We start from the raw sequence: 144179 nt of genomic DNA on the forward strand, positions 1-144179 counted from the left end.
ACATAAATTATCTAACATTAAAAACACAACTATGGGCTACAATAGAAAACTTGGAGGCCTCTAAATTCCTAATTTAATTATTTAATATAAATCAGCGCGGATAGCCCAATGGGCGGTGGCTCTGGAGCCCATGAAGCTCCTTTATGGGTAGATTCTGCTTCCTAATCCAAAATTCCTTCCAAATCTAGATTTATCTCTATTCACCTGGTGGAATTCTAACCAGCTAACCATTCCACACCAATTTAGCAACAGAACAAAACTATATACCCTATCACAATCCATAACTACATTTAATCTGCCCAAAGAAGAAATCTTAATCAAGTATTCCATTTTATCCATTCCCTATCTCTCCCACCTTCATTTACTAAACTCACTCTGTATGAAACCATATGTTTGCAAAACCTGCTTCATAGAGGAGTTATTTCCTTAATTTAAAGTATATTAAACCAATACCCCTCCGAGAGTAAACTTCTGTTTATGCGGAGATGGCAGTCGGACCTACAGATTCAAATGTCCATGAAAATATGTGGCCACTGTTGTACCGCTGTCTCAAAAGTTAGTCACCAGGTCTCCCTTATGGAGACTTCAATAAAGATTTTCCACAGAATCCACCTGGTTCCCCAATAGGTGCATCAGTATTTCCTCTCCTCATCCCCATTTTGTTTTAGGGAATGTTAGGAATTTGGTGGTCCTTTACATATTTGGGGGACATGCCCAGAAGTTGCAAGGCTCTGGTCCCAGGTACATCACCTACTTAATTGCCTGTTTGTGAGTCTGGTTCCTAAATTCCCTACTGTTTTTCTTTTGGGAGATCATCTACCAAGATTTAGGAATCAAGCACATAAGCCTACTTAATATATCTATATGGTCACAAGAATCCATATAGCCTATAGATAGAAGACACCCATACCTTCTTTTCTAGAAGTTATCAACAAAATTTCTACTATGATATATGAAAAAATTTATGCGGTTAGAAAGAACGCTGTATCTGCTTTTGCAAACACTTGGCAGCATTGGATCCACAATATAGATGCTCCAGGTCTTCACTATAATATAATGTCCACTTGATTATCACTCTAAGGACTAACAGCCCATTTAGACACAACGATTATTGCTCAAAAGCCATCTTTTGAGCGATAATCTTTGTGTCTGAATGTGCCCATCTTTCAATTTTCTGCCGAATGACGTTTTTCAGTTCTGCTTGAAAACCATTGTTTGGCAGAACAGCTGATAAGCAGGACCGCACACTGTGCTCTGCCCTGGGAGAGCTGATTAGAGCTGATAACATTGTATTAGCTGTTCTCAGCTGTCAGCCCTGCTGGCAGATCAAAATGAAAGTAATCAGGAAACAGCAGGAGGTCTGTTCCCTGATTACAGCTCTCAGTGGCTCACATGCTGCTACTTGGTACTAATAGGCATTAGTACCAATTAGTAGTTTATGCAAAATGATCGCTTAAAAGCCATCTTTTGATCAATCATCTTTGCAGTGTAATTCACCCTAAGCATATACCTTAATACTAGAGATGCTCATTCGAGTATTAGGCTACCCAAGATGCTCAGTACTCAATTCGAGCACCATGCGGTACATTTTTTAGCCACTAAACATGCAGGGAAGACATTACCACTTCCTGCTGTGACATGCCAGCCTTGTGCATGTCTACAGCAATGAGTGGCTGGCGGGATCAGGTGACCACTGAGTACTTAAACTGGTGCCGCCCGTGGCTCGCCTCAGACGCATGCTGGCAGAGGTTAGGGAAAGAGCTGCTGCTGAGGGGAAAGTGTTAGAGTAGGGAGGATCCTGTCTTCAAGAACCCATGAGTCCTTCTTAGGGCTACTCCTCATTGTGTGCATTACTTTTTTGGCTGGCTGGGAGCAGTAGTGCACCAAATTTTTTTTCAAGCATGTAGGCCTGTGCAGAGCATTTCACATCTACCATTCTCTGTGTGCAGTGAATTAGCCATAGTTTTCATTGCTAAACAGTCGGTTACTTGTTGGCTGGGCCAGTGCAGAGCATCTCACATCTGCCAATCCCTGTGTGTGGTGAACTAGGCTAAATTCTCCACGCTAAACTGTCCGTTAATTTTTCCTGGGGCACTGCAGAGCATCTCCCATCCGCCATTCGCTGTGTGTGGTGAACCAGGCTAAATTCTCCACGCTAAAGTACTGGCATCTGAGTCCCCTTTATGCCCACGTTTGCGGCTCCTGACAATTTTGTGATGGAGGTGGCACAGGATTGGAATTATGATCTTATGTCAATTTATCATCAATTCTCATCAGCATTGTGGGCTATCGCCTACACTATCAAAGAGGGTCGCTGCCAGGCCCTGCCAACCCTCTGCAGTGTGTGTCTCCGGTTGCTCCTCATCCAACACGCACTTATAAATACACTTGAGAGTGGTGTGGCTAAAAAACCAGCACGTGGCATGAGGGCAGCTGAACGCTGCACAGGGAAAATTTTGTGTGCGCTGTGGACGCAGGCTTGCGCAGGGGGTTGGATAGCAATGCCAGCATGTAACCCAGGAGAAGAGGCAGTGGTGTCACCCACAGGCGGTGATTGTCCTTGGTTGCAGCTAGTGTGGTGCTTAGCTAGGATGTGCCAATGCATGTGCCTTGCTGCTTATGGTCCGTCCCAAGCAAAATGTTAGGTGGGTGACCGTCAGGCTCTTGCCCCCAATTTGGCTTAAGAGTGGGACCTGGGAGCCTCAGATGCACCCATGCATGCTGCCCCTGCCATTCCCTATCCATTTCTGTGGTGTTTCCATGACTTTCTGATGTTTTCCGGTGTTTCACACAACCTCCCCTATGCAGAGCTTGAAAAATGCTTGAGTCTCCCATTGACTTCAATGGGGTCCGTTACTCGAAACGAGCTCTCGAGCATTACGAAAAGTTTGACTCGAGTAACGAGCACCCGAGCATTTCGGTGCTCGCTCATCTCTTAATACCCCTTTACTAAGTTTGGAAATCTGCATGGATTCTTGATGACCATTTATACACTGATACCCCTCTTCCACTAGATTTCCAATTCAAACAATTATATGCTGATATTTTCTCATATATATTTCCTGACACAAGATTATATCTAGAACTGTTTTGTATATTTTCTTTTTCTCTCACTATTGCCCGCTGAGCTAAGTGATTTCCACATTAATTTGTTTTCTAATAATAAAAACCTTTGAAACCGAATACGTCTTCAGTAGATATGGGGAAGCTAATTGCTCTAATGAAGCAAAAAGTTATTTGGGAATCCAATTGTACAGAATACAAAGATAGGTTTACTAAAAATAGAGCCTAGGAACAAATAGCAGAAGAAATGTACCCAGATGTCTGGCCTTCTGCATCAGCAAAGCAGAAAAAACATTTTCAAGCAGACATTTGGTGTTTTTGCACTTGTGAGCATAGTGCATGTTGTATTGTTTTTCCCATTTTTGTGCAAAGGCATTTTGCACAAAAATGGGAAAATATGACGTATATTTGCGTGATGGATGTGTGGGGTTTGTACGGAGCAGAAAGGTACTCATCCCATTCCATACAATGCGGGTAACGGCTATTTTTCACACCTGACACCCAGCCACAACAGCCATATTTAGCGTAAACGTTGATTGTGGCTAAGTTTTGTAAATGCAGCTGACATTTTTGTCAGCTGCTCTCAAGAGTTCTGTTTTTCTGCTCCGGTAAGGGAGCAGGAAAGGGAAATCCCATAGCCGAACGGATTCGTTTTATGGCAGAACCGAACAGTGCCAAACGGGCCCCCTTGACTATAATGGGATCTGTTTGGTTTCCACCCAGCTGTCCGGCTTTTTTACCAGAAAAAAATGCGCTGCATGAAGTGCTTATTCTTCCAATATTTTGTGCTAGATCTGCAACTAAACCTCCAAACAGAGTGTCTAGTAGAGATGTGACATTGCTCTTAAGTACACCCAACAGAGGCCACCAACAGATGAGTGTATTACAGCTGCATCTCTGTGTACGTAACACAGACAAGTGTAACATGACTGGGTGGTTTTCCTGACACAAAATGCTAGTAACATAGGTCTCTTGCGTCAGTTAACAATGTGACAATGTTGTTACACACAACCGTATAACAACCACTGCATTGTGGCCGTACATTACATGAATTTGAACACTTGCAATGTCATCACGTTCAGAACAAGAAGCAATAATGCTTTTACCTTTCTGATCATGGAGACCTCACAAATGTAATTACAATGCTGCAATGGAAATGCATATTATCTCAGTTTTATGAGGATTTTCTGCCATTCTTCTCTGTTGATCCTCTGAAGCTCTATCAGATTGGATGGGGGCCAAATGTGGACAGCCATTTTCAGGTCTCTCCAGAGATGTTTGATTGGCTTCAAATCAGGCTCTGGCCGGGCAACTCAAGAACATTCAGAGAGTTGTACCTAAGCCACTTCTGTGTTGTCTTGGCTGTGTGCTTAAGGTCAAGGTGAACCTTCTGCTCATTCTGAAGTTCTTTGTGTTTTGGAAGAGGTTTTCATTAAAAATATCTCTGTACTTTGCTCCATTCAGCTTTCCATCAACCCTAACCGGTCTCCCTGTCCCAGTCACTAAAAAATACCCCCACAGCATGATGCTGCCACCATCTGCTATCGGGCAGATGATGAGTAGTACTTGGTTTGCTCCAGACATAACACTTAGAATTAAGGCCACAAAGGTCAATCTTGGTTTCATCAGACCAGAGAATCTTGTTTCTCACAGTCTGAGAGTCCTTTTGGTAGTTTTTGGCAAACTCCAGGCTGGCTTTCGCATGTCTTTTACTAAGGAGAGACTTCTGTCTGCCCACTCTGCATTAAAGCCCAGATTGGTGGAGTGCTGCAGTGATGGCTAACCTGGAGGTTTCTCCCAACTACAAACAGGGTCTTTGGAGCTCAGCCAAAGTGACCATTGGGTTCTTGATCACATATCTAATCAAGGATCTTCTCCCTCGTTTACTTAGTTTGGTGGGTCAGACAGCTCTAGGAAGAGTCCTAGTTGCTTCAAACGTCTTCCCTTTAAAGAATTATGAAGGCGACTGTGCTTTTGGGAACTTTAAGTGCAGCAGAAATGTTTTGTAGCCTTTTCCAGATCTGTGCCTCCACACAATCTTGTTTCTGAGCTCTAGAGCAAGTTCTTTCCTCCTCACAGCTTGTTTTTGGCTCTGATATGCATTGAGCTGTGATACCTTATATAGACAGGGGTATGTATTTTAAAATTATCTCCAGTCAACTGAATTTACGGAAGGTGGACTCCAATCATGGTGTTGATACATCTCAAAGATGATCAAGAGAAATGGGAAAACCCGAGAGCTAAATTTCAAGTTTTACATCAAAGGCTCTGAATACTTATGTCAATGCAGAATGTAAGTTTTTATTTTTATTTTAATTTACAAATATTTCTAACATTCTGATTTCACTTTGCCATCATGGGGTATTGAGTGCAGAATGCTGGGGAAACACTTCATTTATTTTTTATTTGCACAAGGCCACAACATAACAAAATTTAAGAAAGTGAGAGGGTCTGAATACTTTCTAGACACACTGTAGAAGTGCAGGAAAATCGCAGCATGCTCCATTTTTGAAATCAATGGAAGCCGTTTTATTTGTGGCCCTTTTGCCATGTAATTACGGAAAGGTTGTGGATTCCACGGGAAAAGCAAGAGTTTAAAAAAAAAATATATATATATATATATACTTATTGTGCATGTCCGATGGCTCGCCATGCAGATCATCCACAGTACAGATGAAACTGTAAACTAGCAGGCACATGCGGAATCCGGCCCTGTCACATGTAGCCGACCTTACACTGAATCTTTCTTCGTAAAACTATATATCAATCCCCTCAGCTCCTCCTGCTCTATAACATGATGGCTGCAGTTTGTTCAAGCTGATAGACCCCCTTTAATGACATCAGATACCATATGTGACATACTTTCTACTAACATTTGATACACTTCAGCTGGTATTTCCCTCTATTCATCCTGCAAACATCTAGCGACCCAATGCTGTTTCATCCCAAGGATCTTCAGTAGGATTCAGGTTGAGACTCTGTGCAGGCCAGTCCAATCATGGAACTTGCATATCCTCAAACCAATGTAAAACAGTGTTGCATTTGTGACAAGGCACGTTGTCTTGTTGGAAGTATTGCTGACCATTCCCAGAGTTTTGCCATGTTTTTGGCAGCACATTATTCTGTAGAATGTCAAGGTATAGCTCCATGTTCACGGTTTTTGCTATTACAACCAATGGACAGAGACTACACCATGTAAAACATCCCCAGACCATAACGGTACCTCCACCATTGGCACAATATACTTGGGCAGAATGCATTCCCTAGGCCTCCTCCATAGGCAGGTACATCCGTCTGATTTGAAGATGGGGGAGTGTGATTTGTAACTCCATAGAACGTTCTTCCACTGTTGAACTGTCCAGTGACTATGCGCCTTGGATCATTGTAGATGGGCTGATGCATTGTGCTTCGTGATGAGCGACTTGTCTGCAGCAGCATAACCCGTATATCCAATAGCATGCAGTTACTGTCACAAACTATGGCTGGCACTTGGGGTCTGCATCTTATGTAGCATGGTTTAGGGCACGTGACATGTCTGAATACTTTTGTTAGGATAGTGTATATTGATTATTATCTTTATTAAGTAAAACAATAATAGGCCATGTAGTATTTTAGCATGCCTGATCCCTTGACCTTTTGGATATAAGTGCAGCTGAATGTGTCTGGCGGCCGCTTATTTCCTCTTCCCGAAGCAATAAACACAAACGCTGAGTTCTGGGGAAGTGTCCACTGCTGTGGAAATTTATAAAACTGTCTAAAACTCTGAATGGCCCAGAGCAACCAATCACAGTGTACATTTCATTTTATATTCTGCTCTTGACAAATGAAAGCTCGGTTGTGATTGGCTGCTACGGCCAATTCAATGTTCCTTCTCCACAGTTCTAAATGTCTCCAGGTCTCACACAACCACAAGTTCCTTGCACGCTGCATACCAGACAGAGTGGCCAGCTCTCTGCTTTCAGCTCGTCATGAACAATGTGAAGAGAGCCTCCCCACACACGCCGAATGGCAGGCGCACTGCCGCACATGTGACTATGACTTGGGTGTACCAAGATGGCGTCTGAGATGTGCCGGAAGCATATTTGTAGTTTACGCTTAGGTTAAGCAGCGCTGCTGATTAGAGCCACCTGATTGGCTCTTCGGCACCACGTGACTACACAGCGTGCATGCGCATTGCCTTCAGCAGCCGTGCACTACACACTACAGTTAAGCAGACGTGCGCTACACACTACACTTAAGCAGCACGGGGTTAGGTTTAGGGTTAGGTTTACGGTTAGGTTTAGGGTTAGGATTAACCCTAACCCCAACCCTAAACACTAACCGTAAACACTAAAAGTAACCCTACACCTAACCCTAAACCCTAACCCCGTGCTGCTTAAGTGTAGTGTGTAGCGCACGTCTGCTGAAGGCAATCGGCGTGCACGCTGTGTAGTCACGTGGTGCCGAAGAGCCAATCAGGTGGCTCTAATTAGCAGCGCTGCTTAACCTAAGCGTAAACTACAAAAATGCGTGCCGGAAGTCTAAGTCACGGTTGGGGAGAGCCCACATCACGGCGGCGGAAGTGGCGGTAGCTCAGGGAGACGCAGCATTGGACGGCTTCCCCGGCGTGGGGACCGGGCTGTGATCTGCATGTGAAGGGATCCCCGGAGCACGGCTGCTCGGGTAATGGACGCTGCGTGAGTTATAATGGGCGGGGGAGAGCACCACGATGTCTGCTGCCACTAGTCCACGAGCACGATGAGTCCCAGTGCTTCCAGGGCCCGACGGATCAGCGGCGCCCTCCGCGCCCTGCATTGTCCGCCCATTAGTAAGCCGCTGCATGCAGCAGATGACACATGTCCTCCAGCTGCCGAGGGACTACAGCTCCCAGCTAGCCCTGACAGCGCCCTTCCCCCAGCCGGCTGCTAGTAGTGTTGGGTTTCTCGCACGATGCCTGATACATAATTTGCTCTCATATGTTCTATTATTTGTGACTCCACAGGGTGAGATCAGGAAGCTACAGATGTCTGCAGGCGGCCGGAACAGGTCTGAACCAGCTCCTAAATCTAGCCCTGTGCTGGCACAGAGGGTTATGGGTAATAAGCTGTACCCCATTGCTAGGTGCCCCCTGCAGGTATGGGGGCACCGCCGATTTACTAGATGACGGCTGTTTCCTGATCCTGTTACATTGGTGTCCTTGTAAACTAATGTGACTATGGCCACCGATCGGAGATCCTCCAGGCCAGAACTCTCGGAGGGCTCTTTTCTGTGGCACAGTCTGTTATCTCCGAGATCTTTTACTAATGGTGATCTAACTTTAGTAGAGGTGATCAGCAGTTAATTGGCAGGGTCTGCTGCTTTGGGCGCCCACCGATTAGCTGTTTGCTAAGCCAGCAGCCAATGTCGAAGCAGATAGCACTGTCCATATTGCAGTGGTCCAGGTTGGTACTGCAGGTGCAGCTCTTGCTGAATTCAATGGAAGCTGTGCCTGTAGTACCATCCTGGCCGCTGATATGTTAACATTGCTCTCTGCTTCCAGAACGATCCGCAACCAAGCCCAGCGATCACTGGGGATTGGTGGACACATGTTGATTAACTAGTGATCACCTTTCATGAGGATGGGTCCTAGATAAAAGTCCTGAACAGACTTGTTAATTGGGCATCTAGCGACTTATCATTGATCACTTGCTGCACGTTTACATCTAACAATTAGCATGCAATCACTCCATTATGGGTGTGATAATTGTGCCAAGTAAAAGGGCCTTAAGAGGTGACTGAATTTAAAGGGTTCTGTCACCAATTCTCAGGGCAACTGCCCATATGCTGTTTCAGAGGGACCTCCTTTATGATGCCTGATGTGCCAGAATGGAGAGCCCCTCTATAAGGGCAGCTTGCACACTGGCGGACCTGGCACATCCACCCATTACATGGATGGCCATTAACTTAAATAGGCCCCATGTAATTCTGTATTTCCCCTGCACTATCGCTAGGCGTTTCCCCAGTGATGGCAGCTGCTGATGGTGAGGGAAGCCATATCTGTGGCGATCAGGCTTCATTCTACAAAGGGGGTGTCTTAGAGAACTGGGTGTAACATGTCTGTACATTGTTATGCCTCACCCTGTAGTCTGCTCTTACAATACCCCCGTGCAAGTAACCCGCTGGCAGTTGCCTGGTTGTTCTGGCAAACCGATAACCCAGTGTGGAGTTGTCTGACGATTGCATATGGAGAGAGACTGTTCCACACTGGTTGGGTTGCTGAAGCTACCATGTGATGCCTGGAGAGAAGATCCAGGCGAGGTAGTAATGTTGAAGGGACGCTTTAGGCCCAATGCACATGGGCGTATTAGCATTGCGGAATCCTGAGTGGCATCCACTTCTGGATTCTAAAGCAAATACTGGCCATAGACATGCTATTGAAAATCGCTTTTTCCTGTCCACGAGTGGAAATCAATTGTGATTTAATTTTTTTTTTCCGCTCGCAGAGGCAAATTGGCAGCATGTTCTATTCCAGCGCGGATTATGTGCGTACGGCTTCCATTGAAATCAATGGCAGCCAATCGATCCATAGCATTATCTGTACTGCGTCGCCACGCTGGCTGGCACATCTGCAGCACAGATAACAAGAATCCCGACAGGTACACAGAGGTCGCTGGCCGGGCACCAGGTCGGATCCCGCCTACGGAGCCCGACCCGGCCGTGTGCATTCGGCCTAAAGCTTACAACTTTTGCATGGATGTAACACTTCGAAATTCCAATAGGTGCATTTTTTAGGGTTTACTTGTAAGGGTGTAATAATTAACCTAGGGGACCCATAGCAAAGTTTAAAAAGAGATAAACCTTTCTGTGACTACACTTGGTGCCAAGTGAGGATGTCTGGGGGCCTTTCACACAGGCATAACTTGGCCGCAGCATACACTGCAACCTGCTGAAAATTCTGCACCAAAGTCCACCCGTTTCCTTGCAGATTTCCATTGTTGTGGAATTAAAATGGCTTTATTCTGCTGGAAATTCTGTATCAAAATTTACACGTATCCGCACAGATTTTGGTGCAGATTTCCACAGTAGCTGCGCGATTCGATATCTCCTGCGGCCAAATTCCATCACACATGAAAGGCTAATATTCTGTTATCATTCCTTCCCTTTGGTCTTTTTCCTGTGTTCCTTGTTATTTTGTTGCACTTTTTTAGTAACATTCTTGTACCTTTTTTATAGTAGAGGAGTAACGCCTCCGTCTGCTGTTAACTGGAGAGCCGGTTAATTTACTTATGATCACCTGAAATCGTTAATGCTATTAGGGAGTTGCGCCAAAATCACATCCCTTGTTCTTATAGCCCGCTGGGGCGTATGGTCATCATAGAGCGGGGTCTCCTGCTCGGGACCTACCTGTATGACCCAGAATGGAGAGCAGCCTGGTAAAAGTGGCTTCTGTTCTGGCTGGGGTTTGGGAAGGGTTGTGTATGTTGGCGCACCCTTCTACAATGTGACAGAGGTGCATTATCTTTTCTGTAATACGCAATGTGAATGTGACTTTATAATTTCACATTATTTTACATTTTATCATTTTTCATCTAACACCTGGCTGGTGGTGTAGGTTATATAATGTATCATTTTCAGTACACTCAGCCTTAGGCCGGGCTCACACGACCGTATGCTCATTGCATGTTACCTGCGCAGTTTTTGTGTGCATTATACACAGTAACAATCTCTGATACATTTTCGTTGTGCCTCTCTCACGAACTGCGCAAAATAGTGTATGGGGATTCGCAGCACACAGCAAGTACGCATCTCCATTGCGTACATGCTAGGGCGCGAGAGATGCATGCGCAGGCACGCCAAAACACGGTCGTGTGAGCCTGGCCTTAAACTGCTTTCGTATAAATTACAATCCTGACCTCTGTTTCTAGGGTCTTGGAGATGGCTAGTACAGCAACAGAAAATTCAGAGCCAATACAAGATTGTAGAGCAGATGTAAGAATTTCCAAAGCGGATGGTGATTATCCACTAAAAGTACTTTACTGTGGAGGCAAGTATTGCTTTGTAGCTTAGATTTACCTGCATTTTCAAGTAACTTTTTAGAGTAATCTGCAATTTGTGTATATGTGCAATAACTATTACTGGCCATTGTGAATTGATTCCTGCTTTTTTTTTTTTTTTTTTTTAATTTTTAGCAGTTTTCCTCTTCTGCACAGGCTCCATCTTAAATTCTCTGTTTTCTCTGAGCGCCGCTACAGAGTGGGTTGGGACTAGCTTCTATGTTGTCTCAACACATTGGACTACACTACACACACAAGAGGAGATCCTGCTCCCCTATATGTGTATCGCTCAGCAGCATGGAGGATGCTATTGAGTAGTACTGAGCAGTGTAGATGTGAATCCAGCAGTATGGTCAGAAATTAACAGTTACTACCCCCCTCCATTCTCTTCTTAGATTTCTCTTGGCAGTGACTGTAATGTGGCTTGTTGATAGATTTTATCAGTAAAGTCAGAGTGATCAGTGCGGAGTGAGGGATAAATGGAGAAACAGCCATTTTTCTGTAAATAGATATATTACAAAGTTTGTGTGAATGCGCACAGGCAGAATCCACAGCAAATACCGCCCATAGCATGCTATAGTAAAGTGAATGCACACGAGCGAAAACAAATTGCGGTTCCCGTTTGCGGATGAAAAATCACAGCATGCTCCATTTTTCTGCAGTTCCAGCACGGACGGCTCTCACTGAAGTCCATGGAAGCCGTTCGATCCATCAGCGTAGTGGATTCTGTAGCGTTCTGTAGAGTGGGCTCCATAACTGATGGGTGCTGGCTGTGTTCAACCCCTTTAATGACTATGAACCACTGGACAACTGTGTCCAACTATTATTTAACCATTTAGAATCTGCAGTCTATGCTGACTGTGGCATCTAAGCAGTAAATGGAGGAGACTTGCACAGCCCCCCCCCCCCCCATCAGCTTCCCTATGATGGGTTTTCATAGCAGCTCAGGGCATAGTGACGACTCACAGGTTTACTATGTAAGGCAACAGTAAAAAGCATAGTATACTGTAATATAGCAGTATTATCATATATCGTACAGATGATTCCTTAAAAAAAGTTGAATAACCGTAAAACATACTTGAATAAATAAAAAAAAATTCAAAATAGCACCCTAGACCATAAAGAATGAAATTGGTATTGCCACATGCTTAAAGTCCAAACTATTAAAATACTATCCTGCACAATGATTGCTGTAGAAATTAAATACAATGCCAGAATTGCCGTTTTTTTTTTTTGTCACCCCAATCTTTCAAAACAATTGACTAAAAAGTTATCCAAAAAGTTGTATGTAAACCAAAATGGTACCAATAAACTGTAGCTCACCCCGCAAAAAATCCAGCCCTCACACAGCCCTCTTGACACAACATTGTACTTTTACGGTTCGCCGAATGACAGAAACCAAATGTATTTATTTTTTTAAACAGGTTTTTTTTATTTTTGAATAGTAGTATTGCCATGATTGTATTGACCCCCAGAATAAAGTGAATTTGTTACTAGAGTTGAGCGAACATACTCTGCCGAGCTTGATGCTTGTTCGAGTATTAGCGTACTCGATGGTGCTCGTTACTCGAACGAGCATCAAGCAGTGTTTGACCCCACCCCAGTTTTTGGCTCCTCCCCACCATGACGTGCCTGTTTTGGCCCCTCCCTGCCGTAGCGTGCGTCAAGGGCAAATTTTTTGTCTGGCAGGCCCCCCAGGGGGGGGTAGGGACCCAGAAAAAACATTTGTCCCACATACAAAAATGCTTGAGTCTCCCATTGTAGTCAATGGGGTTCGTTACTCGAGTAGAGCTCTCAAATTTTACGAAAAGCTCGACTCGAATAACGCGGACTGGAGCATTTGGGTGCTCGCTCATCTCAATTTGTTACCTTTACTGCAGCGTGAATGTCATTTAAGTAGAAATAAAAAAATTAATGGTTCAATCATGTTTTTTCCATTTAGCGGCAGTTCAAAATTAAGTTTTTCAATACGTTATCTGGTCATTAAATGGTACCATTAAAATAAAACGTAGCCCCTAAAAAAACAAGCCATCGTACGATGTCAGCAGGAGACTGTATATCTCATTGTAATGACCGCAAATACACTTTAGTGCAATCATGCAGTTTTACAGTCTCCTACTGCGTTTCTCCTTTTCTCTGTGCTAATGTACATTCGGTAGGTAACCCAGAAGTAGAGATATAAAAGGGAATCTAACTACAGTGTCAGACTACAATTTGTTGTCTGTTGTCATGGAGACACATTTGAGCCAATATAGATAATCTCTTTGCACCTACCATTTAAATAGTAGGTTGCTACATTTTAGTTGTTTTTTGCTAATCAGACATTTTTTAAGGAATGCATCTTGTAAACTTTGTAGTCATGACCACCTTTTTAATATTGCTGTTTGATTGTTTCCTTTTTCTCTCTAATTTTTGCTTGTCTTTTATTGTGCCTGCTGTAGAAACATTGCTATATCACTTATTTTAATGCCCCTATGGCTGCTTGTTGTAAATGTTAATAGCTGCATAAACTAACATTATGTAATTTCTTGTCCATCCACAGTTTGTTCACTGCCAACAGAGGTAAGATTTGCTTTATTCTTAAACCTTTGGACATTTGAGCGCCTGCTAATTTTCCTTTCTATTTTTTATTCTATTTTATTTCTGCAGTCAGTCTGTATGTGTGCGATATCATAGGCTGCTGCAGCCAATTACAGACCTCAGCGTTCGAGGGCTGTGATTGGCTACATACTCTTGTAGGGCTTAAAAGGCTGAAGTCAATGGAAGCCCTATGAGCCATAACAAAGTCGTGAATTGTAATGGCAAAGAATGGATCTCATCACAAGGGGGCTGTTCAGGGGAGGGAGGAGCTATTTAAATGCCATGATCAATGTTGAATGTAGCATTTAAAGGGTTAACGGTGGGAATGTAATTATCGCCGATCCCAGCAGCTGCAGCCAGGCATCGTCTATGTTTGGCAGCTGACACCTGCCACTCCATACTAATCTCGCATGTCCCAACTTTTAGTTACCTTGGATTACGTGAAAGGGCTAATTAAAAAAAAAATTCTTATGGTTTTGTTTGTACCCCTTTTATGCAGACAGCACATCTCCATGGTAATGGGCTGCCAACTAATTCTCTGTAGTGTTAATCCTGCAGTCTCATACTCCCAGTTGTCCGCCTGTTTACATTTTATATTTGGCAAGAAGGAGAGGACTAATGACAGAGTATATGACTGCAGGATCTGACTACACGGTTTGTTGTCTGTTACCATGGAGATGTATAGTCTGCATAGGAGCTGCAAAAACAAAACCATCGGCACCTATTGTAAAGTTTCTTCACTTTATACCCTTTGAGAGAATAACAAAGATGTCTAAGAAGATCACACAGTCCTGAAAATTCAGCTTACCATTTTCTTTCAGGGTAGGATGGGCTCGTGCTGATGTGCCATATTTCATAGTCTCGGTTAGAACCTTAGTGGTTTGCAGCTTCCAGACGTTGCATATAAGTGAATGGAATTTTTGAATATGTTAAGCACAAATTGCTGTGAGCACTTCTGTTTTTGCTTTCCTTAAAATGTAGCGTTCTCTCACATTTTGTGGTGAATGTGTTTTCTCTTCCTTATAGACAAACCTTATGCTCATTTGTTTAAACTGTCATAATGTGGTTTTCAATAAGAGAACCTGCATCTTTAGAGCACCACCGTCATGAGCTGAGAAACTATATAACAGACAGTTTAAGATCTTCTAAGACTAATGGTTGCTAAGAGCCCCCCATTAGCCAACGTAGTTATAGGGGCTGCTTACTCTGCCTGGTATTCAGCTGAGAAGGACTTTTAGGAGGAGCATTGTAAGCAATTGTCTATCGGTCATCCGCTCTTGGCCGATCAGAATTTTCAGGATTATGCTTAGTATAGCATTGATTGGAACTAAAAAAAAAATATCTACTGGCAGATGCCATTAATTGTATTGTATATTACACATGAGCCTTTACTGTACTTAATTATAGAAAGTCTGCCTCACTTCTACTTCTTCATCTTCTTTCAGTACTGTGAGTATATGCCCGACGTCGCAAAGTGCAGACAGTGGCTAGAGAAGAATTTCCCAAACGAATTTGCTAAACTTACATTAGGTAAGTGAAGAATTAGTAATTTGTGTCTGCTGTTGTTGTCCTACAAAGAATGATGAGAAATGAATTGGAACTTGCATGTACTCTATTATGTATCTCATACACTCCTTATGCAATTTATTTGCTATTTAAATACACTTTTCTTTTAGGTAAATAACTGATCCTGTAATGAAAAGTTATACAGCGGTCTGATATACTTTGTTTCATGACCTTTGTTTGTTGTGAGTGAATGGTCATTTGTTGGATTTGCATATAGGTGGCCGGATCTTCCTGGCTCCACTTTATGGCTGCTGGCAGCTGACTGGCATTGCAAAACAAAGATTAGAAGACCATTGTTCTACTGGCATATTCCTACATAGATAACATCTCTTTGGCTGGACTAGCCCTTTTTTTAGTGTCCTGCTGGTTATACCAGATCTTATAATCGCTCAGATCACTGCAGTAAAAAGGCACAACTTTCAAGCACATATTGCAAGGAAATAATATTTTGTATTTCTTTTTGTAAGGAAACTCTCCCAAACAGGAAACTGCCGGTGAGGGGTCAGGTCCAGTTGGTGAAGAGGAGGAGAAGAAAAAACAAAAAAGAGGTAAAGCAAAATTTATAGTTGGGGAACGTTGTTTCTTTTTTAATTGGAACTCACAGTACAGTATAAATGACATGGTAACCTTTTTTTGTTTTTTTTTTCTGCGGGTCATTATGATTAATGTCAATAACAGACTTGTGTATATATAGTGATTTCTCAAGTTACAATCTCAGAATACAATATTTTTAACATGCATTTCTCTTTCCCGGTCATTGTAACTTGAAATTAAATTCAACATACAATGTCGCAAACAGTCCATATTTGCAGCACGTGCACTTGGCCGTAAAATGCAGCCAGGCAGCATGCATGTTTTATTAGTATAGCACCTGTATTACTAAAGTGCATGCACCAGTTGGCTGTTTAGTGAAAGAAGCTTTAGTAGTCTGCTTAAATTTCTTTCATCTCTATTTTGTGGGGGGTTTTTTGGTTGGTATTTTGGCGTCTTTGAACCAATTTCTGTAGATTTATAATTTAAAGAGTATCTGCACTTTAATCTCCAGATGGCTTCTGCTCTGTCGGACGTCTTCGGCTCCTTTTAACAGCTGAAGGCAGCCCTATGTACCGCTATATGCGGTAGTCTTCAGCTGCTGGACTGAGCAGAAGCCGTCCGAAGGAGAGAGTGCAGGTATTCCGTAGGCATACGATATTTACCAACATGCAATGATCGTTCCAGAGCTAATTAATTCTGTTTTCATTTGGAGAAGTCTCATAGAAGCTTATCCCCTTCTCCTCATTGAAAACATGTTAGTGGAGAACTTTGGAGGAACAGCTACTCTAGCGATAGCTGTCTAAGGCATCTTAAAGTGGTTCTCCACGCAGCGCTGGCTCTTGGTGCCTGCATATACCAGGGTCTGAGCATAAGCCGCTGCACTGCTCCCTATGTAGTGGCCAGTGCTCGTAATCACAGGTTCAGCTCTCACTGATATTGTGTCTGCAATTATGAGCATCGGACACTAAACAGGGGTGGAGTAGTGGCTTCTGCTCTGACCCTGGTATATCCAGGCACCAAGAACCAGCGCTGCCTGGAGAACCACTTTAATGTAACTGAAGACAGTTGTGAAGTGTAATCCCATGTAATAAAATAGCACACCATTCCAATGAATAGGTTTAGCCCACCACTTATTGTACAGGTTTAATTCAGGGATTTGCACTTTTGCAGGAGGAAGAGGTCAAATTAAGCAGAAGAAAAAGACTGTACCTCAAAAGGTTACAATAGCCAAAATTCCCAGAGCAAAGAAGAAATATGTAACAAGGGTGTGTGGGCTGGCAACGTTTGGTGAGTGAGAAATCTCATGACTGGCAATCAGTGTTTCATCCAGATACTTATGTCCGACATCACGTTTATCATGGCGATTTATATTTGCAGAAATTGATCTCAAGGAAGCACAAAGATTCTTTGCTCAGAAATTCTCCTGTGGTGCCTCAGTGACAGGGGAAGATGAAATCATTATTCAGGGAGACTTCACAGATGATATTATTGATGTTATCCAGGAAAAGTGGCCAGAGGTATGCTGTACAATATTCTCTTGTGCACATGACAAGAATGATGGATTTGATTACATTTTTTTTAAGTTAGAAATTCTGAGTCAAACAAAGCTAAAGCTGTACATAACATGCCTGACATACGCCGTACAGTATCACTTATTAGGGATCCACAACCCGATGCTCTGAGACCCTGACAAGGCAGCACTATGATGGGTGAAGCCATCTGCAGCACAAAACAGCTTCTCCTTACACAGTGCCGGGGAAAGAATAAAAGCAGAGCTGGGAGAGAGATCATGGGGACACAGATGAAGTACTGTATGTTTGAAAATAGAATACTGTATATAGCAGGCATTCGAAATAACCTGTTATGTGAACAGCTTTGCCTGCACTAAAATGAACTGTGGAGGCACAGCTGGAGCTCCATGCTCAGCTATGCAGTTAGCCAGTTATAGACAGATTTCTCAGCACTGTCCTCACCTATCTGCAGTAGGGATTTTGTATGAAAAATGTACAAAATAGGCAAGGATGCTTAGAATCGCCCAATCTGTACATTAAAAAAAAGAAAGTGCAGTTACTCTTATTGCTTTGCGCAGTGACAGTACATTGCATGTGCTGTACTCATGCATGAAAATGGACTATAATGGGACATGCAGCTATTTTGTTTTCCTCAAGAACCATCCGTTCATATGGCTGTCTGAATAAGCCCTAATTGTCATGCATAGGCTTATTACACATGCACAGATTCCTATAGGTGCAGCCATTGTTTATGGCATTTACTACAGGTATAGCCAAACGGTAACCGCTGTTAGTTTTTGTGTGTCGATATTGATGCCAGAAGATCACCCGAATTACATTGTCAGTAAATGCCTCCTTCTTATTGACAGGTTGATGACGACAGCATTGATGACCTTGGAGAGGTGAAGAAGTAACATAACATCGTGCCTGTAATGTCCTAGACTATATAGCCAAAGTGAGAGAGGATTCTCCAAGCTTTGTGTGTCCTCGGTCAAACTGTACCACCTTGTTTCACTACTGTAGAATGCTACTTTTTGTTTTTATTATTAAATGCGAAACTTAAAGTATCCAGTTCCCTCATGCAAGCGCATGATATGTGTTTAGATGAATAAAAATGGTTTTGGTCATTATCAACACGTCTCTTCATTGTTTAGGGCAAAGATTACCAGCTGTTCTGATGGCATTGCAATAAGACGTTTCTTATTATGTCTCCATAAACTCAATAGGAACAAATTAGACGCCTGTTGCCCCTCAGATATGTCTTGGCCCTATGGAAAGAAGCTGCTTGATTTTTACAGCATTCAAATGTAGCAGACAACATCAGTAGAATTATAGCAACATCAAGTTTAATACTTTCAGAAAAGTGATTTGTTTTTCTGCCGCCATGTTCTGAGAACTTTACTTCTCCATCGACTGAGCTCTTTGAGGGCTTGTGTTTTGCGATTCACAAGTTTACTATAGATGGGACAATACCATTTTTTTTTTAAATTAGGCAGTGCCCAATAGGTGTCTAAAAATGGCAGACCTAGGTTCCCATTTGTCATGGCAACTCATGCACATCTTGCAAAGGGGGCTGGGGAAGGAGAATGGATTTTTCAGTATAATACTAAGCATACTATATCGTGTGCTTTAAGGCTGAAATTTTATTTAAAGGGAACCTCCAGGCCTGGTGAAACAAAGATGTCCGAACTGCTTCTCTGACTATCTGATGCACGCTGTGCTTAGTACACTACATGCTGATCTGACATTGCCGGCATTTCTGCACTGGAATTTCGCATGAGGATTTTAACCATTGGTGCAGGTCTTTACATAAGGCAATGGATTTTGCCACATTTTTTGGAGGTGGAATTCACATACCGTTAGGACTCCTTCATGCGGACATATTTGCTTGCGCAATACGTAGAGTGGAACCCATGGATTTCAATGGGTTAATTTACATTTCTGTATTTTGCATGCATATTTTGGTCACACACAAAAAAAAGAAGAATGCAGCGTGTTCTAGTTTTCTGTGCATTAGGGCTCCATAGAAGTCAATGGGGGGTGCACAAAGCTGGCCTTGATGCACAAGAAGAGGCATAATTCCACTGGAAAAAGAACACTTCTGGAACTCATTAGAGTAATTAGCCATTTCAAACACTGCGTCTTTGTGCGCAAATTAACGTGTCCCAGTGATAGGATGCGCTGATACATGTGCGAAAATGCCTAGTTCGTTTCATAAAAACACAGCGCTCGTGTTAAGGAATCCTTGTAGTTGAAAAAATCCGCAGTGCAGGATTTGTTGAGGAAATGTAGTGGATGTCCCTGCATGGCTCCCATGTTAGGCGAGGTCCGGCACGTTTGTAACACTATGCAGAGGAGAGGTCAGTCATCGGAGTTCTCTTATGCATACTGTAACATACACCAGCATTACCGCTAAGGGTCGTAATTGCAACAGGGACACACAGGCCACCGCTATAGGCCAGCTGTGGATGGCATTCAGGGAGGGCTGTTAACCGGGGAGCTGGCAGCCAATTACAGACTTCCGTGGCACACTGTTCCCCCACTCCTTCCACTAAGAGACTGCAGTTGTGATTGGTCACAGCTGCAGTCTATCAGTGCACTGCTGGCCTTGTTATTGGTCTGGCCGGTGGCGTCTGACATATCGGAGGAGAGCAGAGTCATCTGATAATCCAATCCAATAATGTATGTACCATATGTAATTTTGTACGTATAGCTGGTATAAGTTATATCAGTTGTACATACATAATTATATACAGGAGATATCCAGGTTATATTAGCATGCTCCATATCACTATATACAGGGTCAATAATAAAGTCCAGGGCAGCACAACGCCATATAACCCTCTGGGTGGGACCATCCAATGTGCCAGCCGCAGCGAGGAGCCGGATCGTTCAGCTCCAGAAAGCCAATCAGGAGAAAAAATAGCCGTGGCAGCAGGAAACGATGCAATCACAAAACCTTTATTCCTCCAGTCACCATACGACGTTTCGATCCAACATGATCTTGATCAAGTTAATAAAGATCATGTTGGATCGAAACGTCGTATGGTGACTGGAGGAATAAAGGTTTTGTGATTGCATCGTTTCCTGCTGCCACTGCTATTTTTTTCTCACTATATACAGGGTGATGTACAGCTTCCTGTATATAGTGATATCGACTATGCTGGTATAACCTGGATATGTCCTGTATATAATATATGTACTACTGGTATAAACTACACATTATGTAGTGATATCAATCATGCTGGTATAACTTCATACAGTAAAACATCTACTAACGTTGGTAATCCGTCCGAAAGTAATCGGCTTTACCTGAAACCGTTGCTGCTCACGGTAATTATTTCCATAGGAATCAATGTAAACCCAATTAAGGCTGCCTGTCCATGGGCGTTGCGATATCCCGCGGCAGGGAGCAGGAGCCAGCTGACGTATCGCCGCAGTGAGCCTTTCTGACAGGCTCACTGCGGAGAATCGCGGCAATTCGCAGCATGCTGCAATTTGACAACCGCGAGAAGAGAGTCGCTATGATTCTCCATTCGTGGACAGGGGGGCTGCGCTTTCCATAGTTACGCTATGGAAAGCGTTTACTGCTTTCCCCGTGGCCCGTTTATCGCAGTGAAAATTCGCCTGTCTAATTTGTTCTAGACATTCCAAAAAAACCACCAAACCACATTTAATGGAGAATATGGTCCTAAATACCAAAAAACAATAATAAATGAATATAAAAAAAATTACTGTAAAGAATAAATTAACATTAAACAGGTTACTCTGTTAGCTGTGGTGTTACATAGGACTGCAGGTCACATCTATTACATCATTTGTCCTCAACGTTATCGCCGTGTTCTCTGTGCTGTTGCATAGGATTGCAGGTGACATCATCTGTTATCACTGTGTTCTCTGTGCTGTTACATTGGAGTGCAATTGTACAGTACCGTACTGGTGTATTACTCGTCGCTCATGATGGAGAAAGGTGGGTTGCATTAGCAGCAAGAGGAGGAGGGGACGCCAAGAAGGAGATCATGTGGGTTCAGCAGCAGTCACGTGGACCGGCACACGCCGGTGTTGGAAGCAACCAATGTTACTAGAGACAAAATTTTGGCTAAAATAAAACCGTCCTTACTCAAAATTGGCCTTAGTAGATGTCAATACTAGTAGATGTCATTACTGTATATCACTATACACAGAAGATGTATAACTTATATGAGCTGTACATATATAATTATATACAGGAGATGTTCAGAATATATCAGCATGCTACACCACCCATCTTTTTGGACGGAAGAAAGGACACGGCATCTGCTTCTTTTAGTATTTTGAGACGATCTGTGACCAAACCTCTGACCGGAGGTTCCAGTGTAGATGTGAAATTGGCCTCAGGCTACCTGTCCACGGGCGTTGCCATATCCCTCGGCGGATGTCTGCCGCTGGGGAGCAGGAGCCAGCTGACATCTCCACGCTGAGCCTATCTGTCGCGGCAATTCGCAGCATGCTGTGATTTGCTGGCCGTGAGCGGAAAATGGCTATGATTCTCCGGTCATGGACAGGGGGGCAGCGCTTTCCATAGCAACGCCATGTAAAGCGTGCACTGCGCTCCCCGTGGCCGGATTATCGCCGCGTTGAATGCAGTGAAAATTCGTCCGTAGACATGAGCCCTTACACAAGCATGGTCGATATCGCTGTATATAGTAATATCGACCTTGCTGGTATATCTTGGATATCTCTTGTATATAATTATATATGTACAGCTGGCAAAGTTATAAATCATGTCTAAAGTGATATGGAGCATGCTGGTATAACCTGGGTATCTTCTGTATATGTTTGCACACTTTACACACAATTAAAAAAGGCATCAAAAACCTGCATGCAGTTAAAAAAAAAAAGAAAAAGAAAAAAGAACCGCCTGTATTGTTTAAATCCAGGAGCGGTTTTTAATAGTGTATGAAGTCTCTTAAAAACGTGTGAGGTTTTTGAATCGCATGCAGTTTTATAACAAGATATTTTAACTGTGGTTCAAAAATGCAACAAAAACATGAATACGGCCTCAGGCTACGTTCACATTGGTGAAATATGGGGCCATGAATCCGCCGCCATATCACGCTCCCCGCCATGTGAATTCCCTGGGGATGCGAGGAGTTTTCATGTCAAAACAACCTCCCATCACCAAGGGGGAGAAGTGATCCTTTGCTGCGGTGTAGGATCGCAGTTTCTTCCATTGTTTTCAATGGGAGACATGCATTGCGTGCACCTAGCACATGGGGAGGTGCTGCCGCTGGTCCCACTGAAAACAATGGGACTGCGATACGAGACCACGAAGAAAGATAGAAAATGCAGCGATTTGGGAACTGGATTGGAAAGGGTTAATGTAGGGGGGGGGAAGAAAACACAGCATCAGGCTGCAAAGTGTGAAGTGCGGAATAAGTTGGCGCTATACAAATAGAGATGATTATTATGAACACAGCATGTTTTTAAGCATCCTTGTATCACACTGTCCTGACCGCACGCTGCGCTCGGTGCGTCCACAGGGTGGGTGATGTGAACATACCACTCCTCACAGCAGATACCGGACCTGTGCTGGATAGTCAGGACTGCTGATTGTCCTGCAGATGGCTGACCTGCCAGCAGGGGGAGCTGTTCCCTTGAATTAGTGGTGGATGGCACGGAATCTCACGAGACTTGGATTAGTTGGACGTGACTTGCGGCGCAGGACTTGGAGCGGGGAAGTTGTCAGGTCGGTGTCCGTGCGCATGTGGCCTCGGGCTGTGCGGTTGTTGCAGCTGAGCAGTGTGGAGCCGGTTACATGCGGCGTCCTGCGGTTTGGGGCTCATTCACACGAATGTACATTGCAGTCAGCAGGTTCATTCACAGCTGCCTATGTTACACTCTGCTTTCGGTTGTGTGAAAAAAACACAACATGCCTTATCTTGTGTGTACTAGCCCGTGAGATCAACGGCCATGCGTAAATACATAGGAAACGTATTGATGTACACAATCAGTAGGATTTAGCGTGGTCTTTTTATGTGCGAACATACACTGTGTATCCATGCATGTGACAAAACTGCGGATTGGCAGAAACTCCCGGTAGCGGATGTCATCGCATGAATACGCTGCATATTTACTGGCTGAAATCCGCATACGGTGACGGCAGTGCATCCTTAGGCTGGAGTCACACGGGACGGAAATCTTGTGGAATGTCTGCAGCTGGACCGCACGGAAATTCCACAAGATTTCTGCAGCGGAAAGGCTGCTTCCAAACCCGCGCAATTTGGCACAGGTTTGAAACTGCTTTTCCGCCTGTATTTCACTGCGATAATCTCTCCCCATAGAGAGAAGAGAACCTGAAAAGAACCTCCGTGAAAAGAGAATGTATCTGGACCTCATTAGGCTAAATATCCTTTTAATTCCCGGTCGAGCTGTATGAGGGCTCCTACCCACTTGCGTTTTTTTAACACGAATGTCAGTAGGACTTTCTAATGATAAAAACGAATCGTACAAAAAGCACAAAATTGCGGTGCGTTTTTAACATTAGAAAGTCCCATTGATGTTCGAGTTAAAAAAACGCAAGTGGGTAGGAGCCCTGACACAGATGTAGTAGGTCTCGGTCGGGGTCCCAGTACAGCTAAGTGGATTGGAGCTCTGACACAGATGTAGTAGGTCTCGGTCGGGGTCCCAGCACAGCTAAGTGGGTAGGAGCCCTTACACAGATGTAGTAGGTCTCAGTCGGGGTCCCAGTACAGCTAAGTGGATTGGAGCTCTGACACAGATGTAGTAGGTCTCGGTCGGGGTCCCAGCACAGCTAAGTGGGTAGGAGCCCTGGCACAGATGTAGTAGGTCTCAGTCGGGGTCTCAGTACAGCTAAGTGGGTAGGAGCCATGACACAGATGTAGTAGGTCTCAGTCGGGGTCCCAGTACAGCTAAGTGGGTAGGAGCCCTGACACAGATGTAGTAGGTCTCCATCGGGGTCCCAGTACAGCTAATGATAATATATGGATTCTCATGATGTAAGACTTGTAGTTGTCAGATCCAGCAGCTCGGTAGTCTCTTCTCAGTCCTTCTTCTCTTTGTCTCCTAGTTTATACCTGTGCTGCTGGCCCGGCGGACCCATCCTGATGAACACCTCGAATTCCTCCCCAAAGGTACAAGAATATCAAATGTACATGAAATGCGAAATTAAACATAATTGAGTTTTGTGTCAAGACAATACATAGGGGCCGCATGCCATTACTGTCAATGTGTGTGCCACACAGCCCAAAATGTCACGTGGCACAGACTAGGTGAGCTATATGCTAATATCCATTAATAAAAGTCATGTGACTGTTTTGGAGCTGCAACTTGGCAGTTAAAAAATGGCCATGTTGCAGGCAAATTGCAGTGATGTCCAATTTACATTGCAGTTTATGACGACCAAGTCACATGCAACCAGAGATCCAGAGATTTGGGATATTTTGCAGCGGTCATGTCACAGGCGCATTAGTTGTAGGTCACAATACAATCACTGACAATCATTAGATGCAATGTTCCAATTCAACTTTGTGATCTTCGTGTCATGAGACCAAAGTCCCTGTATAGTCCTAGTCTAAGGCCGCTTCAAATCTGTGCTTGAACGTCCGTTCGAGGGTACCGTCGCAGATCCCACACAAAGTACCAGGAAAAAAGCACTGCTTGCCGCACTTGTTCGTCTGGTAAAATACCGGACAGCCAAATATAGACCAAGCGGACCATATTATAGTCAATGTTCGGTTCTGTCATAAGAGTGATGTGTTCAGCCAGGGGATTCCCCATTTCTGCTTCCCGAACGCAGATGTGAAAACAGCCAGGCCTCGCGCACACGGGCGGGTCAGATTCAGCATGCAGAATCTCGCAGTGAAATCTGGCCCTGGCAGCAGCGGTGTCTGCGCGTACCTGCTCTTTTTTTCTTCATCTGCACTGCCGATGGTCGGCACAGCTCGCCGTTGGACATGTGCAGCACAGATTTTTTTTAAACCCCTGCTTTTCCCGCGCCATCGCCCAGTGGTGATGCAGAATTCACAACCGTTCTGCAATGTCAAGACTTCAATGGAAGCAGTCTGCGCGGAATCTGTGCAAAAATGGAGCATGCTGCAATTTTTCCTCCACAAGCGGAAACCGCAATTGGTTTCAGCTCGTGTGCTATTGCATTGCATGCTATGGAAGGTATTTGCTGCGGAATCTGGAGGAGGTCGCCTGATCCGGACTCTGCAATTTAAATCCGCCCGTGTGCATGAGGCCTTATCAGGACTGTTGTACATAGAAGTCACTATACAAAATAAATAACATCTAAGTGATAAAATAATAAATACATTTCTCTTTGGTAAGCCTGTTCTATTATGTGCAAGGAGATACATTGTTTCAGTGCTTTATTGTAGGGCATAAATGCACCTAACAGCAATGTTCAGCACGCAGGCCTACCTCAAGTATATACAGTCATTTATCAAGTGGTGTCTTGGACCCTTCCTACATTTTGGGCTTCTGTGGTAGATCAAGGTGGAAATCGTCTCCAAGTTTAGCCTTGATTTTACCTTGTGCATAGGGTACTTATTGGGATATACCCATTACATTATCTGCTGCTGTCTGGCTCAGTGGTTAGCAATGTTGCCTTGCCTAACTAGGGTTCTGTGTTTGAATTCAAGCAAGCAAAAAATCTGCATGGTTCGTGTGCTCTCCTTGTCTTTTTATTGGTTTCTTCTTGCACTCATGCTAAGGCTGGCTTCACACGGGCGAGAAAATCGTGCGAGATTTGTGCGTTTCAAGACACACAAATCTTACACAAATATGACCTCCATTCTTTTGCATGGGGTCATACACATGAACGATGCTATGCGGGAAACAAATCGCGGCATGCTTTATCTTGCTGCGTGCTCTCACATGTTGTCAATGGGACCGGCGGCATCATCACGCCAAGTGCTAGGCGTACGCAATGTGACGTCTCCCATTAAAAACATCTCCGAAGTGATGCAAGGCTGTTTTGCCTTGAAAACGCCTGGCATCCGTGGGGATTTCACATGGATGGTGAGCGCGATATGGGGCTGGATTCAAGGTGCTCGCTTGGTGCAGTTAGCCTCAGGCTACATTAACATGTCCGATATTCATACACGAGTTCTGTCTCTGTTCAAGATGGACAGAACACACACAGAAAATAAACCCACTCATTTGAATGATTTTATGCACATGAGTGATTTTTCACTCAGAGCAAAGCTGGGTTCCCACGGGACGGAAATCCCGTGGTAATCTCACAGCTTGGCCACGCCAAAAAGCTGCAAAATTTCCATGGGAGAGCTGCAGCTTCAAAACCTGCAGCATTTTGCCGCGGGTTTTGGAGCAGTTCAGTCACCAGCATTCTCTCCCCATATAGAGGAGTGAGGCCGCAGCGGGGGAAAAAAAATTTCACATGCTGGGGCTGTCAGTTCCGCACTGCATCGTTGGTTCCGCCCAGCTTTGTCGCAATGGATTGGCCGCTCCGCATGGATGAGATTTTTGCTAAATCTCGTCCACATGGCTGGCTAATCCCGGGATTAGGAGCTGTGGGCAAATTTGCCACGCAGAAATTCTGCACACAATTTACAAGGCAAATCCGTCCTGTGTGAACCCAGCCTAATGGTCCCAGTTTGTCATGCGAGTCTCACACAAGAATAGGACATGTAATGTGAGTGTCCTGCACAGCACGTTGACGGGTGCAATCTGTACAGCTACACAAGCATAGGGAAATAAAGAGTATTATTAAATCTAACTGCTAAACATCCCAAGATAATTGTAGAATTCCTACAAGCATAGAGCTGAGGTTACAGTCACACCTTTCATGATGGTGTATGCAAGAGGGAGATATTAAACAGCATTCTGTAGTCAGGCTGTACAGACCTCTATGATGTACAGTAGTTCAGTCTCATGTTATCTCATACTCTGTTACTTTTTTGTCCTCTCTCTAGTTTGTTTGTACAGACCTTGAAAATTCTACAATCCAGAAGCAAAGGAAAGAACTGCAATTATTGATCACCGAGCTCAAAGACCGAGATAGGGAGCTGAATGACATGGTGGCAGTGCATCAGAGGCAGTTGTTGGCGTGGGAGAATGATAGGCAGCATGTTCTCCGACTGGAACAGAAGTGCGCAAAGCTGGAAAGTATGGTTCCTATATGTTCTATACCGATTTCTGTTTATGCCCAGTATCTGCAGTTTATGCCCAATGTAGAAATCCTGGAATTATAAAAAACTCAATAAAAAGGATTATCAGTGACTTCATGGGGAAAAAAATAGTTTTTCTCCGTGGCAAAAGAGTAAAGGTTTTTTTTGGAGGTCAAACATTTATTGTATATCAGGCTGTGACTACACACACAACGTCTGTAACAGGATTTTCCTATTTTAATTATCCATCTACAGCTTCTCTCTAAAGGAACACATTGGGGTCAATCTAATAAATGAAAAACTGACCTCTATTCTAGCTGATAGGCATGAGAAATTCTTGATAATATGGACTCCATGGCTGGAATACTCCCTCTATAAAAACAATAACAAAAGCCTACTGATTTACCACCCTATAGCCCGGGGCTGCCTTTTGTAGCGTCCACCTCGTGGGAAAACTGTCTATGGGAGTCACGCTTTCCTCTGTCCCTACCTTTTCCCAAATCTTCCCAATCCCCCTTTATTCAGGTTAGGCCCTGGCCACACCATTAGTATTCTGTTACTTTTAATTAACAGTCTAGTTTCATGATTGGACCGGGACACTAGAGAGAAGATTATTCAAAAACTGAATTTCAGCCATGTTGTCTCCTTTCTTTCCCCCCAATCTATATTATTGCGAACTACCTTTATTGTGCATTAATGAGAATGTAACGCATTCCAGTTAAATGTTTATTGCATTATTGTATAATGTGAACATTTCAAATAAAATTACAGTAAAAAAAAGAAAAGGAACACATTGGGGTAATTTCTCAAAACCTTTGTGCCTGTTTTCTAGCGGAAAAAAGCTGCAAATTTTGGCACGTCCCTTTCAAAAAGGCGACCAGGGTTTCTTGAAATGGGGTGTGGCCTCCCACTGTCCTACATATTTACCATAGTTATAGCCAGAAATTGTTGTAAATTACTGCACAAATGTACGCCAACACATAATTGCTGTAGATTTCAATTAGTGACGCATGGACAACCAAAGAAGCCCAAATGTAATAAGAGCTGCGCGCCATAATTAATTTAGCACATCTTTTGCTGCGTCTAGACATAATGATTATCGTTCAGAAACTCTTTCAAACAAGCAAAACTGAACGATCATCGTTCAGTTTAAACGCAGCCAACAACTGAACAATGAATTAGAGTCATCCGATTCTCATTCGTTGTTTAGTTTCAGTCAGCATAAAAATCCGCGCCGACTCGTAAACCTGTCGGGAAGTTCATACATTGATCGTTTTTGTTTCATGTAGAAATGTAAAATTCCGAAGAACAGTGAATGAGAACTGCGGGATTCAAAGCAGTGCGGATTTGGGGGCTGGGTATTCCTCAGGAGGGCGTATTCTGCACCGCTGTTGAGGAATATTTCATCCCGTGTGAAAGGTCCCTTATAGTGTTTTCTAATTCTTTCTTTAAAAAGGTGTTTGTTTCTGCCAATATTCCTCCGAAACACGATGCAGTCCATGACCTGGCGTATGTGTATGTTTACCTGCTACTTCATGGCATATGATTAATGGCTTCACTGCTCTTGCTGGCTACCTGCCCTGTTCCTGGAATTCCTGGGGAGTGAACTAATGTGTAGTCGCTTTGGAAAGGAGGTAGTGGTGTATTGTTTTCCACCACTTCCCTCCAGAAGTTACATTTTCTGGGCATTCTGTCATATTTTGCTGTTGAGGATTTACCCCATAGCACTGGTTTTCCTTTCTTCATTCTGTTGCATACTGAGTGCACAGTCTGTTTATGGTGTGATGACAGTGCTGCACTTATCATTTTGAGTAAGGCCATTTTCACACGGGCTACAAAATCGCTAATTTCCCGGCGATACGACAGCGCTGCAAAACGCACGTTTGTGAAACCCATGCTTTCCAATGGGTTCCTTAACATTAGCTATGTTTTGCCTGATGCTATGTTGCAAGAAAAAAAAAATTGCAGCATGCTCTATCTTGCTGCAATTTGCAAATTTATTTTTTTCTTTTCTAGACCATGTTTCCCTATGGAGCTGCCTTGTTTATCGCATAGTATGAATTTGTGATTTTCGTGCTATGCGATACATTTTCAACATTAGAAACTCCTGTTAACTTTCTCACGACAAAATCTTGGGCAGCAGCAACGCAATGTGCAATTTTACACAAAAGCATCGCTAACGCTACAAAATCACGTGAACAAAGCTGCGATATCGCTGCGATTTTGTAGCGGCGATACCGCTATTGCTCGTGTGAAAGAGGCCTGAATCAGATGATTCCACGCTTGTGCCCCCCTTCCTCTCCTACAGACTCAGAGGGCAACAGAACTGCATCTGCAGCCTCTCCTACATAAATATTTACTAGTGTTCTCATCACTGTGCCTTCTGTGTATTGTCACCACTAACATTCATATATTATACTGGTGGTGTGTTTACTTTAGATGAACTTCAGAGAAGGAATGAAGTAATCAGATCAATAACCAAAAAGATAAAATTCCTGGAAGCACAACAGCAGGATCGGAAGGTCACATTGGAGAATACCCAGCAGCAACTTCAGGAAGTATGTCTGAAAGCTTCAGAAGAATACAACCATTGCCAAGATTTGGAGGTAAGTTTAACCCCTTCCTGCTCCAGGGCATAAGTTTACGCCCTGGCAGCGGGGTACTTCCCGCAACAGGGCGTAAACTTAAGTGATCTCGCGCTACCCCACAGCGGGAGCCGGTCTCCCGCTGCAACAGCAGGGGTGCATCTGAGATGCACCTCCTGCTGTTAACCCCTTCTATGTAGATGGTGGCAAGGGGCAGAGAGGGTGTGGGAGCTTAGTGCACTGCTCCCGGCCCGGCCTGCCTCCTCCCCCTGCAGAGAGGGACAGCATATATTGGCCGGGCGTGAAAACCCAGCCGATATACGGACTACTGAATAAGCCCAAATACTGCCTTATCAAAGTGGCCGAATGGTCTTTACATTTTTATTCTTTTTATTACATCTTCTATATTTATTAGATGCAACAGAAATACCATGGCGGACATTTACATATAGACCTACATTTTGCTCATTAGGAAGAAAATGTACAAAAGTAGATCCTCATGTAAAGCAGCACATGGTGACCTTGTGGGTGCGTATTACTTGGTGTGCCACTGCGTTGTGCATGTGTACTTATTTGATCTGTCTTTTCAGGGGAAAAATCAAATATTGAATGATTCTGTTTTGGAGCTGTCTGCCCATGTGGGACAATTAAAGGCCAGAGAACAGGAGCTCTCCACTTTACTAACACTGAAGGTAAAGGTAATATTTATTCATTTTGGGTAAAATTTATTAAGACTTGCATTTCACATCCCGGTCTTTACCTGAAGACTACTGGAGAAAGATGCGATAATTTTATTAAGAGGTACAAAGCAATAAGAGGTCAAATAAACAGTCCAATAGAAATCCACTGAGAGGGATTAATCTCCTGCACATCTGTTCCATTTTCAGCTGGTGAGTGACTGAGGGTGCGGAATTTAACGTTTATGTACCAGCAGACAGGGCGTAGAGGGGAGGCTCCTGCTGCAGTCAGTTTTCTAAGGGTGCGGCAACAACAGGCGGGTCTGCTATGAATTTTCTGCAGTGCTGCAGTTTGTGAGAAATGCTGTGGATTTGCTGTAAATTTCACCTTTTCTTGCAGGATTAAATAACTAAAGAAGATGGGGAGATTAAAGGGAATTTGTAATCCGGAATTTAGAATATGAATTGCCACCAGAGCAATGTAATTGCATATGCACTGCATTCCAAATACACCCATAGAGAACAATAGGGCTCTTATGTGCTGTAAAATAGAACATGCTGCGTTCTTTTTTATGTGCGTAACATATGCAATAAATATACACCAGTATGAGTGGAACAATGAAAATCAATGTACTTTCATTGATGCCATTTACCGCTGATTATTTACGTGTACATTACACGCTTAATACACAAATATGATCATGTGAGCCCAGCCTAACAAGGTTTTGTGCCAATAATTTTGTTTTTAAAACATTACCTCTTACATTTCCTATACACAAACCACCCTAGTATCAAGCAGTTTTTGTTATTTTCTATTTTTGGTACATTCTTACTGTTTTATTAACATTTTACTTTACCGTGTTTGTTCTATTTTCCTAGCAAAAATAAAACTATACTGGCAGACAAACGAGTACACTTAAATAATACAGTAAAGCAATTTTGGTGCTCCATTAAGGCCCAAATCCTGCAGTGGAATCTGTGCATGCCCAAGGACATGGAGAGGAAAAGACATTTTCTTACCTCTCTGGGATCCAGCGTGGGTGTCCTCCGTCGTTGCCAGATCTTCTTTCTTCAGCACAGTGGATGTGTCCGGGGGCGCCGACTGACACGCCCGGTATATGCGTAGTGCTCCTTTTTTTTCAAATCTCCTGCTTTCCCGCGAATCTGCGGCTCGTCCACAGTGACAGCTGCGGGCAGTCCGTGGATCAGACGGCTTCCATTGACTTCAATGGAAGCCGTCCGCGCGGGATCCACAGGAAAATGCAGCATGCTGCGATTTCTTCCCACATGTGCGATCCGCACACCGGGGGAAAAAGAAAATCACATGCTTTTTACTGTCCCGCGGACGCTAATGCATCCCTTTTGGTGGCTTGCTCTGTGGATTTCCCGCACTGGTTCCACAAATCAAATCCGCCCGTGAATTGGGCCTAAGCATTTTGCTTGTTTTCCTACACAACCAATATGCAATGTTTCTCTCTAGGACAAAGATATAGTAGAAGCAACCAATCACATCACAGAGTTCACTTCTCGATTCAAAGATCTGGAAGCAGCGTTACGTGAGACACGGCTCAGAGAAAGGTCGGCAATGAAAGAATTGCAAGGGTTGAAGCCCAGAATAACATACTTGAAGATGGAACTTGATAAGCTGAAGGGTATGATGTTTTTTTTCACAACTCATAGGTTTTAACAATTCTGTCAGCAGAAGCTCCATATGTAACTGATGTAAGGGTATGTTCCCACGGAGCAGAAATGCTGTAGATTTTACGTGCAAAAAATCCACAGAATTTACAATGTAAGTTATGTAGACGAGATATAAAAAAAATCTTGTCTACATGGTGTGGAAAAATTCAGCATGAAACATGAAGCAGAACGGACATACACATGTGAATTGTAAATCTGGAGCATGTCAACTTATGCTGCGTATTTTCAGTGCAAATTCCAACTGCTCGATTGAGGAAGTGAAATCCGCACCAAAATCCACATCCAAATCAAAATCTACACCAATTGATGTCGATTTCCTGCTGCAGATTTGCTGCAGATTTCCATCTGAAGAAAACCTACAGCATTTCTGCCCTGTGTGAACATACCCTAGATTTAGCTGTAAACCCTCTTTCACTATTATGTATTTTCACCTTTTGGGGAGTAGAGAAAATTACTCTTTGAAATGAAAGTCACAGAAAGGAAAATATAAAACAGACAAATGAAACCCACAGAAAGTGGCCATATACTTAGTGATATACTAATACAAGAGGGCAGGCATATACACCACTCATTCCCCAACATGCAGACAGCCAAGCTGCCAAATGGAGGAGCAAATAACACATATGAAGGACACTGATGAAACAGCCATACACAAACCCTACTTATATTGAGGGGACAGGCTATTTAGTGCTTATTCCTGCACAAAAGAGTAGATACAGGGTAGGATGTCATATGTATGGTACATCAGTATTATAAAGCGTAGACCAGGCAGCATCAGGTGAGTTTTCAAAGTAGTATTCAAACCTTTATTCCTCCATTAAAAGAAGACCAGCTGGTCTTCTTTTTATTATGAGGTTATGATCCGGACCTAACTGGGCTGTTGCATCCATTTGCTCCTCGCTGCATATACAGCAGAACAACAGAAATTGAATTGGATTGATTCTATGTGAGTGCTGCAGTTGATTTATACTGTTTATATGTATGTTACATGTCATGCACCATGCAGGCTTACAAACTATTAATAACCTCAATAAATGAGGACCCTTGACGCTGGGGTATGAGCTCACGTATTTTGGCCAAAATATTAACCAATACCTCATATTTATCATAATTTATCATTAACATGCAGTGCGGCTTTTAACCCTTTCCAATCCAAATTGTTTCCTGGTTTTCCTAGGGGCCTTACTCTTTTTCTGCTGTTATAAAACAGTGCTATCTACTGGCTAAAGCCAGTACTGCATGATGTGACACGTTGGATAGGCTCCGACAGCAGAGAGCCTGGCAATATACAGTAAGAAAACCCTGACGGATGTCTTCCAACATCGGAGCTGTACAGCCTTAAATCATAATGTCTTTAGACGTTAGACAGTGGATTGGAAAGGGTTAATGCTAGGGGGGCCTAGGCTGCCAGTGTGGTTCACCTGTGGGGTGCAGGGTAGCCCGTTGGATTAAAATATGGCATCATTAACAGGTTGCAAGCCTGCATGGTGTACTACATGTACCATTGGTCTGACACCCTGTATCTACTCTTTTGTGCAGGAATAAACGCTATACAGCCACCCCCTCAGTATAAGGAAGGCTTGTGAGTGGCTGTTTCATCACTGTCCTTCACATGTGTTATTTGCTCCTCCATTTAGCATTTGGCTGTCTGCATGTTGGGGGATTAGTGGTGTAAATGCCTTCCCTCTTGTATCAGTACGATTTGTTTGTAATTAAAGTAAATTAAAATAAGCATGTGATGTGCTGTTACTTTGTCAGATATGCTGTTAGGCTATTAAGTTGCATGAACTGTGCTCATCGGCTGTCATGTGTACATGGTATTCTGTAGGCATAACTTGCCGGTAGCTAGTTATACAGGCCGCATTCCTTGGTCAGCTCATTTTATTGCACTTCCTGTGATTATTTTCTTGAGTCAGGATGTAAAGTTTATTCAGTCAGGGCCAGAAGCACATAGTGCGAGGCTCCTAAGCAAAGTGGGTGTGGACTAAAAGGGTCATTAAGTGACAAAAATACTATTTATTGCTGAAAAAACTATCATACAAAGCTAAACACCAAAGGCCAAAAAATTGCACTTAGGGCTAATGCCCACAAACAGATTTGTACCGCGGTTCCCACGGTGGAATTCCACAGCTATTAGGTTCTGTTTTTGCAGCAGGAAATGAATTGCGGCATGTTCTATTTTCCACGGATTTACGCTGCGGGAGGTCTCCATTGATATAGTATTGATGAAGACCGCGGAAACCATGCGTTTTTTCCCCCATCAGTAGGGGCACGTTTTGTTTACCACCGCAGTACTCCTGCAGCGTAAATCTGTGGGCGTATCCTGCTCTGTCCATGGGAATGAGCCCTTAGGGTCTGTTCACATCTGCATTGGAGGTTCCATTCTGAACCTTTGTTGCTGAATTCTGTTAAAACAACAGGATTAAATGCAGCGCTATATCATTCTGTAGAATGTCGGATGACCAGAAGTGTAACGAACCCAGTTTTAGTCTAAGGGGTATGTTGAGCAGTGTTTAGATCCATCATTTGATGGTTGTGTTCGGCCAGTGGATGCCATTTTCATACTGTAATAATGGAGCAGGAAAACTGAACCCCTTTTCACTAGTGTGAACTAACTCTCATTAGGCCCAATGTTCACGTGCGGATTTTATTTCTCCGTGTGGCCCCCGCATGGATGATCTGTGCGTCTTGCTGCCCATAGGGATACATTAGCATCTGTAGGGCAGCTAAAAGCATGCGGATGGGGTTTCTTCCCGGCGTGCCGATAGCACGCACGGAAAGAAATCGCAGCATGCTCCATTTTCCTGTGGATCTCCTGTACGGTCAGCTCCCGCAGCTTCCATTGAAGCCTTTCGTATCCGCGCCACAGCCGCAGCTGTTTTTGTGCTGTGCCACGGATACGCAGGAGAGCAGTAGTTAAAAAAAATAAAAGCTGTGCACGGGGCATGCGCGCGGCACACTGCCGGTGTGCTGAGCACATCCACCGCCTGGAAGAAAGAAGATCTGGCCTGCACAGAGGGGAGAGCCCCGCAGCGTGGGTATCCGTGCATGCAAGTGGACATGAGGCCTTAGTAAAATGAGTAATGTAAATGTGTATCTGGACATCAACTAGCCATATTATTAATTTGTCTATGGTACTATAATGATTGTCTTTAGTCAGTGGAAACTTTCCCATTTGGTTGGAGTACATATTGTTCATGTGTCAAAACTTTCCTTGGGTATGTGTGGTGAACACAGTGACTGTAGCTCTTACTACTGTCTAAGAACAATATACAGGGAAATACAAATATTTGCACAATATTTCCCACACCGTGATCAGGGGGGTATACTACCTCCGTTCCATCAGTTCTTACTTTGACACCCGTATGTTGTTTTCACTATGTGCTCACCAGGGTTTTGTTTTGTATTAAGATGATCTCAGCCAAAAGACTATGGAAAACAACGAACAGAGGGAAGAGATAATTCGTCTAAAACAGGAAAGTGCATATATGCAGGCTGAGCTGGTCTTTGCAGGTGAGTAATATTTAATTATGGTACTTAGCTAGTTCTTGTTCAAATGTGTACACTGGCAATTATGGCGGTAACTTCACTTGTGTTTACATCACGTGTGAATTCTTTGTTACAGCTGAAAGAGAGAAACGTAAAGATCAACTCCTTCAACTGGCAAAATCCAAGCAAGACAGAACAGACAGAGAAGTTCAGAGCCTGCAAAAAGTAAAAAAAACTGATGCAGCACATTGTCATTTGCAAGTTCATGTGTGTTTTCCACACAAGGAAGTGCAGTCTATGGAGAGTCGTGTGTCAACGTATTGCATTCACTCCAAGTCATAAGTAGTAAAAAAAAATATTAAAAAAACTGAGAACTGTCTGACGCAACAAAACTGCTATTACAGAGGGCTGTATGGCCCCCTGCACATGGGCGGAAATTACACGGCGGGATTTCACGCAGAATTTCCGCCCGTGGATGCTGCCATAGGATTGCATTACAAATCGCAATCCTAGGCAAACGGGCGCGATTTGCCTGCATGAAATCAAACGCGGAAAACAAATTGCGTCATGTTCTATTTCTGTGCGGGTCTCGCAGAGACTCACACAGAAATGTCACTCCCCAGCCGCCGGCTCCGTTCTGCGCATGCGCCGGCAGATCAGAGAGCCGGAGCCGCGGGAGCAGATGAAAGCCACACTGGTCCCTGCAGGGGCGTGGGTCAGGTCTCGCTGTGAGAACTCTCGCAGCAGGATCCGACCTGGCCGTCTGTAGGCGGCCTATGATGTTTTGGTGGGATGATGATCATCTCACCAACCCCATGCTCTATCACCCTGCACCTTATAGTGGTACTGTTTTGTTATGCTCTGCTCTCCATCCATCTCCCCCGACCCTACCCATAGTACAATTAGACTCTGTTTTTAAGGGCCATTTACAGTGAACATTTATAATTGAGAATTGTTCAAATTCCCGTGCTCCCGCTGGGTTTTGAACTATAGTCGTCCTGTGTAAATGCATCCAGTTTCTACATGCAGGAAACAGAACGACTAGTTGTTCAGTGTAAACAGCAGTCGTTCACTTTTGAGCGACTGTCTGCTTACAGTGAATGGAGGCGGGCAAGGGGAGAGTGCTCACCGGCTGCTCCACCTCCATGCTGGCAGCACTTTCAGCGATGCTGGCGATACTTGCTTCCGTGTAACAGCACAGGAGTGAGCGTCGCTGGGACACTGTCGGGCATCATTTGCCCGATGGCTCGTCCTGTCTAAATGGGGCATTAAGGCCGATTCACCCACAACGATTGTCATTTGAACCAATGAACGGCTGAACGACTTTTTTGCTTTCAAATGATGAGTGTTTACGCGTAAAGATAATCGTTTCAAATCCTCGCCATTTCCCTCGTTAGCTGGGTTGTTTGGTAGTGTTTACAGGTAAAGTGGACATAGAAAAGATAACACAGTGATTGTTTGCTCAGCTGGTCATGTGTGTATATGCAAAGTATCTCTAGGTGGGAGGTTTTTTAATTAGTGTGAAGTAAAAGCCATTGTCCACTGCTGCATGAGTCATTGTGTTTAGCTGGACAGTCACCCCTCCCCTCAAATCATTAGAAAGACTTAACAACTGCTGTTTAAACCCAACGCAAGTGAACAAACTAACGACTATCTTATGCAGCCTGAAACTCAGCGCTAAACGACAAGTGAACGAATAGTGCACAATGGCTTTGTGTTTACATGTGATGATTATCGCTCACTTTTGCTTGTTTGAATGAATTTTTAGTGATCCTTGCGTGTAAATGGGCCTTTAGTCCAGCTCATCTCTCACCACCTTATCATTTGATCTAGTGATATCATTGTATTGTAATCAAGTACACCTTGCTTAAGGCCCATTTACACAGCCCGATGAGCACTCAAAGGCTCAAATGACAGTTTGAGTGACAGCTTTAAGCGATCATTTTGCATAAAGTATTAAGTAGCTATTCAGCTACTTAAGAGCAATTAAGTGTGCTAATGAAGCCTTCCTGAATGCAGTTAATAGGCTGAGGGCTCTTATCTGCGTACAGATCCTTTGTTCTCCAGCGGGAAACAATGCTATCAGCACTCCCCGTGGAGAACTGCTGATAAGGCTGAATGACGATTTTTAGGTTGGACTGAATTTAATGATCAACTAGCAGTGCATGAAAAGTGCATGATGGGTGCACATTTAGACGCACCGATTATCGCTAAAACGATCGCCTTTTATGGTTTTTTTTTTTTTTTGCAATCATCGCTCCGTGTAAATGGGCCTTTATCCCTTCTACCACTACCAATTAATCACCCCACTCGTGAATAATAAATGAGATAGATAGAGAGATAACAATGTAGTACTGAATGGGCATGGTTATGCTACACGGCCCCTGAAAGGTGAGGGGGGAGCTTGGATATATATATCTATATATAGATAGATATAATATGAATAGAAATGTGTGTGTAATAATATCAACTGTGGGCTCCTCATAACAGATTTACATGAAGCAGCAGCATGACCTGCAGTTTCTTCACCTAACTTTGGAGAGTTCCTGTGACAAAGCACATAAGCAAATGGATGTCAGGTAAATGATAACCTCTATCAGTTTTCCCAGGCAGCATATCACATCTAGTATCCATAATATTGAATTAGCAATTTCAAGTGGGATATTGGAGAGGTAAGACAGAATGTTTAGTTGCATATTATGTATTTATGTAACTTAATATACACAATAGTTAATCAACCTCAAGGGGCTTCTCCAATTGTAAATTATTTATAGCAAATCCTTAGGATAGGCTATCAATAGTAGATCAATGGGGGCCAGGGTTGGTATTACAGGCAAAGTTCCTATTCACTTCATTGGGAACTCTTGGACTGAATCCACTGCAGTATGTTTCCTGCAGAAATCAGCTCAGTGGACAAGTACACTGGCCTAGTGAACAGCTGATCGTGGGGGTCCCATATGACAGACCTCTTCTGATCTACTATTTTTCATTCTGCATAGAGGCCATCAATAGTTCACAACTGGACAAACCCTTAAGGACCGCTCCTTTTTTCTCATTTTTGTTTTTTCTTTACCACTTTCAAAAAATCATCAACTTAGCCACCTGATGTCTTCTTTTTTTATGTGACGAGTTTTATTGTTTAATGGTACTATTTAATATACCATTTACTGTCCTAAAAAAGTTTAAAAAAATCTAAGTGGGGTGAAATGGAAAAAAAAACATAATTCCACCATCTTTGAAGGGTCTTTTTTTTTTATGCCGCACATATTGTGGCAAAAATGACATGACGCCATAACTTAAGTATTTTTCTGTTGACATAGGTGTGTGATGGTTTGTTTTTTAGAACGTCATATAGTTTTTTTTTGAGTACATACGACTTTTTGATCGCTTTTCATTAAAAAAAAATTTGGGAGAGGGGGTGACCAAAAAGTGTAATTCTGGCATTGGGTATTTTTTTCTGAGGATATTCACCATTTGGGACAAATAATTTGTACCTTTGACAGATCTGACTTTTACGGACACAGCAATACCAAATATGTTTTTTTATAACTTTGATTTTTTTAATTAGAAATATGGGAAAAGGATTGTTTTTAAACTTACTTTTTATTTTTTCTAATAATAAAAATTACTCATTTTTACTTTTTTCTTTTACACGTCCCTACAGGGAACTAGAGCTTGAAATAGTTTTATTGCTCATGTGGTATAATGCATGGCTTGATAGGCAATCAGCCATGGCAGCGCTGGGGCCTTCAGAAGGCCCCAGGCTGCCACAGCAACCAAATGGCACCTCACAATTGCATCATGGGATGACTAATCGGGGGGTTTAAATGCCGTTGTCAGACCTGACAGTGGCATTGAAAGGATTAATAGCTGTGCTCAATGTTCACCTGGATAGTGGTTGTTGCAGACGGGTGTCAGCTGTTAGAAACAGCCAGCCCCTGAAATGTATGGAGCGGTACTTTCTCTCGATCCCTCTCCATACAAACCTCGAACACACAGGACATAAAAGTACATCGTTTAGGGGTTCATGTAATCGGTTAATCAATTTTATTTTGTATGTTTTTACGGTACCATCTTTAAATTAAAAATTGTGTTGTTGGAATTGTTAATTTCCCAAATCGTGCCACTTGTTGACCTCGCAAGTTAAATTTCTTTGCACTTTGCTCTCTGAAATGTGTCATTAGAATATGTAGCACCTACTGATATCATTGAATGTGTCCACTTTGTACTACTAGTTGTGGACCATCAGATTTCAATTTGGATTCTGCTGAAAATGATGGATTAATAGAATTTCATCAGAGCCCACCTTTATGCATGGAAGACTTGAATATGCCCTTAATGCAGTCAACCATCAAAGACTCAGACACTCTCAGATGCCAGGTCAGTGCTTTAACCTCATGTGCCGCAATATATTGCAAATGGGAAACGTTACAATACCTCGCCAGCACCACTTATGAGAAGGTAGTCTTGCTACAGGTTAATGTCTGACCTTTTAACAGACCATGTAACAATGATGGGGAATATAAACCAAAACCAAAGTTTTCTCCAGAAGGAAAAGATAACCATGTACACTCCTTAAACATGTACAGGTAGTTGTTTTTTGGGCTTTTGCCTTTCATTACTGTACAGTTGGTTTTTGGCTGAGTGAGAGGCCTATGATGTGTATCAGGAGGGGTATAGTTTCTTCTTGTGCAGACTGCCGAGCAGGCATAAGGAGGCGTAAAAGACCATCCATTGCTCTTCTGGGAAATTTTGTATGCAAATGGGAGATGTTAAAATTCGTCAGAAGTCCCACCTATTAGAAGGTAGCTTTCCTCTAAGTGGTCCTTTTTTAACATAACTGGCAATATAAGCTAAAACCATAGTTCTCTATGCTGTGTACAGATAGTTGCTTCAGGGGTTTTGTTCCTCATCAGTATGCAGTAAGTTTTTGGCTGGCTGTCTGAGAAACTGTACGTCTCCCAACCCACGTGATAGGCCTTTGTTACCCACAAAGGCCAATGTTGCAAGCGTTTGGCCGGTCTCCCAAGTACATAAGATGCATGTAAACATTACAGGCAAGAGTGACATAATATTCTACTCTTAGCAGTCTTACGATCTAGGATTTTGACCACATCATACAACAGCTGTAGTGACTGTTGAGAATGACATCACTTAGCGTAAGGGCTCCTTCAGACTGGCGCTCGCGATATCGCTGTGAGAAATTTGTGGCAAAATCGTGACTTTTTTGCTACGATTTTTAAGCGTTAACACTGCTTTTTCTCACTAAAACATTGCTGCCACTCGCGATTTTCTCGCTCGTTTTTATTTATAAGATTTTGCCGTGATTTTTTTATAGTGCGAAAGTCAATAGGACTTTCTAATGTTAAAAACGCATCGTATCACACGAAAATCGCAAGTTTGTGTTTTGTGATGCGATAAAAAGGAGGATCCATCGGGAAACATGGGAGATAAAAAAATCGCAAACGAAAGAAATAAATGTAAACATCGCAAACGTGAAGGAAACACTGAAAATCATTGGTTTTATAATTCTGCATTTTCACTCACTCTCGCATCGCACAATTTTTTCGCCAGTGTGAAGGCGCCCTAAAGGTGGGGATTTAGTGTGCTTAAAACAAGCAGCATATACAGCAGCCACAAAGCAGATATTTAAATAAATCTCATCTACACAATATGGAAAATATCCACACAGAATCCGTGTGGAAATTGACATGCAGTATGGATTAAATTTATCTTTCTGCTATCATTCACCTGCCCTTCAGGTTATTAGACTGTTAATTATTTACCACTTGATTTGATCAGTAGCCATTAGTTTGTATTTCACAAAGTCAAATATTGTTTGTGTAAGGTAGTTTGCTTTCACTTTTATGTACTGTTCGCAGTATGTTACGGTGTCACTTTCACTTAAAAACTGCACTTACTAATAATTAAAAATTGCTTTCTTTTAGGGTAGGAACACACAGAACGGCAGCGGCAAATCACCAAGACCACTCCCACATGTGGTGGTTTTCAAATAGCTTTTTAATTTGCTGCAGAATTTTTTTCCCCTCAACATTGCACAACCATTAATATGATTGTTAATTACCACAGTTTTTCAACTAAAAATGCTGTTCTGTGAGTGCTTTCGCTTAGGCCTCATGCCCACGGCCGGTTCAGAATTCGACTGCGAAATCTTGCAGTGGAATCCGGCCCGGTGCCGGCCAGAGACCCTATACTCAATTGTCTGGATCCATGGCGAGTGTCTCGGCCGCTGGGCATGATGCTGCCGGCGATGACGTGAATTTGCAGCAATTTCAAAATTAACATTTTGTAATCGCCGTGGATCGGACGGCTTCCATTGACTGTAATGGAAGGCGTTCGTGTGATTTTCCGCACAAAATAGAGCATGTTACGATTCTTCCCCGCGAGCAGAAAATCGCAGTTGATTTCCGCTCGTGGGCAGCGAAGAATCTTTTAACATGGCATGTCTATGGATGGACATTGCTGCAGAATTTGCAGCGGGCGTCTGGCCACAAATTGTGTAGTGATAATTCGTCCATGGGCATTGGGCCCTAGAATTGAGCTATTTGAATGCTTTTACCCTTGAGCTCATTAATAAAAAAATAGTTGTAACTAAAATTACTGTAAATCACTTGTAAAGAGCAGCTCGCGTATTGTAAGTTATTAGCGTTTGCAAAATCTTAGTTTTTTCCTGGAAAGTTTATCATGAAGGTACATAACTGAACACTATATCAGACCTGTAGTATATGTGTACAACTACTTCATCCAATACACACAATATTTCTCTAAAGACAGCCTTACATCTTAGATGGCCGTCAGCCAACAGCTATCCCTTTCAAAACTGTGATACATATTAATCGAATTTTGCCTGTGTTCTTAAAAGGAGAGGGGAGTAAGCTGCTATAGGGCTCCTGGACACAGCTTTTCTCACTTGAGAACAATAGGATCAGACATGCTGGAATCCAACTTGCCAGACCCTTTTTTCTCGTCCGTATCATTGGGGGACCCAGCCAGACCATGGGATATAGCCACTGCCACTAGGAGGCGACACTAAGCAAAAGTGTTAGCTCCTCCCACCAGGCTATATCACCCCTGCAGGCACTCAGCTAATTAGTTTTTAGCTTAGTGTCTAGCAAGGAGGCAGACATGTCAGGTCCAGGAGGACTTTATGGCGGGCATACGGGGAGTCGGGGCTTTTCCCTGGCTTTCCTGTACTCCCGGGGAGGGCGCAGGCAGATGGTGTCTCCACCACTCTGCGGCGCCCTACCCAGCGAAGAAAAGGTGGCACGACCCTGCCTATGTGCATTGGCGTCGTTGGCCCGCCAGCAATAGGGTTCCCCCCTCTGGAGCAGCGCCCCTCTCTGACGGCGAGCGCAGGGGGGAACACTGCTGGAGCGCAGATGGAGAGAAGGGAGCGTATCCGGGAGAAGGGAACGGAACTTCAAGCCTCCTTCCAAGTCTGCGGTCGGCTGCCAGGAACCCCTTCAGAGGACCCCAACCACCTTGGAAGGTCCTGGGGAAAGGAGTTCAGGTGCATTTACTCCTTCTCTTTACCTATCTCCCCCTCTCTCCTCTGCCTAATTCAGTGCATATGGGATTATGCCCTTCCCCCCCTCCCCCTCCCCCTCCCCCTCCCCCTCCCCCTCCCCCTCTCCCTCCCCCTCCCCCTCTCCCTCTCCCCTCTCTATCCAGAGACACTGCTGAAAAGGGGGAGCTGGGTGCTTACCGGCCAAGGCTGGGAGGGGGTGGATGCTCGACCACAGGAATGTATGGTTGCGGGTGACTGCTGCGGCCGCGGGCAGTGGATCACGGCTGTGGGACAAGGAGCAGGCTGCAGAGTGAGTTGCGGCGCCCCGGGGGGCGGGGCGCCGGCCACGGGGACGCATTAGTGTGGTGCACCTAGCACTTCCTGTGATGCGTTTGGACTTCCGGGGCAGGCCACGCCCACCCCAGCCGGGCGGGACTTTCAGGGAGGCGGCCAGCAAAGAGGATGGCCGCTCCCAGTAGCTCTTACAAGGAACTACTTACTAGTGAGCAGCTCCACTTCTTGCAATTGGCACTTACTGCGGCAGGTGTTTCTCTCCAAACCGCAAGCACCTCCTGGCAGTGCGGTTTGTTCTACAATCAGCAAGCTCCAGCAGCACCCATCGGTCAGCAGCACCCGTCGGTCAGCAGCACCCGTCGGTCAGCAGCACCCGTCGGTCAGCAGCACCCGTCGGTCAGCAGCACCCGTCGGTCAGCAGCACCCGTCGGTCAGCAGCACCCGTCGGTCAGCAGCACCCGTCGGTCAGCAGCACCAGTCGCCAGCAGCGACAGTCACCTGCAGCGACAGTCTCCAGCGGCGGCAGCTTCCAGCGTCTTTACCACAGAGAAGGCCGCCAGGTCCCAGAAGCTCCAGCTGGGCCAGGACAACCGCAGGACGGGGTAAGCCCTGCCAAGGCAGCTCTCCCCTGTGTTTGCTAACCCCTGCGGGTACTCGCTCTCAGCAGTACACGGAGACACCCTACCCCTATTCCCACCACTCCCTTGCGGTTATCTGTAGGTGTGGATTGCTTCATGTCTGACCCTAGACCAGAGGGTTCCAGTCAGGCTATGGGGAGGGCGAAATACTATGTGTGCACGTTATGCAACGCTAAGTTCCCAAGCGGTCAGGCGGAGCTCCGCTGTGTAGCCTGTAACCCAGTGCGATCAGCTCCAGGGACCCCGGTGCCCCCCGCCGCCCCTGTAGAGCAGGTAACCGAGCCTGAATGGGCTAGATCACTGGCCGCTGCAGTGTCAGGACTAGCCAGATCGTCGGCCGCAATATTGCGCCGATTAGAATCCGATTCAGAGGTGTCTTCCCCGGAGCGTTTTCGGGGCGGAGATCCCGCAGCTCTGAAGGGGTTTCTCACAGGTCTTGTCGGTACAGAAGGTCATCCAGATCTTCTAGGTCTCAACAATCTAGAGAGTCTTTTCATGCTCCTCTTGGTTCCAGGGAAGCATCCCGGACCTATCATAGGTCCAGGGAAGCTTCTAAGCGGTCTCTGCATACAGGGAGGGCGGCTAGATCAGATCCCTCACTGGCCTCATGCTCCTCAACTCTTCAAGCTGCAGACCAAGATCAGCCTCCGCACGGTTTTTCGGGGGGTAGTAGCGGTCTGGAGGAGGAGGAAGCGTCTGCAGTGTCATCACTGTCAGACAAGAGATTGTTTTGCCCAAGACTCGCTCCAAGGCACCTACGGGCGCAAGGATGGGAGTATCAGTTTGAGGGTCTTTCCCCACCCGCTATTTACAGGGTGGGGGGCAGGCTCTTGGGGTTCCAGAATGTATGGTTAGCCCGCGTGACCGACGCCTGGGTACAGGAGGTCGTCTCACGAGGGTATGCCATCGAATTTGCAACATTGCCACGGGAGCATTTTATCAGATCCAGGATACCGAAGGACCCAGGAAAGGCAACACAGCTGCACCAGGCAATAAAACAACTGTTGGCGCAGGGAGTAGTGGTGCCGGTGCCGGGGTGTCAGCACGGAAGGGGTTTTTATTCGAATCTCTTCATAGTTCCCAAGAAGGATGGCAGAGTCAGACCGGTCCTCGACTTACGAAGGCTAAATCATTACATCAAAGCAAGACATTTCAGGATGGAGTCCCTTAAGTCGGTAATAGCGTCTATGGAACCGGGGGAGTTCCTGGCGTCAGTGGATATCAGGGACGCGTACCTGCATATTCCAATTCGCGACTCTCACCAGCAGTTTTTACGCTTCGAGGTCCAGGGGAGCCATTACCAATTTGTAGCGCTGCCATTCGGGCTCTCGACAGCCCCTAGAGTCTTTACAAAGGTGCTGGCAGCGGTAATGGCACTACTCCATACAAGGGGGGTGTTAGCCATCCCTTACCTGGACGACATACTGGTGAAGGCTCCAGACCAGGAAGTTAATCTAGAGAGCCTGAGAATCACACTTCAGACTTTGGAGGAATTCGGTTGGGTCATAAACCACGAGAAATCATGTCTACTACCAACCCAACAGTTGGAATTTCTGGGGATGGTGTTCAACACCAAGAAGCACCAGATTCGCCTGCCGCAAGCGAAAGCAGTAACACTGGTCAACAAGGTGCGCCCGCTACTTCAGGGGAGGCAAACGACCATCAGGTATTGCATGAGAGTACTGGGCATGATGGTAGCCTCCTTCGAGGCCATACCATTCGCACAGTTTCATTCCAGGGAGTTCCAGCATTTCATTCTGGCACACTGGAACAGGTCGCAGTGGACGTTAGACCAGCGAATCTCCATAACACCAAAGGTTCGCCTTGCCCTGAGATGGTGGACGAGTCTCCGGAGAATCCAAGGTGGTCGGTCACTGTTTCCAGGACAGTGGAGGATACTGACCACGGACGCCAGTTGTTACGGCTGGGGCGGAACTTTGGAGGGACACTCCACCCAGGGGAGGTGGTCACAGGACGAGGCAAAGCTACCGATAAACGTCCTGGAGCTGCGAGCCATACGGCGAGCACTGCAGTTTTTCCATCCACAGCTTAACAGAAAGGATGTGAAAGTCCAGACAGATAATGCCACGGCAGTGGCATACATCAACCGCCAGGGAGGCACAAGAAGTGCGAGAACAATGACAGAGGTATCTGGCATACTCAGCTGGGCGGAGAAACATCTACAGTCCATATCGGCAGTTCACATCCCGGGGGTAGAAAACTGGGTAGCGGATTTTCTCAGTCGAAAGACAGTGGACCCCGGCGAATGGCAGCTGCATCCGGAGGTCTTTCAAGCGATATGTCAGCGCTGGGGCACCCCGGACGTGGATATGATGGCTTCCAGACTAAATTACAGGGTTCTCCCTTTCGTGGCACGCTCAAGAGATCCTCAGGCGGTAGCAGTGGACGCCCTACTGGTCTCGTGGGCAGGGTTCAGACTACCATACGTGTTTCCTCCTCTTCCACTCATTCCGAGGATATTGAAGAAAATCAAGAGGAAAGGAGGACCAGCAATCCTGGTCGCTCCGGATTGGCCGAGGCGAGCATGGTATCCAGACATAATTGAAATGTTGGCCGACGCTCCGTGGCCACTCCCAGAACGGGAGGACCTACTATCACAAGGACCAATCTTCCACCCGAATCCAAAGTAATTTCGTTTGACGGCCTGGCCGTTGAGACCACGATATTGAAAAAAAAATAAAAAAAAGACGGGTATTTTCGGAAGCAATTATCCGAATTATGGTCCAAGCCAGGAAGCCGACATCCTCGAGAATTTATTATCGCATATGGAGACGCTTTTTTTTTTTAGCTGGTGTGAAGACCGCCATATACATCTCATGCGTTTTCTCACTAGCAAACATTCCGGATAGCGGCCCACTCTACAAGGGGCAGTGGAGGCTTCCTTGGCGGTTCAGCATGGAGCCTCAGCATTACAGGTATGTAGGGCAGCCACTTTGGCGTCCCTGCATACATTTGCAAAATTCTATACGGTCCATACATATGCGTCAGCGGATGCTGCCCTGGGTAGAAGGGTTCTACAGGCGGCAGCCCCCTGACTACTGGGCCTTTTTTTTTTTTCTGGGAATTCCCACCCTTTTATTTCCAGGACTGCTTTTGTATGTCCCATGGTCTGGCTGGGTCCCCCAATGATACGGACGAGAAACGAATATTTTTGGTATAACTTACCGTAAAATCTCTTTCTCGTCACGTTCATTGGGGGACACAGCACCCTCCCAAGGATTAATTTCTTTGTAGCAGGGCGGAGCCCTTTGGTCTCAGGTCACAGATGACGAGATATATATCCAGAAGACTGGTATGTCTTTCCTTGGTTTACGTTAAAGTGTAAATAATTTTTTGTGTACTCCCACTGGCTGTTCCTACTGCTTGCATACAAACTAATTAGCTGAGTGCCTGCAGGGGTGATATAGCCTGGTGGGAGGAGCTAACACTTTTGCTTAGTGTCGCCTCCTAGTGGCAGTGGCTATATCCCATGGTCTGGCTGTGTCCCCCAATGAACGTGACGAGAAAGAGATTTTACGGTAAGTTATACCAAAAATATTCGTTTTCCCTAGCATGTGCTGTTGGGCAAGATTTACAACTCCTTCATACACATCGGATTGTTGTCCAGTCCCATAGAAATTGGTGGGTTCAGCCGATGTTCGCCTAATATGTTTTTTTACTATGGTACTGTCAGAGATCGTTGAGTACAGCACTCGGCTATCGCCAGCAGTCCCATAGGTATGAATGGAGGTCTAGTGCACATGCATAATTCCGCTCTATTCATTTGAGGAGACTCGGGGCCCTGTTTTTCTGATAGGTGGGAGACCAAGCGGTTGGATCTTCCCTCATTCAGACACTTTTCCCCTATCCTGTGGATAAGTTGCTATGGTGGTCCAACTCCATTAACTGTTTCATGATTTTCAGTGGTATTCATTGGTGGTAGTGCAAGTGATGATCACTACATAGTCCATTATACTAATCCAAATCCTCAAACTATATACTATATCAGTCAGTTCTCTTCCCCACTTACAATTGAATTGTCTTTTCTCAAACAGGCATTTTAGAAGTGTTTCATAAGAATCCAGTTGACTTAGCAATATGTTTTAAATGGAGTGTGAGACTAAAGTGCCCAATGATGCATATTCCAGTAGTGACAGGCTAAGCAGTTGTTTGACTCTTTTGGTTTCACTTATCTCCAGAAGAAGTATGTGGTTAGTTATGTTGAAATCCATCCTATCCAGTTCAGACATGTTTATGTTAAATTCACCATAAATAGGAGATTGTAAGGTCAACGATCATAAACGTGAGATTGCCGGCAAATTTAAGATTATGAACACTAACTAGCAGGCCCCTTCATCTGTTTCTCATTCCTTTTTGCTAAAGTAAAGACTGTTCTGTATGATGTCTGAGACAGTAAGGGTTAGAGAATGAGCATCGGAGCACGAGACGAGGTGTTGAAATATGTCACAAAGACCTCCATAGACCCATATTACTTGCGTGACCTACTATTGACACAAAAAATGGTGTAAAGGACAAAAATAATAATAAGTTACATAGTTTTTGTGGTCATTATTAATTTGTTGTTTGTTGTTTGCTTGTAATATGCTTTTAAAAATAATACAGATAATAAATACCATGGAGAAATGATGAAATACCCAGAATATTAAACTAAAATACTTTTTTTTATTCCTATAGCAGTTGCATTCCCCAACAACTAAGTTGCAGCACCTGTTGGCACAGTCTTGTCAGATGGTTGCAGATCTTGAACTTGGCTCATTACTCTCTGACGCACACGGTGATTCTAGCAAAACGGTACATAACAGTGAAATGCTAAATTTTTCATAATCCAGCATCCTTACATAGAATAACTATATTATAAACAGTATACAATAATCAGTTATAACATTAAAACCATTGAGAGGTAAAGTGAATTATGTTGATTATCTCTTCACAATGTCACCTGTCAAGAGGAATACCCCTTTAACTGAAGAGCCCTTTTCAGCTTTGGATGTTTTTCTAGCACAACATTTGCTTAAAGAGGTTGTCGTAGTTATACAATTCTTTAATTAGTGCTCCCTGTACAAACATAATAAAACCGCGCAAGGCCCATTTAGACGGGACGAATGTCGGGCAAACGATGCTTGACACTTGTCCCCGCACATACTCGCTATTGTGCTGCACGGAAGCTAGTATAGCTGGCTCACAGCGGGGCAGCTGGAGGAGATTTCTCTCCTTGCTCTACCCCGCCCTCTCCATTGACTTAACATAGCGGCCGTTCAATACTGAACGGCTGCTATTTATACTGAATGATCAGCGTTCAGTGTAAATAGCAGCCATTCAGTATTGAACGGCCTCTATGTTAAGTCAATGGAGAGGGGTAGGGGAGAGCGAGGATAGAAATCTCCTGCAGCCTCCCTGCTGGCCGCTCTGTGAGTGTATGCGGGGACATTCGTCCCATCTAAATGAGCCTTTATACTTGCTCTGATCTCCCCTCTGACGCTCTATTTACAGGCTATGGTCAGCCTATCAGTGACTGCTGCAGCCAATCACAGGCTTTAGCATTCAAGCACCGAGGTCTTGTGATTGGCTACAGTAGTCTGTGACCTCTTGTTTTCAGCCTGCCTCTGTTTTTTTTTTTTTTTTTCAGAAGGGTTTGAAAACCAGTGAAGACAGCCAAGGGTGCACAGTGCTTGGATGAGCGCTGCAGCCGTCTAATTCTAGCAATCGCCTGGGCTCTGGTGCTAATTTAGGCCCTGACTGCAGCCTACTCAGGGACACTTACTCTTGTGGCAGGCTTTGCTCAGGCTTAGGACCCCAAGACTTGAACAATGGATTCCCTGGACCGACTTCAAGTTCCTATACATTTTCCCTCCTTTTCCACTCATCCCATGACTTCTCAAGAAGATCAAAATGGAAGGCCTTCTGGGGATTCTCATCGATTCAGGCGTCTCCCTTCTAGAGAAGATCTTCTTTTACAGAAACCCCCTCTTCCACCCGAGTTTTTCCACGCTTCGTTTCATGGCGTTTTGGTTAAAGCCGTGGCCCTGAGGGTCAGTGAATTTGAGGAACCCGTGATTCAGACCATGATGAAGGTTAAAAAGCCTCCTCTTCCCAGGTTTATCATCACTGGTGCACACAACGCAATATCCATCCTATGCATTTTTTGCTATCTTCCCTTCTGTTTTTTTTTCAGAAGGGTTTGAACATGGGCTTGGGCCTCAGTTCCCTGAAGGGTCAGGTATTGGCGTTGTGCATTCTTTTCCAATCCTTCTGGCTTCAAAGTTGGCCATCTGTACCTTTCTACAGGGGGTCGCTCTTGCCGCCCCTTCATACCCTTCTTGTGTCCCACCCTGGGACCTCTATCTGATGTTGCATGTGCTGCAGTTTCATTTCTTCAGAGGATTGTGAAAGTCTGACTCACCTTTTTTCCTGAAAATTAGCCTTTCTGGTAGTGATCACTTTTATCCGTAGGGTTTCCGAGCTCATAGCATTGTTGGCCAAACCTCCGTTCACTGTCTTCCATCAGGACAAGATGGTCCTGGGTCTTACCTAAGGGGGAGCCGGGCTTCCACATCAATGAGGACATTGTTTTACCTTCGTCGACTTTTTAGGCACTCTGACTCACTCTTTGCAGGTCCAGTTGGCTTGAGATGTAGCTTTGTGGCCTCCAAAACCGTTACCATGTTAAATCGGGTCAACAGTGCCAGAGACCTACCGTGCCTCTCTTACAGGTTACAGTGCACTTTACTTGCCTAGTGAGATCTGAGTCTAAAAAAGTTTTAGAAATCCTCATTTATTGTATTTACCCAAAAGATAACATCCAGTGATACTTTCAGCTCAAAAACTAAAGCAGAATTAGTCGCAGCATGCATTCCATGCCACTATTTTTTCCGCAATATTGGGAGGTGGGGATAATATTGTATGTGGGCTGGTGAGGTTCATGTGCCACTGCTGCTTTTTAATCCCAGTCTGGCCTTGGTCTGCATTTAATATACAGCTGAGCATAAAGGAGTGTGCTCAGCCATCAGCAGTAGGTGGTGCCCCAGATGCCAAGCCACACTGCATTGTTAGAATATAGGCTATCAAGTGCGTGTGTGTGTGTGTGTGTGTGTGTATGTGTATATATATATATATGTGTGTGTGTGTGTGTGTGTATATATACTTTTTTAATGCAAAGATGTTCACTTGCTCTGATTGATTCCTGACTTGACCCAAGCTTATTCTACTCAACTTTCCTGCCCTCTCATCTCTTGACCTTGTTTTTGGACCATGCTATTTCTGTCTGCTGCCTGACTGGACTTTTTATATTGTTACTCAAGAATTCCGCCTTTTTGGCTCTTTTCCACAACCATGTCTGCCTGCTCCTCCGATATTGCACTATGGCTACCCTGACCAATTTGTGTCATCTGTCAAACATTGAGACTACTACTGGAGTAATGGCCTATAGCGAGTCCAGATCCTGATTGATGAGATTAAAGGTTGAATACCAGGGGACCTCAAATGCTGTCCTTGGAAGAAGCCCCAAGTTCAATTGGTTTGTGGCATAGTAGATTCACATTTTCTGTCCTGACACTGGGACCCTTCGGAATACAGTCTTCTGCAATTTGGATGGAAAAATTGAACATGCACACTTAACACAGTGCAAACACAGTCTTAATTACTAGAGATGAGCGAGTATACTCGGTAAAGGCAATTGCTCGAGCGAGCATTGCCTTTATCGAGTACCTGCCTGCTCGAGACGAAAGGTTCGGGTGCCGGCGCGGGGGAGCAGTGAGTAGCGGCTGTCAGCAGGAGGGAGCGAGGGGGAGAGAGAGATCTCCCCTCCGTTCCGCTCCGCTCTCCCCCGCAGCTCCCTGCCCGCCGCCGGCACCCGAACCTTTCATCTCGAGTGGGCAGGTACTTGCTAAAGGCAATGCTCGCTCGAGCAATTGCCTTTAGCGAGTATACTCGCTCATCTCTATTAATTACCCTTTTCTTAGCATTGTATCTAGGCAACATAGCATGAGTCAGTTTTTTTACTTTTAATTTAATATACAATAGAGTAAGGCTGTATTCACATATCTGTCCAGGGGGTTCCGTTATAAATGCCTGTAAAAATACTGCATAGTCAATAGAATTTCTATATGGCATTGCAGAACAGAATAATTGAAATTTTAAGTGAAAATGTGAACCCAGCCTGACAAACATTATTATAAATGACTATCTTTTCTTATTTGTTTATAGACTCCTTTGGCACAGTAATGGTATTTTCATCTAACAGAATATTCTTGTGGCATTTAACGAAGCCTCAGCTTCAGAAACCAGTGTTTCATCAAACACAAGGAGTGAAGATTGATAAATAATGTATAAAAACAGTTCTGTATATTTGTATTTTTGCACATATTCTCTTTACTATAATAGTATTTTGTGCTACAACTTGTATGTAATAAAGTGTTACTGTCTGGACATGCAATTTTACCCTAATATAAAGCAAAATTCTATTCTTTTAAGATTTGCTTGTTGTATGTTCTGACAATTCTTTTGGGAATAGAATTGTATTTATTCCACAGCTACATAGCACACGTGAAAAGAGACATGTTCATCAAGAAAGAAGATGTGGATGAAAGGACAGGGGAACTTTTTTTGTTCATCTTTGTACCTTCTCAAATTCTGGGGCATCCTATTTCGGAACCGTGCTTAGAACTAACCTGCATATTCTAAATGAGGCTGAAAGTTATGCCACTGTCTCACAAGTCTGAATTCTCACTGCTAGTCATTTTCCAAAAATCCAAAACATACTGGACTTTATGGGTGGAAAAGTGCAGACAAAAAATAGTCAGTAATACTATCAGAATAATCAAAAAGCAGTGTATTAAAATTTAAAAAGCTTCTCTGAATGGGTACTGCAGCTTGTTTGTTCTAGAAAAAAAACACGGACTCCTAGTTAAAAATGTGCCAGAAATGCCAAATAGTTTAGGAATGTATAAAACCACACGAACAATCTATTTCAGAACTGGGCCATTGCCTTAATTAGGTCATAACAAAGTTGATAATAAAACTATTATTAAAGGTATGTTGAAACAGCTTTACAGTGCTCCCATCTATTGCTCTCTGCAATTTTACAGGGTCAAAACTGCTGAAATACTTCCTTTAACTCTCTCCTGATATCTGACATGTTGTGGAGCAGATAGGAAGAAGTTTCCGCCACCTAATGACAATCACTGGGTATTGATGGGTTGTCATGGCAGCTAGAGGTTAGAGGCATGAAGACTTTCATCCGGCCATGTCACGACTACAGCGCGGCCGAAAATCGCGTGAACAACAGGCGTGCAACTCCAGTGTTAACGCTTCTTCAGACGGCCGAAGCTGCGGCGCATATACTCTGCAGCCTCTGGATACCGTCGGCCAGGGGCTGGGAGTTTAGCTCTGCTAAACTCCCACCCCTTCCCGCTTCTTGCCGGCTTACGACAAGGGGAGGGGGCGGACGTTTGGCAGAGCTAGTGCCTCCCTCTCTCTGCTGCAGCCTATTTGAGCTGCTGCTAAGAGGAGGGGGCGGGGCTTTAGCACACTAGCTCCCACCCCCTCTGCCCGGGGTGGAGAGAAGGGGGAGGGAGTTGAGCTGTTACGCTACTAAACTCCCTCCCACTTCCCTTCCCTGGTAGCTATTATAGGCTCCCATAGGAGTCTATGGCAGCAGCCGCCATATTCCGGCCAAAGAAAGTTCCAGAACTATCTTTTCTGGCCAGCTTAAAAACGCCCGTCCGGAATGTGCACTGTATGTGCTATCTTTGCCAGACAGACGTTTTTACACATCAGGAATAGGCCCATCTGAACTGATGCATTGGAAACCAATGCAACAGATGGGTAGAGTGTATCGGACAGCCGTGAAAACGCGGCCGATATATGCTCGTGTGAGAACCCTTTTGCTGACTGGCATAATACACTGCACTACAGAAGGATTGTACTGTATTATACAAACAATTGGATAGTCAAGTAAAAAGCTCCATTAGCAGAATAACAGATACATTCTTGTATATAATTGGTCTTGTGTTTTATATTGGTGCACTGTTTCATATTAATGTGTACACCAGATTCGGTTAGGGTGGTTTCACATCTGCGTCGGAACCTCAAGCAGGAGGTTCTGTCACAGATGCGGCTGAAAATACTGGAAGAAAAAGTGCTGTGTGCAGTTCTTTTTCTTCTGTCCTAAAGCTGGGGAGAGAGTAGAAGGAACTCATTATAGACAATGGGGTCTATAATTTAAAAAAAAAAAAGTTTATGAAAATGCAACAAGAAATACAACACTAAAGTACATGACTTTTTTTACTGGAAATAAAAAAATAGTATTGACCTAGTAGCACGCAGTGTCTGCATCTTCGACCACAGTGATGGTGAGTGAGCTCCCCTTTGTCTTGCTCTTTCAAATTAAGTCAGCTTTTCGAAGAACTTGCAGCCTATGGGAAGTGAGCTGAATGGGTCCTGACTCTGTCTTACCGAGCCGTAGTAGTAGATGCGACACTGCTGGAGACACAGGTTTGACAGATGGAGAGTCAGACCTGTCTAGCCTAAAAGTGCTGTGGTCTCTGGAGTGTGGACTTGTTTGAGAAGTGAGACAGCAGGAAGCCTAGGCTGGGTCTGTCAGTGGTGACTGACTTCGGGACTATAGTATTGCATCTTGGAGGAGGGTTAGATTGTGGGATATTAAGACAATTGGGGTTGATTGTGGGACATTGGAAGAAGATGATGGGGGTAGATGGTGTGAAGGATAAAATCATATATTTTGGTGTAGGGAAAAAAATGGGGTGCCCAGTTGGGAACCCTGTCTACTGCTGGCAGAAGTGTTTTATAATTTGTTGTTTTGCCTTCTGCATTGTATAGAATACCTAGGAAATGTGCGAAATAGTTATCACTTCATACTTTGATGTCCCATTTTGGGCATTTTATACAATGATTACACGTTGCCTGTAACTTATACAGAAAAATAGAAGAACATATAATGCAATACAAAAACTCTCCTCCAACCCCGTCTAATGGATGTCCCAAATCTCAACAGTTAAAAAAATGTTCAAATAGAAAACATTGAGAGCTGAATATTTTCCATGTGTATTACAACATTAATGTATTCGCAGCCTAATGAACCTGACCTGCTAAATCAGCTTTTAAGTGCCATTCAATATACCGAAAAGGCGACATCCGTTACATCTTAAGGTGCATTTACACACACAGATGATCGCTCAAAATTAGTCAGAAACTGACAGTTTTGAGCGATCGTTTTGCATAGGTACTAATAGGCTAATTAGCCCTTTAGTACTTCATTTGCATGTATTTAGAGAACAGTGGGTGGTCTGTTCTCTAAATACATCGCTATTGTTCTCCATGGGCTGTTTGAGAATGTTAGAGAACTCAGCGTGTGGTCCTTCTTATCAGGGACGAAGATTTTAATGCTGACCTGAAGTCAGTGATGGATGAAAAGTGCACGATGGGCACATTTACACACAGTGATTATCGCTCAAAAGATGGCTTTTGAGCGATAATCGTTGTGTGTAAAAGGGCTTTTAGTGTCTGTAAGAAATTGCTTAGAAAATACTTCCTTTAGTTTACAAACCTCTCGTCTTGAGATTCTTCAGATCTTTCAGTCTCAAGCCTGAAATGTTAATGAAATGTTTCAATTGTTGAATAACCTAATAAATGGATGGTATTGTAGCTTAAAGGGGTTGTCTCGCGGCAGCAAGTGGGGTTATACACTTCTGTATGGCCATATTAATGCACTTTGTAATGTACATCGTGCATTAAATATGAGCCATACAGAAGTTATTCACTTACCTGCTCCGTTGCTAGCGTCCCCGTTGCCATGGTTCCGTCTAACTTCGGTGTCTTCTTGCTTTTTTAGACGCGCTTGCGCAGATGCATCTTCTCCCTTCGGCTGGTCTTGGAAGCATCGGCGTTTTGGCTCCGCCCCCTTGTACGCATCATCGCGTAGCTCCGCCCCTATCACGTGCCGATTCCAGCCAATCGGGAGGCTGGAACCGGCACACGTCATGGGGCGGAGCCACGCGATGATGCGTACAAGGGGGCGGAGCCAAAACGCCGATGCTTCCAAGACCAGCCGAAGGGAGAAGATGCATCTGCGCAAGCGCGTCTAAAAAAGCAAGAAGACACCGAAGTTAGACGGAACCATGGCAACGGGGACGCTAGCAACGGAGCAGGTAAGTGAATAACTTCTGTATGGCTCATATTTAATGCACGATGTATATTACAAAGTGCATTAATATGGCCATACAGAAGTGTATAACCCCACTTGCTGCCGCGAGACAACCCCTTTAAAGGCACTTGACAAGCAGATACCTTTTTGTTACCAAGAGAAGAACATGGATTAGCATTTTATCTGCTGCCCAATAATGGTAAATGAGAGTCTGTGGTTCTAAATCCACTACTCGTTTCCAAAAGTTCAAGAATCACATCCCCAGATACTATGAAGCAAATCAAGTTTTGGTATTAAGGTTGATTTAGACACAACGATTATTGCTTGAAATTCGCTCAAAAGCCATCGTTTAAGCAATAGTCGTGTCTATCTTGCGCTTGTCGTGCAGTTTTCATTAAAGATTCGCTAATTGTTTTTCAGCCTGCTTAAAATCCATTGTTCGGCTGTTTGCTTATCGTTTGGTTAAAATGACATTCGTTCAGTCATCCAGCGATTTGAGGGGAGTTTTCAATGCAAACACGACACAACGATAATACAACAACTAAAAAGGCCAACATTTTCCAACGATTTTCGTTAGGTTAAAAACGTCCGTCTTTAAAAGCAAATCCATCACTCACTTTTATAGTTATAACAAATTTTGAGCGATAATCTATGTGTCTAAATTGGGCTTTAGACTACTTCCTTGCCTGAAATTCCAATTAGGAGCCCCTAAGTGTGGTGAAATATTAAAACAATAAATTGCAATATGCATTAATTTGAGATTTGTGTCGTCTCATTTATTACTGCTTTGCGTATTGCAGTCCATCCTTACATGATTTTCTGTGCAATATCAGTATCTTGCAACTGCTGCTCCGATGCTTTAAAGACATCTCCACAATTTCACTGGGCTTTCTTGTATTCTTAGGTATGATATTCATTCTAGGCGGGCTGCTGATCAAGGGCTCCATAACTGTGGCGGCATATGCAACAGATATCAGGATTATCAGGAAGTTATCAGGATTTTAGAAACCCTTGATCATAGAACAAATATTAGTTAAGCCATAGACTAAACCCCACACAGACCTCCGGGAAGGAGCGATGTCTCCTTGTTGATGAAGCAGGTCCCTAGCAAAAATATTCCTTGTGTATGCCAGTGCTTAAATGCCTTGTTTTCTAGATCCTGGATCAACTCAAGATGGCCCCTAGGGTGTGAGATATTTGGAGAACAAGTAGGGTAGTTTGAAACCAATTGTATTTCAATATTTGTATTAAATTTTCAATAGAAAACACATATAAATCAACAACATGACGTTATTGACTGTCAAAATCAAGATGTGTACAAGAGCTGTATAAGTAAGCAAATTAGCATAACATAAGCACATAATGCAGGAGACTTCAAGAAGTTGAAGTCCCCTATGGTGAGGAGAACAAATAAGAGTAGATAGTTTAACATTCGACCATCAGAACATGTGAGAGTACTTATCAAAGCCACACCAAAGAGCAACAGAAGTATGGATTTGGCTTCAATCAGCGTGGTGGGGAACCACTGCTAGATCAAGTATTTAACAGTTGATTTATTTAACAAATAATGCAGTAAAAAGAAAAGAAAGAACAGTGTGAATGAAGTAAAGAAAGTAAGAGAAAGTGAGGTAGAAGGGGGATGAGAGAAGCAGAAAAAGCAGGGAGGGAGAAAGAGTAAGTGCATGGAGGAAGAGCTGGGCGGGCCTACCAAGCACATCATATAGTGACTAATGGGTGTTGGTAGAACATTATGTCGGGTGGGGATCAGCATAGTTAATCCAGGGTTGACAAATCTTTAGAAACTGTTTGTGTTTGTCTAGGAGTATACTAGATAACTTTTCATTTATGAAGAATCCATCCATCCTTGCTCTAGTCTCTTGGAGGGGGATAGTATTTTTTTTCATCAGGGCGCAGTAGTTTGCTTCGCTGCCAAGAAGAGAAACATAAAAAGATGAAATTGATAGTGAGACAAGGCTTGTGTACCATGATGCAGTAAGGCCACCCATGGATGGGGTTAATAACATTAAACAAGCTTGAGCTTAACTGTAAATTCTGGACCAGAAGCGAACCACCGAGAGACAAGACCAACAAATGTGGAGCATAATACCTGAGCTAGCGCAACTCCTAAGCCCGGTGTCATATGAACGTATTTGTAAAACATTTTGCACACGCAATACACAGTCGATAGAACCCATTGCTTTAGTTCATGTAAGCGTATTTTGCGTGCACTTTTCGTTCGTGAAAAAAATATACAGCATGCTCTATTTTCCTGCGCATTTGTGCAGGGAAAGAGCACATCTTTAATTATTTACACTAATTGCCCGTTTCAATGAATGGAAGTGAGGTTACTTTTTTGCTTGCACAAATATGCACGATTTGCGCCTGCAAGAAGTACAGTAAAATGCAAATGCAAATACGCAACACCTAGGGGCATAACTATAGGGGATGCAGAGGATGCGGTTACACCCGGGCCCAGGAGCAATAGGGGGTCCATAAGGAGCCCAGTACTATGAATAAAACATAGTTGTAGGCCCTGTTACAGATTTTGTGTTGGGGTCCATAAGCTTCACGTTTACGCTTCTGGCAACACCCGTTGCACGAATATGTGCGTAAATGAGCTTAAGCCTGTGTAATGCCGGCCTAAGACACAAAGAGGGGTAATTTGGTACATAATGCATGATCTGTACAGGCACCAAGTACCACCTCAGGAGGACCTTGTAAGCTGATTCTACAGAGGTAGTAATAATAATTTTATTTATATAGCGCCAACATTTTCCACAGCACTTACAAAATGGGGAATAAAAACAAAACCATGGTTACATGAAGTAATCAGTTGATGAAGACAGTAGGGATGAGGGTCCTGCTCTAATGAGCTTACATACTACAGATAATGGGATGATACAGAAGGTAAAGGGGCTGGACAGGAAGATGAGCCTGGCTGCTGCATTCAGGATGGGTTGGAGGGGGTAGAGTCTGGTGCAGGGAAGGCCAATTAGCAGCGAGTTGCAATAATCGAGCCGAGAGTGAATGAGGGCAACAAGGGAGCATTTTTAGTGTGTCCACCATGAGAAAATGGCGGATTCTTGCAATGTGTTAGAGGTTCAGCTGACCTGTTCGAGTGAGAGATTGGATGTAGGGGGTAAAGGAGAGATTGGGATCGAATATCACCCCAAGGCAGCAGGCATGCTGTATGGGAGTTATGGTGGCGCCACACACTGAGATGGAGATGTCAGGATGAGGTTGGTTAGTAGAGGGCAGAAACAGGAGTAGGTCAGTTTTTGAGAGGTTCAATTTTAGGTAGAGAGAGGACCTAGTGTTAGAGACAGCGGACAGTCAGTGGCATTCTGGAGAAATGTTGCTGTGATGTCACGGGAAGAGGTGTATAACTGGGTGTCGTCAGCATAGAGATGCTACTGATAGTCAAATCTCCTAAAGGTTTGTCCAGTAGTGGCAGGTGTAGATGAAAAAGAGAAGAGGGGTGGGGTCCAAGCCCAGCAAGGGAAAGGGGAGGTGGAGCCAGCAACAGAGATGCTGAAGGAGCTGTCCGATAGGTAGGAGGAGAACCAGGAGAGGGCAGTGTCCTTTAGTCCAATGGAGCGAAGCATACTGAGGAGGAGTTTGTGGTCAACAGTGTCAAATGCTGTGGAGAGATCGTGAAGGATCAGTAGGGAGTAGTCATCCCTCGATTTAGCCTTCAGGAGGTCGTTTGACACTTTAGTCAGAGCAGTTTCTGTCGAGTGTAGAGGGCGGAAGCCGGATTGTAGGGGGTCAAGAAGAGAGTTTTCTGATAGATAGCTTATAAGGCGGAAGTAAACCAGGCATTCTAATAGTTTGGAGATGAAGGGGAGGTTGGAGATGGGTCGGTAGTTGCAGAATCGGTTGAGTCAATAGTCTGTTTCTTTAGCAGTGGGGATATGATAGCATGTTTGAATGAGGAGGGGAGGATGCCAGAGGTCAGAGAGAGGTTAAATATAGTGGTGAGGTGGGAGATGACCACCGGGGAGAGGGACCAGAGGAGGTGTGAGAGAAAAGGGTCGCTAGCACAGGTGGTGGGGCGAGCAAAGGAGAGCAATCTAGAGACTTCTTCCTCTGTCGTTGGTCTGAGTACAGAGAGTGAGCAGGAGCTAGATGCAGTACTGAAGAGATTAGGGTCAGGGTTAGTCTTCGATTGGCAGGTCATTTCCTGCTGGATATCGATTTTCTTTTTGAAGTAAGCAGTCAGCTCTTCAGCACTGAGATCCATCACTGGGGGCTGCAATTTTGGGCTGAGAAGGGTGTGAAAAGTGACAAAGTTGTTTAGGGTTGTGAGATAGTGAGGAGACGAGAGAGGTGAAGTAGACTTGATGGAGGGCTAGGTTGTAGGTTCTGAGCATGAATTTGAAGTGGAGAAAGTCTGCGGACTTTTGAGACTTTTCCCACAGCCGTTTAGCACACCTACAGCACCGGCGGATGAAGCTTGTTTAAGGTGTAAGCCGTGGTTGCCGTGGTCTGCATCGGGTGGCTTGGGTCATGGGGTGTGTCGCTTCATCCAGGACATGTTTGAGAGTGGTGTTGTAATGTGTCGCTGCCAGGTTGGGTCAGGAGAGGAGAGAGATAGGGGACAGAGAGGACTGTAGGGACACAGCAAAGTTTTGGGTGTGAACGGCTTGAAGGTTCCTGTGCGTATGGTGGGTAGGAAGGTCTGGGGAGATACTAGGGAGCTTGACAGAGAAAGAGGGGAGGTTGTGGTCTGAGAGTGGAAGAGGGGAGTTAGTGAAGTTGGAAGCAGAGCAGAGACGGAGGAAGACCAGACCCAGAGTATTGCCATCCCTATGAGTGGGAGAGGCAGTGAGTTGAGAGAGACCAACGGACGAGGTGAGCAATAGAAGCTGAGAGAAAGATGGGGTTATTGGTGGGAATGTTAAAGTCACCCAGGATGATGGTTGGGATTTGCAAGCCATTGTAAGACAACACAGCAGGGCAGGCAGCAGCAGACTTCTGCATCCACATTTCTGTGAGAGCTAGCAGGTTTAGGGATTTAGCAGTAAAAAGTCATGGCTGGTGAGAAGTTTGTTGCATGCTGACTGGCAATTCCAGCGTGCATATTAAAAAGAAACCAGAGAGGGTATGCACAGACTAGTGGTTGGGCTAGAAGGGTGTTTGTGGGGCAGGTGCGGGGTAATTGGGGCACTAGAGGGTTGTCCAGGATTGTAAAAAAAAACCTGCTGCTAGTAGCAGTAGGATAGCAAGGGTGAGCAGGTGGGTAGGGAATTTATGAGGGCAATTGTTATGTTTCTATGTGGCTTCAGGGGGATTGAGGTATCTTAGGAAAGTGAACTATGCATGGGTGAAGAAAGGAGAGAGGGGCTGATATGGATAGAATGCACCAGAGGTTGGCGTTGGAGGTAGATTTGAAAGAAAGCAATAGTAGTGATGGTCAGGAAGTGCAGGGTTTTTAGACAATTTTTGCGGTATACCTGTCTCTTGCCGTGTCTCCATAACTGCCATGTTTAACTGCATAAAAGTATTATTAATTGAGCATTTAGAAATTGTGAGCCACATATTGTGCCAGTTGGTGGGATCACTACTTTGGGACAAATCTTGCTCCCCAGCCTGCACCAAAGAGTGTTGGGAAGGGTGAGATAATTTATTAATAGAGGAAGGAGATTACCACCACTCTCACACTGGCGCTTTTTACCGTGATCAGTGTGGCACCCCAAGCACTGTGCTAATCATGCTACAACGCTCACATCGATTTCAATGGGGTATCACAGACCTGCGTTTAAAAGCACATTTTTAACTCAACGATTTTTGAGCACGCTCTGCTCTATTTTTGTGCATTTTTGCGGTTTTTAACGTATCTCATCACCCATCACAATGATGGGGTGCGTTAAAAAATGCTGTCAAACGCAGTAACCTGCATTTGAAAACGTCGATCGAAATGGAGGTAAAACACTACGTTTGACCGATGATGTGTGTGAGAGTGGCCTAAGCCTGAGGATTGGGGGGAATATACACAGATATGCTCAAAAGGGATGAATTTATGAAAGTTCTCCATCCCTTACCCAAATGTTGACGCCAATGTTTTAGACCATTTTCACACAGCCGAGAAAATTGCGTGAGATTTGTGCATTGCAAGACGCACATATCTCGCACGAATACTAACTTTATTCTTTTGAATGGGTCATACACATGAGTGAGGCGGTTTTGATATAAAAATGCCTCGCATCCGCTGGGAAATCGCATGCTGGTGTTAGGGAAATTCAACGGTTTCCTGCATATGCTGTTGGGCTCCAAATGAAAGTGGTACTGACCGGTCAGGAGGATGCAGACACACAGAGACCATGCTATGTGAAAAGGCATTCTACTTTATTTACCCTATATGCAGATTCTTATAGTATTCTGAAAAGCGAGTGGCTTTATGCCAAAAACAATTAATATGCATGCATAGCAGTTTCTTAATACATAGCAGTTTCTTATCAGTTGTCTTCCTCTCTGGAAATATTGGTCCTTGAGATACTTCCTGACCATCTCATTAGTACGCTTTGGAAACAAACATCTTAAGATAAGATAACAAGGAAGGTAACTTTGTGGTGGACTGTTTTGGTCCAATTAATATTCCCATCTGGATACTCAAGGTGGCGTCTAGCATATATCTAGGTGAAAGTTGAAAATCTTTAGAAACATAAATGTACAAATATATACAGTAGGGGGGAAAGTATTTAGTCAGATACCAATTGTACAAGTTCTCCCACTTAAAAAGATGAGAGAGGCCTGTAATTGACATCATAGGTAGACCTCAACTATGAGAGACAACACGAGAAAACACATCCAGAAAATCACATTGTCTGGGTTTTAACGAATTTATTTGCAAATTATGGTGGAAAATAACTATTTGGTCACCTACAAACAAGCAAAATTTCTGGGTCTCACAGACCTGTAACTTCTTTAAGAGGCTCCTCTATCCTCCACTCATTACCTGTAGTAATGGCACCTGTTTGAACTTGTTATCAGTATAAAAGACACCTGTCCACAACCTCAAGCAGTCACACTCCAAACTCCACTATGGTGAAGACCAAAGAGCTGTCTAGGACACCAGAAACAAAATTGTAGCCCTGCACCAGACTGGGAAGACTGAATCTGCAATAGGCAAGCAGCTTGGTGTAAAGAAATCAACTGTGGGAGCAATAATTAGAAAATGGAAAAGATACAAGACCACTGATAATCTCCCTTGATCTAGGGCTCCATGCAAGATCTCACCCCATGGGGTCAAAATGATCACAAGAACGGTGAGCAAAAATCCTAGAAGCACACGGGGAAATCTAGTGAATGACCTGCAGAGAGCTGGGACCAACGTAACAAAGGCTACCATCAGTAACACACTACGCCGCCAGAGACTCAGATCCTGCAGTGCCAGACGTGTCCCCCTGCTTAAGCCAGTGCATGTCCGGAGCCGACTGACCTTTGCTAGAGAGCATTTGAATGATCCAGAAGAGTATTGGGAGTATGTCATATGGTTAGATGAAACCAAAGTAGAACTGTTTGGCAGAAACACAACTTGTCATGTTTAGAGGACAAAAAATGCTGAGTTGTATCCAAAGAACACCATACCTACTGTGAAGCATGGGGGTGGCAACATCAGGCTTTGGGGCTGTTTCTCTGTAAAGGGACCAGGATGACTCATCCGTATACATGAAAGAATAAATGAGGCCATGTATCGTGAGATTTTGAGTGCAAACCTTCCATCAGCAAGGGCCCTGAAGATGAAACGTGGCTGGGTCTTTCAGCATGACAATGATCCCAAGCACACCGCCAGGGCAACGAAGGAGTGGCTTCGTAAGAAGCATTTTAAGGTCCTGGAGTGGCCTAGCCAGTCTCCAGATCTCAACCCTATAGAAAACCTTTGGAGGGAGTTGAAAGTCTGTGTTGCCCAGCGACAGCCCCAAAACATCACTGCTCTTGAGGAGATCTGCATGGAAGAATGGGCCAACATACCAGCAACAGTGTGTGCCAACCTTGTGAGGACTTACAGAAAACGTTTGACCACTGCCATTGCCAATAAAGGATATATAAAAAAGTATCGAGATGAACTTTTGTTATTGACCAAATACTTATTTTCCACCATAATTTGCAAATAAATTCATTAAAAATCAGACAATGTGATTTTCTGGATGTGTTTTCTCATGTTGTCTCTCATAGTTGAGGTCTACCTATGATGTCAATTACAGGCCTCTCTCATCTTTATGTTCAAACGTTTTTTATTTGCATTTTTCAACAACAATACAAACATTTTATCAATATAAGCATATGAGTGAGCTCCTTTAAATTGTATAAGAGAGAGAAGAAAGGCAAGACAAACTCTAAGGGCTCGTTGAAAGCCTCTCGGCATTGTTAACTCAGTCTGAAACAATTAACGACACTACACACACGGAACATTGGACAACTAGACATAGATACATTGGGAAGGATGAGGGAGGGGAGTGTGAGGGGTTAATTCTAGATTTTCCCTTGTCTTAGAATAAATAAGAAAATACATTTAATTTCTTTTTCCAAATTTACTTCTTATCTGTCCTGTTCCCGCTATGTGACCCTGAAACTTGCCTTATCTGTCCTTCCACATATGTTATCCTGTTTCCCTCGTCATGTTCCGAGAAATCTTACCAAGGACATGTTCTTCTTTGATACAACTATCACCTGGCGTTGATATATTGTTTATGTAGGAGACGTCTTTGAAAGATATATTGTTCATTAAAATTTGCAGATGTTCAGCGGCCTTGGGCATGCGCAGTAATCAAATAACTACGTCAGCAAAAATCTCCTATAATTGTAACCTCTTTTGAATAAACCTTCACTTCGCATATGACAATCCCATGATGCATGTGACTGTCTATTTTGCGTCGTCCATGAGTACTCATATCTAAGACAAATTCGGAAGCAGACAGCATCAGCTCAACGGTCTGTTTTGACCCTAACATTACTTGGTGCAACCAACGAGGGCCAGAAGTTAACTCCTTACCTGCAGCCGATACCTGACGACCCTGCCTGCCGACCAGCTGGACCAGAGGCCACGGGACCACAGATCTACAAAACACCGGTGTAAGGTAAGCCCTTGACTTACCACTCTAGATCTGAGTTCCCCTGTCTTCAAGTCATGTGTCGACAGACGGTTTGTTGCTGCATGTTTATAGGATACTTCTGCCTGTTATTTACGGTGTTCTTGGTAACCGTGCTAGACGGAAGAACCCATATGTGTATATTGCCATGCTGTCTGCTGCAAGCATTGAACTGATAACCTTTTGTTGTATTTTAACTGCCGCACTCATTTTCCTAGCTGTAATTTGTTATGAGATTACAAAAGCCGCGTATAGAGGTGAGCCGTGGTCTCCTCTCTCTCCATAAAAAGGTCTATGTGACAAATAAGTGTCCTGCCAGCTGCGGACCTGGCAGAAGGGACTGGCCTGATTTACCTGAAGGATTGAGGTAGAAACAGAGGAACAAGTCCATAGTGCACATAAGTGTCCTGCCAGCCGCGGACCTGGCAGAAGGGACTAAAAGGTCTTTGTGACCGCCAGATTTACCCAGAGGACGCTGCGTGCATCCTCACTACTATGTGATTGTGGTAAATGAAAAACGGTAAGTCCAATTATTAGTATGGGGTCCGGACAGCCTAAGACTTTCTTGACCCCTATTGAGATAATCAGGGAGAGAGAAGGGGAGGACATTTACAGGCAAGCCTGTAAAGTCTACAAGCGGATAGGGCTTAGAAGAGCAGGAACTTTTAACTATGAGTTCTGGCGGCAGTACGGAACAAAACACATGAAAGCTATCAAAGACGCCGGTCTAGACAAAGGACTAGAAACCATAATAAGATATAGCAAAAAGGTAAAATGTAGAACCATGGGATTGCGCAACGAGGGATGACGGCATACTTGTGTACTCACCCCTGTGCCAAATCCGACTAGGATGTACCCGGTCCTACCAACCGCGGACAGCTCCAACATTCTTCCTGACTATCAGAGTTGTACCGCCACAGTCCCACCAAAGAAGTCCCAAAAAGGGAAACCTTACTGGGATTGTCCCAGGTGCGGACAACAAAACCCTTTACGAAGACAAATGGCTTTAACTATGTGTACACGGGAAAGGAATGATGCCATTGAAGGTTATTTTGGTAGGCTGGAATCGAAGGCTAGGGACACGTTCATGCAAGGCATTGGCCGATCATTGGCAGATAAAGTAAAAGCATGTACCCCCGACTGGCGACAAGCCGAGCCCAGGGACTTGTATAAAAAGGCAGTAGGGTTTTGCTATGGATGAGAAGCGCCCTGCAGTGGTGGTTAAATACTATAGCAACCAGGAGGGGAAGGTGCAGCTCCAGGACAGACCCAACAGAGAAACACGTAAGTGTTATAATTGCGGCAAGGTAGGCCACCTGGCCAGGAATTGCTTTCATAAGTCCCGGCGATCCCGCCCCAGTATCCCTACCGTGGAAACAAAGGACAGAGGCACTCAGACCTTTGAGCCTGCTTCCATATGAGGTGAGGAAGTGCCCTTCCTTATAGACACTGGGGCTACAAATCCTGTCTCAAAATTCACGTGAAATATGAGGAACGTTCAAGGCAAGGAGTATGCCTATATGGGAACAGCTAGAGAAATAGCAAAGGTCAGACAAAGCAAGTTAGCCGTGGGGAGAGAATCTAGCAAGTTGTTGAGAAAAGCAGGTTAGAATTTTGGGAATCTGAGACCAACAAGTTTCGAAAAGATTCAGAGATAAGCAAGGGTTGGGTAAAGTATGTTAGATAGATGGATTGAGGCACGTGTAGATACGGCAGCTATCAGAGAAAGGGAATTCTTTTATAGTTTGTGTTCCTTTGGGACATAAAGCAAGTTCATGCAGAATCTGTGGATAATTATGTGTCAAATAACCAATATTGTTTGTCTTCATGTTATGTAATCTAATCTTTGTTATACGTTTAGTCTTCTTTGTCCTTTTTTTTAATGTGTTTAACTATTCCTCTGCCGTCCGGGTTTGATAGTCTGTGCAGAGAAATATACCTCTTGTTGTTGCTAATGATTGGTGTGGTTTGGAGTCTGGATATTCTGGCTGTTTTCCAAAAATCTTAGTTATTGTTCTGTTCCATAGAGAGATAAAATTCAAAGTCATAGAAGAAAGATAGACGTTGAACATATTATGTGAATTATGTGGTTTTAAAAATAGAATATATTTTTACTTTTTATGTAAATGTCAGTTCTGTGATTGGTTGGACGTGTGCATGATTGCAAAATGTGTGTTCCTTTTTTTTTTGGAAAAGAAAAAAAATTAGCTATACAGTGGTTGTTGTGGAATCCGGTATACTTCTCTAGTGTTACAAACAGTTAAAGTTTGACCGATTCCAGGGGGAGGTGGGAGTGATCGAATGCATTTGTTTGCAAGATGAGGACAGTTGCATCATACGCGTTACGTCCTGTGTGAACTCTTACTAACATTTGAATGAGACTTGACCGCATGAACGGATGAGAATTAATGACCCGTGTTCAGACTGTAATGAATGTAAAATGTGTGATGTAGGCGTTGTGTGCTGATAATTTGGAAGCCTGCCAACAAGCCACAATTATACTGTTTCTGAGAATGCTCTATAGAAGAAACGTGCAGACGGCCATACCTGTACTTACACCTGCTGCCAAACTCCGCACCTTTCTGGGCCTTGTTTTCATACTGCCCCCCATGGGTCCACTCTGTTTCCGCTCTTATGCAACTACTCTAGGACTGCCTTTCAATCATTCCTGTCTCTCTCACCCCTGAAGCTCATTTCTCACCCTTTTACACTTTATCCTTTATTCTTTTCTGTACTGAATTTTCTGGCCATGTGACGACAGTATTGACACAAAGGCACGGAGGACACCCACGGCCACCTGGATGCTACTCCATGAAGCTGTATCCAGTGGCTCGAGGAGCTCCCTCATGTGTTTGTGCGGTGGCAGCAGTACAGGCAATGGTTAACAAATCTTCGGAGTTGGTATTGAACTAACCCCCCCTAGTGGTCCTCACCCCCCCCCCATGACATCCGGAGCATATACACGCAAGTGCAACCCAAGCACTTATTTCTGGCCCGTCAAATCCAGCTACAATGTGCTCTTGTCATTCTTCTCACTGTTGCTACTACCTTGAACTCGGTTACTCTTCCAATTAAGTACCCTAGTTCAAAGGGGGGGGGGGGGGGGAGATATAGGTGATCTAGGTATTGCAGGTCAGCTATTTAAAAAAAAAAAAATTGTATTTTTTTCTCTTCTTGCAACAAGATTATGATCTATTTGAAATAGAATACCAGCCTGATTGTCTAGCGGTAATCGGTGCAAGGGGTTTCAGAAGTGCCAATTCAGCTGGCAGAAACTGAACCGCTTGAGGTAATGTTTAAAGGGTCGCGATGCCTCACGCGCTTCCTTGTGCTGGAAGGTCCTGAAAGCATATTGAGAATTGACGTGATGGGACCCTTGGGATGTTGTATCAAACTTCACCTGTCCGGTGAGGCTCGTATACACCGCGGGTCTGAAAGTCACACGACCTTTTGTCAGATGGCAGCAGAGCAAGCGACACCTCTCCCTGTCCTCACTCTTATGCACGCAGAGGAACAAGCTCTTAGCCCCCTTGGTCCGTCAGTACCCCCTGGCACATGTCCAGGAAGATGCAATTGCAGACACTGTCTCTTCTTTATGTTAACTTAAAGCCCTTAAAGAAATGTGTCTTCCTAGCCAATACCCCTTTTGTTCCCCGTTAAAAAGAAAGAGTTTAAAGGGCCAGTCAGACTATCAGTATTTGTTTACATTTATTTTCAGAGGAAAGCAGTACTGTTGGACAGTGCTGCCATAAGGGGCACAGAATAGCCCACAACCAGTTTACCAGATGCATGAAGCTGGTATTAGACGCCTGGCCAATTCCCGAGGGCACCACCCTCTTGTAATATGTTGATGATTTACTTTTTTTATGTACTCCTGACCCAAATAGTTACCTCAATGCATCACTAAGCCTTTTGTGTTTCCTCCATCAAGAATAGAAAAGCTGTAGGTTTACTAATGGAAGCCATCATGTTGCCAGAACAGGTGGCCATAATAAAGGTTACTGAAGCCCCTTGTTAACAATGCATATTTTGAGTTGTTTTTTATAGATGGTACCAAGGTGATGGACGACTCCACATTGGATATGCAGTGGTCACACAACAAGATGTCCTAAAAGCAGAAGCTCTGCCTCCGCATGTTTCATGACAAGAAGCGGAGCTGAAGGCCCTCACTGAGGCGTGTAGAGTGGTAGAAGGTAAGACGGCAAACATTTACACTGACTCCCGGTATGCATTTGGCATAGCTCATGATTACGGCCCAACATGGAAGGCCAGACAGCTTGTTACCTCAGCAGGACAGCCAATTAAGAATGGTGCAGCGGTGCAGAGTCTCACGGAGGCCCTACTTACTTCTACCTGACAAAGTGGAAAGCTCACACCAATTCCTACACCAGAGAAACAAGAGGCAACGCCATCACAGACCACACAGCAAAGGCAGCGGCCCTCAAGCCATGGAAGAAAAGAAGAAAAGAAGAATTTAACAATAACTTTGGACTTTGACTAAACCTTGGACTTTGATATGAACTTGGACTTTGATAAAAACTTTGGACTTTGATATGCTAAAGACTTTACAGTTACAAGCCAGCAAGAAAGAAAAAGACAAATGGACTAAATATGGGAGCAGCAGAAATGGGACGGTGTATGGCGAACAGTCAACAGCACTTGCCCACTACGGTCCCTGTGCCCCATGATGGCCCAGCTGATGCACGGATAGACGCACCTCTTAAAGCAGCAATGATGTCGACGCTTGAACGAGGACGGGTGGCTCCTGGGTTTTCTGTAGCTGCTGCATCATCATTTGTCCAATTTTGCATGATCTTTGCCGTAAGCAACAGGGCAGAAGTAAATTTGCCACATAACACTTGCCTAGACCACTCTACCCATTTCAGGGATTGCAAATTGACTACACTCAGCTCCTACTTGTTGGGAAGTATGAATACGTGCTTGTTGTTGTTGATGTCTTTTCAGGTCAGAGACCTACCATGTTACCAAAGTAAATAAGCAGGTAATCGCACAGGAGCTCATGAATGAGGTAATCCGCAGATATGGGGCACCGGAAGTGATTGACTCAAACAAAGGTACACACTTCACACCTGCAGAGTTTAGGCAAAGTTAAAAGACTAAATGGTACGCTTAAGTTAAAAGAAGTGTTGTTTGGCTCTATGCCAAGATTGGGGCTGTATCATCCACAGGCCCTACAGCGGGGCTATGACATAGTAGCCGGATATGTAAAGCACCTGTGTGACCAACTAATGGTAACCCAGAATCTAGTCTTTTTCTCCCATTCCAGACCCAGACAACCTAGAGGGATCTCACTCCCTACAACCTGGAGACTGGGTGGTCGTAAAGAGGCTTGTCCGGAAATCTCTAGAGCCCAGACTCGAGGGGCCCTATCGAGTCCTGCTGATCACACTTACTTTGGTAAAGGTTGAAGGAATTGTTGTTTGTTTTGGGACTAATGGACTTTTCACGCCCTACCTTTGCCCCCCATGAGAAGGAAAATGAAGGACATTTTGTTTATTGATGGACTTTTTGGACTCCTCACTCCATGCTTCGCCCTTGTGAGAGGGTGCAAAAGGACAATGCCCAGAACCACTTTGTTAGACACCACCAAATACTGGTAGATGGACTGAACACCTCACAGGTGAAGGACTGTTGGACTTGTACACACACCTGGTGCCACTAGTTTTCCTTTCCTGGCTGTTCCTGTTCCGTCGAAAGAACTGCTTGTATGGACAAATGGAAACTCAGAAACCAGGGATCGCTGGTGGGGTAACATATTTAGTTCTTTGAACCCTGCCAATTGGTTCTCTGGTTTAGGAGGTTGGTTTATGGGGATCCTACAAAGTATATTACAAGTTGTGATGATTTTATCATGCATTTATATAGCAATTAAGGTTATAATTTCATGTATTTCTAAATGTACTGAAAAAGCTTTCTCTGCGCCGATATGAATCACGTGTTTATGGACTAGGAGTCGTACTTGTCTTGACTCCATGTCCAAAATGGGGGAATGTGAGGGGTTAATTCTAGATTTTCCCTTGTCTTAGAATAAATAAGAAAATACATTTAATTTCTTTTTCCAAATTTACTTCTTATCTGTCCTGTTCCCGCTATGTGACCCTGAAACTTGCCTTATCTGTCCTTCCACATATGTTATCCTGTTTCCCTCGTCATGTTCCGAGAAATCTTACCAAGGACATGTTCTTCTTTGATACAACTATCACCGGGCGTTGATATATTGTTTATGTAGGAGACGTCTTTGAAAGATATATTGTTCATTAAAATTTGCAGATGTTCAGCGGCCTTGGGCATGCGCAGTAATCAAATAACTACGTCAGCAAAAATCTCCTATAATTGTAACCTCTTTTGAATAAACCTTCACTTCGCATATGACAATCCCATGATGCATGTGACTGTCTATTTTGCGTCGTCCATGAGTACTCATATCTAAGACAAATTTGGAAGCAGACAGCATCAGCTCAACGGTCTGTTTTGACCCTAACAGGAGGAAACTGGACCCGTGAAGTTGAGAGTAAAGTCCGAGACCACATGCGTCCTCGGGCACTTGTTCTGCTCTTTAGATCCTGCCCATATCTACCCAGGTTTTGAATCTCTCAGAAGAACGGAAAGAGACCCACACCTGCCACACTCTATAGAATTCTTCAAGGGCTCCACTCTCGTCTGCTTTCATCTTGTCGAAGCGCATAAGTTCATTGAGCTCCTCGACCCACATTACCCTCGACAGTGGGGTGGTGGACCGCCACAGTCTTGGTATGATTCTTCTGGTTGACATGAAAAAACGCAGGATACTACTCTTGGTCTTTTTAATAGAGCCTGGGAAGACTGAGAGCAGGGCCGTTTCTATGGTTAGTGTCACCTTTGGAGAGCAGATTGCATTGTAGATCTCCATCACTTCCCTCCACAAAGTGGCCACAGCTGGGCAGCTCCACCAAATGTGGGACATGTCACCTCTATCTGTATTACACCTCCAGCATGTGGGTGGCGTGGGAGGGAAAATTTTGTGTAGGTGTTCAGGAGTCCTGTACCACCGGGACAAAATTTTGAAATTTAGGTCTTGTAATTTGCATGCAGATAAAAGTTTATGACACATGGCCCATGCCCTCTCCCAGTCCTCCCGTGGAAGGCTCCGGCCCATTTCCCTCTCCCAGTTGGTCACATGAGCAGACATCTGGGACTCTGTCTCCCGAGTCAGTTACATTCTGTAGATTCTGGATATCATGTGTCTCTGGGATACCGGTAACATACAAATCTGTTCAAATGCTGTGAGTGGATCAGAAAGGTTCACCCGAGGAACCAGGGACCCCACAAACCCTCTGAGTTGGAAATATTGCAACCATGAATCAGGTCGCGAACCTCGCTTCCCCAAAATCTCCGTAAGCGACTTCATCCCCGAAGGGTTCATCATGTCTTGGAAGCGAGGGATTGGAGAGGTCGGCAGCCCCAAGATGGGGGGTCCCCATATGGAGGTCTCGAACTGTGGGTTAGAGACTAAGGGAGTAAGCGGTCCAGGCACCGTTACCAGGCCGCCGCGCGGCGTGAATTCTGCCCATGTTTGAAGGAGCTGTTCCAGGAAAGGAGAGATATTGGGAATAGAGCCTATGTACCTGATGTCCAAAATCTTTGTGAAGAGCTATTGATACACCTCCCACTTTTTTGGAGGCATGTGGGCCATGAAACCAGGTAGGATAATATTTGGAGTGGCAGGAGGGGACACTGTCCATTCGGAAATGTGTTTCCTGGAACATGGCACCATCACTCGTCTCTTATGAAGGTGGAAAAGTATCTGATTCCTTTTCTGCGGGACATTTAAGCCTTTCACGTTGAAAGTACTACATGTTAGATCACCCATTACTGTAGAAGGAAATAGAAGCTTTTAAGCATGTATCCAGTCGACCCCCGGAGGAAAGTTGGGGGAAGGGAGGAGGGCAGAAGTGGGGAATGGGAAGGGGGGGGGGGAGAAAATAGTAGGTAGACGAGACACGGGTATACAACATGTAAGACATATGGGTATTATCGATATACGACAAACAGCGACGGCTATTCAAGCCCTCGCTTCCCGGTGGGATTGTGGAAGCAAACAACCTTTCGAACAGACGAACAACCGCTCCCACCACCCGCGCCATGAATTAAACTTTTGAAGTAAAGAAACATTATCAACCCCAAACAGGTCCGGGATCCCTCTCGGACGGGCTCAGGTCTTTTTGACAAGGTAAATGAAAGCGAACCACAGCGTTCTATTCAGGTGAGGTCACTGGCCGGAGACAGGAGTGTCTCCTGTGTCTTTTGGCGTTGTGCTCGACGTCGTGATCTCTGGTCTACTTTTTGCCACTCGTTTCTTGGTAGAGGAATTGGTAGGGAGCATGGGCTTGGCCACTCAGGCAGAGACACAGAAGACAGCTCGAACATAGATAGAAAGCTCAGTAGATCTCCCAGGCCTCTAAACGTGGCAGATTTGCCCTCTTTGTTAGCATGCAGCTGGAACGGGAATCCCCAGCGATAGTTAATTCCCTTCTCTCTGAGGAGTGTCAGCAACGGTTTCAGGGCCTTGCATAACAGAAGAGTGCGGCGAGAGAGATCTGATAAGATCAGCAATGGCGATCCCCGAAATGATAACTCTCCCGCCCTTCTAGCACGTTGAAGGATCTGGTCCTTAATTGAGTAAAAATGGATTCTGCATATCACGTCTCTAGGCCTGCTGGGATCGGCGGGTTTCAGGCCCAGGGAGCGGTGGATTCTGTCTATCTCAATAGCGGAATCCAGTGGTTTCTGGAGCAGATCGTTGAACTCGCGTGCCCAGGTTTCTATTTGGGAGGGAACAATGTCCTCAGTGAGGCCCCTGATCCTCACATTGTTTCTGCGGTGACAATTTTCTAGCTCGTCTATCATGGAGTACAGCTCTGAAATCTGTTGTGATTGGTGATGCAACTCCTGTGAGTGTAAGTCTATGGTATTAAAGATTTGGTAATGGGACTCTTCTACTGCCTCCACTCTCTGTCATATGCTGCGGATATCCTGCTGCAGAGCTACGATGTCTTTTTTGTGTGACTTTTCCATTTTTTTGGAAGAGCTCACTTATTTCGCCTTTAGTGGGCCAAGCACGAAGATGATCCTTCCAGTCCCAATTGTCCTTGGGAACACTGGGCTCTGGGCAAAACGTCATGCGGGGTCGCGCTTTTCCTGCCTCTGTTCTAGTGCAGGGATGTCGGGTGGTATAGGTGGTAGCTCCCCCCGCTGGTCACCTCCAGGAGGGGGTTGATATTCCTCCGTGGTGTTGCGTGCCTCTGCGGGCATTCTCTTCCCCTTCTCTCCCTTATAATTATTTGGTGGGGAAAGATGGTGGGGGGTGTCAGAGTGTGCCCCTATCTTTGTGCCCAGTCCTCCATTAGGGTTAATGTGATCTGAATAATGGGGAGAAGCCCTCTTTAAGCTGTTCTCCTGGGGGGCACTAGTGTGCCTATTAGTCGTCCCCTCTGCACAGGCAAGGATTGGGGAGTGTGGGATTCCCTCCCCCCCCTTCCCCGCTCCGTCTCGCTGGACCAGCGGTGCCTTTGGTACCTGTCGGGCTCCACAATCTGGTGCGCTGTGTGCGCTTTGAGGGGTTTCCCTGGCGCTGTCCTCTGGCTCCTGGGCCTCTGCCATGGCGTTGCCGGTCAGAGGACCCGATGGCTCCGCTCCTGTTACCTGCGGGTTGGCGCCGCTCCCACCCGACATCTCACCGCCGGCCTCAGACTTCTCTGCTTCTGCCGTGTTCTGCCGCCGGCTGATCACGTGGGCGCCCGTCTTGTGCTTTTCACCGCGCGCTCCTGGATCTGCTGGAGGACGGAGGTAAGCAGAAAGGCCCCCTCCCAGCGCGCTCGGCGTCTTCTTCGGGGTCTGCTGTATCCTCCTCTTCACCATCCTGGTTTCTGTCGAGGTCTCGCTGCCGTCCGGGGTCTGTTTAATGGCGCTGGTTTTGGGAGAGGTGCAGGTACATGTCCTAGCCGCTCATCCGCAAGCCACGCCCATCTCTCTCATCTTTTTAAGTGGGAGAACTTGTACAATTGGTATCTGACTAAATACTTTTTCTCCCCACTGTATGTGTAGCTAAGTCTTATAATACATAAGCAAAAAGGAGACCTCATGGAGTCTCTATGCCTACAGCCTTCACACTGGCGAGCGCGATATCGGGCAGTGATTCACAGCCCCATATCGCACTTGCCAGTGTGAAGTTAGCCTCCACTGGAGGTAACAAAAAAAGCTCCAAGCCAGGCATATGATGGGAGGATTGCAGGGACACAATTCCTCTGTTAGTAAGTGGTGTAGGTTAGTGAATCCATTAGCACGCTATCAGGAGAACAAAGAAATGTTCCAAATATGAGCAATAGGCATATGTGGGGATAGAAAGTGGCAGGAATGGTTAATACAGTGTCTATAGCCCGTTTCCCCTGGGGATGCCAGATCCCTGACGAAACATAATGGGGGATGGGAGTTATTGCTTTCTTTTAAATCAGATCCCATACTGTGTTTTTGCCCTATCTGGTTGCTCACGCTTTAACCCTATGGTGACAGTGGGTACAGCAGTAGTGGAGGGAGCGCTACCTCGCCTATGTTTATGCATACCTATGGGCAGTCACACTTATAGGACACTCTATTGTGCTATATACTGGACAGGGGTTCTGGCCTTTTAATTGCTGATATGGTGTGACATTTTACTAGTTTTCAGTACAAGTTATATTTTAGGGGACCCAATATAGGGTTGTTCTTGCCTTTGACATAGGCTTTTGGTCTTAAAGGTTGAGCAGGCACTGAATACTTTCATGGGAGAAGCAGCTGGCAAACAAGTGTATAGAAAGCATTGCAGCGTTTCCAACCCTTCCGTGTGAGATTCTACATCCCAGCCGCCGGATTTCTGACAATAGTAAATATTTGCCCAGGTGACAACACTGTCACCTCCGCAGCGTCATGACGTCACGGCGCGGCTGCCTGGAGGTTCCATAGCCACGCCCACTGCTGCTGCTGTAGCGCTGAGAGACCTTACCCAGCATTCCGCGGGGCACTGCTGAGAGGTAGTGTGCGGTGCGCTGCGGGAGAAGTGCGCGGGTTGTGCTACCGGAGCCGCGGAGAGACGAGTCTGACAGGCTGACACCATGAACAGCATTAAGAACGTGCCGGCCCGAGTGCTGAGCCGCCGCTCCGGACACGGCTTGGAGGCGGAGAGGGAGCAGTTTGACAAGAACCAGGTGAGGCTGTGAGCAGAGTGACAGCTGGGTGACTGCTCGGGCTGCTGCGGGGAGCATGCAGTGCCAGTAGGGCATCCAGTGCAGGGCGACCCAGATGTAGCAGAGCTGAAGCTTGGGTCTGCAATGCTAGTAAGGCATCCAGTGCAGGGGGACCCAGATGTAGCAGAGCTGAAGCTTGGGTCTGCAATGCTAGTAAGGCATCCAGTGCAGGGGGACCCAGATGTAGCAGAGCTGGAACTTGGGTCTTCAGTGTTAGTAGGGCATCCAGTGCAGGGGGACACAGATGTTGCAGAGCTGGAGTTTGGGACTGCAGTGCTAGTAGGGAATCCAGTGCAGGGGGACACAGATCTTGGGGCTGCAGTGCTCATACCTGTTTCTCTGCAGTGCTATGTAAGCCTCATCAGGTGACATACTCGGCTCTGCTACCTCAGTTCCTGCAGAGGGTAGGTGGCTGACATGTGAAATCCTGGGGTCACATCCAACCAAGGACATCTGCACAGACTCTGCGTCTGCTTCCTGTGTTGTGGCGGCTTCCTACTAGCTTACAGGTGATGGCGCTCTGTGAAGGTGTCCCTATATGTGGAGCGGTGACAGTAGTGACACTGCAGCGATGCCGGATGTTAGTCCTATACTAGTGCTGGAAATTGTATTAACCCCTTAGTGACAGCCAGTACTCCTCCTTACTGACCTCACTAACAGACTGTGAACCTGCACATGCATCTCTTTTATATGGTGGCTTGGTTGAGTTCTGACAGCCAGGCTCCTGCTCTAACCGCCATTAGTGGAGCAATCCCTGCCAGTTTAAACCCCTGCATGCTGCAATTGATAATTGCAGCATCTTTAGACAGATGACGGGGAAAAGGGGCTCCTTCTGTTAACCCATTGGCACCCCGCACTGTGTTTGCAAGGTACAAATGGGTTCCCATGGCAGATGGAAGCCTGACAAAGGCCGCCATGTCTGCGGTGTAACTCCGCCCATTAGTCTATGTGGGGTCTAATAGGCTGCTGTCACAGGTTTAATAGAGTGTACAACATAAGGGCTCAGTCACAGAAATGTGATTCTCGTATTACGGCCACGTGACATGCGGTGAGTGGAGTCAATGAAAGTAAATGGACTTTTATTGATCCGTTTGTATTAGCGTGCAGATACACGCGAGAAAAAGATGGCAGCATGCGCTCTCTCTGCGTACCGTACAGCGAGAGCCCTATTCTTTTACATGGGCAGTGTATGCAACGCTGTCCATACGAAATACATATTCATACACAACCCCGCTATGAAACAGAGTGGGGGATTTAAAAAAAGTCACCCTGCATGACCGTGTGCGATACTCAGTCTCTGCGCAGTGCGCTCGCTGCCATATGAGGTCTCTGCCGACTCATACAGACCAGTAAAATGATGTAGGACTCCTGCAGTGGTTTTACGGATACGGTCGTGTAAAGGAGCCCCAACCAATAGGATAGTGCACTGCATCTTCAAATCCCCTGGAGGGGCTAAAAAAAGGTATCAAAAAAGGTCAATAAAGCGTTAACAAATCCAGTTAAAAAAAACATACGTTTTCCCCAAAAAACCTTTTAAATTGAAAAAGTGTCGTCCAAAATAAAAAAAAAAAACTAAAGTGTACCGCCGCATTCATAATGACCCAGACAATGAAAATGCCTTATTTATCCTGTGTGATGAATGCTGTGAATTAAAAAAAAAAAAAATACCGCCAGAATTGCTGCTTTCCTTTTGATTGGCTCCCAAATAAAAAACACCATAAAAAGGAATCCGAAAGTCACGCGTGCCTCAAGCTGGTACTGATAGAAATAACTCAAAAAGCAAGCAAGTCGTCACAGAGCGCCGCTGCCAGCAAAACATAACTGCTGTGGGTGTGATGCCGGCCTCACGAGTGGAAGTGCGCCAAAGTGCTGCGTTTCTGCGGGATGAATGATGCTTTTTTTGGTCTCAGCGTATCTTGTTGTACTTTGTTCCTGCAAAGCATGTTCATTTGCGCACGGCAAACAGACGCACCGATTGTAATGGCTAATTAGTCTTGGGGCTCTGACGGGTCTTTTACTGTGCATTACCGTGTACTTAATACACGTGGAAAAAAATAATGCGCTATCCTAGTGTGCAGGTACACGGAGGTAGCGTGCCGGGGTTGTCAGCGCGCAGCATAGTGCACACTGTATTCTGTGCTTACACAGTGCAGAGGCGTGGATACTTCAAACAGGGGATGTCGAAAATATTCCCATCTGTGGTCGGCAACTCCTTATAATTAGTAGTGTGTGAACAGCTTTAAATAGGTTTTCTGACATTTATATCCTTGGTGGCAGTGGGTGGGGGCGAGTTGTGTGTAAAACCAAAAACACACCTGCTCTGTGTACATCATTCCCGGGATTAGCAGTGAGATCCCTACCTGTCAGACCTCCATCACCTATCATATGGATGGTCTATTCTGGTACAACCCCTTTACAGCGCCCCTCTAAGTTTGGACAAACAAAGATGGCCGCACCGCTCTACTGACTACCTGATGCACACTGTATAGGTAGTCTGACACTACATGCTGCTCTGACCGGCCAGCACTGGTTGGTTAAAGCAGGAGTAGTGTCATATACTAATGCTGACTACTAATACACAGTGTGCATCAGGTAGTTAGAGAAGCTGGTGCGGCCATCTTTGTCCAGGGCTGGAGGGTCCTTAACTTCTAAGAGGAATAACAGAGTGTTGGCACAGCACAAAGTTATAAGAAAAGGTATTCCCTATAACTTAATAATTCTAGAACATAAGTATTTGACTAAAACAGACATGTCCAAAGAGCTAACCGATCCTCTTTAGGGCTCATTCGCACAAGCGCATGCATTTTTGGTCCATAAACAACACACCTTTTTCAGTGTGTGCGAATGTGCATTTTTGTTGCATTTTTGGTGAGTGTTGCATCCATAGTCACCAAACAAATGTCTCTTATCTTCTGATATGCAGAGAATGTTTCCTATTTTCTGTATGTTCGTAGAGATGCTTTACAGCAGCCGCGTTAATGTAGGTGCCCGGCCAGCATGAAGATTGTAAACTTAAGAATATATTAGTCACATTGAACGTTTTTATGTGCTTTTCTGGTGGTACATTCTCTGAGACTTGGGCTGGATGCACACAGGCTTTTTTTGTGTCCGACTTTTCAACTCTCAGGTAACTTATTTATTACCCGCCAAGCTGGGTACTCATTTTACCGACCTCGGAAGGATGGAAGTCAGCCTTGAGCCGACTACCTGAACCATGCAGGAATTGAACTCTAAACCTTCAAGTCGTGAGCGAGAGCTTAGGACAGCATACTACTGCCTTAACACTCTGGGCCACACAAGGTCCCTAAATGTTTAAACGACAATCACAGCATGTCCTGTTTTTGTCCGATTTTCGGATGAGAAGATCACATGTCATTGCGCTACCCCCCCCCCTGCACATCAGGCCGCACACGGATGGGATATCAGAGCTTTTTGTTCTTGCAAAATTTTTAAAGGGTCATATTTAAAAAAATTTATTTCAGGGGGGGGCGCTCTAAGTAAGAGGTAAAAAGGCTAGATTCCAGCAATGGGACCTCTGCGTGTCTGCAGTTGGCATTGGGTTCACTGCACAGTCACCACTTATTACTCTCCATTTCAAGAGGAGAACAGATATTAAGAGTGGAACCTCCACTTCTGGTCCAGTATTCAATACTCCATGTAAGTGTTTAGCCTATCGGGACTACTTCTTTATCCATGTAAGTGTTTAACCTACCGGGACTCCTTCTTGAAGGCTTACTTGCATTCATGGTCTGTGTACCTTACGGGTAGGTTCACACTTGCACAAGTTTCTCACACCCCATGCACCTGCTGCAGCGACAGTCGGACTCAGATGAGTGCAACAGATTTTCTGGAACCTGCCCCCTGTGAACTTGCACTAATATGTGCATTTGGGTTAAATTATCATTTATCAGTTTATTTTAAAAGCCATAGGAAAAAACCAAAAACATATTTTTTTTTTTCCCTCCTTCCGTGTGATAGCAAGGGCTAAAATTGTCCTCAGATGTGTACTTTAAAGGTGTGTATTGTATTACTTCAGCTGAAGGCGTAATATTTCTAGTCTGAGAAAAGAAACGGCTTGGGGCTGATCTGCATAAGACGTGAGAGGTCGGCCGCTCTCACACCGGCGTCTATAGAAGCGCGGCGTTTTTACTGTAAGCCCTGCTTTTTATAATAACGCAGGCAAAGCAAGTTGATGCCGTCACCACTTTCTTTTCCCCTCCTTGTGGCATAGAACGCTGCATTAAAAACACTACACAGTGTTTTACCGTGTTTTTAACACCCTTCATTTCAATGGGTGATGCAGTGTGTTAGGAAGCACTGTAATGCCGAACCGCGCTAAAACATTTAAGAAGCCCCATTGAAATGATTGGAGGCTTAGTGCAGCGTTTTTAGCAGGCGTTTCAAATGTGCGCTGAACGCTGTAATTAAACATCTGTGTGATAGCGGCCATAAAAACACAGGTTCACTGCGCCAGCGAGCCTCCGTGTGTAAGGGCAAGCCTAAACGAGCGTATTTGATTTGCGTTTTGGACGTTTAATGTACACGCGTGTAATACGCGGTACATTGCGGCAATTTAAGTACATTGATTTTCGCTGTTACACTCACACTAGCGGTTTACATTGCATATAATACGTGAGTAAAAAAAGAACGCAGCATGTTCAGTTTTACTGCGTATTACGCACAGTAGAGTTCTATGGGCGCATAATAAACACTGTACATAATTAATCGTGTATGTGTGGCGTTTATACGCATCATTGCTAATTATCAGGACGGGAAATGGAAAAAAAAAACTGTCCATACCAGCATGTGAGAGATATACTGCCATGTGTAGAATAACGCCGGCTCAGACAGCGGTAAAACGCTGCGTTATACGCCTATGCTTGTATGGGCTGGCCCTAAAACGAACAAGCAGAAATATTAATCTGCTTGGCTTCTGCTCTTCTAGAACCCCCTGCCTGCAGACTGGATTGGGTTTTCAAGGTGACCAATTAGCTTAAGTCAACTTGTTTTGTACCACCACTGCAGACTGCGGTCAATTAATTGACTTTTCTCTCAAGTTTCTGGCTTTCATCAGCTTGTGGAACCGGTTTGTGTTGTTTTTTTATTTTTTGGTTTGTTTTTTTTACTCATTACATATTTAGGTTTTATCTGTTTCGCAGTAATCCAATCTTTTCCACCCTAAATTGATTTGGTAACAGCTAGAGATGAGCGAGCATACTCGGTAAGGGCAATTGCTCGATCAAAGGGAGCAAAGATTCGGCTGCCCTGCTCATGGCCGCAACTCGCCTCTCACCCATGCCAGCAGCCGAACCTTTTCTTCTGAGCGGCAGGTACTCGCTAAGGACAGTGCTCGATCGAGTAATTGTCCTTTGCGAGTATGCTCGCTCATCTCTAGTAACAGCACATAATGTGTGAGGGTAAATTCATATGTGGCAGATTTGTTGCAGAAACGGCCCTATTCAGATGTGTGGAATTGATTAATTTGCAGAGATTTCTGCAACAGATTTGCTACATATGAATACCCCAGCAGTGAATCCGTTGTGGATTTTATCCCCTCATTCAAATAGGTGAAATCCACACTGAAAATCTGTAGCATAAACCAACATGTTGTGGATTTAAAATATGCGCCACTGGTCAATTAGTGCTGCAGATTTTTTTTCCTGCAGCGTGTTGGAGATCTCTCGAAATTCATGCCACATTAATTTATACCGTAAAATGCTGCGGCTTTTCCTTAGTCAATTCCATTGTGGAAATCTGTTGCGTTTCCACTGTGAGCATACTCTCAGGGTAAGGGCTCATGTCCCCGAAAAAAATTATGTTTAGTAAATCTGCATCCCATAGGAATGCATTGACCATCCACTGTCAATTAAATAGCGATTTGCGGGTTTTAACGCGTGGGGAAAAATGCAACATGCTCCATTTTTAACGCGGGTCACATGTGCGGGAGCTCTGTCAATTGATCTCTTGCATGGGAAAAAAAAAGACAATTATAGTTCATATGCAGCAGAAATCCGTGCGAGTCTGATTTTCCCTGTGGACATGGGGCCTAAGGAATCGTGAAAACCCAAACTTGCATGCACGGCAGTGCGTTCCTTGCCAGTTTCATATGAGTGTAACGTGGGCAGGCTGCAGGTCTAACTATTTGTACTGACATGGAACCCTATGATGCTGTCCGATCAGAACTTGCATCCGTGTTGGGTTAGTGTAAAACGTATACAGTTACATTGGACATTTTTGTGTGCTGTGATGATTCCTCATCACAAAAATGAAGATTGGCGTTTCCCCTTGCAGTTCGTCCATCTGTGATCATGGTGCAGCATAAATTACTGCATTTTCATTAGAAGTAAAAGAAGCCATTATGATGGTAGTCCGACTCCTACTTGTAGAAGACAGACTGCTGCAAACTGCTGTCTGTCCTCTGCTGACACGTAAGGGAGTGTACGGGATCCTCTGCGGTTGATCCCTCCCATGTAATTTTATATTGGCACTAAGAATGCTTGGACTAAGCAATGACAGGTTTTCTGGTTGGGTGGGGCGTTCTAGTCTCATCATGATTACTCCATACTTGGGTAAGAAGTATCAGGAAATCAGGGTTGATTTGTTTTCATCGCCATTTGTTTCAAAGGACATGCAAGGCAATTATTAGAGGGAGGATGATCAGATCCAAATTATTGGGAACTGTGATACAGCGACAAAGGAAGACTGTGAAATTCTAGCCTGTACAGTGATACCTTGGGTTGTGAGTCCCTCAGCTTGTGAGCTTTTTGACTTGTAAGCAGGCTCTCTCCCGAATTTATGCTCTGATTTAAGATCAAAAACTCAGGTTATGAGCCTGCTTCCGCATTGAAGCATTGATTTCAATGGGACCGCTGCTGCTGCCGCCAGAACCCAACTGTGTCCCCCAAAACGACTGCCAAAACTTCCAGAACAGCGCCCACTGGACACCTACTACTGTGGGCTAACGGAGCAGCTACACAGTGTTTAAGGACCTTTTAGCTCCTTCAAGAATGCTGCCAATCGGGAGCCGGGGGTGTGAGAGGGGCGTTCCCCCTGTCAAACCCCTAGCTTCTGGTGGCGTCAAGATACACTAATACCGGAAGGAGCTTGGTTGGCTGCTGCTGCAAGGCCTATACTTTATATTTAAAAAATCTAATACTGAAGACTTGAAGGGAGGCTCTAGTACCCTGTTAGGTCAGCTGTAGCTTGGATGCAAGATGTGGTACAGGCGAGCATGGAGGCATAGAGGTTCCATAAGGTATCCTGTGACATATCGGACCTCATTTGCTGCATCTGAGCTACTAGATCATGCAAACTTATTGTCAAAGTTGGTGTCCCAGATGGTCTCATATATGTTCTATTGGTGATAAATCTGGTAAGTGGGCAGGCCACCGTGTGTGACAATGTTGGAGACATTCCGGTGACACCCTTACTGTGTGCGACCGAGCATTATCCTGCTAGAAAACTATTCTTGGAAGCCACCATGAGAAGCAACACACGTTTGCTGCAGGATGTCCTGAACATATTGCTGAGCTGTCATTGTCCCCCGTACCACTATTAGAGGCGGGGGGCAGCGAGGAGATGTATAGCTGTCTAAAATGAGTGACCTTCTCAGCATGGCCACTTTAATCTCATCGTCTTCCCCATATGTGAACCTAATAGTCCTTAATGCACAATATCCTTATGAATTTTTGGGACTGAATTACTAGGACAAATTGGCGAGTTTTCAGGAGATGCTGAAGGTTAAGGAGTTATTGCCAGCTTTGATTAGCTAGCTTTGTTTACCCTCTTGAGGTGAATGGTGGTTAGTACGCTGCGTGACTTGCTGTCCTTCCAGTGACTTTTATGTCTAGATAATCTATGCTTTTCTGCCATAGCCTCTTGGGTATAAAGCTGGTCAACGATTTGCAATTTCATAATCCGTATAGGAATTGTTTTCATGGCCTCTGCTGAATCGCACCAAAGCACTGATTTTTCACAAATGGAGAAATGGTTTGGCACTTCTGTACAAGTACTGCTTGGCCAATGGACAGGACCTTTGCGAAACTCTGGTGGTGATCTGGGTGCCAGTAAGCTCCCCTACAAATTCAGAGTTTCAGAAATAAATTATAGCGCCCTCTTGGGTCAAACCTGCAGCTTTTTATTCGCAAAAAGTAGACATAAACAGCGAGTTTGAACAAGTAAAAGTGTGCTTCATGCTTTCCTCAGGTCTCCAACACGGATTGTGGTATGTATGTCTTGCAAAGTTCTGTCCGTTTCTTGGCTCATGCACATATTACATCACGTGCATAATCCCTTGAAAGTACTGTCTGCTTACAATCTAGTGTGCATTGGGGTCTCATTACAGCACTTGTGGCGGTAACAAGGATCGGCATGTTGGGAGATGAGAAGTTGTCAGAAGTATCTGATAGTAGCGGGTATCCCTTTTTCACTGAATAAACAGGCTTTTTGGGTTGAGGGTGCTAATTTAAGGAGGCCGGATGACACAGCTGTTGGCCCAACAACTGCTCACCCCACATGGCCACACAAGTTCTGCCATGTGCCTTTAGGTATATCTGATCTAATCGGACAGGTATCTTTATATGGCCTGTAATGTGCACGTGAACGGCTCGTGTGACTGCTAGATCACTAGTCATTACATACCAGATGATGGCTCAGAGCCCTCAGGTGCCATAAGCTGCATGCAAACACCTTCGCCAGTGCAGGGAAATCTCTCCACACTCCCTGTAAGATGTCCAGTCATCGTCTGGACCTGCAAACCGTAATCTAAAACCACCTCAAGATTTGTGATGTAATTGCCTTATTACACACATGCTGCGTATCTGTATAGGCTGCTGTATTTACATACTGGAGGAAAAGGTGATCTCTATGGAAAACACAAGTATTTGGAACTGGAAAGAATGAAGTCCGAATAAGCAGAATGTAAAGGGATTTTTGCTTCTTGCTGTGAGAATCTAAAATGAGGTTTAAGTAGATGAATGGTGACGCACGTCCTTATTAAGGCTTGCTGCGGAAGTATTCCAACTATGTAATACCTGCTTGCCTTGCATAGCTACTTTCTATAGCATTGCCGTCTTCACTTTTTCTGATGCATGATGCTAATTCACACGTTTTCCAAGTCAAATATCTAGGACCCACAATCGTATTTTCAGCATAAAAAGTGATTTTTGTCATTAATTTTATTACTTGAGTTTGTGTGAATTATTGCTGAACACGTGAATAATAGTGAGATAACGTCAGCTGATTTGAATAGTAAGTGCCGTTATATTGCCACGTACGGCCCTTTAACACACAATGATTATCGTTTGAATGAATTAACGTCTTTTTTTGCATAAAATGCTGAATGGTTAAACGTGCGGATAATAGTTTAGAAACCTCCATATCCCTCATTCACTAAAGTAAATACTGTATGTTGTTTGTCAGGTGTGTTCTATGCGAGCGAAACTGTGGCCAGCAGGTTTTTAATTAGAGCTTTTACCCACTAGCGTTTTTGTTTTTTTTAGCGCTGTTATCAATGCGTTTTTTCAATGGGACGTTCTAATGTTAAAATCGCATCACACAAAAATCAGTGTTCTTTTTTTTTTTTTTAATGCGATTTTTAACATTAGAAAGTCCCATTGAAATAAAATGCAGCCATATCACAGCGTTAAAAACACTAGTGGGTAGAAGCCCCTAGGCTAGGTTTACACAGGGCGGATTCGCCGCGGAAATTCCATCCGGAATTTTGCCGCGACGAATCCGCCTGCGGACGCTTATCCCGAGATTAGCCAGCCATGTGTATGAGATTTCTCAGAACTCTTGTCCACACGGGACGGCGAATCCGCCGCCGCAAAGCCGGCAGAAGCCGTCGCTGCGGAGTGGATTCCCCGGCCGCAGCATGTCCATTTTTTTTTTTCTTCCGCTGCGACCGTGCTCTCCTCTATGGGAGTGACGGCTGCAGCGGAAGAGCGAGCTGCCAGGCCGCTTCAAAACCCGCAGCTAAGCGCCACGGGTTTTGATGCAGCGCTTCTCCCGGCGGAAATCTCGCGGTTTATCGCTGCTGCCAAACCGCAAGATTTCCGACGGGATTCCGGTGTGTGTGAACCCAGCCTTAGTGTGAAGAAAAGCCATTGTCTTCTTCTGGCATGAGTAGATGACTGAATAAATGCAATTTAAATGAAACGAAAAGCGAACTACCTAATGACTATTTTTATGCAGGCTAAAACTCTGCACTAAGTGACAAGTGAGCGAATAGTGTACGACGGCCGTGCGTTTACACAGAACGATTATCGCTCGCTTTCATTTATTTGAACAACTTTTCCCTGCGTATAGAGTGTTTTATACGTAGCACATACAAGGGCTGTGTATGATGCGCAGAGAAATAGAGCATGCTGCGATTTATTTCTCCTGTGCATCAATACGCAGTGTCCACATGCAGACTTTCACTGCCTCCTTCACCATGTGTTGCGCACGGGAAATACGCATGCGTAATACGCCGTGACAAAACGCCCGTGTGAATAAACCCTTAAGCACAGGTAAATGCATTGGGACAGGTAATGAATATATGTGGGTGTCCATGAGGATGCCATGATGGCTGCTTTGTTTATATTGGTTTTGGTTCTCATCTACATGTGCAGCTTTGTTCAGGTACAAAGGTGGACAGTAATCATGGTATTATTGCTTGTTATCTAATACTGATCTTGTTTGTTTTTGTGCACTCTATTTAGATAAAGACGAAAGATTAGGTGTGCACCTTTTATTTATTTCCAGGTAGCGTACATATGGTAGAAGCTCTTATAAAGATTCCTCATTGATTTTTGTCTAGATCTCTCTGCACTTTATTAGCTTTTAGGTCCAGTGGGATACAATGGGATGGGGATCTGGGTTTGCATTTTAATTTAATATTTTTAAAGGGGTATTCCTGTAGTTCTTAACTTTTTGCTATTGATGGACAGACGTCATCAATAGATCCGCTGGGTCCCGCCCCTCAGAACCCCGCCGATCAGCTGATTCCCAGGGCTGCTGTCATTGCAGTCCATGCAGAAAGTGCTGATCATAGCACAGCCACTTGGGTAGGTATGGCTGGCGCAGCTCCTGTTTACTTCAGTGGGAGCTGCATTGCAATACCAATCTGCACTGACCGCAGTGACAGTGGCCCTGCGAATCAGCTAATTGGCAGGGATTAGAGTGGCAGGTCCCTGCCGATCAACAATAGCAGTAACAAAAAGGTACCAGAATACCCTTTTTTAAGGTCCAATAGGACGTTATACATTTACTTGTCTACACTAACTATTGACCACCTTTTGACCCCTTTGTGCACCAATATATACAGGGTCTCCTAAACCATAAATACACACTTATTACTTGTCGTTATCTATGCCGTTTTTTTAAATCTGAATCTAACATCTTTAGAAGCAATGTTTGGTATTATGTTGCTTCTAAAGATGTCGGTATTCACACAATTGCAAAAGCCACAATCAGGAGAGCGGAATAAAATGGCAGCGGCATCCTTAACTTTATTCATACAGTAGTTCACCGAAATCAGAAGTGCCTTGATATTGGTGACCACCTAATTGAGCACCTAATGTGATGGCAGAAGTCAAACCTGACTTACAGCTGTCCTCTGTCTATATAAATCTAGTAGTAAAGTGTATTTATGCAGGAATTTTCATGTTGAAGTGTGTACATTTTTGTGTATATATAATATAAATTAGATATGCACTTTATTGACTTGTGCGTTATAGGAGGCTCAGTAGCTAGTTTATTACATTTTACTGTTTATCATAGTTAGACTGGCGGCACACGAATGGGTCGGATTTCGCATGCGGGAGCCCACACACCGGAATCCAGCCCTGTCCCGTATTTATCTGTACTGCAGATGGCCTGGACTGCTCGCCGTTGGACATACACAGTACAGATTTTTTAATTATTTCCCCACACAGTCACCAGGCGAGAAGTCGCGGGTATCTGCAACTTATCTGCAATGTCAATTACGAATGGGCCGTGGGTCGAACAGCTTCCATTGACTTTTATGGAAGCCATCTGTGCAGAATCCTCTTGAAAATAGAGCATGCTGCAACTTTTTCTCTGCTCACAGAAAGCGCAGTTCGTTTCTGCAAGTGTGTAGGAAATAGCAGTGCTTGCTGCGGATCTGTGGAGCGGATGCCGACTGTGGATTCTGCAATGCACATCTTTTCATGTGCCACTGACCTTATTGATCCTGTATGGATATTTATACACACTTTATTGATTTCTACAATGCTGTTTAAAAATTGAGCATCAAGGACAGTATATATTTTAGATATTGCTTTGTAATTTTATGTAGATTTAACATTTACATCATTTCAGTATCTTTTAAAACATCAGTTATTTATTATAAAAAGTCAACTAAACAAACACGACCAGTTTTTAGGATTGAGACGAAAAACCTAACAAATTAGATGCTGACTTAGAATGGCCAGTTGGAACACAAGATGCAAACTTTTCTTTGACAGAAGGTTAGTGGAGTATACTGGAAGGAAGCGCTCTTGGGGCCGGGCCAGACCAGACTTATGAAACTTTGTAAAAGAAAAACGTATTGTAGTTGCGCATAGCAATCAATCACATCAGAGCTTTCATTTTACCACAGCAAAATAAAAATACTTTCATACAGACGCTCCCTTAGTTGGAATCAGCCATAAACAATACAGTACATCCTTTATGGGTTACTTTTGAGCCAAAATTAAATTTAAAGCTTTTTTTCGGATGAACAAAGGTACCGCATTGTTTCCCTCCACCTTGAAGGGTTATCGTCTACAAAGGGTGGAATGCAACCAATCTACTATTGTTAAAACCATCCAGTGACATCAAAGAATGGGAAGCAACACTGATCAACTCTGGTCTGGGCACCTGAGGTACTCTTCAGCAAGGAATGGCAAGTTTTTGAAGAGGCGTGCTCTCAAAAAAACGGAAGCTGTCCTCTCCTAACCTGCTCTGTGACTGGACTGAATCTTGCAGCTGACGTGCTCCATAGTTACAATATGTCACAGATTGCTTAAAGTTAGGTTGGGTGGGTGTAAAGCCAAAAAGAAGCCGTTGCTGTCGAAAGTTTAAAAGAGATGAAAGTTTGCTTGAGTGAAAGAACACCACACTGGTTCCTCCAATAATGGGCAAATTCTAGATCTGTCTGTCGGGAGATACCCATAAGAAGAGCTCAAGCCAGAGCACACAGTCCCTACAATTAAGTACCCTACATCAGTAAAGGTTATATCCTGTATGACTACAGACTGCGTTGGTAGACCTGTTGTTGAAGGAATGATGACTGGCCCAAAATTCTGCTAAGTGATAAAGAAAGAAATGCAGTTAAGTACTGAAGATTTGTTTCCCAATGGGGACTTCAACTTTTAGAACACTAATCCGTTCCCTCAGTCAAAACTCACGGAGGAATAGTATCCAGCAAATGGACTGGGCAGCCAGTCACTGGATTGAGTATTTATGGCAAAAAGTGTACACTGAAATATCCAAAAGACAACCCGCTAACAAAAGGGAACTGATTGAAAGCATCATCACCTGACTGTGGTTTTGGTTGAACTGCAAAAACAGCTTGTGCACTCCATGCCTGAAAGATACAGATTGGTGATCAAGAACAAAGGATAACCACTTTGGTGTTAATAATGAATTACTATTGTCTTCATATTGTACTTTCTAGTTGGCTTCTACTGTACATGGAAAATTTTTAACATCTCGTTTTTCTTTGTAGCACTATTCAGTTATAAGCCATTACATTTTTTTATTAACTTTTTTTTGTCTTTAAAATTTCTAACAAAATGGTATATTGCTGCCAAATTAGGATTTTCTTAACTTGAAGGCAATTTGGCAGCTCCATTTTATAGCTTGTCCAAAGTGCATGCATCATGTTATGAAGCAGGAGGAGCTGAGCAGATTGATCTATAAACAGATTGTTGTCGATCACTGATGGCTCCGCCCATTGGACCACTCAGAATGAGTAGAGGTTTTAATGAATATAATACAAGTTACCCTGAATCTTTCCCCATAAAACTATATATCTATCTGCTCAGCTACTCCTGCTCTATAACATGATGCCTGCAGTTTAGACAGTGTATTAGAGCTGACAGATTTCCTTTAAATTTGCTTTAATCCCTCCACAACCTCATAATGTAAATATACGTCATGCTGTTGTGATGGGTGTATTTTCATGGTGCATATAAATCCCCCCCCCTTCTGTGTGTGGAATCGAGGGGCTTATCTGGCCTGTACAGCGCGGCATGAATGACCTCTACTATGTCATCCATGTCAGAGGCAGCTCGAATGGTGGACCTGGGTGGAAAACAACCAGCAAGAAGAGACTGTCAGGCCCATCCGTTGGACCGCTTGCCATGTGTGCGGAAAATTTTTAACTAGCAGTGAAAGTGCTGCTGTTCGTTAACTGGCCTAAAAACTGATGACAGGTTTCTTTTATTCAAATTGTGTTTTTTTTTTTTTGTTTTTTTTTCTTTTCTTTTTTGTTTACAGAAAATGCAATAAAATGGCGCCTGGTCGCTGCAGATGGGTAATGTTGCTATTGAATGATAGAAAATGCATGCAGAAAGACAACCAGGACTGACTTGTAAGCCGTCGTGGGTGTGTTCTGTTCATGTGTCTCTTATTACACCGCTTTGGGGTCACGTGTTAATATATTTTTATGTTTAGCGTTTCTAGCACGCTACGAGGTTGTAAACAGTCAGGATGTCTAGAAACGATGCCAAACATCAGCTTGGATCCTACTGACCCTGTTAATGTTGATATAGGAATGACACTGCTGAAGCTGCTCAACATCACAATGTGCCAAAGTCTTCACTCTGTAAATACTATAAGGTCAAGGGTCCTATATATGTTGGAGGAGGATGGAAACAACCAGTCAAAAGGAAGATGAAGATGGCTTGCAGAATGAAGGATTAACACTGCATGAACTACTCGCTCTTGTGACAGAATTCTTAAAGAACAACCTGAAGACTCTGTAGAGTGATAAAGGATATGGACAGGAGTCGTTTTATCCTTCCACACTGATGGTCCATCTCCAAAGTTCCCAGAAAATGATCTTCACAAAGTTGACTTGTTACTTTTTGCATTCAATTTTCAAGTTTTGGTATCTATGCTTCTAATAAACATATGAAATCCAAACTTGGTGAAAGTGGTGCCTTGTCTCTTGCTTCCCTCACAACTTGTTTTCCTCGTCACACAATATGCATTATGAAATTCATAACTTATTCCATGTACAGACTTACTGAAACGTAGTAACTGATGTTAATATGGGATATGTGCATGCTGCTCTTGAGTCCCCCCAAAATGAGGATGTTTCTTATTACCCCAATCCATTTATTACTCCTCTATCTCCTATCCTGTGGGCCTGTAGGCAAGATTATTTGCTCGGTGAGATTTATGTTCTAAGTATGGCTTTTTTTTCCTGGCGGTTTTCCCAATAGCCTTCTCTATGGGAAATTAAAAATGCCAGAAAATAGGAATGTTTCAAGTGTAACAAATTTAACCTTCAGCAAAAACGCCTAAAAGCAATTAACAGTTTGAAGCTGGTAAAAATAAAGTGATGGGGGGGCGGGTCACCTCACCTCCAGCTGGCTGATTCCTCTGCTTCCTGTGAAGTTACATACATTGCTGGCAGTCGTCGTCTTGCCAGCCAATGTACGCTATGTTACAGTTCACAGGCCAGCAGGGGGAGTGCCGATCTTCTTCAGCGACTGCTTATGCTTGCTGTCTCGGAAATAGATTAGCATTCCTTCCTAGCCATTGAACGTGACCTTCACTGCCCAACCCGGAAGAAGAATGTGAGGAATGCAGGCTTTATAACAAGCTGGTCGGTGTGCCTTGTCACCACTGGAAGCTAGGGGTGGCGACATAATACAGCTATCAAAAAATGTAGTAACGCTTCCAGCTTCTGATTTGCTGGGGGCGTGTTTAATCCCCCAAGAGCTGTTCTGACATGGCAGGAGGACAGCGGTGAGGCTGGGAGCAGCAGCGCCGGCAGAGCCAGAGGCATCAGATTATGCTGGCCAGGGCCGGTCTGAGATGACAGGAGGACAGCGGCAAGGCTGAGAGCGGCGGCTGAGGCGCCGGATGACAGTGGCGAGGCTGGGAGCAGTGGCGTGTTGAATTCCCCCAAATGCCGTTCTGTCATGACAGGAGGACCGTGCCAGGAGTAGGAGCAGCGGCGGTTGAGGCAGAGGGACAGCGGACCACAACAGTTAGTGACCAGGGCAATTGGCGTCCGGGATGGGCCTGACAAGGCGGCCGGGACAGAGCCGACAGCTGGCACAGCGGCACAGTACACAGTAGAGAAGTCAGCAGCACACCGTGTATCCCAGCAAGTGGGGGAAGTAATATAGCAGCTGGTGTCAGCAACCAAGAGCGACTACAAAGTAAAGAAGTCAGTGGCACACTGTGTATCCCAACCAAGTGGGGGAGGTAATATAGCAGCTGGTGCCAGCAACCAAGAATGACCCAGCAGCTGCAAAAAAGTGGCCGCATAGACCACTGAGGGAGCCCAGGGACAGCTGCAGTGTATGTATTGGTTTTGTGCCTGGCATGGAGGGTTAGGGTTTCTTTTATTATTACGCTTATATTTATAGCTGTAAAGGTTTCTGCATTTAGAGATAATAATGTAAGCCTAAAAGGAACCCTACCCCACCAGGCCAGGCACAAAATCAATCTACACGCTGCTAGGACCTTCAGAAGTTGAGCCAATCAGGAGCTAGGGGTGTGACGGGCGTTTCTCCATGCAAGCCCTGGCAAACCCCTAGCTTCCGGTGGTGACAAGGTACAATAGTACCCACTGCAGAAGCTCGGCAATGAGAGGATGTATTAAGGAGACTGATGGGGGAGGAATAGGTAAGCATAGAATTTTTTTTTTTTTTTTTATGACAAAACCCCTTTAAGGGGGTTAATATTTGGTATGTACTTTTGTTACAAGTTTGTTATTTCACTGGTGCATCAAACGGAGTGAAGGCTACTTAAATAAGAGTATTTTTACTTATTTATTGGTTTACTTGCGAATCTTGAACATATTGAAACATGGAAGCTGTATTACATTATTAGGGTCACTTGTACATGCACATAATCTATGTAGTCTATAACTTTCATATAAAGTATTCTGCACTAGTTTGTGGCTTCTGGCCTGGTATACTAAGGGTCAGTCACATGTTTTTACTTCCGCCCTGATTGTCTCTGGGACTTTGAGTGTACGCTGTCCCTGTGCTGAGCGCACTATAGTTTTATTACTTGCTGTAACTAGGTATATTATTCTGTTGTACAGGTGACTTGCCTGTACTTGTGTTGCTAGTACATGAAGCTTATTTTATGAGGTTAATTAGTAGATAGATTAGTTGGGTATTTGTCTCGCTCCAGACTAGGACTAAGCGGAAATAATTAACTCAACCTGCATTAACAGAACTTGATAAATGTGTTAGCCAGTAGAGCAAAATGTGATTGTTCTCAGCAAGAGAAACCAAGTAATCTTGTAGATATGATACCTTTTAATGGCAAACAAAAATACATGATGTTATAGCGAGCTTTCGAACCTCTCAGGTTCCTTCCTGAGGCATCATGAAATGGATCCGAAGAGGCATGCATATATATATACACACATGACAAGGCACAGACATTGATGTGATTAATTTGCACTTAAAAAAATACCAGAACAGGATGAGTAGAGAAATAAATGAATACTTTCACATCTTTATTATTGGACTAATTAAGTATTTATTTCATATGCATATATACTGTATATTTTATTTTCTCATATTATGGGGCATATAACCAGTCCTGAGTGATAAGGGCTTGCAATGCTAAGTTGTAGTCATTGATGTGGGGAAATTAATTCCTCCTTTTTTTTTCTGGTACTCCCACCTAATATGAAAGTCCTATATAAATAGTCAATCCTTTTCTCATCTTTTGGTTTTAAAAGTATGGGTAGGCTGCCACAAACATATATATCTTAGCAGTGTCCGTGTTGGGCTAGTTTCACACGGCGCAGTTTGGTTCGGTTTCACTTGTTTACCGTATTTATTTTTAAACACATTATATTTTTCGTATCCTCATGAGTACGGCAATGTTTATAAGCAGGGCCTTAAGTCAAGGCTGGACATAACCTGGTCAGCATGTGCCCCTCCTGTGTAAAGGCCTATTTACACGTCCAGCTGTGCACACAGCTGCATTGTTCTCTTTGAGGCTTCCCGCAATGTTAGTGTTATCTGCCGGCTCCCGTGTAGATAACAGCATGTCTGTTGAGAGATACTTTTAAGTTCACCTTAAAATCCTAGTTCAAGCGAAAACTCCACAATGCCTGCCTTTTATATGTAATTATTAATGCATCACAGAAGGGGAAATAAAAAAATAAAAACAATCACAGAAAATGGCCGTTACTGACTGAGGAGTGCATGTAGATGCATCCTCCTCTCACCATGCAGGTAGCTGGCTACCAAATGGAGGAGCCAATAACACCTGTGCAGGACACCGATGAGACAGCCACTCACACTGCCTCTTGATAATGAGGGGGGTGGCTGCTTGGTGTAAACTCCCACACATAGTGGATACAGGGTGTCAGACCATTCTGATATATGTAGTTCACCATGCAGACCAGCAACCTATTAATGACGCCATGATAATTCGGCGGGTTGCCCTGCACTTCCATCAGTGAACCACATTGGTACTGCCACCCTGGGCTCCCCCTGGAGTCTTAATGCCACTCTGCATGGGAATGATAGATAATAAATGCAAGGCATTGGTTGGATGTTAGCCAAGATACATGAGCCCACTAACCACTTCACGGTTCCTTGCGTTGCAGTGGGTCCCTACACTAATATAAATGCATCACAGAAGGGGAAATAAAAAATTAAAAACAATCACAGAAAATGGCCGTTACTTACTGACTGAGGAGTGCATATAGATGCATCCTCCTCTCACCATGTAATTACATTACATGTAATTATTATTGCTCATTTTCGGTTGTTTGAACCAATTTTGAGCAATGATCGTTACATGTAAATGGGTCTAAAGTCTCTCTATGGGAGCTACATGCAGAAGCCTGCCATAGGAGTGTTTGCAAAGTGAGTACCTAGCAAGAGGGGCCAATACGTCTGACTACTGAGACAATGGAGGACTTGTGACTACCGTTAAATGTGGTGAATCGGTGACTATTTGCTTCTAATGAAAAGCTCTGTAGTGTTCCCTTTACCTTATTTCCATCCCTCCATCATTTCCAAGATTTCTTTTGATAAAGGTTTTGTGGATTAGAAAGTCTGTTTGCAGATATTCTGCAATTTAACTTTGCCTTAGTAAAGGGGAAAGGTTTCCCTTTCAGGAGCCTCCTTTATTAGCTGGAATGGAGAAGGCTACAAAGATCATTCTGTAGCTGATCACTTAGGGCCCCAGAAGTCGGACTCATTATGAACAGTTTATCATTGGGCACCCTACTAAAAAAAAAAGGCAGATGACACATTTATTAACAGTATTATATAATATACCAATGCAATACAGCAGACAATGATTTGCACTGCTAATAGATTTAGTTCACAGATACTTTATAAATTATTTCAGAAAGGATAATGTATTTTTGTTCCAAGTTTATTCCCTGCCATAGCTGAATGAGCAGGGCTACAGCTGGAGGGTAACAGTAACCCCTGTGTGGGGAGTCCACATTACGCCATTAAATCAACAGTCTCATCCCCACGGCCACATTCCTGTTCCTGAGCTGTGTCTGCACCTCTGTGTTAACATGAACTGTATTGTTGGTGCCAGCTGTGACCTAAAAGGAACTGTAATTACAAATTGCAAACTTTTATTTTTGTCACAAACCTTATAAGTATTTCAACACACTACTTTTCTTACTTGTGGTATTGGCGCTAGTGCTTGGATAATTAAATGTTTTCCTGGAAGTTTTTACGTTATCTCACTGTAGCTTTTCCTTTGTGTGGTGAGAAATGATAACTAGTTTATAGACATTACTTTTTAAAAACAGATTAAACCCGAGAATCTGTAAAACGGGAGTTGATATTTGCAAAGTAAGTGGCACAGATTGTGTGACCCTAACACTTAACACATGGGGCAAAAGGCTCTGTTACCACCACCTGCTATACCAATGCCATGGACACATCTATGGACACCAGCAGAATACTTTTATGCTTCGTAGTTTTCGTGCATGTGGAGAAAAACAAAGCAAGATTCTGCTACATGGACAGTAGCCAATGATGGCAGGGCAGTTTATAATCAGGTATGTGACATATGGCCAGTGGGGTTTTAGTGTTTGCCGAATATCAGTGCCTAAATGGAGTGAGGCTTTAACGGAAGTGTGGCTGCCAGGATATGTGTGACGCGTAGACTTGTTTGAGTGATGGCATTAAATGTTGCTCAGCTAAAAAGTGCTGATGCAAAGTTCTAGGACAACTTGATTGTGCCTGAGCAGTCACTGAGAGTGTTGCTTTCAGGAACCTCCAAAAAAGTTTTAGATACACTGTACATTTACTGCATAGTCTTTAACTATTTGTGGTAAAAGTTTGCTAGATTTTAGTAAATTGGTCTGATTTCACTCTGTGGGCCAATTGGTTATTGAGAAGTGCATGCATGCAGTGTAACGGAGTCTGACACAGTGGTTGTATCAAAACCAGTATGCTTCTGATTTATTAATAGCATCATGTATACATATATACTCCAAATGACGTAGCAATAGAGATGCATGCTCTTAAAGTCATAAGAACTTATGATAGGCTTATTTTCTAATGATTGACATATGTTAACGCCTTAAGGTGTGTTTCACTACTAAAACACGTGATTTCAAAGAAACAAGAAGAAAATAAACTTAAAAGCCATTTACACTGGACGAATGTTGGACAACTGATGCCCAACACTTGTCCCCGCATATACTCGCTCCCGTGCTGTTACACAGGAGCGAGTATCGCTGGCTCGCTCACAAAGCGGCTAGCAGGGGGCCGGGGCGGCTGGAGGAGATTTCACTCCAACACAGCGGCTGTTCACTATTGAATGGCTGCAGTTTATAGCCTACATTCTATGCAGCTCACAATCCTGAACGATGATCATTCAATGTAAACCGCAGCCATTCAGTACTGAACGGCCGCTGTTAAAGTGAATAGAGAGGGGCGGGGGAGAGAGGAGAGAAATCTCCTCCAGGTGCCCACCCACTGCTGGCTGCGCTGTGAGTGAGCCAGCCATATTCTCTCCTTTGTAGCGGCATGGGAGTGAGTACCTGCGAGTACATGTTCGCCCGACATTCGGCCAGTGTAAATGGGCCTTTATACTGTGTTCATTATTCTAAAAATGTGAAGGTAAGTGGATGAGTAGCTTCTCTTATCAGAATGTAGAACTGCTCGTGAGAAAGGCCCGTAGGGGGGGGGGCTCAAACTGAGAACCATGTGTAGGAGGTAGAGGACAAGAATCTAATACATGCTAGTGTATAATATTGAACAAGTTAACCATTCAACTGCTGCTATTTGATAAGGAAGAAATATAGATAGCGTGTTTGCAGAGGCTAATGTGAGAAACATATCAAATTATCTATAATAACTTGTTTATTCTAGGTGTAGCCATTGATGTCTCCTGTTTAGGATCAGTAATTAGTGGGAGTCTGGTTCCCAGAACTAGCGGCAGAGAATAGTTCATCTAGACGCAGCCACCAGTACTCTGCTCCATCCACAGACCACTACTACCCCATTGTTCTGCTGATCAGTGGGGAGTAATCTGCCCAATTTTACTTCCCTTGAACTACTGTGAAAGAAAACCCCAATAACCGTGTGTATGTATATATGTGTGCGTGTGTATGTGTGTGTGTGTGTATATATATATATATATATATATATATATATATATATATATATATATATATATATAATAACTTGCAAAAAAGTTGTCAGATTTAGAGCCCAGTATTTGTATTGCAGCCTATATTCAGTCTTATTACTGTTCTGCAGTGTAGAGAGCCTTTTTACTGCACCCATAGACTGGTATGGACCATAATAGACTTCTGCGTGCCTCTGATTTTCTATTAAAACACAAATTTATGTTTTTCCCTTGAATTTGTTCTGATTTAAATTCTGGAGCATTCACAGTACAAGCCATGTGGAGCGAATTTCTAAAATCCTTCATTTGGAACAGAAATTCTCTGCATTGATTCTGCAGCGTTTTTGAAATACACTGTGGATTCTATATCTACCGCATGCCAATTTATATTCCAGAATTTAACCCTTGACATGCAAGTTAAAATCCACAACTGATAAGCTACAAAAACTGTGGCCAAATCCAAACTATTTAGGAAAACCCGCAGCGACTATAGCGCATGTGTCTACAGATGCCCCCGTAGCGGATGTACTGTCTGTAACAGAAAATTCACTCTGAATTGTGTTAGGATTTTGGAGCAACCCCCGGTTATATTACATGCACTTTGACTACAAATTCTGGTGCAGATTCAAATGAGGAGGTAAAATCCATGCCGAAAGTGTGACAATTGCAGCATAATTTCGTATGTCATTTAAAATCTTCACTGCCTATCCCTTTATACTGCAGATTTCTTGAAATCTCATCCACTTGGCTTGTACTGTCAGTCCTCCCTCACACAGGTGTTTTCAGAAACGCAGCCTTTTCTGGTGTTTCAGCCCGTTTTCAGCAGCACTGGCATGTATTAAGCCAGCATTTTGGCTGTGTTTTAGCACATCTATTGGACAAAGGCGGCTTAAAGAACATATTCTGAATGCTATGGATGCTCATTTCCTTTAATTTTTTTAACCAGTGCTTAGTCTATACTCCTTTTTCTTTCTTTTTCCTTTTTTTCCCTTTTGCAGATCACCCAAAGCTGGTTTTCATGTGGGAGATTTCAGAAAGGACTCTCTCATGGGGATATACAGTGTGAATGGAGAATGTTCCAAGTCTTTTTAAGTCTAACTTCACATGTATTCTGTTTTTCTATTCCCTGTAAGGAGCAGAAAAATGGAATTCAAAACTATAACATATCGGAAGCCCAACAGCCTCCAGTGCACACATGGAGAAAAGCGTCTTTGATAGTGCCTTGTATGATGCTTTATCATAAATGTATACTAAGGAAACAAAAATATTAATAATTCTAATTCCAAGCCTCCCATACGAATTGGTGAACATAGACTATGAGCTCCAATGGGAACATCAAGGGATGTAAAACATATAAGTATGGACCATATAAATAACATTGGGAGGTGGCAGAAGTAATAGGCTCAACTAGAGGCCGCCTGCAGACGGGCGGGTCGGATCCGGCGGCGAGAATTCTCGCCGCGGGACCCGACCTGAGAGCCTGCAGGGACGAGCGTGTACTCACCCGCGCCCGGCGGCCCCGGATCTTTCATGTGCCGGCGCATGCGCAGACCGGAGCCGGCGGCCGGGTGAGTGACGCTTCTGCGCGAGGCTCTGCCAGCCCCGCACAGAAATAGGACATGCCGCGGTTTGTTTGCCGCGCGACATTTCGCGCGGCCAAACTGCGGCCGTCTGCATAGGAGTGCGTAGTGTAATGCACTCCTATGCAGGCTTTTAGTGGCAGAAATCCCGCCGCGGGATTTCCGCCCGTGTGCAGGCGGCCATATGGACATGTTTTCTTTTCAACCTAATATACTATGTTACTAAATGTGGAAAATAAATAAATGTAAAGTGTTGTAAATGGCCCTGCGCTCTGATAAATGCTTTTAGCGTTTAGATTACACTGCCATCTCTGAATGTGGTAGTATTGCATAAGTTTACCTAACCTCCTGTTCAGCTCCCCTTATATGTACACACCGAGACATTATGTTTACTACCTGTTTTTTCTTTTTGAAAATCCTAACATTTTCAAAAGAAGAAAACTTTAGTAAATCAAAAATGTCACCTTCTCTTATGGCTCAGCTATCTATTGGAATACTGCGCCCGCACAACAGGATATTCACTGCCTTTCAGCAGGTTACATACAAGCAGTGATGGTATTATGCCCAGTACAACACTTCCTCTGTTCTTCCGGGCAGGGATTCTGCGAGCTCGCTCATTGAAATGATGCACTGTAAGTGTATACTACTATTCAGTGCCTCTACTATTCACCTCGTACTCTGACCTTTCCATAATGAATTCCCTTGATGGTGTACACAAGCTCCGGTATACCTTACACAGATATGGCCATTGTGCACTGTGCCTTCATCCTTCAAGTGACCTTATTCCTGGTTACTGTGTGTATGTCAGATGAAGAATTTTCCACAGATCTACACAATCCTCCTTTTTCCAAATATTTAAAAAAAAAAATAGAATTCTCTTAACTATTGCATTATGATATCAGATTTCACTGTGATTCCTGTTTTGTAGTAAGTATATGTAAAAATGGAGTGAAAATGGGTTTGGGGGGTTTTCCCCCTTCGCTTACCGATGTGGTAAGTTAGTATCTTTAAAGTAATTTTCTGGTATGAACATGTCATCAAACTAGGTAATCAATTTCTGACCATTGCTCAGAATCTCTGGCTGTTTAAAGTGACAGCGGCACTTGGGTGAGCACTGCTGCTACATAACTTTATACTAGTCACAGCGCAGTACATTGTATAGCTGTTGTGACTGGCTAATGACACTTCTGTTTACACGGAGCGAGAAGCCACTCAGCAGTCGTTCTATTTCAATGAGCCTAAATGGCATGCCCAACGACAAGTGAGCAACTTCCTACACAGTGCTATGTTGTTGGCCGTATGTACACGGGCTGACCGCTCCCTGAAATTACTAATTTGTACCATGTAAAGGTAGCTTTTAGGTTACAACTAGAGATGAGTGAGTATACTCGCTAAGGCACATTACTCGAGTGAGTAGTGCCTTAGCCGAGCATCTCCCAGCTCGTCTCTAAAGATTCGGGGGCCGGCGCCGTGACAGGTGAGTTGCGGCGGGGAGAGAAATCTCCCCTCCGTTCCTCCCTGCTCGCCGGTCCCCGAATCTTTAGGCCTCCTTCCCACGAGCGTGACGGGCTCCGCAGCGTAATATTACGCAGTGAAGCCCGTCACGGCGCCCCCCAGAGCCCCTATACTTACCTGCGGGAGATAGCGTGAAATCGCTTCCCCGCCCACCACCGCCGCGTCACCGCTCGTCACCGCTCGTCACCGCCCACCGCTCTCGCGTCACCAGCCGTGTCACGTGACGCGGCCGGACCGCGTCATTTGGCGTCATATGACGCTCGGCGGTGGGCGGGAAAGCGTTTTTTCACGCTATCTCCCGCTGGTTACAGCGGGAGATAGCGTGAATGGACGGCTTCCATTGACTGCAATGGAAGCCGTCAGTGCGTACAGCCCGTCCTCACCCGCAGAAAATAGAGCATGCTGCGGGTGAGGACGGGAGAAATCGCGGTGCGTAATTCCGCGGTGGAATTACGCATCGTGAGCATGGAGCTATTAGGTTCAATAGAACCTAATAGCTGCGTGCAACGCAGCGGATTTTCGCCGCGAATTACGCGGCGGAAATCCGTTCGTGGGAAGGAGGCCTTAGAGACGAGCTGGGAGATGCTCGGCTAAGGCACTACTCGCTCGAGTAATGTGGCTTAGCGAGTATACTCGCTCATCTCTAGTTACAACATATTGTCCCTTTTTATGTCCACTCTTACATTTAAACCATGCCGCTTTTCTATGAAGAAACACTCCTTTGTTGAAAAAAGTGTCCCAAACACATAGTAAGTGTGCCGCAGAGCATCTCTAACAGTTTTCTGGAACAATTTGTGACTGATAACTGTTGAATTTTCAGCACACACATTGTGGTTTGTTGTGTTTTGGGTGGTTGTTAGCTTTGTTGGCTGTTCGCACATTGCTCTCACATGTCTTGCAGCATTGGCTTGAGTTTTACTGTGTGTCTTCAAGATTCACATTAGTATTCTGCTGATCCTTGTTCTGCAAGCCACAGCAGCTGTGGAGGATGGAAAGGGACTCCTCTGCTCCCAAATAGTGAGCTTCCTTAAAGGAGATGTCCCGAGGCAGCAAGTGGGTCTATACACTTCTGTATGGCCATAATAATGCACTTTGTAATGTACATTGTGCATTAATTATGAGCCATACAGAAGTTATAAAAAGTTTTATACTTACCTGCTCCGTTGCTAGCGTCCTCGTCTCCATGGTGCCGACTAATTTTCGCCCTCCGATGGCCAAATTAGCCGCGCTTGCGCAGTCCGGGTCTTCTCCTCTTCTCTATGGGGCTCCGTGTAGCTCCGTGTAGCTCCGCCCCGTCACGTGCCGATTCCAGCCAATCAGGAGGCTGGAATCGGCAATGGACCGCACAGAAGCCCTGCGGTCCATGAAGACAGAGGATCCCGGCGGCCATCTTCAGCAGGTGAGTATGAAGACGCCGGACCGCCGGGATTCAGGTAAGCGCTGTGCGGGTGGTTTTTTTAACCCCTGCATCGGGGTTGTCTCGCGCCGAACGGGGGGGGGGGGGGGGTTTAAAAAAAAAAAAAACCCGTTTCGGCGCGGGACATCTCCTTTAAGGTGGGGCCCCGTCCTACCGGACATTTATGGCTTAGTATTTATACAATAAATGTCTTTAGTTAAAATCCCCCCACTAAATATTAGAGCTCATGCATAACTCTGGATTTGTACATGGATACCAGGGGATCTTTAGTTCTGTTACTTCCCCTTCTCCGTGATTGTTTACAATATGTCCTCACCCTTTTGTTTTATATTTTAATTCTTTATACTCTAATTTGCCACCTTAGGGAAATATTATGTAATACTTTTAAAAACTTACAATTTCATTATATATTATAATTTTTATTTTTTTTGTATTGTTTATATATTTTTTTATTTACTGATAATAGAATATTTTCTAATTCAGATTACCAAATTGCTAGCGATATTCTGCCACGGAGGAAGAGGGGGGAGCACCGTAAGGTCTCGGCGATGAGCCTATCAAATTGATAGGCTCACCGCGGAGAATGGCGGCATGCAGCAATTTTAATTACACGAGCAGAGAATCTCTACGATTCTCCACTCGTGGATGTCGGGCTTCGCTTTCCATAGTTATCCTATAGAAGCGTGTCATGCTAGCTCCACGGGCGATTTATCGCTGCGGATCTTGCTATGACATCTTGCCCGTGGACGGGCAGCCTAAGGTGGCAAGTTTGCCTGAACTGCTAACCGCATTGAGAGATCTGCTTTACAGCAGACACGAAGGCCATAGGGATCTGGGGGTGTTCTAACTTAATAGATAAAAAAAATCTACATTTAAATATCTTTTTTTTAAGGCAAAATTCATTGTACAAAATGTTATATTTGATGCTCATTTAATAAAGGTTAGCTTTCTATTATACTTTGTATAATTTCTTCCTGGTTTTTAAGATTTGCTTGTAGTTTTCATTCAGAGGAAACAAATCTGTGCCTTCATGTGACAGACATGGTACAAGATTGATTATAGGTATGGTGCATTTATTGGAGCTGTGAAAAATGAAGTATATGTGCATCACATGACCTGGACAGGTTTGTAGTCTCAAGAAAAACAATCAATGATATTAATGTTCAGTAACTAAAATCGGAGATGTTGAGCAAGTCAAACACAACGTGTAGTAGAAAGCTATAGAACTCTTATGTATACAAGGAGGAAGCTTCATTTGCTGAAAATGGAATAGCCCTTTAAATGTAGCCTCTTGGTACACCTGTGCAGGAGCACTTGGTAGGGATAGTTAACCCTAACATTATTGTCCATAACAGGGCAGAGGAAGGAGCGTGTTGGAGGTTTAAGGATCTTTTCATTTTAGTCAAACTGTGTTTTTGTTCCCGGAATATAAATGAGTGGATGTTACAAAAGCGGTCTGTATGAAACGAGGTCAGGCCCGCTGTAGTTGGCGCATCCTTTGTGTGATGATTAAGTTCTCAGCATTAAAAATCAGTCTGGTTATTTGAGGATCTTAAATGTAAAAAATTTTAAAAAATGCATATCTTAAAGGCATATTTCCATCTCGTAAAGTAATGACTCATTGCTGGGATATGCCATCACTTTATTATCAGTCGAAGTCCAACCTTTGAGTCCGGGCTGCAGTTCTCCTACCAGTTGATGGCCAGGAACACTGTGCAGGGAAAAACTGACAGCAGCACTGGATTAGTGCTGTGATCACCTTCACTCTCAGGATCTGTGAGGGTCCCAGAGCTCGGACCTCCAACAATCATTAAATAATTAGCATATCCTAGCAATATGCCATCACTGTGAGATGGGAATACGTCTTTAATTCCTTTTATCTCTGAAGATATACTGTATTTTGGAGAAAAACAAATCGTAGCTACTATCCTAGTAGTGATGGTTATCTTGAAAACTTGTTAGGTTTTAGGTGGTGTATAGCTATGTGCCTGGCAGCATGGGATTTTTTTGTTAGGACACTGTGCTAGCTCTGTTGAAGGGTCAGACACCGTTATTATGCTTCATTTGTTCTTGAAACCATGTTCAATGTGTAGGTTCTTCTTTTATTATGGAATCTCCTGGTCAATATACAACAATAGATCTGGAAGTCTATAGGGAATTCAAATTTTTGGTAATCTTACTACACTATTCAACAAAACTAGGAAGTGGTGTTTGCTTTGTCTTTTTTTTGTTACACAGCCATGATTAATTGCTTCTGACTATTTTTTGGATACTAAACAAGAAAATTACATTGTGACTTAAAAACGAGCTCTTCTGGCATTTTCAGAGGGATTTTATACTCTTCTCTCCCTGCATTTACTTAGTGGGAGACTATAGCAAGGCTACACAAAATTCTGTTAGCTCTGTGAATGGGACAGCTGTGACAGATTAAATCATTACAAGGAGGATAGGCCTAGCTGTTCATCACTTGCACTACATTCTTCAAGCCTGGTGTATCAACTACTTATCGGTACTATTGTATCTTGTCTCCACCAGGATTATGGGTGGAGATGGCCTGAGGTAAAGGGAATGCCCAAAGGTTCTCATTGACAGCCAAATACACACCCTCACCGATCTGCCCATAGTTCGGTGGAAGCTTCTGATTGGCTGCCATATACATACCTTCAGTGAGCTTCCGAGAGCAGCAGCAGCTCGGTGGAGATGTGCAAAGGCTTTACAAAGGAAGGCAGCTCCCTCTTTTGTGTAGTCGCCAGGTTGTCATGGCAACAGGACGCTAGCTACAGGGGTCCTGCTTGCCATTCAGGAGCTCTGGCGGCTATCTCAGAAGGCGTGAACAGCGGGAGCCGGCGGGTTGTCATGGCAACAGGGCGCCAGCTACAGGCGTCCTGCTTGCCATTCAGGAGGGGGTGAACAGCATCCTAATTTGTCTGATAACCAAAATGATGACGTAAATATTGCTGCAACTAGTTAATTATTGTATTGTGTCGTAGGTTGCACATTACATCATTTTAGAATGTACAAGTAAAACCAGTTTTCGTCTTCTCCAATTTAGCATTGGGTGCGGCTGCTGCTGATTTTCATCACATTGCTCATCTGTTATGAAATAACCAATAATACAAGACTGACTGGCAAATCTCTGACAACCTATCCGTTATTAGATTGATCGGTGGATAAAAAGATTGTTCTAGCAGATTAGCTACAAAGCTCCATATTGATTGTAGTACTCTGCTTCTGGCCAGTTTTACAGGTTTTGTCACATTACAATGTCTTACCTTAGATTGTATTAGTGTACAACCTGTGCTTTATATGTTTTGTGTTGGTAGTAAGGTGCGTGAAGACAAAACTGGTCAGTGGCCTTCGTATTACATTGTCTTGGACTTTACATGCAATGATTATCGCTCAAAATTCGTTCAAATGAATTTGCGCAATAATCGTTATGTTTAAATGTGAAGCCATCCTGACTATTCGTTCACTTGTCGTTTTATCGCTGAGTTTCAGCCTGCATAAAAATGCTTCTTAGTTCATTTGCTTTTCGTTTGGTTTGTAGTTCGTTTGCTTGAGAAAGACCCAGAGGGTGGGTTGAAACGTTGCTGTCTTGACCATGGAATAAAGAAAATTTCTATTTGATATTGGAGTTATCCTGATTATATGGACTGCTTTGTTATACCTCTGCTGCTCCTACCATTGGATTAAGTGACTCCTTGTTTACTGATGCCAGCAGAAGACAATGGCTTATCTTTATATGCGCGCGCACACACGCACGCACGCGCGCGCCAACCTGAGCAAACAACATATACAGAGTTTGCATAGCTAACGAGGGAAATGGAAAGGATTTCAAACGATTATCTGTACATTTAAATGCTCAGCATTTGTATGCAAAAAAGTTGTTAATTTGTCCAAACGATAATCGTTCTATGTTAATAAGGCTTTATTTGGTAGCCTGCTAGATTTGTGGTGGATGAGCACTTGTATTTCACAAAGAATAAGGGTGGCCATACACATTAGATTGTGGCTGATCTGTACGATTCGGCCCCACGACTCTTCCCTGATGTCAGGAAAGAACTATCGGACAGTTGGATTTCAGAGATGAGCAGCTGCCGCTAGAAGTGGCTGACAGTGTACACTTACAGCACATGCGTACTTGGCTAATCGCGGGGTGTCACAAGGTGGGATAGCTGTAAAACTGAGTGTTCGAACGACACCTCTCTGTGTATGGACGGCTTAAGACTTGTTTCTAGAAAAACAGAAAAGTCTTTCCGTTTCTGTTTTTCCGACATCTTTGCCTTGAGCTATTTATCTTGCTATTTGGATATTCGGAAGGTGTGTCAGCGGCTCGGGCGTGCTTTTAACTTTTTATATTTTAAGTAATCCTAAGCAAACTTCTCATTTGGGGTCAGTCTTTTCCTATTACTCGACATACTTACTTTCCCCACTGTGCTTGTACTCCATGCTTATCAGCTACCATGGTTTCATTAAGAAATATAACATTGTGACATTGCAAAAAGTACCTACAGGATTCATTGTGGTTTGAAGATCTGTATTTGTGGTCTATGTTCCTGTCAATATTGCCAAATGATAGTTTGGTTTTTTTGTCTGTTTTAGCCCCCTTGTGCCATTCATTCTCATTTGTTTTCCTACATAAATGAAAAGTCTGAACTGGATCATAAATGCTGTTAAATGAATGTAACGGACTAAAGAAAATCACAGAAATGAAATGTTTACTTTCATACTACTATTCCCATAACGGAGCAAAGGAATAGATATCAGAGCGCACTCATCCCTTGCAATTAAATGGTGATTGAAAGCCAAAGGACAACCAGAACACTTCCAGTTGGCCGAAAGGGCCTTTTCTTTAAAACCGTCTAAGGGAAAAATTTGCATGGCGTTTTTGTTCTTCCTGTTTGCATTAGTTCTCACCGGGTGCTTGGATAAGAGTGTACTCATTTTTGATTTTGTTCCAGTGGCTTTGCAATCTGGTTCTTGCACATGGTAGAGCGCTCTGTGTGTATACTATATGGCAGGAATGATAAGTTTGTACAGGTTAGTCTGCCAAGGGATGTATATATTGAGATACTCTTTCCAAGAAGCAGTGCTCCCAAGGGAGAATGCCTCTGTACGTACAGAGTCCAACGAAGCCTAGTCGGAGGCGTATGGAGGTACACTAGGGCCTTCATGCACCTTTTTTGCCACTCTATAAAAAAACTGGTAAGGTTAATGATGCATGCATGAGCCCTTCTGGTGGAATATGCCAGTTGTATGGTTTGCAACACACTATTATGTTAATGTAGCTATTGTGCTTAATTGGGCTCTATTATGACATGCATACATTTCTATAATGGTGTTTGCCAAATTCAGCCTGGTTAGAGCTCCAGCCTATAATAAAGGTAGGATTTTTTTAATATTGCGTAGTTAAGATTATTGGTAATTTAACATGGTTTCTTTGAAAAATCTAGAAAACAGTCTTTTTGGATAAGTCACACCTGGTGAATTAGCAGTGTGGTTCACCTACCGCAGCTATGCAAGAATTTGCAGTGCAATACAAGTGAGTGAGGTTTTCAGAACCAATTCTACCTGTAGCTGAAAAACGCACATGGGAATGACATTTAGTATATCCACAGCATGCTTATTCTAGAGCGGAAAAGTTGTGATATTTTTTTCCCCTCTGCAGTGCATGGGGTGAGAATGAACATTATTCTGCATGTAGCACCTCTGCATTTTATGGTAAAATCACAAATCTGTCAAAGTGTTACATGTGGATTTTACGGAGACTTGAACTGTGTTCACCCATGGATTACACCCGATGATTTTTTTACACTGCGCCTCAATTTACAATTCGGGTTCCTTGAGTAGATTTAAACAGCATTTCTTCCTTGGCGTTTGCTTCCCACTCCATGTTGCTTTAATGCAATTCTTTGTTTAGTATTGATAGGTTTCTGGAACATGCATTTGGAAAAAGGAAAATACAATTATGCCCCATTTAATATAGCAGTAGATCATCAGATTAACCTTGTAATTCTAGATATATTTTAAATACAAGTTTGTTTTTTGCTTACATTTTATGCTACATATACAAATATAACTCATTTTCAATGCTGTCAAACTTTTAGCATGCTTATGTTACAACTTGCTTATTATTTCTCCACTTCAGAGAGATGACACTATGTGCTGTCTCACAGGAGCGTATGGTGTGTGTGTGTGTGTGTGTGTGTGTGTGTGTAATACATTGTACCAATATCCCATAGGCAGTCATGTTGCCACTCACACAAATTGTGCAGATTACGTCTGCAAAAAAAAAAAGCAGCATGTTCTACCTTGGCGTGTATGGTTCTCGCATACACGCCAAGATAGGTCATGGCGATGAGCGTCACGCAGCCAGTACGCATGTCATGCATGTATATCTTGCAGCCTGCATGCTACGAGATACGATTGTGTGATCCCAGCCTGAGGGCCCTTTTAGACAAGCAGTTTTATTGTTTAAACTAGTGAATGACATCACTGTTACCTCGTTTGCTTGTGCAGCCTGTTTTAGACAGGCAGATATATCGTTTGCTTGTTCAGACGAGAAATCGTTCAGAAACTTTCAGTCTTTCCCATTCACTGTAAAAGTGAATGAGAGCAACCAAACTAGCATTGTTTACAACCAAACGATAAGTGAATGAGCAATCGATGATTTTTATATTTGCATATAATAAACGAGCGAAAAGCAACCCATTTTTTTTGAATAATAGCCATTCTGTCTAAAAGCTCCTTAATTAGGGTGTCCATAGACAGTGAATGCATCAGTGGTCACACGTGTACTGCTGCTCCATTCACTAAGGGGGAATAAGAAAATCGCAGCATGCTCCATTTTGGCTGTGGATTCCGCGGGACTGCTTCCATTGAAGTCAATGGAAGCCGTCATATCTGCGACAGCCACAGTTGTCATTTTTGCTGTGCCGCGGATCAGTAGGAAAGCAGGACATTAAATAAATAATGCTCTGCACGTGTGTCCGGACGCTTCTGCTGTGCTGAAAAAAGAAGATCCGGCTGGTGCAGAGGAGATCTGCACGGGAGCCGGAGAGGTGCGAAAACCTTTTTTCTCCCAATGTTCGTGGGCACAGCTTGATTCCGCTGCGGGATTCAGCAGTGGCATCCGTGCGTGCAAATGGACATGAGGCCCTAAACCCAAATGGAGAAACCCAGTGAAACACGAATGTTACATGACTTGTATCATGGCCGATTTGCCTCCCACAATGAGCTGACTAGGGATTGTCTGAAGCGCCTTTCCACCCAGGGAATACTATTTTAATGTTTCTTGTTTTCTCTTTTTCCAGGCTATCAGCATCAGCAAGGCTATCAATGCACAGGAAGCCCCCGTGAAGGAGAAGCACGCACGGCGTATCCTTTGCAGACAATGCTTTATCCGTACACAATACTGCAAATCAGATGTCAGAGCGTCTGTTGTTTCCTAAATGAATTAACACATAGAGCACCCTTCAACATTCACGTGTTCCAAGTAACCGTGTGTTACATGCACTCCGGGGATTAGCTGATTCAGCCGCACATTCAGAGCAATCTACAAGATGACAATCTCATGTTTGCCCACAATGTACTTTAAACCATGTCAAGTGGACGTTAGACTTCCTTCAGCCAGCCGTGTGTGTGCGTGCGTGTGCGTGTAAAAAACAGAAAAAGGGATCTTTAAAGGGGTTGTCCCGCGAAAGCAATTGGGGTTATACACTTCTGTATGGCCATATTAATGCACTTTGTAATATACATCGTGCATTAATTATGAGTCATACAGAAGTTATTCACTTACCTACTCCGTTGCTAGCGTCCTCGTCTCCACGGTTCTGTCTAAATTCGCTGGCGGCTTGCTTTTTTAGACGCGCTTGCGCAGTCCGGTCTTCTGCTCTGAGCACGAGCCGCTTCAGTGTGCTCGCTGCTACAGCTCTTCTGCGCATGCGCAGACGAGCTGTAACTTCTCGGGAGCGCGCTGGAGCGGCCATTCTGCTACCATCCTCTGTTAGAGGAAGGTGCAGAAACTTGAGCCGCCCAGCAGTGCCGCCCTGCCGCCCAGCAGTGCCGCCCAGGTAAGTGATGGGTGACGGACTGACTGGGGTGACGAGTGACGGACTGCCGCTGTGGCCCCCGGGGACTGCCGCTGTGGCCCCCGGGGCCTGCCGCTGTGGCCCCCGGGGCCTGCCGCTGTGGCCCAAGAGCGTGTGCCGTGGTCGGCGGCCGCGGTGGGTCCGGTTGTCAGGGAGACACAGCTGGTAGCGTCTCGGGAGCGCGCACGTCGGGCTACAGCAAGCGACGGGAAAAGAGCCGGCGGCCATCTTGGGGAAACTTTTTATAAGTTGCTGAAACGCTGGAACTGTAAGTAGAAACCGGCTAGAAAAGTCATTTACACGGGTGATTAGTAATGTATGCTTAATAAGGGGGACTGGGCAAAAAAAAAATTTCACTGCTTCCTCGAGACAACCCCTTTAAGGAACAAATATTTTTTAGGGATTTTACCCATGTGGTGGTTTTTAACTGCCTTATTTCTTTTCTCTTTCAGCTACCAAAATTGTTTGCTGCATTTTTTTTTTCTGTGACATGTAGGGCTAATTTTTAAATATCTTATTTTTCACTGACTTTTTAGTTTTTGTTTTTTTAAAAAAAAATTTATGGGGGGTAAAAAGCTTAAAAAAAGTTGTTGTTTTTTCTGTTTTTGTTTTTTTTTTTAATGCCTTTTTATAGTTTTGTTTTGTTTTTTCCAATTTGTATATTTACGCTAAAGGAAAGGAATGGGTTCATCATTTTGTTTCAGACATTTTGATATATAATATGTATGGTTTTGGATTACAGGGCGCATATGGCAACTGTTTTGGTTGGCATTAGCTTTGGGCGATTTTTTTTTTTTTTTTTTTTTTTTTTTTTTTTAATGTGTATATATTTTTAGTTTAGTCTGTAATTTTGTTTTACTTATGTAACTATTTCTTTCACCATCTATGTCCCCCATAACATCATGTAAGACCTCCGGAGGACATTCACATGTTTTTTGGTTTTGGACACTTTTCCACTGTAGCTGGAGCATCCATAAGAAGCTCCAGTTACAGCGAAAAACATCCCCTGTAGTGACTATAGTCACTGGCAGAGCTGATGAGGGTCTGCTACGACCCTGTAGCTCTGCTGTAGCAGGAAATCCAGGGATTACCCTGGCTGCCATCATGTGGTCAGGAAGGAATTGTTTTTGCTCCCAAATGAGCTAAATTGGCTCGTTGGGGTTTTTTCTACCTTCCTCTGGACCAACAATGGACATTGTCTAACATACTATGCTACTGTGGGAGCATTGTTCCATATTTCCATTCACATATTTCCCAGAGGAGCATGCATGGTCTTATAAGTCTCCTCACACCTAGGTCAAGGTTTCCCAAACTCCATTCCTCATGGAGCCCCAACAGGTCATGTTTTCAGGATAGCCTATAGTAGGAACATCTGTGGCAATGTCTGAGGCACCGACAATAATTACATCACCTGTGCAACACTGAGGAAATTCTGAAAACATGACCTGTTGGCGGTCCCTGAGGACTGGAGTTTGGAAAACACTGTTCTAAGTGTTCTCCCTAAAGAGACACCATATTCATCCTGACCCAGTTCATTGCTATGCATAATATTGAATTCCCTGCTATATTTGCATGCATCACGTGCAGACTTAAATGCACATTATGGGCTGATTTTTAGGCTTTTTCTATATTTAAATATTTTTGCTGCATGCGATGAACCTAGAATTTCATAGTCAGGAGTTTGCATGCACCACAGTGCAGAAGAAGGCTCCACTTAAGAGCTTCTTTTGGCCAGTATGGTATATTTAGTGCCTTCTAAAATAACCGACAGAAATATAGAGATTCTATTTTGGTTTTAAAATGTTAGTTTGCTTTTATTTCCTTAATAAGACTTTAGGTATAATATTAGGTACTCATCATGAAAAAGGAGCCTTCACTTTCTGGTCTTATGCCATTGGTCTACCTCTAGCCAGCAGCTCAGTCCTTAGCTGGAAGTTCTGCCATGTCCTTCATAAAGTCCTTCGAGATGGTCATCAAAATGTAAGCAAATTATATTATTCCAGTATTCATGCCATTGTATGCTCACCAGTTTATATAGGGTTTCTACAAGTTAAAAATTTACAGTTAGATGGAAAGTAAAAAAGAAATGTGTAATAACCTCAGAATTGGCAGGGTAGAGTTCGTCCGGCTGTCCACGGGCGATGCGGTATCCCGCAGTGAAGCTCTACCACGGGAGCCGCCGCCCAGGAGCAGGAGCCGCCAGCGAATCTCCGCCGGTCAGTCCTATCTAATAGGCTGACCGCGGAGAATCGGGGCAATTCGCAGCATGCGACGATTCTCTGCTCGTGGACAGGTGCCGGCGCTTTCCAGAGCAATGCTATGCTCTGGTAAACCGCAGGTGAATAAACTTCCGTGGACAGGGGGCATTCAGCTTTTTTAAGTACATGTATAGATGAGTATTCATAACTGGACTTAACCCCTTGAGTGGCACGCCCGGAAAATTTCCGGGGACGAGCTCCACTGCTCATAGCAACATAGCCCGGAAGATTTCCGGGCTATGTATCACTATGGGAGCTGCAGAGCACAATGCCACAAGCTGTGACAGTGTGCTCTGCCTGCACAGACCCACAGAGAGCAGTGCAAGGGCTTTAAAAAACCAGCAGAAGATATTGCCCATGTGCCGGCAACCTCCTGCTTTGTTTACAAGTTGCCATAGAGACCATCGGCTTGTCAGAAGCAAGCCGATGGTCTCTGTGGCAGGGAGAGCTGGTTGTTAGCTGTCAGAGGACAGCTAGGTACTAGCTCTTACAGCAGAGATCAGAGAAAACCTCCGATCTCTGCTGTGTTAACCCTTTACATGCTGCAGTCTATGTGACTGCAGCATGTAAAGGGCTGTCACTGCAGCATGTAAAGGGCTGTCACCATCGGACCCCCGGAATGTGATCAGGGGTCCTGATGGGTCCCTGTGGAAGTCCCCTAAAGGGACAAAAAAAATAAATAATTAAAAATTAAAAAAAAAAAAAAAGTAAAAAAATTATTAAAAAAATAAAAAAACACTTGTCTCCCTTTACTTTGTAAAAAATCAAAAATACAATCACACATGTGGTATCCGTGTGCGTCGTAATGACCCAGAGAAGGAAGTTAATACATTATTTAACCCCTTAATGACATGGTCCCTTTTTTTCTTTTTTCCCCATTTCTTTTTTTCCTCCCCCCTGTTTAAAAAATCACAACTTGTCCCGTAAAAAACAAGCCCTCATATGGCTGTGTCAATGGAAAAATGAAAAAGTTATGGCTCTTGAGACGCAACTGCAAAATTAGTTGAAATTCAATGATTAGACCATTTTAAAAAACTTGCCCTGGTGGGCACGACAGGGTGGTAGGAAACCTGCCACTCAAGGGGTTAAACCGCTTCATTGCTGGCAAATATTACCTGCAAGTAACAACATTTTTTTTCTTTTTCTCTTTTTTATATCTAGGTTCTTTCAGACTGTCAACGATACCGCAGCAATATCCGTGAGATTGGAGACTTGTGGGTGAGTGGGGAAAAGTTGACTTTGCTATGGGTCATTTTCTATTATGAGAAGAGGAAATCCTCCTGCTATGCAATGACAATAGCGCTGGCAAGTCATCAAACGTCTTGCTTAATCAGAACAGTTCAGCTTTCATAGGAACATAACATGTAAGAATTGCTTACATTTCTGTTCAACATACTGCTAAAAGAAGCCTTTTTCTGACCTTATATTTACCCTCCTTCTACTAGGCACATATGCATGATCGATATGGACAGCTTGTCACTATTTATACAAAACTGTTGCTCAATAAAATCAGCTTCCACACAAAGGTATGGAAATGTGGCAGTGGGATTTTTGTTAATTTTTTTTTTTTTGGCATTAGGTATTGTTAGTTAAAAAAAAAAAAAGTATGAACATTCCTATGCTATTAAATTGTTTTGTTTTTTTTTTGTTTTTTTTTCTTTTATAGCATCCACAGTTTCCTCCAAACCTGGAAGTGACAGATGAAGTTCTAGAGAAGGCAGCTGGTACAGATGTCAACAACATGTATGCTGCTTATAGGCTTCATAAGAAAAGCAAGCTATTGATGTATATTCTTAAAGGAAACTTGCCATCAGGTTTATGCTGCCCGAACTGCGGACAGGTATCTGGAGAGCCCCCATGTATCGTTTATTCTGAAATGTTGCAGCATTTCACAATAAATACACCTTGAAGTTTGACTTGGAATTGAGCTCACTAAGTTTGGCCGCGCCAGCCCCTCCTCCCTCATCATATAGAGTGACTGACTGCTCTCTCCCCTTTTGTGTATAGTGAGAGAGCTGTCACTCTAGATCAGGCAGGGAGAGGCTGTAGTGGCTCGTCATCTTGATTCGGAGCTCAGTTCCGAGTTAAACTTCATAATGTGTCTTATACCGAAACAATGCAGCGTGTGAGAATAAAACAAACACGAGGGGCAATGTGCATACCTGTTCGGGGTTCCTACTGCCTGTAGTTCAGGCTGCATTGAACCGGGTGACAGATTCACTTTTAAATATAACCTCTATTAACATGTAGTCCAAAACACATTACACAACGTTATTTTCATCTGGTTAGTAGGTTATATTTTTACCCCAATTTGGCCTGAAGGTTTTCAGGTCCTCAGGCTGACCGTGAGTCAAATGGCTTGAATAGCAAAAAACAAAAGGAGAAAAGCCGGCTCCTTAAAACACTTTTTTTTTTAATGCGTCGTTAATTACAGAAAATCCATCAAACTATAAATGATGGGTATCGTGTGATATTATATTAACACACAGGTTCACTTTCAAAGTGGTAGTCTCGTAAATGGAACCTGTGTTAATATGCCCTTGTATAGCTGCTACAGGGGACATGTTTGGCAAGACGAAGCTGTGCATGGCAGCGGTGGATTGCTGATGTCAGAGAAGCTGGATCCACTAACTTTTAATTAAAACAGTGTTGCCTTGAGACATCACACATTATAGATTATGGGTGAGATTATACTAAAGGGTTTTACTAGAATGGTTTGCACTTTGTGAGAGAACTGCTACTGCCTGTAAAACAATCAGTTGTATGCATTTTACTAGCAGTAATTTATAGAGAACAGTCGACTCTAGCATGTGGCTCTGCGAGATTTGCAAAACTCTCGTCCACATGCTGCGGAGAAACCATTTCGGCCAAGCCGCACTGAAGCTAACAGGCCACGCGGGATTCAAATCCACCGAATGTCAATTGTATCGCTGTTTCTGCGGCGGCCTCTCCCATGGAAATCTTGCAGTATTGTGGTGTGGACCTGCTGCGGGCATTCCTCGTGATTTCCACGGGATTTACACTGTGTGACCGCAGCCTTATGGTAGCCTATTTTGACTTTTTGTTTGTTGTAGTGCTCTTAAAATCATCTTTTTAAAAATCTTGTACTATTTTATATTGTATTGAAATTTCCAACAGCTGCACACTGATATACTTTTGTGTATTTTTGGTCTAGAGTGCCTATTTTATCTCTGTATGTATTGTATAACACGTTTATACACATACTCTTTTGGAAAATGCTAACCAGTAAATTGTCAGACTTTACAACTGGTCATGATCTTAAGATTTGGTTTCAATGTTCCCGATAGCTTTATATACTCCATTTTAAGGTAGACCTTTGGAATAGAAAACATGGATCTGGTTAGTTAGAATCTGATTTTAGTCTTGCACAAACTGTAGTCAATGGGGCATGTTGTTTTGTGGTATTAATCTAATTCTGTATGTTAGATTCCAGCTAACAGTGGAAATGTTTGATTATATGGACTGTGAATTGAAGCTTGCAGAGGCTGGTAAGTAAAAAGTTAAACTTTTCAGAGCATGTTAGACTAGTCGTCCAGTGATTTCCAACCAGGATGCCGTGGCAACCTGGTGTGTCGGGGCAAATTTATTTTCGTATTTTATGCGCTGGAAAAAATAAAAAGTGTAAATTAAAAAAAAAAAAAAAAAATAGAAATTAAGAAAAACCAACAAAACAGTGTGTTGCGAGTACTACAAAAGTTGGGAAACATTGGACTAGTCAAATGATATTTAACACCACCTTTAATAAAGGTTACATGAATATGTGATAAAATTGATCACAGGACTTTAAAAGTACTTCAAGGGGTTATCGTACAAATGGTAGTTATCCCCTGGCTGAATGATGGGGGGGGGGGGGGGGGTGTCTGACATCTGGGATGCACGCAGAAAAAGGGACTGCTGAATGTAGCTTAGTTCCTGGGGTTCGGCTATCTATGGTGGTCCTATTGAAATGAATATAGCATCAGCAGCATGCATGTGTAATTACTGTTGCATTAATTCCTGGATGCATCGGACCTCTGTTCTTGGGATTGGTGGGGCTCCCAGCAGTTAGACCCCCATCGACCTACAAGTTATCCTCTATCCTGTGGATAGGGTATCACTTGCACTTGTAGAACAACCCCTTTTTAGACAAGATGAAAATTGGGCCATTTCAATGAGTGCCGATTGACAAAGCATGTTGATCGGCCCTCATTCAACTCCATTCAGAAACAGTAGCTTATTTGCATGGGGACAAACAAACTATATTATATGATTGTTTATGCGCATACAGCAATCATTGGTTTACACAGGAATTGGCTGTTTTACAAAGCCTGACGACTGGGCGGGTGAAGGTTTGTGCCCTGTCATTGATTTGTGTAAAATGCCTTTTACAATTCATGGTATTCTCCCACTAACCATTTTTTGTAATGGCCTTTTCCTCTTTACAAAGCTTAGATCAAATGTATAGCTTGTTTTTACATGTATGTAAAACTGGAAAACTAAAAGCCCATTTACACCAGCCGATGATCGCTCAAAGGACAGTCTGAGTGACAGCTTTGAGCCATCATTTTGCATAAACTTTTAAGTAGCTACTCTGCTACTTAAGAGCAATTAAGTGTGCAAATAAAACCTTAGATGAAAGTAGTTAATAGCCAGAGGGCGCTTATCTGCTTTCAGTTCTTTTCTTCTCCAGCAAAAGGCAATGCTATCAGCACTACCCACGGAGAACTGCTAGTTGGGCTGAAGGACAATTTTTAGGTTGGACTGAATTTAACGATCAGCTAGCAGCGCACGAAAAGTACATGATGGGCGGTCATTTAGATGCAAAAATGATCGCTCAAACGATTGCTTTTTAACGATTTTTTTGAGCAAGCGATCATCGCTCCGTGTAAAACCCATCCATTCTGTGTTTGGAAAAGCCTATAGTCCTTTTTAAATAGTTGAGGAAATACGTGACCTGAAATCTGCATGTCACAACAGAGATTCTTCATTTTCTTAGCATTCAATACTGTATAACAAAAAAGTAGCATATATTACGTATGTATTTTTTTTTTGTTTTTTTTTGCATCAGCAACTGAAAGACCAATGCACTTTTATCTACGACTTAGACTATTTTCAGCACTTAGACCAGATTCGCACAGACATATTTGCACACACAATATGCAGAAAATAGAACCCATGGATTTCAATGGATTTGCACAGGAAAAGAACACACCTTGAACTCATTAAATTAGTTGGTAATTTCACTGGCTGAGCACATCGGTTGGTGTTTTTTACACACACAATTGCGCACAAATTAATTGTTGAAAAGGTACACTAAAAATGCTGTTGTGAATGCGCAACACCAGATGTGGAAAAATACTGCGCAAATGTATATACTCTTGTGTGAATTCGGCCTTAATGAACTAACTATGGTTTTAATCTTCAGTTTCTAGGCAGCTTAACAGTGCCATTGCCGTGTCCCAGATGGCTGCAGGGCAATGTAAACTTGCACCTCTTATTCAAGTCATTCAGGACTGCAGTCATCTCTACCACTACACTGTAAAGTTGATGTTTAAACTACATTCCTGTAAGTTTGTTTTATTTTAATTCTTTCCATTTTTTTTTTTTTTTTGTAAAATGTACCCCATGTTTACAGAAATGAGGAAACCGTTTCAGTTTCTGCAGTGATGTCTTTGTAGCAGAAAGGCAATCGCTGTAAACCATGAATTACTGTAGATGTTAACTATTTGGGTTATGAAACGTGGTTCAAAAATGTCTATTGAAATTTGTCCTTTTAGCTGCACTGCAAGCAGCCAGTCGATGCATTGGCAGTCCTGTATCTAAGATATTCTAATCATTTACCGTATTTTTCACTTTATAAGACGCACCTGATAAGACGCACCTAGGTTTTAGAGAGAGGAAAGTAGGAAAAAAATATTTTGAACCAAAAAGTGGGCTTAAATATTTAATAAAATAACAGAATAATAGGTAAACATGAACAGCGGTCAGTCAACAGCCGCATTAAGAACTATTATCACTGTAATTAACAGATGAGCAGAGCTTTTTATTTTAGAACAATACACCTCTAGTCATCAGGAAACCCCAAAAACTCCTCACTGCTGTCCGAACTTATCAAGCTCAGTGACTCACTATCACTGGTGTCAGCATCTTCAGAAAGGATTCCATCCTCAGAACCGTCCAAGGCATTACTGATGCCACATTTTTTGAAGGATCCTACAACAATTTCCTCCTTCACAGCCAGCCACGATGTTTTCACCCACTCACAAACCTGAGTGATAGTGGGCCTTTTCATGCGTCCAGTGGGTGTCAGGTCATGATTCCCAGCAGCCATCCACTTGTTCCACTCCTCTCGCATGAAAACTTTAAATGGCTTGTTAATAGAAACATCCAGAGGCTGCAACTGGCTGGTAAGCCCCCCAGGAATTACAGCTAGATGGGTCTTTGCTTCTTTAAATATTTTTTTTGTGTTTTCACTGATATGTGCCCTAAACTGGTCAAGTACTAGCAGGGCAGGTTTCTTCAGAAGCCCTCCAGGGCGTCTGGACCACACTTTTTCGATCCATATTTTCATTCCACCTTCATCTATCCATCCTTTCTCATGAACATGGACAATAACTCCTCGTGGGATTGCCTCTTTTGGCATGCTTTTTCTTTTGAAGATTAGCATTGGTGGAAGTTGGGTGCCATCTGCACAGCAGAACAACACAACCATGTAATGCGTTTTCTCATGTCCTGAGGTTTTCACAGTTATGGATTTTGCACCTTTCAAATCAACAGTCCTGTTTGATGGAACATCAAAAGTTAACGGGACTTCATCCATATTCCCAATCTGGCCTATTTCAAAGCCATTTTTCTTTCTTGCATCAATTACAAATTTATGAAAAGAAACAATCTTGGCTTCATATTCTTTAGGTATTTTTTGCGCAATCCTAGTTTTGGTGCGCATAGCAAGGCCACATCTCCTCATGAACCTGTAGCACCATGATGCGGATCCAGTGAAGTCATCAATGCCTTTCTCTGCAGCAAGACGCTTGGCTTCAAAGATGATCATTTTTGTAGAGACTGAAAATCCGTTGTTCCTGTGACGTATTATCCACTCTTTCATTTCCACGTCTATCTGTGGCCATTTTGCAGTACGCCCATGAAAAGTGCTTACTTTTATCTGCTTTTTGCAGCTCCTCCTCCTCTTTCCTCCATTCACGTATCATTTTTTTCTGTTGGAGGCAGCCCAAAATGTCTCAGCTGCTCTGTTCCCATGTTCGTTGGCGTATATCACTACCTCCAGTTTAAAAGGGATTTTATACGCTAGTCGTTTCTGCTTTGACATCTTTCTAAAATTGGATGGATGCAGCAGGAGACTAAGGTAGCTTTGTCATGCACTAATGAAAGAACTGTAAGCACTTCCTCATAGGAGGAAGCGGTCAAGCTGATTGGTGGAGGAAGAGGAGCAACAGTTGTTCCCGCCGGCGCTCACCACCAATCAGCGGGCAGCAGTGCAAAGGAGAGAGAACTGAGTTTCTTTGGCCGAATGTTCACGTGATTGCGCGTTAAACTCGCGATCGCACGAATAAGCGGCACGTTCGCTCTATAAGACGCACTGACTTTTCTCCCCCACTTTGGGGGGAAGAAAAGTGCATCTTCTAAAGCAAAAAATACGGTAAGTCCCATATATCTCTTGATTTTGTGATCTTTGTATTGCCTGTTTGATGTTGGTAAACTAATAGAACACGGCTAATGGTTTCTGTGTGCTACAGTAATTTGTTTGAATGTTTTAATAAAATCTCTGTGTATTTTGTCTTAGGTCTGCCTCCTGACACACTGCAGGGACACAGAGACAGATTTCATGAACAGTTCCACAGGTGATACATTCCAACATACCCTTGATAAACACCATGACTTACAAATGTCAGGATTTACATGGTTATCCTCTCCAGAAATACTTTTTTTCAATCATCCTTTAAGTGTGCAACCAATGAAAAATAGAATCCTCCTCCTTGTGGACAGTCAGTGGGTGCAGTCAGTGTCTGTGAAGCTCAGCTCATTAAATAGCAGTTTTCATCTTGTGACTGGAAATGGATTTATCTTAAATCCAGTGCTGGGCCACTCACACATACGCTTGAAAAAAAACAAACACCTTTTTTTAACACAGCGTTGTCAGCTGCGTTGACATGTTTTTTGTTTTTTTTTGTTTTGTTTGGGTTTTTTTTACAGCTTTTGACTACGTTGTCAGCACAGTTATAAATGCAGCCAAACAAGCTGATAATGCCAGAACTGAAAAAAAAAGTCAAAAATGCTGCTGAAAACGCAGTAACCACATTCTACCACCGCGTTTTCAGCAATGCTGAAAACGCACCCTGTTCCTTTTTAAAGGGCAAAGCATCGCGCTTTAAAATGCAGAAACGCATGTAAATAGAACAAACAGCGCTTAGAAAACGCTGCATTTTAAGGCTTGTCTGAGAAGTTATTGACTTGGTAGTGATTGACAGCGTTTTTAGCGCTTCACTGAAAATGCAGCATTAAACGCAGAAAAAAATAAGTGTGAGAGTGGCCTTAGTTAAAATGAAAAAAAGGTTTGGTACCATGTTAGTCAGTAGAACAAAGTGTGATTGTTCTCATTGAGAGAAACCAAGTGTTACGGCACTCTGATCCCCCCCGAGCGCCAGATGGGGTGCCCTGAACTTACCGCACCCCACTGTCCCTGCCTACTTGCCTCGACCTGGCTAACCCCAGGCAGACAACTGGACGGCGGTCCCTACCCTGGCTAGGGACCTGGCGACTGCACAAGATGGAACTATCTAACGGGGGACAGAGTACCGACAAGGAACGGCAGATGGAGTGACCCAGGCAAGCGGGTGACGGAAGCTGACGAGCCAACGAGGGAACTGACTGAGAGCTGCAGACAGGACTGACTAGAACCAGCTAGGGAACTGACTGAGACAAGGCAGACAGGACTGACTAGTAGCTGACAGAACCAATAACTGGCAGTGAGCTCAGGTCACTGCCAGCCTTATGACTGCAAAACTCCGTCCAGGGGTGAAGAGTGGAACGAGGCAACAACCCCACTCTCGGTACATGAGAGAGGGGGGAGTGCGGCCGGCACGCTACGGGCGGACACGCCCACGCCGCTGCACGCCGGCCGCCCCACGTCGCTGGGGAAGCCTTGACGTCAGAGCTCCAGGACGCCGAAGCCGGGGTGGCGCGCGCTGACCGCGGGACCCCGTGCCGCACTGCACGGTAACACCAAGTAATCTTGTAGGTATGATACCTTTTAATGGCTAACAAAAATACATGATGTTACTGCAAGCTTCCGGTTCTTCTATTGATCCTTCCTCAGGCTAAAATGGAACGGGTTTGGATGGGGCACATATATACCTACCACTGACGAAGGCTCTGTGCAGCCGATACGCATCTGGTTAGAGATGTATACACCTGGCAATTTTAAATATGACTAAATAAAAGATTACAAATTTTACTCTGCAAGCAAGCATAGATTACATTTTTTCCTGCATGGAATTTTCTGCTGTTTAAAGCTCAGGACCGGGGGCAGGTGAACCCGCTTGAGCAAGCAGTGGATCGTGAGATATATGAAGTGAGCAAGGTGACAGCACAGCACACCATATTCAAGTGTCTGTTCTCCGTAAGGAATGGAGCTACTAGACCTGCTCACATATATTGACTGCGGACAGGATACGGATCCCCAACAAACAGCAGGACTAGAAGATCCCAGGGAAATTCACATGTTCCATGTCCAATGTTGTGTACCTGATCCTGTGGTGTAAATGTCCTGTTGGGGTGCTTTATATCGGGGAAACAGGACAAAAACTGAGAGCAGGGATGAGATCTCATCGCCACTCAATTAGAGCGGGAAAGACTGAATTACCTGTAGCAAAACATTTTTGTGGTCAGGGACACAGCATACAGCAGATAAGTTATCATACTGAAGGGCAATTTTAAGTTGCAGCGTCACAGAAGAGTTTGGGAGTACAAATTTTATGGCCATGTTTGATACCCTCAAGAATGGAATGAACCTCAGCCCAGGATTCTTGCATGGAAGGTAAAATAGTAATTTTTTGATGCGTATGGAGAATATATATATATATTTTTTTGTGGTTATGGATCCACAACGCCCAATATTAACCAAACTCCAAGGCAAGAGGAGGCACAAAATGTTTGTTTTTAAACTTTTAAATATGTTAAGTATATAAAGGTCTGGCAAGAAGTGTTAGGAAGCTAAACACAAGGACAAGGGAATACAATTAGTTGAAGAAAATCCGAAGCAACGTCTGGAAATATTTTAACTGAAATAGTAGCTGCTTGGAACAGACTTCCAGCATATGTGGTTGGAAAATCAACAATAAATGACTTCAAGCATGTCAGGGGTAAACATAGATATATCCTAAGAGGATAAATGTAAAAGAAATAATATAAAGGCTGACTAGACAGACAGTGTGGTCTTTTTCTGCCACCAATTTTCTATGTTTCTAGATATTATACATGCATATACATTTTGTGCTTTAAATGTTTAAACCACACAATCGTAAACTGTGTTGCCTGCTTAGTGCTAAGCTGTAAAATTATGATATTCCACTAAGCTAGTTTTCACTATGATTTACGGTCTTATCTGTGTATCTTCCACCACAGCCTTAAAGTTTTCTTTAAACGTGCATCAGACATGTTATACTTCAAGCGACTTATTCAGATTCCCCGGCTTCCTGATGTGAGTATCCTGTATGCTAGTTACACCTTTTTGAGCCATTCAAAATATGTGATCACTTAGTCTTTAATGCATATTATTGTTAGATTTGAAAACTTTAAACTTTTTTTTTCTAAGCATGTTATATTGACCATGTAGCCTACTGTTACTGCAACGGTGTTGGAGCAGGAAGGCTAATAGGCAGCTTTGCTCCCATTTGAAATTGGTGGTAGTGAAGCCACCCATTACACTTCCAGCTCCAACCCGATGGTGACATCCGACCTCAATGGACTGATGGCAGGCATGGCGATCGGCTTAGATCCCGAGCAGAGCATCACCAGTCATCAATACTATTTGCCCAGAAAACACTTTAAGAGCACAGAATCTAAACTAGAAATGTTATTCAATGTGTAGAGGCTTTAACAGATATGTTTATTTACATATCCTCACTGCAATAGAAATGCCTAAATCAAAAAATTTTAAGTGGTTACCAGTGCAGGCATAATTGACACTACATTGAAAATACATAGTTGGAGTAGTACCTGGTGGTCTCATTTTGTTAATGCTGCCTTCCTCTGCTCCAATTCCCCCCTTTAACTCTCCACAAGTTGGCTACCACTGTCTCAGACTGGAGGAAAGTATAATGTGTTTTTGCAGCAGTTTTTTTGAAAACCACAGCAGACCGGACCATTTTTGTTAATGCAATTTTCTACAAAAGGTTGCAAAATTGTGATATGTTAAAAAAACAAAAACAAAAAAAACATTCAGGACTGATTTCTGCCTCTTGTGGAGACCTAAGTCCTCAGTGTTGTGCCCTCTTACAGTGAAAGAGTGATGCGGCCTATGCAGTCGCAATTTATCTGCATACATAAATAACAATTATTTTATTCTGCATTTCAACAGAATCCACCTAACTTTTTAAGAGCATCAGCCTTGGATGAACATGTTAAACCTGTAGTGGTCATGGCAAATGAGACTCCAGAAGAAGAGGAGACGCAAGTTGAATCTCTAATTGAAATTAACAACGCCCAGCCAGTGGAACAGCAGGTGAATAGCATTCTATTATATGCTGCAGTTAGGCCAGTTCTTATACATCGTATACAAGTAAAATTCTACAACTACACTACTGTTCAGAAATTTTAGAGTGCCTCAGTTTTTCCTGGTATTTTTGACCTTTAACACAGTTCAAGTCCAGCAAGTAACATGAAATGGTCCAAAGGTTAAAAAGGAAGTTAAACATAAAAATATAAACATTTTAACCTGAGACGCAACAATAGTCTTAATTTATGATTTTAACCCAAGGGTTTCTTTAGAGAACACAACTAGTATAGCTGCCCTGCAGCACAGAAAGCAAATTATCATTTGAAATCTGGATGCAAACTGTTCTACAGGTGTCTCAGCTATTTGTAGATTACTTTCAAAACTTCTGATTCTATATATCCAGTGTCAGAACAGACTGCATTACACAGTCTAGGGCACGATTTGGACAGTTTTGCTCTTCAGGACAGAGCATATTACTATCATAAGAAAAAGGCAATTAACCAAAGACAGACAACTATAACCCTTGGAAGTGTAGGTCTGATCTACTGAATAATTGCCCAGAAAGCCAAGGTAGTGGTTGGAACAGTTTTCCTAGATAATCAAAAGGCACTTGAGGAAACTCAAACAAGAAGCGGTCTGGCAGACCAAAGGCAACTAGAAAATCTAAGTCAAGTTTTTTGAGAATCGACTGTTTTTGTGATCTGTTCCTCATAGCCCATTGCTGGCTCTAGTGTTGCGTACTTGCACAGAGTGATTGGCATACAGCAATTTTTTTCTCCACTGGGTGTGATACCCTGTTTCCCCGAAAATAAGACATATATTAATTTTTGGTACTCTCATTTAAATGGCTGTATGCAAGTTATGCCCAAGAATCTTGGGTACAGCAGACACCTGTCTATGTTCTGTCCAATTTCATGGATACTGAACACTCAGTCTTGTTTTCATCTGCGGTACTGACCAAAATAGGACATGCAGCAGTTTTTCGTTAGTTTTTTTTTTTTTTTTTTTCTCCCACACAACCAATCCAATGCGAAAACTTGCAAATGTGAATAGCCTCATAGGCTATAATAGGTTTTCTGCCCATGAAATACATTGACGAAAAATACAGCAGTCTGAGTAAGGCCTTAGAGTTAATAATGTTGTGATTTTGCACATGAAGAAAACCCTTCTTCACTTTAATATTCCTCGGCCCTTTGTCTCTGCCATCCTTTCCCTATATACCTCACCAAATGCTAGGCTTAAAATTAACGAAATTCTCTCCCCATCCTTTGACATTAAAAATGGCACCCGCCAAGGTTGTCCCTTATCACCATTCCTCTTCGTACTTGCATTAGAGCCTTTCCTTCAGACAATTAGGCACGACCCAGAAATACAAGGCTTAAAATGGGAGAAACATACGCTATCCGTTGCCGCATTCGCGGATGATACTGTTTTCTTAGTCACAAACCCTGAGAAAGGTCTAATCAAATTAGAAACAGTACTTAACAATTTCGGGTCGCTATCTAATTTTAAAATTAATTTTGCAAAGTCCACAGTCTTAAATATATCTGTTCTAGAAACAAGATGTAAGATCATTAAAGAGAAATCCCCCTTTAGCTGGACCGAAAAATCAATGGATTTCCTAGGAATTAAACTAACAAAAAAAATAGAAGATCTTTACCAAACGAACTTCACTCCTCTGATCGGCCACATCAAAAATCTCCTACGGAGCTACGATATTCCTTTCATATCGTGGTTCGGGAGGAAAAATATCCTGAAAACTTACATCTTACCGATAATTTTGTATAAAATTAGAATGCTCCCAATACACCTCCCAAAAGGTTTCTTCAAAATAATGAGATCAATCTTTTCAGGATTTGTGTGGAGAAATAAAAGGCCCAGACTGGCGTATAGCCTTATGATTAAAAGAGGCACTGAGGGAGGCATAGACCTCCCCAATATCGCCGATTTCTACAGCGCTTCCCAATTGGGATACTGGGTGGACCTAGTCTTCCCAACCAGAGATAGGATCCTACCCTCACTAGCAGAGGCAGCGGAGGGGAGATCATTCCTGAAGGACTTATGGCTCCCCTTGAACAAGATAGGCAGAACCAAGAAGTTGAACCCTTTGATTAAGGGCACTTGCGTATTATGGGCAAGCCTCAAAGAGACACTAGCTCCAGACCCATCACCATGTGCACCTATAAAAATAATTCCTCACCTGATGGATACCCCTGGAGATCCCGCCTCCCATGCATTATGGAGAAAATTCAAAGATCTTAATATAGGGGACTTACAAACAATAGCTCACAAAACAACTGAGGAAATCTTAAAAGACCTCCTCCCGCTGCATAATCTTTCTTTCCTCCAATTGACTTATATCAAAAAAGTCCTGAACAATTTTCTGACAAAATACAAATCCACAAGGCCCTTAACAAGCTTCGAAAAAATCCTTACGGATAATAACTCCAAATTTAGGAAAATTTCTTTCCTTCGCAAACAATTTATCATTAAACCATCTGTCATAAAACCCAATTTCCTCCTCTCCTGGGAGAAAGAACTGGGCATCTCTCTCTCTCCGTCTGATATCAATACGATATTGAAAACCTCATTTGGCATCTCTCAGTGTATTATAGCACAAGAAAGCCACTACAAGCTACTGGTAAGGTGGTATAAAAACCCCCAGTGGCTAGCCGCATATAAATTAGCTCCACACGGGAGATGCTGGAGGTGTGAAAATGATATAGGAACCTACTCTCATATTTGGTGGAGCTGTTTGATCGTTGCCCCTTTCTGGTCAGAGGTGGAAGTGACACTAAAACAATTCACTCCGGACATATCTTTATCCCCGGAGATGATATTTCTATGGAAGCCTACCAAAGAGTTTCATCCTAAGAGGAATCCTCTCATTGCCTTCCTTCTGGACGCTGCTAAAGCATTGATTCCTTTACTATGGTTACAAAAATCTCCCCCCTCAATATCGCAGTGGATGGAAAAAGTTGATACCATTGCAAACCTGGAGGAGCTTTCTAGTTGGGCCACAGATTCCCATGAAAAGTTCTGGAACACGTGGGGCCCCTGGAGACAGCTGAGAGCAGCATGATCAACCCGTGTCGAGTTGAGGCCTCTTACGCGGGGACGGCCTACACCCCACCTTCCACTTACCTGCTTACACAACAGAGTAACAAATCCTCCCTTAATAAAACTATTGTCCACTCAAGCAAGGCGCACACATGACACACTCTCGGTTTTGATGTAGAGGACGCCCGGTCCAGGTTACAATCAATAGGGGGTGGTCTCAACATACTCAATGACCAAGTGAATTCTCTGCAGTATTCCTTAGTACAATCGTTTAATGATTCCCATCTCGATCACTTTTGTTAGAAAAAAAAAAAAACCCATAGACACAGTGAGCTCTACGGATACAATTCAATGAGTTACAACAGTAATTCGATTCCACAGTATTCCCTCTTTATCCATTTATCCCCCGTTTTGCTATGATTCCTAATATTCCTGCTTAACTGCCACAAGGTTGCTACTTGTGGACTCAGAAAAGAATTTCAATGTTGTTTTGGCATTCTATTTTTCTGTTCAGAGAAGCAAATGTTTACATAAACTATACTTCTGCCATTGACATTTTAAAAGCAAAAATGTAATGTGCCTTCAGCGGAAGGCCCTTTTGTATTGCCTATGTAGAAATTTTTTTTTCTGCGGTAGAAAAGCATCTGCCTACATTGCACATGTTTACATTTGTTGCACCCGTAGAAAACAATGGGATAATACATTATTGCTGGGATTAGATTTGATCAGTTATTGCTGAACTCATTCACTCTCCTGCAGTAAGCCTGCAAACAGTGCTTTGTATAGTGATGTATCCCTTAAGAACTGTCAGTATAGTAGGACGTCTGGCCTACTGTTGGGGAATGAAAGTGAGCTCAGCCATAAGAATTATATCGGTTTCTTTTCAAATGTGTGTCTCTTTCAGGCACACTTTATAGTAATACAGGGGTGTTTTCATGGTGACTGATTCTCTTTATGTACATGATGAAATGCATTTTTGAGTAACAAAAGGAAAATGTTTTTAAAGTTGTTAAAAAATTGCTAAATATTCCATGTTACACACAGTTGTTTACTTTACTTTTTAGGTCGTAGAGGATGTTTTCCAACAAACGTTTGGTCCTCCAAATGGTTCTGCGATTGATGACAGGTAGATATTGTTTCGTTAGTCCTATAGGTCATCTTTCTAACGAGATCTAGAAAGAATCAATGCAGTTGACTTGACTTGTGTGTCGTTTGTTTGTTTCAAGGGATCTGCAAATTGAAAATCTGAAAAAAGAAGTTGAAATGCTTCGTTCAGAATTGGAGAAAATAAAACTAGAGGTTTGTATTTGGACATCAGTGGCTATAAATTAGAATTACAAGTTCTTATAATTATATGTAGCAAACATCTTGGTACAAAGTATCAATAGGTGGTATAAAGTTGGACAAAAGTGTCTAAAGATAAACTAAAATGATCATCTGTTATGAGTCACTTAGTTAAATCTGGCACATTTTTAGACTGCCTGGCTCAAATTTACACCAACTATTAGGCCGCCTGCAGACGAGCGGGTTGGATCCGGCGGCGAGAATTCTCGCCGCGGGACCTGACCTGAGCGCCTGCAGAGACGAGCGCGTACTCACCCGCGCCCAGCGGCCCCGGCTGTTTCATGTGCCGGCTGCCGGGCAGCCGGCGCATGCGCGGACCGGAGCCGGCGGCCGGGTGAGTGACGTTACTGTGCGAGGCTCTGCGAGCCCCGCACAAAAATAGGACATGCCGCGGTTTGTTTGCCGCGCGATATTTCGCGTGGCCAAACCGCGGCCGCCTGCATAGGAGTGCGTATTGTAATGCACTCCTATGCAGGCTTTGAGCAGCGGAAATCCCGCCGCGGGATTTCCGCCCGTGTGCAGGCGGCCTTAGGCAGGATTGGTAGCTAGACTGACTTGATTTATGATGGAGAAATTTTACATTTGTATAGGTTTGCTTATGATCTATATGATGGAGTATAATCTGTCTCTCTAACCATATAACTCTCTGTTCCCTTACTTTTTGTTTTGGAGTAATTTAAGTTGTTTTTTTTTTCTTTCAAAGTTTGTATGTAATTTTGTTAATAGTTGAACCATTTTACCATGTTAACAAACAAAACCGGATTATTAAATTGGCCCCAGTATACTAGGTTTCTGGTGGTAACTTTTGCTTGATGCATCACCTGTTAGGAAAACAACACAATTCTACAGAAAATGTGGAAAAGCTTAAAATTTTCAGAATTTGATTATTTCTTTTGGAGACAGATACGTTTTAGGCACTAATTCAGTTCTGTAGAGGTTCTGAGAGACCTGTATTGGAAAATTCTCATACGTCACCCCAATTTTGTACCCTTCAAAGTATTCAAAACTGTGTCTAGGGAGGTATTTCAAAATTTTGATCTTTACATTTATTTCTAAGATATTTAATCCATTTATTTCTATAATACAGCAATTGTTAACAAAGGAATACAACCATATGTTACCCTGGGTTTGCGGTTTTTAGAAATGTTTCATGCAGTTCTAGTTTTCAACTTGACTCGCACACAGGCCTCAGAATTAAAGGAATCCCTTGTGGATTGGTCCTCCTTTTTCATTGAAATTTTCTAGGCACCATTTCCGGTTTGTAGAAGTAGCAAATCAAACTCGCCCAAAAAAGGCTTTTAGTTTTGTAAAAGTTTTGGAAACTACCCTTGCTCAAGGCATTCATCTAGGGGTGTAGCTAGCATTTTGTCCTTATGGGTGTTTCACAGAATTTATTAGCATTAAGGCAATCAAAATTAAAATTTAGGTATGTAATTTTAGCCTAAATCACTAGTTAGCTAATCCATTTTCTTGAGTAATATAGGAGAGAAAGCACCCTGAAATTTGTTACTTTCTTCCCAGTACAACACTACTGCATATGTGGTTGTAATGTGCTGTTTAAGCATATATAAGGGCTCGGAGGGAAGGAGCATCATTTGGCTTTTGGAGCACAGATTTGCTGGAATGGTTTCTTGCATACCACGTTGTATTTGTAGAACTCTTGAGGTACCAGTTCAGTGGAAACAAACCATAATTTTTTTTATCCTGCTTTGAAAACTACACTCCTAAAAGAATTAATCCAGCGCCTATAGTGAGTGTTTTCTTGAAAATTTGCAATTTCCGCTGCATTCACAGCACATTTAAATACAACCATTATGCTATTTAAGTGCTAATTATATTTTTTCAGCATGTGATTCTGTGAAGAGACAGATATTTATTCAATTCTTATGTTTTTCCTAATTTTATAAATACCCTACTTGTGGCCCTGATCTTTTGCCTGATCATACGACAGGCCTTATGAGTGAAAATGTGCTCTGTGCATTTGAGAATTGGGTTGTGGATTGTAGAAAGTATTAGCATGTAGAGAGGATGTCTTTTCAAATATCCTAAGACACCCACACCCCTGCAGCTAACCTGGACTCAGGGCATTACTTTCAAGGGGTACAGGGGGCTCCTCTCACCTTCTCTTCTCCTTTTGTGGCCCCCTTTTTTTGTGGTGGTGGGGGTAGACTGCCACACAACCCGACCACTTTGAAGCTTCCCATTTGAGAGTGGCAGGCACCACGAACTCGGATGGGCGGGTAGGTCCTGAGGTAGCGAGGTGCCTCCTTTTTCCTCAGCAGCGCGTCAAGTGCCGTGCCTTAGCCACGAGATTCACAGGGGTCGGGAATTCTAGCAGGGTCAGTAGGGCAACTACTGGATAATCTGAGCAACTATGTCTCGCCATTAGCTCTGATACATGCTGTAACTAAACATTTCTGTACTTTTTTTTTTTGCCTGTCACATGACTCTGGCAGAAATATTGGCATTTGTGAACTGCAGTAAAAAAAAATTTAAATGTCATTTTGCAGGCTCAGAAATACATCATGCAGCTGAAGGGCCAGATTAACACTTTAGAAGCAGAAGTGGAAGAACAGCGCAAACAGAAGCAGAAAGCCTTGGTGGACAATGAGCAGCTGCGGGATGAGCTGGAGAGTCTACGGAAACAAAAGTTGGACAGTGAAAAAAAGGAAGGAGACTATGCAGAAATGGAAAGTATGTCTTCCTAGACTTCATATCAATAATTTGTAGAGCAAAATAAATTGTCCCCTGCTTGTTCTGTGGGAAATGCTTATGACTCCTCCAAGCTAGTTCTTGAAAAGCATATACAAATGAAAAGGCTTAATTATACCAAAGGGATTTAGTAATGTCTGTCAGGAGGCTGAAGTTGGCAAGAGGATTAGTTATTTTAAGACTTCTAAATGGTTCTTATTAAACTGACACCTTGATGAGCAGACAGGAGCTTGGGTTTACTAAGAAATGTGGTTTGCTTTTTTTTTTTCTTTTTAAATCAGATTTTGTCTATCGTCGTTGGACACAGCTGAAGACCGTGGGTATAGCTACTGCCACTAGGGGACAGACACTAAGCAGAAAGTGTTAGCTCCTCCTACTAGCTATACCTCTCCTGCAGGTGCCAAGCTAACCAGTTTTAGCTTAGTGTCTGTAGGAGGTAGTCCTGTTTGTCATGAGTCTTCAAGATAGATTCAGGTAATACAGGGAGACAGGACTTTCCAAGTTACACCACCAAGGAGGGCGATCAGAATGGAATTAACTATTCTGTTGCCTGCCCCAACCTTAGAAGAAAAGGAGGCACATTCAAGTGCTAACTTGACTGTGACCCACCAGCTATAGTGTCTTTATTTTACTGCAGCACTCCCTTCCTCTCTAAAGGCAGGCAAGTACATGGGATACACTGCGGCAGCTATGGGGTCCACTTCTTACTCATCAAAAGGGTAATTATTTATCCTATCTTACCAGTTTATATTCCAGTCTTCATGGTACCCAAAAAGGATGGCAAAGTCAGGCCTGTTCTGGACCTGAAAAGGCTGAATCAGTATGTCAAAGTCCGACATTTTCCCTATTTCGACAACTTCTTGATAAAAGCACTGACCCAGTCGGCCAACCTGGCCAGTCTCCACATTACTCGAGTTTTCCTCCTTCGAGGCGATTCCATTTGGCCAGTTTCATACGCTGCTTTTCCAGTGGACCATTCTCTCTCTAGGTGGCACAAATCCATGGAATCTCTTGGTCGAAAGATCCGCTTGCAGCTGCAGCATTCCTTTCTTTTGCTGGCTGTAATTCCCGTGACTCCATCTCGAATGCTCCTTTCTGCCCCTCCAGTGGCAAGTACTTGGCACCGATGACAGTCTCCTTGGCTAGGGGAAGGTACTCTGTGGAATCTCATGACACAGGGCACTTGGACCAGGAAGGAGTCCACACTACTGATAAATGTGTTGGAACGTCGAGCCATTCTCCTGACTTCTAGCACGGGACCAAATGGACAACATGATGTCCGTCTTGTACATAAATCAGGGCTGAACCCTCAGCTTGAAGGTCATGGAAAAATCTGCAAAAATCTTAACATGGGCCAAACACAATCTTCCAGCACTTTTGTCCGTCCATATACCAAGAGTGGACAATTGGGATAGTCAACCCGGGAGAATGGAAGCTACGTCCTGAAGTATTTTGGGCACTTTGTCGAGGTAGTGTCAACCGGACATCTATCTTATGGTGTTCAGAATCAATCGCAATCTTTGTATCCAGGTCTCAGGATCTCTAAGCTTGAGCAGTAGATACTCTTAATTCCATGGATGGACTTCCAGTTTCCGTACGTCTTTTTTCCTCTTTCTACTAATCCCTTGAATTCTCAAGAAGATCATGATGGAAGTACTCACAGAATTCTCATCGCTCCAGATTGGCCCCATCAATCGTGGTACGCAGATCTTGGCGACCTGCTCGTTGACTCCTCTTTGTGCCTTCCTCTTCAAGGAGCTCTTCTCTTACGGGAGCCTCCCCTCCACTCGAGTTTGTCCATGCTTTAATAGTCTGGTGGTTGAAGCTGCGGTCTTAAGAGCCCATAGATTTGCTGTCCAGAAAACCCTCCTCCACTTGAGTTTTGAAGAATCTTTCTCTGGTGCGAAGAAGGCAACTTCCATCTTATGCGTTTTTGGTTTTTTTTGTCATGCCTCCTTTTCTTCTTACAGTAGGAGGTCTAGATATGGGCTTGAGCCTTAGTTTCCTGGAAGGTCAGGTATCCACACTATCCAAGCTTTTACACTGCCCATTGGCCTCAAAGTCGGCCATCTGTACTTTTTCTACAAGTAGTTACTCACACTGCTCCTCCATATCATTCTCCTGTCCCACCTTGGGACCTTAATTTGGTACTGGATATGCTATAGTCTAATCCCTTCGAGCTGTTGAGTTATGGGCCAGCTTGCCTTTTGGTATGGAAGGTGGTCTTGGTGGCAATCGTCTCCATACAGTGGGTTCCCAAACTCGCAGCCTTGTTGGCCAAACCTCAGTCTCCAATCTTTCATCAAGACAAGGTGGTCCTACGTCCTGTCCACTCCACGTAAATAAGGACATTCTGTCCTGCCACAGCTCATCAAGAGAATGTACTCTCCACGAACTGGATCTAGTGCAAGACTTGCGGACCTACCTTTTTAGACTGCCTCTTTCAGGCACTTTGGCTCTCTTTTCATCATCCCCGATGGAGCAAGACGTGGCCTTGTGACTTCCAATATTGTAATCTCATCTCTGCTGGGTTCATTTAACAGTGAAAGAGGCCTACTAGGCGAAGTGCCTCCCTTCGTTCAATGTTACTCGCATTCCACTCGGCAGTGGGTGCCTAGTGGGCAGTATGCAACAGCGCTTCCACTATTCAAGTGTATAAGGCTGCTTCATGGACCTCGTTACACACCTCTAAATATTATGGGGTTCATCCTTTTGCATCCACAGATGCCTCCCTCATTCGAAGAGTTTTACAAATAGCCCTAAACTGACCACATAGGTCTTGCTACACCTTTCTCCACCCCCAAGAGACTGTATTACAATGTCCAACGTGGTCTTCAGATGTGTTCCCCAATGATATTGACGAGAAAACAAGATTTTTGTACTTGGTGTAATATCTTTCTCGTCTCGTTTATTGGGGAGCACTGCAACCACCCAGTCTGATTTTAGCATTTTCACATATTTTCGTACTTGTTGGAGCATTCTCTTTTTGGTTGTTCGTTGTGCTAAGTCAAGTTAGTTTTTTAGTAGTTTATATTTTTTATGTTTTTGTTTATATTGACTTTTTTTTTCATATCCTACTTGACTTCTCCTACTACTTGCATACAAACTGATTTAGCTTGGTGTCTGGTACTACAGTGCTGGACTTGGGGTCTGCATGCCACATAAGATGGTTTTAGTTGAAACCTTGAATAAAATTATATGTTTTATTTTTATTCCTGCTTTCCGATTATCTTCAGAAACAGTTGAAACTGTCACTTTTTTTCTAAACTGTATTTAAAAAGATTCTATAATCAGATTCATGCTGCCCGAACCATGAGTAGCATGAACCCAGGACAGGGATGTCTATTGCCCCCGTGGGCGTTTTTATTATGAAATAATGCATTTCAGAATAAACACACTTTGAAGTTTGACTGGTAGTTGAGCTCAGTGTCATGGGGGTGGGTCGCTCCAGCCTTTCCCCACCCCCAGCATGAAGGACAGGTCTTCTTCCTGCTCATGCAGGAAGAGAGCAAGGAGAGAGATGTGACTCTGCATGCAGGGGGCAAGGAGAGGCTAGAGCTGCCCTCATTTCCATGACTTGAAGCTCAACTCTGAGAGCAAGAACTTTTCTTGTCCTGGGTTCATGCTGCCCATTGTTTGAGCAACATGAACCTGATGACAGAATCTTTTGTAAAAGCATATAGTTTTTCCATTTCGAGATGTTAAATGTTTGTCATTTTCACGTAGTTTTCTGAAAGCAATGCTAAGGCTAAATACACGCGCAAGACCAATAGCAGACAAGTACCATAAGAGAGTTAAAAAGCACTTTAAAGAGAGAGATCAAGGCCCGCGGACGGTGTTAGGCTAGTAGCCGCCTCCAGCACTGTGGAACCCAGTTCTTCTTGGAGTATGGGTTGTTTGGGAATGAAGCCCAAAGGGGGTGGTAATCTCCATGTAATGCTGAGAAAAGTTACTTGGAGCAAAACTGTTTAGATTCAGGACAGATGTTTCTAGGGTATTTTGCATTGTTGCTGTAAAAGTATTGCGATGCTGATACAATCTACACATTACACTTTTCTCCTTTTTGTTTTCAGAAAAAATTCAGGCGACAGAAGTGCGATACAATAAAATGAAGGAAAAGCACAATGAGCTCATCAATGTTCATGCTGGACTTCTGAGAAAGGCAATTTATTAAATATAGATTTTTATTTACACATTGATAATTCTGTTGGAGGCCTATGACCTTATTAAACGGGGAGTATGTTTTGGATATTTGCGTGTTGCTAGAGGCCACAGACAAAATATTTGAATTTCTCTTTAAGCAGTTAACATTTATAAAGGCCTCTGTGTGGCGCTATATGCTCTTGACGATATAGTGCCATTTTGGTCTTTTGCTGTTATGACAGCAACTTAAGACGAGTCACAAATTTTTAAATTATGGTAGTGCAGATTATCAATGGAAAAGGATCACTGCAAATTAAGGATATATAGTATTGAATAAGTTCAAAAGTATTAGATGTAAACACACCGGTAATGAGAGACTTGTAGGCTGTTTTTTCTAGCTGCAGCTTGGTGTACCTCTGGGTATAAAAAATTCTCCATAAATCCGTAATATAAGAAATTTTTGAAATGCGTTCTTAGACAAAAAAAAAAATCACACACTTAGAAGTTGTCGTTGTTTTGCTGCAAACCTCCTCATGCAGTTACATCTCAGGCAGATATGCAAATGATCAGAGCTGTGGCGGGGTTAGATGAAGGATCTTGGCTTATAAAAAGGCTCTTAAAGGCTACTTGTGTACAGTGTACCTCTATTTCCACTTGTGTAGATATTGTTGACCACTAGTCATGCCTCTGACGCAATTAAATCAGCTTGCACCCAATTAACAGAGTATGAGAGGGGGCACTTTTTGGAATGTGAGAAATTGGATGGTCATATCAACAAATTGCCTGTCACCTCGGCAATTCAGATAGATAGGAAGTCTTGGGACCAGTGGAAGCTTGAGGACAGCCACGAGGCAACTGGGCTCAGGATGCTTATGGCAGACCACCAGTAGAGAGAATTGTCTAAACCTCCAACAAGCGCTAGCAACTTCAACTGTTTCATTGTCCGGCATCCAGAGATAGGTGGCACCATAGTTACAGGCCCGTGTCTGTCAGAACCATTTCCAGGCACTTGGCTGAAGGACATTTGGTCTCACTACTCCCACAATGTGTGTTCCCTTTTGACACCCATTCACTATCTCCTCCATTTTTACAGTAGTGGTGTGAATGAAGAAACTGGATTGCTACATAGTGGAATTGGGCTGTCTTCACTGACAAAAATGCAGATTTTGTTTGAGCACTTACGATTGTGGTCCTGTCTGGGAGACCTAGTGGTGAGCTCCTCAATCCTTCCTTTGTTGTGGAGCAGCACACTGCCCCCACTGCTGGTGTGATGGTCTAGGGGGCCATTGCATATGCAGTCTTATCACCCCTAAGGGGGGAACAAGGGACAATGACAACTCTGATATGATCAGGAAATCCTGAAGCCACGTGTTGCGCCTCATGGTAGGGCTTCCGAAAGGCGTTTTCCAGCAGGAGATTGCTCTCCCAAACACAAGGGTGTCACAATAATGCCGCCAAAACATTGCCACACTTTCATCGCCTGCTCGGTCTCAAGGTTTATTGCTAACAGAATGACTATGGGACCATGTGGGACGCCAACTTTGACAGCCTATGAGTTTGCATAATCTAGAGACTCGGTTACAGCAAATGTGGACCGATATGCCGCAGGATATCCTACAGAACCTGTAAGCCTCCATCCCTGCTCGTATCCCATCTTGCATCTAAGCCAAAGGCAGCACAACAGGGTACTAGAGCCTCCCTTGAAGGGGTCAATTTTTCACAATACAATAACCTTTTGCTCTGATATTGTAAAAACTTATATCAAAGTTACAATCGCTCATGTAAAGCTTCATTCGATTCAGACAACTTCTCGGTGCTTGAATTTTTATTTTTATTTTTTACAATGAGTGTATATTAGAAAAAATGCCTTTTTTCCACTGAAGATTCCCTTCAGCCCCTTAAAGGGATTGTTCAGGGAGCCTAAATGCTTAAACGACCCTTCCGGCCAGATGCTGACACTGAGTTATGTGATTTGGCCCCTCTGTGCCCATCACGTCCTCATTGGAGCTGACTAGTTGGCACTAAGCCAGCTCCTTTCTCTGTTGTGGTTGTTACAGATAACTGGGCTGGCTGAGTAATTAGAATGAGCATCCAGCCCTCTTGATGACATGACTAGTGGAGAAAGGAGCTATAGCATGTCTCCTGGGGTGGAGATTCTGTGTAATTATTTAGGCTCCCTAGACAATCACTTTAACTGTCCCCTCAAATAGAACAGAGAACTTACCTCCCATTGAACAGGTTGCCACAGGAGCTGGGGAGTTCTCCTTCAATGAAAGTTTTTAAATATAGGCAGGACAGACCTCTGTCTGGGATGATTTAGTGATCCTGCATTGAGCAGGGGGTTGGACCCGATGACCCTGGAGGTCCCTTCCAACTCTACCATCCTATGAAATAGATTTTACTTATTAGATCCTTCTTCAGAGGGAATACGGCTTTTTGGTTTCACGGAGATCAAATTACAATTGTCCATAGAAGTCTATAGAGAGGAGAGCAGGAGACTAGCTCCTATGAGATCACCCATACGCAGAGAAGAGGAGATACATTCCTGTATCTCTCTGTAGCACACACTCCGAAGCAGCTGCAGTACAAAACAAAGTAGCTGTGAATCCAGCACTGGGGTGAGGTAGAAGACTTTCTAGAGCCAGCAGTGTCCATCTTTGTCCTGCAGTTATTTTCCCTGTTCCTCCCCTCTCGATAGACTTCTATGAATCATTGTAATCAGATCTCTGAAGCAGAAAAGAGGTATCTTTTGCAGGGACTGATAAGAAAGACCTTTTTTTCCTGAGTGTTCAAAGTTTCCTTCATTCCTAGCTTGTACTATTGATTTATGGAAAGGTGTTTGTATTCAGAGATGCACTTTAACTTATTAAGGACCAAGCACCTGGGCTTTAATCCCGTACCATAGTAAAATTACAACACTGGATTAACCCCTTGAGTGGCGGGTTTCCTACCACCCTGTCGTGCCCACCAGGGCAGGTTTTTTAAAATGGTCTAATCATTGAATTTCAACTAATTTTGCAGTTGCGTCTCAAGAGCCATAACTTTCATTTTTCCATTGACATGGCCATATAAGGGCTTGTTTTTTGCGGGACAAGTTGTGATTTTTTTTAAACAGGAGGGAGGAAAAAAAGAAATGGGGAAAAAAGAAAAAAAGCGGCCATATCATTAAGGGGTTAAATAATGTATTAACTTCCTTCTCTGGGTCATTACGACGCATGGATACCACATGTGTGATTGTATTTTTTTATTTTTTTTTACAAAGTAAAGGGAGACAAGCGTTTTTATAATTTTTTATTTATTTATTTATTTATTTATTTATTTTGTCCCTTTAGGGGACTTCCACAGGGACCCATCAGGATTCCCTGATCACATTCCGGGGGTCCGATGGTGACATCCCTTTACATGCTGCAGTGACAGCCCTTTACATGCTGCAGTCACATAGACTGCAGCATGTAAAGGGTTAACACAGCAGAGATCGGAGGTGTTCTCTGATCTCTGCTGTAAGAGCAGGTACCTAGCTGTCCTCTCACAGCCAAGCACCAAGCTCTCCCTGCCACAGAGACCATCGGCTTGCTTCTGACAAGCCGATGGTCTCTATGGCAACCTGTAAACAAAGCAGGTGACTTAGAAGCAGGAGATTGCCGGCATATCGGCAATATCTTCTGCTGATTTTTCAAAGCCCTTGCTGTGTTCTCTGTGGGTCTGTGCAGGCAGAGCACACTCACAGCTTGTGGCATTGTGCTCTGCAGCTCCTATAGTGATACATAGTCCGGAAATCTTCCGGGCTATGTCGCTATGAGCAGTGGAGCTCGTCCCGGAAAATTTCCAGGTGTGCCACTCAAGGGGTTAAAGCTACTGCTCCTGCAATCTAGCAGGAGCAGGTCAGTAGCTCGTTTGTCAGACAGGACCCAAAAAAGACAGACAGAAGTGGTTTTCAGCTGGTCTAAGTTTTGCAGGACAAATAGTACTCCAATGTATGGGACCTGGCAATCACGTGATCACCTGCAATCACTGGCATGTCAGACCTGCAGGGTCTTACCAGACCACAAACCAGCTCTCACAATGACTGTCACATAAGTGGGGTGTTTTTCCCTGTAACTGGGTCTTTTGTAAACACATATTTATGAAAATTAACACTTCCAAGCAGATTGATGCATCCTAAGCACTTGCATGCAAAAATGGAAACTCATTCGCAACACAGCCTGATATTCCCCATCTTGAGGATTTGGTGACAACCATAATCAAAGGGGTTGTAAACTATTGATGACCTATACTTTGGCAAAGGTCCCAGGCATCAGACCAATCGTCTGTTTTCTGGAGCAGTTTACTATCTCTGTTCTCGCTGCAGTGGTCTGGTTTGCTATAGCAAAGCCTGTTGAAATAACTGGGAACCTTGCCTGCAATACCAAGTGTGGTCACTGAAGTAGGAATGGAGCTTTCCACTTCCTGCAGAAATCAGATCAGTGCATGAGCGCATTTGATCTGTGAATAGCTGATCAGTAAGGGTCTTGAGTGATGGTCCTCTGCCTATTTAGGCTGGGTTCACACGGGGCGGAATTGTCGTAGGATTTCCACAATCTAAGGCCTTATGTCTATTTACACGCACGCATACCACTGCTGAATCCCACCGTGGTATCCATGCGTGCCTGCGGCCATGGAGAGGAAAAAAATGTTTCTTACCTTTCCGGGTCCAGTGCGGGTCTCCTTAGACCTGGCCGGATCTTCTTTCTTCAGCATGTCAGATGCAGCCGCCACATGCGCAGCGCTTGCTTTTTTTGTTTTTGAACCCCCTGCTTTCCCGCAGATCCGCGGCTCTTCCACAGTTGTAGCTGTGGGTGTGCCGCGGCGGGGGTTGCTTCCATTCAATGGAAGCAGTTGCTGCAGGACCCACAAGAAAATGCAGCATCCTGTGATTTCTTCCCGTGCGTGCGACCCACACGCCAGGTAAAATCACATCCGCATGCTTTTACTTGCCGTACGGATGCTAATGCATCCCTATGGGCGGCAAGATGTGCGGATCTCCCGTGCAGGAAACGCGCACGGATTTTATAATTAAAATCCGCAAGTGGACATTGGGCCTTATATGACTATGAGAAAGGCTTTAGCAGTGAGGATCATAATATGATCTAATAAATCAGTTTGCTGGTGTAAGCATGTTTTAGTAAGATGGCTGCAAAAATTTGATATACATATTTACACCTGCCATGTTTCTTACATATTTTCTAAGACTCTTGTACAATTTTGTACTTAAAGCAGATATAGTGGACCTGTTCAATTTTGGCACCCTGTCTGAGCATAACAGACAGCTTATGAGCCCTGCTTCTCCCCACCCATGCATAGTAACTGACAGCTTTTCCTGTACACTAACTAATAAAGCAATCAATCAGCGGTGGGTGAAGAAAACAGGACTCTTAGGACTGTTTGGCAGCATTTTAACAGATTTTTACATAACTAAATCAAATTTTAAACTATAGCTTTTCATCCCCACCCTCCTACCCTTATGCTGCCTTCATTAAAGCATAACAGACCTGATGGATCCTACATAGCTGTGAGCATAGTGTGGCTATTGGTGACGACAAGTCACGGTTTATGAATTACTATATATTACACCTAAGTGTATCCTCTTTCTATGTTGTTCAGAATGCTGACACTGCCAAGCAGCTCACAGTGTCGCAGCAGAACAGAGATGAAGTGGCACGTATCAAGGAAGAGCTGGAGTTTCAGATGGATCAAGTGAAGCGCGAGTCGGAAATAAAGGTTAATTGAAACATTTGAATTTTTAAAAACTCGAGGTGCTTTTCTTCCACACGTGTTAAATAGTATTCACTGCTGATTTGCAACTCTGCATTAGAATATGTGACTGTAAATGTCGTGTTGTGCCTTTACAATGTATCACTTTCCCTTACTTGCAGTACATGCTATTTATTGGGTGATATATATTTATATTTTAATTTTTTTTTTTAAATCATTAGTAAAACAAACTTGAGAGGTAACAACTCGATTCTAAAACAGACTCGGTAGACATATCACAATACGGGAACAGATATACTAAAGAGTGTGTGTACATTTCAAATGCATGTGTACAAAAAGAGGAGTAAAGTGTCCACCATCAGAGTTCCATAGATAAGAAAAATAAACAGACAGAAGTGGCATACGGGCCCGGCACAAGTAACGCATCTCTGAAAATAGAACAGTGTAGTTATTATCCATGTTATGAGAGGGTTTTGGCCAAATATTGTATTCAAGGTGCCCAAGAAGGAAATGAGGAGGTTTTAGTAATCTATCTATAAGAATATAGCTCCCCCAAGTGGTATGTAGGATTCATAACTAGGTTCAAACAAAGGAGCATTTGAAGGTTTCCCCTTTTTTGTGTGTGTTTTGCAATTGCCAGGCGAGATACAAGAAAGATATGGGAGAAGCTCCCATCTTTTTATTCAGTTATCTGTAGACAAAAAGTAAAGGGCTAGTGCCGGATCCATAAAATGACTTAATACAGTATAAACAAAATCAAAAAGGGTTTGTATATTTTTTTTCTTATACTATTTATAAAACCACTAGCATAACATATATTTTTTTTTTTTGCCTTGCTCAAAAGTATGTCCCACTAAGTGATTAAAATTTATTTTGCAAATTGCATCAGAAACAGGTACTGGCCTGCCCCAACTCATTACGAGTTGTAACCTACATTTACAGTTTTGAAGTGTAGATTAGAGGGGTGGTAATTTTTATTTTAAGGTGTGCCATTTTTGACAAATATGCAGCCTTGAGGTTGCATAAGGAAGAAAAGTGTGAATAATGGTGCACCAAATATGTTATGTCACATGCACCATTTGATCACTTTTAGTACCGTTCTCCCACACACCTGAATACGTGCATCTTCCCACATTATTGGTATATTTCTTCATTTGTGAACATTGCCTAAAATAAGTTAGAGAGTTGCAGAACTTGCCCCTTACATAGTGATTAAGTAGTATTCACCTTACACTAGGAGACCTCATAAACCACAGTTTACTGCACAGTACGTCAGTTTGATACAGAACGACTACTTGAACGTCTTTTGATTTTACAGTGTTTTGTTAGTATTCTTGAGGGATTTCTGATATTTCATTAATGCTTTGTAGTTGGAAGAGCACACGTTTCAGATTGAACAGTTAAAAACAGAAGTAGAATCCAAAAAAGGAGAGTTGGCTCGGTTGCAGCAGTCCTTGGCCAATACTGAACAGGTATGTACTATATTAGTTGTAACAGATTTTATTATTGCCTATGTTGCAGTTTTATAACCAGAGCACAATATCTGTACCCCCTTTTGTAATAGGGCTGCGAAAAGTACATTTGATCAGTTGAGTGGCTGTTGCTTTACTGCCATCTCATTGCAGAGTGGGAGAATAGAATTCTTTTAGGCCTGATGTCCGCTGGGAAATTCGGGCCCGCATGGATTCCCCGTGCAGAATCCCGCAGCGGGTCCCTCCTGCCCCGCATACATGAGGCCAAGAAAATAGATTATAGTTACCTGTCCAGACGCTGCGTGTCTCCCCTCTGTCGTGGCTGGATCTTCTTTCTTCGGTCTGGCAGATGTGCTCGGTATGCGCCATGCACATTTTTTTTTATTTTTTTTATTTTAAACTTGCAGCTGTGCCGCGGGACTGAGTG

General features: G+C 43.6%; 3 protein-coding genes across 8 annotated transcripts in view; all 3 read left to right on the plus strand.

Moving 5' to 3' along the window:
• Positions 1-7569: 7569 nt before the first annotated feature.
• DENR (density regulated re-initiation and release factor) lies at positions 7570-18396 on the plus strand. Of its 3 annotated transcripts, none has more exons than XM_066603318.1 (8): positions 7570-7725; positions 10947-11065; positions 13618-13637; positions 15101-15185; positions 15689-15769; positions 16926-17042; positions 17133-17272; positions 18136-18396. In XM_066603318.1, exons 2-8 carry the CDS (start codon positions 10957-10959, stop codon positions 18178-18180), a joined length of 597 nt encoding a protein of 198 aa, XP_066459415.1. In that variant the 5' UTR covers positions 7570-7725; positions 10947-10956; the 3' UTR covers positions 18181-18396. The 3 variants fall into 3 exon arrangements, with proteins under 3 accessions (XP_066459415.1, XP_066459414.1, XP_066459413.1); XM_066603317.1 differs by having other exon boundaries at positions 7588-7739; XM_066603316.1 differs by lacking the exon at positions 7570-7725 and adding an exon at positions 8070-8088.
• Positions 18397-22962: 4566 nt separating this feature from the next.
• CCDC62 (coiled-coil domain containing 62) lies at positions 22963-52800 on the plus strand. Of its 4 annotated transcripts, none has more exons than XM_066603325.1 (12): positions 22963-22994; positions 24336-24399; positions 27205-27397; positions 29839-30005; positions 30575-30676; positions 32142-32313; positions 35774-35875; positions 35988-36076; positions 38342-38430; positions 40087-40231; positions 49007-49123; positions 52535-52800. In XM_066603325.1, the coding sequence occupies exons 2-12, from the start codon at positions 24373-24375 to the stop codon at positions 52550-52552; spliced, it is 1221 nt and encodes a 406-aa protein (XP_066459422.1). In that variant the 5' UTR covers positions 22963-22994; positions 24336-24372; the 3' UTR covers positions 52553-52800. The 4 variants fall into 4 exon arrangements, with proteins under 4 accessions (XP_066459422.1, XP_066459419.1, XP_066459420.1 ...); XM_066603322.1 differs by lacking the exon at positions 22963-22994 and adding an exon at positions 23036-23119; XM_066603323.1 differs by lacking the exon at positions 22963-22994 and adding an exon at positions 23061-23101.
• A 23817-nt stretch (positions 52801-76617) lies between these two features.
• HIP1R (huntingtin interacting protein 1 related) overlaps positions 76618-144179 on the plus strand; it is a 93818-nt gene continuing 26256 nt past the window's right edge. The window contains exons 1-17 of the mRNA XM_066603320.1: positions 76618-76824; positions 110502-110565; positions 113116-113258; positions 114698-114754; positions 114982-115062; positions 115203-115279; positions 116984-117045; positions 118962-119102; positions 121338-121395; positions 124178-124253; positions 125133-125276; positions 129395-129456; positions 129557-129629; positions 132185-132368; positions 136460-136548; positions 142170-142286; positions 143651-143752. Coding sequence (XP_066459417.1) covers positions 76732-76824; positions 110502-110565; positions 113116-113258; positions 114698-114754; positions 114982-115062; positions 115203-115279; positions 116984-117045; positions 118962-119102; positions 121338-121395; positions 124178-124253; positions 125133-125276; positions 129395-129456; positions 129557-129629; positions 132185-132368; positions 136460-136548; positions 142170-142286; positions 143651-143752 — 1623 coding nt within the window. The 5' untranslated portion in view covers positions 76618-76731. The remainder of the gene's footprint in view (positions 76825-110501; positions 110566-113115; positions 113259-114697; positions 114755-114981; positions 115063-115202; positions 115280-116983; positions 117046-118961; positions 119103-121337; positions 121396-124177; positions 124254-125132; positions 125277-129394; positions 129457-129556; positions 129630-132184; positions 132369-136459; positions 136549-142169; positions 142287-143650; positions 143753-144179) is intronic.

Source organism: Eleutherodactylus coqui, chromosome 5, assembly GCF_035609145.1.
Source record: "Eleutherodactylus coqui strain aEleCoq1 chromosome 5, aEleCoq1.hap1, whole genome shotgun sequence".
Lineage (NCBI taxonomy): Eukaryota > Metazoa > Chordata > Amphibia > Anura > Eleutherodactylidae > Eleutherodactylus > Eleutherodactylus coqui.

What these genes read in the sequence shown, in the direction of transcription:
- DENR (XM_066603317.1), top strand. An exon ending in AAAAGTACTTTACTGTGGAG is followed by an intron (nt 11,066 to 13,617) that starts GCAAGTATTGCT and finishes GTCCATCCACAG; the next exon opens with TTTGTTCACTGCCAACAGAG. An exon ending in TTTGTTCACTGCCAACAGAG is followed by an intron (nt 13,638 to 15,100) that starts GTAAGATTTGCT and finishes ATCTTCTTTCAG; the next exon opens with TACTGTGAGTATATGCCCGA.
- CCDC62 (XM_066603321.1), top strand. Translation starts at nt 24,250, where the DNA reads ATGGATTCTCATGATGTAAGACTTGTAGTTGTCAGATCCAGCAGCTCG. An exon ending in GAAGTGCGCAAAGCTGGAAA is followed by an intron (nt 27,398 to 29,838) that starts GTATGGTTCCTA and finishes TGTTTACTTTAG; the next exon opens with ATGAACTTCAGAGAAGGAAT. An exon ending in GGCTGAGCTGGTCTTTGCAG is followed by an intron (nt 35,876 to 35,987) that starts GTGAGTAATATT and finishes TCTTTGTTACAG; the next exon opens with CTGAAAGAGAGAAACGTAAA.